We start from the raw sequence: 121,201 nt of genomic DNA, 5'->3' as shown, positions 1-121,201 counted from the left end.
AGCATGACATCCTTATGGCAATATATATATAGCCTATATAATATATGTATGTATGTATGTGTGTGTGTGTGTGTGTGTGTGTGTGTGTGTGTATATATACATAAATATATTAAATTAATCTGTAAACTGGCAGTATACATCGATTAAACTTGTTTTTGTAGTTTGGCCAACAATTTTGTTTTGGACATTTAATTTTAAATTGATGAAGGTAATTTGATTGACTGTTTAAAACACAAGAGATCTCATCAATGTGCTTTTTGGGTGAAACTGCTGTGTGTTTTGGCCATGAAAAATGCATGGTCACTTTAATTCAGCGTAAGCGGCGCGTTAAAAATAGACTGGGCGCCGAAACTATCGCGGCACTGCTGTTCCTGCTCTGCTCCTGCAACGCGCTGCCGCGCCGCTTCTGCGTGCGGTGTGAAAGCACTCATTGAATAACATGGACGCCGAAAAAAATACGCGCAGCTCACGCGCCGCTGACGCTTGCGGTGTGAAACCGGCGTTACGGTTTGAGTTGTTGTTGCCCATAACACGCTAGCATTCTGCTAATGAACGCTGATTGGTCCGTGAAGGACTGATTACGACCAGAGATACCGCTTGATGGCATCATGGCATCCGAAGCGGGACCAGAATGTCTTCCAGCAGAAACTCTTCTAGCACGTGTGTTTACCTGTGTCAGCTGTGTTGTGTGTTTACCTGTGTCAGCTGTGCTGGCGATGCCTCGAGAGAAAAGAAAGTGCAGAGCGCGAAAGCACTAAAGTGACTGAAGGATTGCCGTAAAGCAGTATCTCTGGTCGTACGATGTGTATGACGTCATTGACATTTTAAAAGACTTTTTAAAGCAAATAAGTGACTCTAAAAAATATAACATCCAGCAATGTACAATTTCTTTGCATCTCCTTTCGAATACAACATTCAAATTACTAGACAAAAAATTATATCCTGAGAAAAGTGGATTTTGAGGGGTATAGCTCCATAGACCTCCATTCATTCTGCACTCGTCCTGTGAGCGCCCTCATGTGGAACCAGAGTGGAACTGCAACCAGTCAGAAGCCGGAAGTGTAGCGAGAGTGAACCTTTTTTTATTTATTTTAAATTTTTTATTAACGAAGCAAATACAAACAAAACAGGTACAATGTAAAATCTTACTACAGACCCACAGAGCATATTTTAGAAAATAAATACATAAAAGAACAGAAGCGAGAGTGAACCTTCTCCCCTTATTAGACATTAGGCTTGTTTGAGATGTTTATTAGCAACACTGTGCACGAGCGTGAATCCCGTGAATCCCGCGATATCCATCTTTGATCTCACAGGTGTCAGATCCACTGTGAGAAGAGAGAACTGTCCGGCTTGCCTGCACTTTTTTCACTCCTCCCCTCGCTTCAGCCGCCTACTCTCGCATACAATTCAGGCGAGGCGAGGCGCATCTCAAACAAGCCTATTCTCTGGTTGTAGGTTCTGTGTTTGATAGCTGCGCAATACTCATGTATCTACGGTGGCCGAGAGAGCTCAACGCGCTGCAACTGAAGAAAACACATGCAAATAAAAAAACACACATGCAAATAGAAAAAAACACATGCAAATAAAAAAACACATGCAAATAGAAAAAAACACATGCAAATAGAAAAAAACACATGCAAATTAAGAAAACATCTTCATCAGTTTCACAACACACGTGTGCTCCAAATACTCACAACACAACCAAATACAGAAACGCGCTGCAAAAGTTCACAACACAACCAAATACAGAAACGCGCTGCAAAAGTTCACAACACAACCAAATACAGAAACGCGCTGCAAAAGTTCACAACACAACCAAATACAGAAACGCGCTGCAAAAGTTCACAACACAACCAAATACAGAAACGCGCTGCAAATAGAACAGAACACAACGGAAATGTTTCCGGGGAACCCAATAAGTGACGGACCCGGCTGTTACGTGCACAGACCCCAGTCTATTTTTCCAATGACTCTAGGGAATCATATCATACCGAATAATAAAAAAAAATATTTTAAATAATTCTTAACATGTACTGTAGTACATTTGTGAAATTTGCTTTTTGAAAGAAAAAAAAATGTTCTTGTGATGTCACCCTATCATTATCTATAGTATCCAGCTGCAGACCCGCAGCACCACCAGTTTCAGAACCCCAGCGCCAGAACCGGAAGCAAGGGGCGGAGCTTACGTTCTAACACCAGCGCCAGAACCGGAAGTGAGGTGCGGAGCTTACGTTCTAAACCGAGTAACGCGTTTTGGAGCGTAATTTGCTTAGACACAAAACGGTATACTTTTATTACACACGAAACGTCATACTTTATACGTATGTTATAATGATACATTAAGGTACAGAAACATTGGGCTTCACCATATTTTTAATATCGTGGTCCGTTGTATGCATTTATATTTACTATGGTTATTTTTTTATAATAATTTTTACAATGTATTTACCTACATATTGTAAATACAGTTGTTATGATAACACATTTATTTCTATTTGTATATAGGACAGTTAAGCATTCATTTGTAACTATACAAGAATATAGAAACTATTTAGTTATTTTAGTAAAATGTTCTTATTAAAGTGGTACTACTTACAAGCAGGAGTATGTTGTTTGTGCACCACAAATTGACACTTACCAATCAGGTATTTCAAATAATTGTAAACTAGCATGAGAGAAAATGCCACAAACTATTAAAGTAATTATGAAAACTGTCACCAATCATTCAGAAGTGTGCTGGACCTTGACACTGGCTTTTCACAATGCAGAGTAGTGTACATCTGTAGATCCTATATTATAATGTGGATACAGCAAGTCAAATATTTGAACAAAACATTTGGGAATCTTCAGAAGGAATATATATTAAATTAATTTGTAGTTATTGTAGACTAATCCCCAATGTTTAGTCAATGGTAGCTTATACAATGTATAGCCTACACCTTTTTCAGTAAGCAGAGACAGAAAAGAGACTCAACAAATATGTAAGTTGAAGTAATGAATATTTAGAATAAAAAAGGAAAAATTACATAAAAGCAGATCATCATTCATTCAGCGCTGTGTTGTGGTTGCGCTGTGTCACGTGACAAGCAGTGACGCGTCACCATGGAAACCATAAAGTGACAGATTCGAAATAACGGTCGCCTTGAAAAACTCACGCTGGGGGGGTCAATTAGAATATTTTAAACTTACGTGTGAAAGGGTTAACATTCTTCAAATTAGTGAAAATTCTGTCATCGTTTACATGCTTGTCTCATTGTAAATAACTCACTTCCGGTTCTGGCGCTGGGGTTCTGGCGCTGGGGTTCTGAAACTGGTGGTGCTGCGGGTCTGCAGCTGGATATGTCTCATCATTATAGGCTATCTTAGCGGCAATTTTATAAAAGCCCTCTTTTATGGACATGGTCGATATATGTCCGGGGAACATTATTAATGAAACTATTACTCCTGCAGAGCGAGGACCACCTTGCGAATAGTTCGACAAACCCCTAGATGCTGTGCATCACCGATCTGTGCCACTTGCAAAAAAACGCAACACAATACCATTTGCGGTACAGTAATGAATTCGACGTGTTAAATTATTTATGTGCGGCTCAAGAAGTTCGCAAAGATAAAATATTCATTCCGCAGAAAATCAGTATCTTTCATACAAACTATCAGGAAAGGCAAGGGGATTTTGTCTGATTAAAAACTCTTTCTCTACGATGTGCTCGTCTAACAATTTGCGCTGAGATGTCCACAGGATTTGAAAGAAAATGTAAAGCCATTGCAACAGACACTGGGAATTAGTTTCATCACCTATATGTTTCTTTGCTCACAGCTGATTAGTCAAACTTCAGTCTGAGATCTCGAATCCAGAACTTAACCTGCCCCGGAGCAGGCTAGCCGTGCAGCGTAAGATACCATGGCAACGAACACCGATTAAAGCCGAGCTGCTTTCATAGTAGCCTACCTAAAACCCAGGGTTGGCGGAAACTAAGCTGAAACATAGCTGGCTAGCCACCTAAACCGGCTTCATGGTACAGGCCCCTGATATGTCATGCATTCATGCAATCATTGTTTGACATTCTGGGAAACATTTATTCAACTCTAGCGCCATCTTCTGGGAACAACACTATGTTTCCCATAATTTACACCAATTGTTTCAGTTACACATCATTTCAGTTCATTTAAAAAGTGAAATAATGTTGCTATAGCCTATCTAGTGACTGATGTATATATGCCGGACTCGGGCCAAGCATACCAAAAGTTGCTTTCTCATTGGTCAATGTCATTAAACATTTGTGCAAATATTTACAATTAAATGTTTTGTTTTTGTTTGACAACGGTCCTTAAACAAAGAAAAGAAAAGAAAAGGAAAGAAAAGAAAAAAATAATTTACTTTTGTAGAGTGTATTTTAATAGCTTTTGTTCATTTTTGCTTCGGTTCCCTCCTAAAATTCAAGTCTTATCATGTGTGAAGCTGTTATCAGGAAAGAAAAGCTGGTTCTTTAGTGGCCCCTATATTGTCTTGAATGTTAAGATAATAACGTTTCCTTTAGGTAACGATTCCCATTCAGACACATTCACCGGTCTACAGTTCATGTAAGTAGACGCTTTTAGGCTTTTATAGGCAATTGGCAAGACATGTTTATTTATAACTCATTTTCGTTGCCTACATAATGGCAATTCAAAATGCTTAAAATAATCTTAACATATGCATAAAAAAATAGATGCAGTGTAATCAGTTAGACTCATTTAGTAAATGTACAGCTAAACAGATGTGTTTTCAGTCTGGATTTAAATGTGGCTGTTCATAGGCCTATATAAAACAAAAGACAATACTATGCAAAGGAAATATTGTGCTGTATGAGATGAAATCAATGAGATAAACTAAAAATTACAATGATCATCAATGGGTTTGGAGAAAAGGATCACACTAAAATACTACGATTGTTATTAATGAGTATAATGTCCTTCACAGCTAAATCTAACAGTTTGTTTTAAATAATTTTAAAAATAATTTAAAATTTAACAAATTTTAAATAATTTATTAATATATTGCGGAGAAAATGAGATTGATACAGAGATACGTTAGAAACATGTAATTGTAAAATAAAGTCAAACGTTACTTGAGCCATTTGTGTCGGAACTGAAAATATCCCTTGAGTTCACTCGGCGGAATTTTATTGACGGACTATCAACACTACGAAGTTAACGTTACTCCTATGGAATGGTTTTCAGTTAAAAAACGAGAGTCTGGACTGGACTATTACCTCTCTGATACTATTTTCCTATGATTTTGCGTGACCATTTTTTAAATTATTATTTGAGAGTATGCCAGTGTTATTTAACGCACATAGTAGAGTTAACTTGCTCGTTGTCGGTAATAAGATAAAATCAACTTCACAGAAGTCCTCGCCCTTCAAAATCCACAAGGTAATTTTTGACTACTTTACTACTAATTACAGCAACATGTCCCCGCATTCGGTCATGGTCATATTGCAAATTAAATCGATATAATTTTTGCCCGGAGCGTGTGGTTTCCATAGAAACGACCCGAGTGTTCAATGCATTTGAAGGGCACGAGTACAAAACTGTCCTCGCTCGATCTGTGGATGCTGTTAAGCGAACTACACGTTCATTTTTTACTTGAACTCAAAACTATGCTTTATAAGTACTATATATGCATATTTTCAATTGTACATATTGTATGCTTGCTTCCAGCCTTTTAATTGTGCCTTTTTCCCAAACAGGACTGTATCTTTCGCTGTTGCTGGACTTTATAGCACACAATCATGGTGCTGAAGATCTTCTTTCCCCAGTGCTGCAATATTGCTGACAGTGGCCTGCTGATTGGGCACTGGATCCCAGGTCACAATTCTGCTGTGGTTCTGGCCGTCGTTCATTACCCGTTCATACCAGGTCAGGTGAAGAAGTACTTGAATCAGATGCAGAGCCAGTCTCAAGTGCATCTCACCGTACTGGGTTCCTGGAGTATGCCCAAAGAAGGTAAAGAAGGAATGGACAGCTTTCTAAAAGACCTGAGTACCATCTTTCCACAGAAATGTTGGCTGCAGTTGAGCCGTGAAATTGGCAAAACAGGCTTTACCTGCCAGGTGGTCCAGAACGATGGGAAACTTCTACAGGACCGGAAGGAGAAGAATGATGATGACAGCAGCGAGGAAGATAAGATCATCTTTGTTCATTACGACCAGAGGAAGGTGATGCTGTCCCAGCTTCACCCGGTACAGGAGGTCAGCCAGAAGTCTGAGATTGAGCCTTCAGAGCTGCGCTTGGTCTTCCAGACAGTGGCTCAAAGTCAGCCTCTCTTTTTCCTGGACAAATATGACGATGGGCCTCTCAAACTCACCCACTGGCAATCTGAAGGCAGAGAGGCTAGTATTATTGCAGAGCTTCTAAAACAAGCATCTGTTCCGGTCTGCATCTTCCTAACGTGGTTGCTGTCTCTGTGGCACTGGTTTTGCAGCTTCAGGTGAGTTAATGTGTTCCATCTTGAACCTGTTGTCAATACTGAAGAGTGATGGAGAAAATTGAAATTCAAAGCTTTTGGTATTTTACAGGATTTTACATAGTTGGCCGGTGCTGTTCATCTCGAGCAAGCTGTCCACCTGTGTTCAGTCAGGGTACAGGGGAGTTCATTTCAAGACTGTTTTCTCCCCCCAAAAAGCTGCTACACACATGGATTTTATGAGGTATAGTACTTAGGTCAATGACATATAAGACCATCATTGATAGCAGTGGCGTAACGAGCCAACACCGGGTCCTTATGCAGGATTATCATTGCGGGCCCCCCTACTGCAGCACGTGATGACGCAATGTCCACGAGTAGGCTACCATGAATAGGACAGCACAGGGGCTGCGTTTACACTTGACATTAACATGCGACCTGTATCCGGATGTTGTCCACATACACATTGAAAAGACAAGTGCAAACGCTTTTCTGATGGGAATGTTATCCGATCAGCGTGTCCTGGTCCAGGGGTAGTCGAGGACGCATTGTGATCGAATCTCAGTGTAATGTAAACGCGATCCAGCCATCATGTCTGCATTCACAGCTGGACGTCATATAAATCCCCGCCCAGTCTCCACACGTGGCTGTCAGAAAATAATGGCCAGACGCAGTTTAGACAATAAATTAAACTTATTTGAACCTTAGGCTACAATAAACGTCAATATTAAAAATAAAAATAAAATTAGACTTGCATGATACTGTGTGTCATTTTTCATTTTAATTGTGCAACATTATCTGAACGAGGCGATCGCCTGTACATCGCCTGTACACAGTCAGTCATGAGATCTTAATGAAGAGCTGCACGCTGCTTTGCCTGAGGAATAATCGGAAAAAACTTGTTATTTTTTAATGTTTTAAATGTTGAATGTTTTTATTGTTTCAGCATGTTTATTAATCTCCCATTTCTGTAATATAGTCATTGCACGCTATAATCTTAAACCCAGATGATCGATGATGTGACTTGTTTAACATGATCAACCCAGTTATTTTTGTATGATCAACTAGTATTCCTTCATTCAAAAAACGTGATGTGATCTAAGACTGGAGATTGCACAGGAAAGTAGTGAGTGGGACATTGCTTAATTTGTATCATCTTTACTCTTAATCTGTATCATCTTTACTCTAAATCTGGTGTCGTGCTACAGACCTAATTTAAATATTATGCAGGAAACAGAAATCTGATCGGTTAACCAGATACAGGGGCTACTTAATGTGAACAATGTAAATACACCGTGTCCTGATTGGCTAATGATCCGATCTGCTTGATCGGATCATTGTGATTGCATGTTAATGCAAAGTGTAAACGCTGAGATGAGATGACTGACCAAATCACGAGTAGCTATACGCACCGGGGATTCCCCAGTCCCAATTCAAAACAAATTACACCAAAATCCTTCATTGTTTGTTTCAAACATGTATTTGATCAGTAAAATATGTTGTTGTCATTATTTATTCGAATAAATTTGCGATAAAGTAAAATGCGATCAGACTAAACGTAGTAAAATGCAATAGGACCTGATTGGTCCGGGCCCGTTAGGAACCGTGTACCCTGCTTACCGATAGTTACGCCTGTGATTGATTGCAAAAAAGAAAAATCTTTTAAAACTCAAAATTTACTCACCCTCATGTCGTACCAAACCTGTAAAACTTTCGTTCATCTTGAAACACAAATGACGATCCAAGTTCGTAACTACCACTTTGATCCTTCAAAAAGTTCATAAGATCGTAAAACTAATCATGTGAATTGAGCAGTTTATTCCACATTTTCTGAAGAGACAATTGTTTTGAATATTTTGTTTTGAACATATTGAATTCATGCTTTTATCCACATATTAACAATCATCAACTCACACATCAATTGTGGTAAATGGAAGCTCAAGCATGTTCGCTTGACGTGCGAGAACCAATGAGGTTCATTCTCGTGTTATGCAGAACATTTGAGCTTTGGCAAGAACCAATGAGGTTCATTCTCGTGTTACGTTACGCAGAGCTTCGGCAAGAACCAATGAGGTTCATTCTCGTGTTACGTTACGCAGAGCTTCGGCAAGAACCAATGAGGTTCATTCTCGTGTTACGCAGAGCTTCAGCAAGAACCAATGAAGTTCATTCTCGTGTTACGCAGAACATTTGAGCTTCAGCAAGAACCAATGAGGTTCATTCTCGTGTTACGCAGTTTTGTTTATGTTCGCTGATCAATATTTATATGTAAATAAAAACCGAAATAAAATCTGTTCATCATATAAAGCGATCGAGTCTATTCAGAAAATTTTGAATAAACCTCTTAATAATATGAATCAGTTTTACGATCTAACTTTTTGAAGTGTCAAATTGGTAGTTGAGTAGCTGTCAATGGAGGGACAGAAATCACTCAGGTTTTATTAAAAATATCTTAATTTGTGTTTCAAAGATGAACAGAAGTCTTAGGGGTTTGGAAAGACGAGCGTGAGTAATTGATGACATTTTTAAAACACGTGCCTTTTGTACAATGTATAATGTTATGGCATTATTGTTATATTATATTATTGTTATAACATAATCTCATACCCTTCTTTTTTCACTTGTCTGCAGAAAAGCAAATATTTTTGTGTCGTTTCTTGTGGACATAGCACTTGGTTTGCTGCTTGTCTCGTGGCTTTATAGGGAGAATCGTATCAGCAAATTAGCGGATACTCTGGTACCTGTGGCAGATGTAAGTATGAAACATATAACAATACTTTTGCAGATCTATTTTAAAAAAATTGAGTAAAATGTTTTTATAAAAATAGAGTAAAAGGAATAATATTGTGAAATATTACTAAAATGTTAAATAACTGTTTTCTATTTCACTATATTTTTAAATGTAATTTATTTCTGTGATTGCAAAGCTGAATTTTCAGCATCATTGCTCCAGTCTTTAGTATCACATGATCCTTTAGAAATAATTGTAATATAATGATTTGCTGCACAAGAAAACAGTTGTGCTGCCTAATATTTTTTGTGGATTCTCTTATGAATAGAAAAAGTTCAGAAAATACAGCATTTATTTGAAATAGTAATCTTTTGTAACATTATAAATGCTTTTACTGTCACTTTTGATCAATTTAACATATCCTTGCTGAATAAAAGTATTAATTTTTTAAAACTTAAGATAAAAACGTAACTTATCTTGCAGCGTGTGGCTAAAGAGCTCCAGGAGCTGTTAGAATGGCTGATGGGAGCTCCTGCTGGACTGAAGATGAACAGAGCTCTCGACCAGGTGCTGGGGAGATTCTTTCTCTATCACATCCATCTGTGGATCAGTAAGTACATCCTCAGTTGAGGCGCTCTCATGGTGTTTTAAACTTAATACAGAAGCTCATGTATGTCTTGTGATTGTGTCGACAGGTTACATCCACCTCATGTCTCCTTTCATTGAGAGGATCCTGTGGTATGTTGGACTCTCAGCCTGCTTGGGATTGACCTTTGCTCTTTCCATACTCTCCGACATTGTGGCCCTCCTGACTTTTCACATCTACTGTTTTTATGTGTATGGGGCAAGGTGAGGCTCAATTCTGTAGTTCTGCATGTTGTTTTCTAACTAACTGTCATGTTCACGCACTTCCAGCGTTTTCCAGTAGAGGGCAGTCTCAATCTTTCAATCTTTATAATTGCATTGGGCCACTTAAAGAGACCGCCGAGGTCACCGATATACCTTACATTGTTGGAATAAAAGTTAATTTTATCTTCCACGCAAGAAAGAAAGTTATACAGGTCTTGGAATTTTTGGGTGTACGGTCTCTTTAAGGTTATATTTCAAATCTGTCTGGTCTGTTACTTGCCATCTTTATTTACAGTCTTGAGGATTTTATTTATATATTACACAACATTCTAGGGCTTTTAATCTTTCTGAGAATTGCATTTTCTTTGTTTTGAATTGTATTTACTTTTCTCTCTGGTCAGGCTGTACTGTCTGAAGATCTATGGTCTTTCCTCCCTGTGGCGGCTCTTCAGGGGAAAGAAATGGAATGTGTTGAGGCAGAGGGTTGACTCGTGCTCATACGACCTGGACCAGGTGCATCTCCTCTTGCACACACATCCCTCATTCATGTTCTAGCTATTCAACACAACCTTACAGAACATGATTGACTCTGCTCTCCTTCCTTTGCAGTTGTTCATTGGCACTTTGCTCTTTATGATTCTGCTGTTCCTGCTTCCCACCACTGCCCTGTATTACCTGGTCTTTACCCTGGTGAGTCACTCTGACATGAGTTTCAACTTCATCCTTATTCCAGCCCCACTGGAGCATCTGATCCAGTTCTCTGCTAATTTCACACTTGTAAAGTCTTAATCTCTTGATCATGTTTTTTGCCTATACATTACCGGTCAAAAATTGAGTTTTTTTTTTTTTTAAAGAAGTCCCTTATGCTCACCAAGACTGCATTTATTTGATCAAAATAACTGTTTATTATTTTAATATATTTTAAAATGTAGTTTATTCCTCTAATGGCAAAGCTGAATTTTCAGCATCATTACTCCAGTCTTCAGTGTTACATGATCCTTCAGAAATCATTCTAATATACTGATATGCTGCTCAAGAAACATTTCTTATTATTATCAATGTTGAAAACAGTTGTGATACTTAATTTTTCTGTGAATTATTATTTTTTTTTCATGATTTTTTTGGTGACCTAGTTCAAAAGAACTACATTTATTTGAAATATAATTTTTGTACAATTACAATGCAAGTCTTTAGAGTCATTTTTTCCTGTCACTTGATCAATTTAATGCATCCTTGCTGAATAAAATTATTAATTTCTTTTAAAGAAAACGACTGATCCCACACTTTTGAGAGCTGCAGCTCATTTGCATTTAAAGGGACAGACACAAAAGGGACAGACTCAAAAAGTGACAATTTTAACATGCTATAAAAATATCTGTGGGATATTTTGAGCTAAAACTTCACATACACACTCTGGGGACATTTAAAGACTTATACAGACTTTTACATCTCGTGAACTACTAATATACTCTACTAATGCATAATACATAAAGCAAATAACAGAGAAATGTGGGGTTGAAATTCAACTTTAGATGTAAAATGTCTCTAATATGAATAATAAATCATAAATCTATAAATCTCATAGACATGAGTTGTTATGATGTGTAAGTTGGTTCTCTGTCTGTTTCTAGCTGCGGCTGGTGGTGGTGTTGTTTCAGGGAGTGATTCACCTCAGTGTCGACTTCATCAACTCCTTCCCCCTGTTTGCCATCGGCCTACGTATCTGCAGACCGTACAGACTGGCAGGTGAGCCATACTGTATAACATTGAAGAAAGAAAACGTTTTCTTATTTATGATAAAGTTTAATGAATGTACTTCTAGGCCTTGTACTTGCCAATTATGTGTCTATATAACTGATTGATTAGTAAAGGTACTTTATGAATGTCTTTGGATTCCAGAGGGGGTTAAATTCAAGGTGCTTTGTCAGGAGCCAGGAACTCCTCTTCACCTGATGATGGAGGTAGGTTGGTTATTGGTTAAACCGAATGCCATCCTGTAGTTTATTTTTGCTTGGGTTTAGCTTAAGGTTTGGGTTTGACCTGTTGATTTTGTGGGATAGGTTATTGAATAGCTCTGTTTGGATCACTGTGCAGTTTGTTGCATTGTACATAATCAGTGCAAACACTGGATGTGCTTTACTTGTCTCTGAGGTTTGATAATGAGAAATTAATTTTTCTTTTCTCTCCATCTTCAGATCAATCCATTAAAGTTCAGTTCTGTACTGCAGTGTTACCGGACACCCACCTATAGCGGTTACCCTAAGGATTCCTGGGCCGCATTGTCCAAGAAACTGTTTGTAGGAGAACTGATTTACCCCTGGAAGCAGAAGACTACTAAGACGGACTAACTTTGGGGGATCTTGCCAGACCCCCTAGAAGTCAGCAGCTAGACACGTGCACACTGGTGTTGGTCAGACTTCGCTGACTTTCAATATAGTCTTAATTAGGTTTTTAATGGAAATAATCCTACATTGTTGATTTAAATCATAATCTTTCCTTTCCAGACACTGACCAGAATCTTTGATTAAAACTGTGATTATGTTTTTGTATTTATTCTTCTACTATTTTTGTATAACATTGAAGATGTGCCATTTTAAAAATAAATGTAATTTTAATAGTTAACTAATCACTATATAAAAACCATAATTTCATCAGGATCATTTGAACTGGAAGTAAAACTTTTGACTTCTCTTCAGTTTGTTGCTGTCTCTCATGGGGGGAATGACTTGTAGAAGTTTTTCAAATTCATGTGTTTAAAGTTTTATGAGTCTAATCTAGCTGATTTATATGAACTGGCTCCCGGAGTTGAGTTTAAATATAGATTTGTGTATTAAATTATTTGTCCATGAACCGTGTGTTTTGTCAGTGTTGCCAAATCAATGTTGTTTTGTAGCTATTGTTATTAATAGAAATGCTTTAATAAAAACATGATTTGTATAAATGATGATGATCATGATCAAAACATACATTTCTAATGTTCATTTTTAAACCCTTAATTTACTTCAATAAAGTTCATTTAATCATTTTACACGTTACAGTATCTGTGTGCATCTTAAATCATTATTATACGAGTCTTGTTTGCACTATAAACAATTGCTATTTAAAGTTTACCCATTTTCAGAAACATACCAGTGAAACTAGTGTTGGGTCTTTTGTTTGGGAGTACAGCCGGTGAAGAATGTGCTCAAACTAGACTTGAGCACACAACACAACAATGACTGCTGTAGCAACTGACTATTCAATGACACGACAAACAAATGAGCTGGGGATTTACCTGCATGTTTCTGTTGAGGGAAGTGTGTGTTTGTGTCTGTATTTGACACAAAAATGGGTAGTCAAAATAGAAATATCTGTTTATTACAGTTTATTTCCTGATAGATAGATAGATAGATAGATAGATAGATAGATAGATAGATAGATAGATAGATAGATAGATAGATAGATCTTTGTTTTTGGTTGAATTATATTATTTTAAATCTACCTTGAAAATCAAAATGGATGGTGTTCACCTTCTGTTCACAGTGCTTATATTACAGGTTGCTGCTCGTGTGACAGATGCAGGAGGGTTAATGTGACAGGGACAAGCCAAAGGTCTCAGCACTTTCAGGGAATCATCAAACGAAGATAATCCCCCTCCCCCTGAATAGATTAAAATGCAAATTGCTATATGAAGTCTTTGTGTCTGCCTATTGAGATTAGAGCTACATGAGGGTCTCAAGAGAGACAAGGGGACATCTGGACCCTGCATCAAATTCTATACCAGCCATTAAAACCATAAACGCTCTCACCCCCCATCATATACATAATGGCGCTTGTTCTCCTAGGACAATAGAATTCTATCACAATTTCCGTTGTACGTCGTTCATGTTTCTCAGCTTCCAATAAATTATTATAATATAAGACGACCATACACTGTATCATATGCACATACTAATATGTGACTATACAAAATACAGATAACTATCTATCTATCTATCTATCTATCTATCTATCTATCTATCTATCTATCTATCTATCTATCTATCTATCTATCTATCTATCTATCTATCTATCTATCTATCTATCTATCTATCTATCTATCTATCTATCCTCCAAACCGTAAAGGTCTTTAATTTTTTATATCAAAATATGCCAAATTAATTTTAATAAAATGACTGTGTGTGTGTGTGTGTGTGTGTGTGTGTGTGTGTGTGTGTGTGTGTGTGTGTGTGTGTGTGTGTGTGTGTGTGTGTGTGTGTGTGTGTGTGTGTGTGTGTGTGTGTGTGTGTGTGCGCGACTGCGCGCGTGTGTGTGGGGGGGAGGTACAGTCAGTCAGAGCGCAGTAGTACGCAGAGGTGAAAGCTCAGCGTGACAGTGTGTGTGATCTCTCCTGTGTGAGCGAACATGGGACATATTTGGATATCCGAGAGCATTTACAGCACAAGCAATAATAACCTGCGGGTCGGTCGGATTATTGTTTAATCCCTCATTTACCGTGCCTCGCCCCAGAACCGCCTGATAACGCGCAGAGGTCCCGAGACGAGCAGCGCGATCTCACATGAATCTTTGTTATTCAGAGAAAAACAGAAATGGAGCCATGATTTCTGCCAGACGCGCTAGCATCGGCTGCTCAAGCTAACTGAAGCGCGATTGTGGATATCCTTCTTCCTTTTGTCAGGCTGAAGTTTTTCTAACAACAAATTGCAGCAGGAATATATTGTGAGAAGTTTATTCCCTTAACTATGATATTAAATAAATGTTGTGCGCTTGTTTTTGACGCGCTAGGCTCATAGCTAACTTAGTAGCGTTAGCCGAGGCTGTGTTAAGTTACTCCATCTGAACAACGGCTCGTCTTTAATGTATTTTAATTAGTTTTACGATAACAAATATACATTCTTATTGTTAATATTGTCATAACCGTAAAGGTGATTATTAGATACAATTGTGATGAGATTATTTATTTGTATTGACAGCTTGGAAGGCGCATGCTAACAATGCACTAGCTTGATAGCTCAATTGCTTTTCTATTATAGCAATAATTTGCCATGATAAAATAGATTTTTGATAAAGATACAACTTTTACGCGTTTTATTTTCATTTATTGTCAGTAACGACGATTTGAGCGTCTCGGAAGAAATGTAAACAACCTAGTTGTTCAGTTTGCCAGCCAATAAAGTATATATATGCACTGATGATCCATATTATTTTACAATATTTAGACTGGACGAGTGAATACGGCTGGACATTTTAAAGACTGTACACTTTAAACCATTTCCGGGTCTGGACTGGACGGGTGGGAAATGGTTTGATTTGGTCTGTCTGCTGATTTGGCCTGACACCGATTTAAAGATAGACCTGACACAAGAGACTCAGACCCCCAAAGCTCTGGAGGATTCAGGGCCCATCTTTGACATCAGAGAGGGACACACACAGTTGTCTCCTATCCTTTGCTCTCAGTCTGGCTCTGATGTGAGCAATCATGGGCACCCAGGGCAGCCCTGTGAAGAGCTACGACTACCTGCTCAAGTTCCTCCTAGTGGGAGACAGCGATGTGGGAAAAGGAGAGATCCTGGACAGCCTTCAAGATGGATCTGCTGAGTCTCCATATGCCTACAGCAGTGGTGAGTTAGTCAACACATCCCACACATCTTCTTCACGCAGAATGCGAGTTACACATCCTTCACCCAGAATGATTTCAGATCAAGGCTGTCACTCACTGTGAGCTATTCAGAGAATAGTTGTATAAACAGGTTTGCCAAAGAACACGGTCAATATTATTTTTGTGTTTATGGTGAGTCATTCTGTGGGTGCTATGTTGCAGTGCCAGTGACTTACAGGAGGTGTAAATGCATGTGAATGATAATAGTTTATTATTCTGTTTATCTCTTGGAGAATTGTGTAATTCTTCACATATAAAAGCTGCACATTTTCTGCTCAGTAGTTGTATAACATACACTTCATGTTTTTTAGTGGAGGTCCGATAATCACTTTTATACAGTATTGGTAACCAATATTCACACTTCTCAGTTTAATTGGTTATTGTTTGATGGATAAATTATACATTTATTAGATGATTGGTTAATTTACTGATTGACTATTTGATGGTTCATGGTATGGATAACAGTTGTTGATAAAAATATAAAAAGCTGAAACTTTGCTATTTATTAAACTTCTTTAGGAGCGGAAATAGCGGTATGCTGGTTCTTTTGCATTTCAGTGGATAAATGGCACCATGGAATGTAAAAAAAAAGTAGCCATTCATTTTCAAATAAGAACTGTGTAGACATAGCTTAACCAATGACAAAAAATACATTTGTGACCCTCTAGATCACAGATCAACTTTGCATAATATTATAATAATAATATAACAATATTAATTATGTATATGATGTGTTATTGTTGTAGTATAATAATCATTTAGTTGTCATTGTGTTAAAAGTAGGAATGAAACAATAATTTAAATCAGTTCTACACATTGATTATTGGATATGGATGAGTAGAGATCAACCCATATAGCTTTTTTATGACCGACAAGTACCTGATAACCAGCAGAACCAATTTGAATTTGTTTTATTTTGTCACAATAAAATGATCATGAGGACTAACACCCAATATGTATTCTTAATATTTTACTTGTTAATAATAAAGTAATATTAATTGTAAGTAATATTTATAATATTCTGTTATTTATGTAAAATTATTTTCGATCTTAGTAGTTGCATGTTTATTTTCTCTTCTTTATTTTTTATGGCTATGTCTAATCTGCATTTTTCACAATGAATGAGTGCTATTTAAAGAGTTGAATAATTGTCCAAAAATGCAGGTACTGACTGCTGAATGTTGTCGTTGGGTGCTATTCTCTCAAATGGTGTCATTTTTCTGTGGAATCAATAACAGTTTAACTAACAAAGTGTGGAATGAATATTGGTCATACACCCATTATCTGTAATTTTGAGATGCTATCAAAAATAATATATTAGTATTAGTCAAAAAATCAGTATTGGTTGAACTCTTTTATTTATTAGTTAAGGTTGTACTAGATGTTTTCGGGGAGTGTTCCAGCACAGAGAATTCCCTCAGGATACAAAACACACAAGTAAACATGACTAAGAAGTTGGAAGTGTCTGTTTTCATTGAACAGGTCAGTACAGCACACCGTCAAGACCAGTTTTAAACACTTGTAAGCTGTTTTTATTTGATTTATTTAATGGCTCTCCATCGGCTGTGATGAGATGAGATCATCCACGCTCTGTCATTAGGCTGAAGCCAGTGAGGTGATAGACCAATTATAGAACGATATATGCCTTTCATATCCAAATGAGCCTTGTGTGAGCTGGGTCGCTATTGTTCTATCCCTTTTTTATACTTACGGGCATATCTGGTTGCTTGAACCTATTAGGGAACGGTGTGAGAGATCTCACAGTGATGGCTGTTTTCTGAAGTGTTCTTGGGGAGCTTGCTGGTCCAGCTTCAAAAGAGAACTTGTCTTGCACAATCACTCAAAATCAACACCGATGGCTCCACGAGCAGTCCTTGGATTCAGCGCTGGTGATTTCCGCTGCAATCTGTGCTCAGATTGTTTTAATGTTGAAAGGCTTTTTTAATGAATTATACATAGAGTATCTGGAGGTATTGGCTGTGAGCAAGGTGAAGTATTAAAGCCAAGAATAGTTCCTTTTATGGTTTAAAAACTTCATCTCATTATATAAAGTGGTCGACTGATATATTGCCATGCCAACATATCAGCTGATATTTTACTATTTGACTATTCGGCATTGGGTGTTAAGTTTGACTGTTTGGTCGACGTGTTGGAAGCGGGACTTTTATTTTGATGGCTCTGAGAACGGTAGCGCCTGAGCCTGCGCTCTTATTCTCTGTCTTCATTGTTTATGATCTCTGTTTTGTACATTACTAGATAAAACAGTTAAACAAAGAAAATAAACTGTATGCAAAAAAAGTGGTATAGTGTTTGCTTTTATATTATTAGTAACAGGAAGGTAAACACTAATAGGCTATATATAATAACTAAATACTTTCTGATTTACTGTCAGCATTCAGCAAGTAGGCCTATGCATTTATATAATTTAAACAAATCTTTGAATATATAATGAACATTTCATTTCACAAATCTTGCAAACTTCGTCGAATCCAGTTGTTCAGATTCAAAGTGCGCATTTGTAGCCTGCATGAATCATGAATGTTACTCGTGCGTGACGGTCAGTTCAGCTTCACTGGAGACCTCGCACGATAAACGATCAGCTTTAAACCCTTGATTTCAAACTATGCTGCACCATGTTATGTCATATTCATGTAATTTTTACTGTGCTGAATGTAAAATTTGTTGCCTTGTCTTTATTTGAAAAACAAAACAAAAACAAAAAAACATATGATTCCCAGTGAGCACAAACTTAGCAGATTACTGAGTGCCCTGTTGGTTACAGTGTTTACTTCCTTTTTATTTATATATTTCCAAACAATTTCTTTGTTTGTGAAAATACTACAATACGATTACAGAATCAAGAAGTTGCCATCTGAAAGTAAGTCTGTTTAATTTAGAGATTTATTTTTAATATATTCTTTTTATATTTCGGCATCAACCATCAAATAAACCAATATCTGTCGACCACTAGTATAAAACTGCTTTTAGATGTTTTTAGGAGGACATGAGGGTGGTGTAGACTTGGTGTTAATGATCTAGGCTGGTGATGACCGAAAGGTCATAAGCTCAAACCCTATAAGGCACAAGCAGAACATTTAGGGGCACACCTTAAATCAACCTGGAATGCAGTTATTCATATTTTCCCCCATTTTGACAAATGTCTTGGTAATAAATAGACTGAACGTACAGAAATTACAATGTGCAGTTTTATTTTAAGTTCACAGGGCTCCAGACTAACATTTGAGGGCAGCAGCACTACGTTCTACAGGAAGTATTTGGTAGCACTGGGCAGCTGACAATAAAGCACTGAGCTTGAGTTGAGGTGTAGATCAAATTAACTTGAATTATTATCATTCATAATATATCTTAATATTAATTCAAAAGCAAAACGAGTGAAATATATGTGTGTGTATATATATATATATATGTTAGGGAGTGGAAACAGCTAATAAGTCAATGCTCCTCTGCAGCCACCTACTTTTTACAATGCTTTAGCTAAATGACCAATACATTTTTTTATGAGTTTAGAGAAGCCTTGTTACACTGCCTTATGCTGTTGGTTTTAAATTTTGCAGTCTGTATTCTTATAAATTGGTTCTGTGGTGTTTACTCTCATTGATTCGTCTTTGCGCTGGCTTTGAGTGGACATCTGTAAATATTTAGAGCCTAAAGTTGCAGATGCAGACATCTTGGTTGGCCTGCTAGTGATTGATGGATTTAGCTCAGACAAGCACAGTGGTTTCAATGTAACCATGATAGAGTGTTTTTCTCCATTAAACAGTACTTTTAGTTTTCTTTCTGTTCTTTTTCGATTGGGTCACGGTGTTACAGATGTGACTAGTGAAGGGACAAAGAACACTGCAAGGGGTCAAAAAGTAAAGCAATGGCAAGCTAATTGAAGAAAGCCAAAGTAAAAAAAGGAATAATAGAAAAACAAGTAAAGAAACATAACGATAGGTCATTGCACACAGAAGTCTATAGAGACTATAGAGAACCATGTCATAGAATTACAACTTGCATGCACAGCTAGTAAATTTATACAGGTGAAACTCAAAAAATTTGAATATCGTGCAAAAGTTCATTTGTTTAAGTAATTAGTAATTAAGTAGTTAACTTAAAAGGTGAAACTAATATATTATATAGACTCATTACATGCAAAGTGAGATATTTCAACCCTTTATTTGTTATAATTTTGATGATTATGGCTTACAGCTTGCGTATGAAAACCCCAAATTCAAATTCAATAAGCTGTAAGCCATAATCATCAAAATTATAACAAATAAAGGCTTGAAATATCTCACTTTGCATGTAATGAGTCTATATAATATATTAGTTTCACCTTTAAGTTGAATTACTTAATAGGTAGTTACCACGCAAACCCCTTTTGACGGGGCACCAGCTCACAGGACTCAGCCATAACAAACGAGTAAAAAAAAAAAAAAAAAAAAAAGAACAGGAAGAATTAACCCATTTAACCCATTGAGCTCGTTATTGAATCGTTAAAGATGGTTCGCACTTAACTTCAAATGAAAGTTCAAATAAAATAGATTAAACCAAAATAAAATTATTGTGACATTTAACTACTATAATTGTGTAACACTGTGGTCAACTACCAACAACCAACTACAGTAGCTGATTAGTGAGATTTGTCTATTTTATAATTTTAGTACAAAACGAGTACAAAACTTGTTTAGTGGCTGTGCTTTATATGTGCTTTAGTATGCTGGCAGTATAATTTAGTTGTTTGACAGTTGGTGAGGTAAGTCCCTAAGAAACTTGCATCTTTGAATTTATCCCCTTTAAAGCTCCGCCAGTGTATTTTTAAGACCGCCTGTCAAGTTATAAATAGAACAACTTTTAAAAATGCATCTCGAGACCAATTTGATTCCGTTTTGTTGCTCTCCGTCTAACTCTTTATTTAACACAAGAACCCATCTAAAGTACTTTACCGTTCACAAGTTTGGGTTTGGTGTGATTTTTTTGTTTTTGAAAGAACTCTATTGCTCACCATGGCTGAATTTATTTGATCAAAAATGCGGTAAAAAGAGTGGGATTGTAACTTTTATATTTTCATAGATTAAAAATGTAATTTATTGCTGTGATTCAAAGCTGAATTTTCAGTCTTCAGTGTTACATGATCATTCAGAATGATTAGTCTAATATGCTTATTGAATGCTCAAGAAACATTTATTATTATTATTATCGATGCTGAAAACAGTTGTGCTGCTTCATATTTGCGGAAACTGTGATAGATTTTTTCCAGCATTCTCTGATGAAAAGAAAGTTCAAAAACAGCATTTATTAATAGAAATCTGTAGATGCTTTTCTACTTTCAGGCCAAACCGTTCTCTTTGCTTAAAGGGGTCATATGATGATTTCTTGTTTTTCTTTTTCTTTAGTGTGTTGTTATACAGCTGTTGTAATGCAGTCTCAAACGCAAAGAGATATTCTTTGTAAAAGTTAAACGCTTAAAACACCTAAAACGCTTCGTTCAAACACGCCCCACAAATCTACGTCAGTATGTGGGGGCAGAGTATCATAACACCGCCAAATGTATACGCAAAAAAGAAGGCGTAACTTTTATTATCGCTGTAATATTGTTGCTGCCGGCTCCATGTCGTGGAGACGCTTGTTGTTTTTCATTGTGAAAGCCAAACTACTTTGTTTGGCCTTCCAAAAGAGGACACAATTAGAAAACAGTGGTTAAGCTTTATTTACAACACAGTTCCAGAACAGTACAACCAAAATATTGTGTGCTGCGCATTTTTCGGAGGACATGCGCGCACCGGCGCTCATTCGGTTAAGTTTGAAGTTTAACACGGACTGTCAGGACGAACTTTCATGCAAAATGTGATTTTTTTTTAACACTTACAGATAAGGATATAACCATAAAATGAAAATTCTGCACTATCACATATTAAATGACACCCTGTCAAAGCGCGCCATGTAGGCTATTTTACGCATGTATTTTACACATGTAACATTACGCTAACGTGCACGGTCAGCAGACGCGACTAAACGATAATGACATTCGTTGTTGATGATTTTCATTAAATGCACCAGTCATTGCCTTGGTAATGCAACAGTTTACAGACGATATGAGATGTAAATAGCTACCATTATGGAGGATGATCAGATATTTATTTTAATTTTATTATTAATTTGTGAGAAATTGGTAGCCAGGCAACAGACAAGTGAAGTGACCAATCCTGAGTGGCGACATCACTACACACATCCTACCAGCACGGTTCCGTCTAGCCATACCAACCGTTCTGAGAATTCCGGGCTGAGCAGTTTGTAATCATGCCGTGCCTTACCAGGCTCAAGTGGAAATACAACTGGAACCAGTTCTTACTGTTCTAAGAACCGTTCGGCCCGACGGTGGAAAAGCAGCTTTTGGTAACATAAATGTCTTTACTGTCACTTTTGATCATCTTTAGTTCAACCAAAAATTGTAATTCTGTATTCATTTACTCAACCCCATGTCATTTCGAACCTGTAGAACTTTCTTTCTTCTCTGAAACTATATATTTTGTCCATACATTGGAAGTCTGTGGGAACCAAAAGTGTTTGGTTGCCAACTTTCTTCAAAATATCTTATTTTGGGTTCCGCAGAAGAAAGTCAATCCGGTTTGGAACGGCAAACATAATTACATAAATTTAATTTATGGTTGAACTATCCCTTTAAGATCAATTAGTTGTCCAGTCCATTTTGAAAATATGTAGCATTTCCCCAGTCCTGGTACAAAATCACTGCTATCCCTCCTATCATATTTGTAGTCAGTATACTATTCATTTATATTCTATACATTTTTCATTAGTTCTTTTACCAAATTGAGGCCTGAAGTCAGACTTGCAGCTAAACCTCAGTTATTCTGAATATGTTGTTTTGGAGCAAACCTTTAAAAACATCATTATAAAACTGCTTTTATTGCGTTACATTTTTTAGTAAAAAGAGAGTATATGCATTTCTTCTGATGAATGATAAAGTTATGATTAGATGTGAAGGTCAGCGTAGAGTCATGTTGTGTGCTACTGTTGAAGTGCAGGGTCTCAGTGAAACCAGCTTTTCTACCTTTCTCAGCCTCAGGCATGTTATATTCATTACTCTCATGCGCTCACAGTCTTTGAAATTACTTTCAAACTCACACGCACCCTGTTCTGGCTCCTGAGGGTCGCTGGGCACGTTGCAAGTTATGAGCAAGCACAACAATTAGGCACAAAGACATGCTCTAAAAGCAAAGGCCTCCTGCGTTGAAGAAATGCAACGCTTCTACATTCTCCAGTTGTAAGCAATTTTGTTTTCCACCAGCCATTGATAATAGGCTGTTTAAATTGAATTAAACATGGCCACATGTGTCACTGTCCACTCAATCCCTCTCAGGTGTCCTCAAGTCCTGCTGGAGCTTTCACTTCCAGGCTCTTCCTCAAAACTAGCCGCTTCGGGCTGGGAAGTCTTGGCCTGCGTCCCGGAGCTGGAACCTGAGATGATAATTACACCGTACTGCCCTTGTCAGGCCGTGTTGCTGAGCCATCTGCCTATAAAATCACCCAGAACGAAGGAGGAGGGATACTAGAGGAAGGAAGTGTGATGCGCCTTTGGCTTGATGTGCTGCCCTGCTTAAGAGCAAAGCTTTTTGCAGGATGGAGAGCAGCAGGAAATCAGCCCTAGTGGTTCTTTTTAAGTGCGAGTCATTTCCCTCTTGTTACATTCTCTTGTAGATGTTTAATAATGGAGGACAAACGAAGCCTATGGCCAGACCGACATCTGTCTGTCGAGAAAAATATGGATGCCCATCCTTGCCCTACCCTTGGCTTTCTCCATTTAAAGCCTCTGCTTTAGGGTTGCATGATTAATCAAAATCAAAACTCGAAATTGGGACTTGGCATGCTTTTGTCCAGAAAAGATAAACTTTAAGTGTCTCCCTACGGTTTTCTGCCAAATGTTTGACATTTGAAAATTAAGAAATTAAGATAGCCGTAAATATTAGTATTTTTATTGTATAGATATCCTGTAAAAAAAAAATACAATAAAGTTGTAATATTTACAGTATTAATATTTACAGTAGTAATACTGTACATTTACAGTAGTAATATTTCTTATTTTAATTTAATGATGATAATAGCTATTTTATTCTACTACTATTATTATTATTATTAGGCATATTCCTTTTATTTTGTAGTACAGCAGTATAGGATTTTGCATATGTAATGACAAAGGTTTTGGCCAGCCCTACAAACAAGCACAGCTGAGCTGGTGATAAAAAATACAAATAAAAGTTTAAATTGTAATTACAATTTTTATCAGAAATATTGCAATTCGTTTTTTTCCGCTCAATCATGCAGCCCTACTCTGCCTACTTTGTCTTTGCAGGAAGTAAACAGCTGATACAAAGTGGAATAGACCACAGTAGGGTGTGACTTTGTTTTTTCCTCTAATCAGAGAGGAACAAAGTGGATTTCTTTCTAGAACTGATGTTCACGAGGAAGCAATGGCCAAAACCACTCATTAACTCTCCCAGACTACTCCAGGCAGGTGTAGTCCATGTCCGTGTTGTTACGGATTACGGATAATCAGATTTTTCAAGGGGGCAAAAAGATGATTCACTGAGACTAGCGCTCTTGGCATGGTGAATATTACACACACTGGCCTGTATGGAAAGAGAAGCAGTGAGCCTTTGTTAGAGACAGAGCTGTCTATTAAAATGCAAAACAGGTTTGAATGCTGGCCTGCTGTGAAGCGACCGAAAATGCAGATATTGCCATTCAGTTAATGGAGCCCGTACTGTGTTCATATTTTCATTTTATGAATGATAAATGTAGATAAGCAGTCAAGATAATCGCCTTATGGGAAGAGTCCTGGTCACATCTCTGCTATGATAGCATTAAGTAACAGTAGATTGGTTTCAGCTGTCAGGTTCTCCACTCATCTTTACTGCCTTCTAATGAAAGAAAGAATTGGCTGGGAATTAAATTAGGTAGTACACCAAATGCAATCACCATGACGCCTGAAGCTTTTCGAGCTCCCGATCCTCTCTAGACTTATTTTCTTTTCAGTAGACAACCATACACAGGTAAAGGTCTTATCTAAGTGTTCTCTGTCTCTCATTTTGCAGGAATCGACTACAAGACCACCACGATCCTGTTGGACGGGCGGAGAGTGAAACTAGAGCTTTGGTAAGTGGATCACAACTCTTGTCTGTCTTGTTCCCCTCATGACAGAATGATGCATCACCTGCTAAAAGCAAATTAATGCAGTCTTTAAGTTAAGAGTCGGTGTCTTGTAGTTGGGCTTCAATCCACAGACAGCAGGCCTTCCTTCTCATTGCACTGAAGAAAGAAAAAAAAGCACTGAGACTGATTTGCAAAATGATAAATCGCTGCCCATCATTCATGTTCATCAACCTTACAGATATGAGTGTTGGGTTATTTCCCATTCAGCAGGAAAGATGAGACTGATGTCAAAGCTGAATTTTCAGCATCATTACTGCACAGGAATAAATTAAATTTTAAGTATATTAATAGAAAGCAGCTATTTTAAATTGTTATAATATTACTGGTTTTACTATATTTTTGTAGAAATGCAGCCTCGGTGAACATATGAGACTACAATTATTTTATGTTTTATGAAGTTGGTAATGTTTTCAAACTTTTGTTAGTGTGTTCAAAGCTCATAAATCATAAATAAGAGAAAGTTCCATTAACTGAGAAGCTGAGAAGTCGCTGTTAAACGTCCATAGAAGCATTTAGCCACTTCCCCAGAGAGACAGAGAAGTTTCCTAATCAGGAAGGCATTGGATTGTAAGACAGCAGAATTACACATTACGAAGACAAACAACAAGCTCATTAGCGTTAACACAGAGTGTAGTAAGTGCCCGAGGAGCAATTCTCAAAGCCCTTGAGGGTTTTCCCATGGTGTGCTGTAATGTGCTGGGCTATATAATGTAATGCTTTATAGTAATTGGGCTTCTTACTGCATATTCCTCCTCATAGAGTCTGTCCTCAGGGCTTTCATCTCGCCCTACATCTATCTTTGCTAACGCACTTTTCAGAGCTCCCAGGTAAATCTGATGGGCTCTCTGATACGACTGTGGAAGTGCAGCACTAAACGGCATTCTCAAGAGTGGATTCAGTCCCACCACTTCAAAAAGGCAACGGCCACTCTGACTTTTTAATGCAGATATATTTAACGCTTTCCAGCCAATTACGTCCACTGCGTGAGAATGTTCTCACAGAGTGTATTCAGCTGGAAAGGTTATTTGGGTGCGGACGTGCCACAGTGGAAAACTCGTTTTTCTAGGCTGTGACGCCAACACAAACGCCTGAGTCATCTTGTATTTGGGTTAACTCTAAACTCAGTACAGTGTCGATTTCAAATTGATAGCTTTGTTCCAAAATGAAGTGAGCTGCCTTTCTATTTCCTTCCTACATAGGCAGATGCCTTTTAAGGGAGCATCCTAACTGAAATAGAAGCTCTTAAGTGACAGATTTGGAACGCTTTTCATAGGCATTAGCTCTGAGGGCCACACAAATAGTGCTCCTTATGTGAAGCACGGAGACTTGAGTTTAATATTAGCATGTTGTTAAGTTAGCAGCAGTGCTATACTCTAAAAAGCAAATGAAATGCAAAGCACGCAAATAACTATTTTTAATTGTGATTCCCTCGTTCATCTGCCATATTGGGTGCATTTTTCAAAGAGCTTGTCACAGTGCATTCTGCTATTGCTGCCTATGCTAAGAATTTGTTTGTGGCCAAAAGACGGTAACTTGAAAGGCAGGACAATTTTTCTGCCTACGTTTTGGGAGAGCTTTCGCATCAGAAATGTGCTTATGATGCCTCAGCTCACGGTGTTTTGAAACAGAGCTCATGTGTCAAGCTTAACTGACATAGTATTTACAGTCGTTTTGTCCTGACTTGTCTCTGTTTGCTTCTAGGGACACCTCGGGACAAGGCAGGTTCTGCACCATTTTCAGGTCGTACTCCAGGGGAGCGCAGGTAAAGTGTCACTTAATGTTCTTGGTCAGAGGACTGATGTTGTACTAAGTGCTCAGCCAAAGACAAAAAAGGGCATACACATTCACTTACTATAAACAAGTTTATATAATCCACAAGGACCAGTATGTTTATATTCAGGTGAGTTCAAAAGTTTGAATTGAACAAGAACATTTCTCACTAGTGGGCTTTGAGCGTGTTGAAATGCTTTTGCCGAGCACAGTTCATGTCCTGTTAGTCTGTTAACGTCCCTCCTCACTGCATGAACAGGATACCGGCTAACAATGCATTGTTTGTTTTGCCTCTACAGGGGATCCTGTTGGTGTATGACATCACCAACCGCTGGTCATTTGACGGGATAGACCGCTGGATCAGGGAGATTGATGAGGTAAGATTAAGCTGCTCTGAATGATAACAGGAAGTGAGCTCACAATTATACCCATAGTTCTGTAGGCTATCCACCTTATTTTTAACATCAGAGCGAACGCTTTTGTAACTTGAATGTGTCTGGCTTCTGGTGTCATCCGCTTCTAGTCATTTTTAGCTGTACAAAACAGGCTGTTACGCTGCTTGATATTGCAAACTCAACAGAGGATTTGATTGGATAACTGGACTAACCAGTGGATTGATCTCATCACATGCCGGCTCAAATGTCACACAATTGCATTCCCAAACATCAGGCATCTTGAAAGCAAGATAACATGACAGCGTTTGTTGTGTTTCGTTTGCACGCAAGTAATTGATGATGTACGAAAGAGAGACACAATGGCTTCCCCGACTGCAGCGACTTCCATTTAGGAATTTGCCGGTAAACTTGACAACTGCACCACCACGGTGACTGCTACTCAGGGACGTAAAAAACACTTCTTTTTCTTTTGTATGCATGAATATTATGACACGAGTCAAGCACACAACTTTGTTTACAAAATAAATAATAGGTGAGCATGCAATATAATGTTACATTGCAGCCATGGAAACATTTGGATTCATGCTGAATAAGAGAGATATATACGTGAGCCCATACATTTAAGCTTTGTATTCTGTTTTGCGATCTGGTCACCAGATTATCGGCAAATTTAACAGTTTCCCATGAGTTATTCCACGTGACATGGAATCTCTTGTTTCTTTTCTCAGATCTTCACTTACGTCCCACCTATTTCCACAGGGAATTATAAATGTATGTTTCTTTTGGCTCGCGTTTAATCAGGCCTATTATATTCTGATTCTTTACTGTGGTAAAGTAGGACAAATACCTTTTTACTTGCACATCAAATTCTATTTAACACAGTTTGTGCTTGTTATTAGACTTGAAAAGGAACGTCCAGTTTATTTGTATAGCGCGTTTCTCTTTCTCTGGCAGCGCAAAATCAAACATAGCCTAAATGTCTTGACACTGCGGAAGAAAAAAATTTGCTCTTCAGACCTTTTACATTGAGTATTAGTCCCACATCCCTCTCAAAGCTCAGAGCGGTAGGCTATATGATGCATCTTGTGGGGAAATACAGAACAAATGTTTTTTGAATAATACTTATATTATTTCGGTAAGCATTATTTACTTATATTTATTTCAATGTTTTACAGGCTTTAGTGTGTTGTTTCACTGACAGAAATGCTCAAATAAACACGTCTGTTACGAAAGGGATGTTTGAGCCTTTATATATATAAAAATATTTTATAATATATATGCACACACATATACATACAGACCTACTTCCATTTATTATAGTTATTTTGTCTTTCGTCCTCATGTTCCTGGCCCTGTGCTTGATATCCAGAAAGGATGTCCTCTGGACTGCAGCCCCCTTCCTCGTAGGCTTCTCTGTTACAGTCTCTTCCTTCCTTCCTCGTTTGAGAGTTGTATGTTCTTGTGTTTAATTAAGTGGATACATGTCGGGAACATATCTGTGCTGCACAAACCGCACATATGATGGAGAGAAAGAGGGTTGTATTAGTTGGAACAGGAGACTTAAACTTGAGAACTTTTGACCTGCTTTGGTAAATATTAGAACACTTGAGGCTCTGCTTTGACTTTGCTGCTGTTATTTGAGTCAGACTTGAGCTGATGATTCATAATGAGTCATTTCAACACAGAATGAGCTTCTTTGACCTTGCTGAGCTTTGAAAGGGTGCATGGTGGAGGGTTTTGCTCAGTAAGCATCAAATGAGTATAGGGAGAAAACTGTTTTAGCAGTCCGCTAAGAAACATATAATAATATGTACGCTTCAGTTCAAAATTTTTGGGTCAGTGAGATTTTCAAAATGTTTTAAAAAGATAAAAAAAATTAATAAAAATAAATATATATATATATATTTTTTTTTTAATGAAATATGAAAATAGTTTCAGTTATGACTTTTTTCCCCCCACTCGATTTAGTTTCCTCGTGAGAGATTTGAGACTCGACTCTGGTTTGATTTGAATCCACTTGCGGCTGCCCCGTACAGCTCCTAGAGAGTGCTCTTTTCTCTGTGGACTAGAGAAGGGCACAGATATGACAGGCCTCATTGAATGAATAAATGAGACAGGCCAACTGTGACACTGTTTGAGATTCACTCAGCCTGACAGGACTGTGAATCTCCCTCGTTCGCATCTCTCCGGTCCTCCCATCCCCCTTTTGTAACCCACATTCTTGTCTCTTTGTCTTTCCTCAGCATGCACCTGGTGTGCCCCGTATTCTTGTGGGTAACCGGCTGCACCTGGCTTTCAAGCGACAGGTCCCCACAGAACAGGCACGGGCGTACGCAGAAAAAAACGGTATGACGTTTTTCGAAGTGAGTCCCCTCTGTAACTTCAACGTCATAGAGTCGTTTACGGAGCTCTCGCGCATCGTGCTCATGAGGCATGGCATGGAGAAGTTCTGGAAGCCCAACAGAGGTGAGTCTTTCTCCTGAGCATTCAGAGGAATAAGATAACTAGTGATAGACTGATACAGCAACATCTCCTCACTTTCAAATCCATTAAAAATTACCTAAAGGCCTATTTTTCCTGATATTTTAGACCGTAATGCCACTAATACAGTGGAAATCTTTGGTTTTAACCTTTTGGGTGATGCAGGAAGACTGGCGCGATCAGCATAGCTTTCCATTAGCATAGAAAACCACACTGTATATCGTCCAGAGCTGCGTAATTAGAGGCAGAAGGCTTTCAGTGAAGCACTTCTTTCTCTGTCTGTTTCCACTATTATGTGGGATTTTCCCATGAGACCTCGCAGTGCCCCAGATGAGCTGTTTAGCAGAAGCAGCATCCTGCATTTCAGAGAACGGGAAGTGCTTTCAACATGCCTTTCAAAATGTCAGCTATTTACACTCTCTCCTTGACTGTTCATGCAGGAGCTGTTATGTTACTTGTTGTTTAACAAGTTTTTCATTTTTTTCAATATCGTGCAGCCCTAACTATGTTATATTATGAGTAAAATAAAATATAAAAGATCCATCTGTTGGTTTAGAAAACGCTGTCGGTTAATTTGGATTTGATTGATGGATAACCTATTTGGATAACACTTTACTTGAAGCTTATATGGTCTTGTGAATAATTGTGTAAACGGTTATAATACTTATGTTACTCCTTTAGAACATATAATGCATTAAAACACACGGCAAACAACAATTTCAGATGTAACAAGGAATCTGCTAATATTATAATGCATTTTAACTTTGGTTACAATTATTTATTTGATTATGAATACCTTTCAAATGCATTATACATAAAGGCCTTTTCACTATAGTTACAGATATCATTCATGTTTATTACAAGTTTAGAACCCCCTATAAAACTGTAGCATGAACAGGACTATTCAAGTTACAGCTGTTAGTAAATATGGTTTCAATCCCAAACACTGGCTGTGTTAAAGAAGCCTTGCTAACATGTTAGCAGTGTTGTTTTAGCTAAACATACCAAACATCTTCCCAGAGGGTTTTTTCTTAAATGTAGATTACATTCTAATACTTAAAAAATATTTCTCACCATTTGCATTGGACTTAATCTGGAAAAAAAAATGCATGCAGTGTGTTAACATCTGCTGAGGGAATGTTGAATCATTTAAAACCTTCTCATTACTTTTGTAAAGAGAATAAAAAATGATGTCGGCATGCAGGCATGCAGATGCATTGAGGCAGCTACTATTGAATCCCTGGAGTATCACATGCTGCTTATTTAGTTTTTATGGTTCGATTATGTAACCGCTCAACCTCCTGATCGTCTTTGTTTTGTAACTCGTGTGTTTTGTCTTTTGTGCCATTGCAGTATTCAGTCTGCAGGACTTGTGCTGTCGTGCCATTGTTTCCTGTACGCCTGTGCACCTAATCGATAAGCTACCGCTTCCTGTAGCCATCAAGAGCCATTTGAAGTCGTTCTCCATGGCGAACGGCATGAACGCCGTCATGATGCACGGTCGGTCTTACTCGCTGGCCAACGCCGCCGGAGGCAGCAAAGGCAACAGCCTCAAACGCTCCAAATCCATCCGGCCGCCTCAGAGTCCGCCACAGAACTGCACCAGGAGCAACTGTAAGATCTCCTAGCCTCTGGGCATAGGGGTGGGGCCGCCCCCTCCCTTCCCTTATATAACACTCAGGTGCACACGGACAAACACACAAGGAAACCGACACAGGGCTGGGTCGATGACGCAACAGAGGTGTGGCACCTCCCAACGTGGAGAGAGCAGGATGTGAACAAACACTTCCTGGTGCTACAAACGGCTACGTTATTCCCCTCACCTTGCTGCAGTACATTTGATTTCTCACCCACAGACCTTGAATAAAAACGAGTCCTTCATCAGACTCTGTTTTTTTTAATGCAGGTATCACCCACAGCATGTTTCCTTCTTCACTAGCACCCTCTGCTGGAGAATTCATGCAATTAAACCCTGCAGTGGCTGACAGGCCTCATTTTGAAGTTGTTTTATGGGCTTATTACGCTTTGGTTGAGTTCTCGGTTGCTCATACTCATAATCCTCTGTGCTTGGCATATGGTTTTCCTCTTTTTGGCTCTGTTCTCCCTGCAAAGTACCTCAAACGGTCACATGGTCTTGCATGCTTACCAACAATGAGAGGGCTAATGCGAAATGACTTGTAGTGCTTGCGTATGAACTGATGTATTAAATGTGATTTGCACTGCAAATTGGTGGTCTTTGAATTTGCCGGCCGTTTGCACAATGACTCAATCAACAGAGTGAATTAACAACAGAATGTGGACTGTGGGACCACTCGGCTAAAAGAGAGACGGCACAAGCATTTCCATGTACCTTCTGTTTGCTTGGAAAGTCCTTGAAGATCCAGGAAAAAAGGTGTTTGATGAAATGTTCCTCTTTAGGTCAGAACTATCTTCTCCTTAAACGCGGATTACAGGAAATTTCTCCTCAGGGGACAGTATTGGCAAAGAGTTTTTTTTTTTTTCTTTTCTTTTTTTCGCTACTCTGATTTGCTTTTTTCCTGCATGTCTTGTGGGATTATTCATCATATTTACAATATTTTAACATTATACTGTAATTACCTCTCCTAATGTCCAGAGTTCAGTACCACAACTGCCTGATTTTCTCATTTGTGATCCTGCATTTGCCACACATTTCCCGTTATACTTTCTCTCTTGTCTGGCAAAAATGCACAATGATTTCAAATCCCATGTGTTCTACCAGTTTTCAGTGTTGTTGCATGAGTTCAAAAGTCAGCTCTTTTGCTCTGAGCCCTTTTTAATCTGCACATACAGCATGGTTTCTCTATAGATATGTCAGAATGAAGGATAATAAACCCATTCAAGCTTGCTCCTCAATATCAAGCACAAATGAAATTGAGACGTCACAAGTGGAATCTACAGCACTTCCTCTGGCTTTTCCTGGCGGTATCGAATCACGTCAGAAGCAGCGGCGCATTTCTTCCAGGTCTGATGAGCCGTGTTTGCGGATTAATAGATGCTCCTCATCTTTTCCCTGTTTCTCCTCCACCCCCTTCATCTCAGGGACGAGCCTCGTCCTCCAGCGACAGACCTGCCCAATGAAGCCCGTTTAAACCGGGCTGAGCGACAGGCTGCCAGCAGGAGGCCTTTAAACTTCCTCTAGAGGGCTGCAAGCTCTCAGTGTTTGACCTATAAGCTATTCGCTACCGGCCTTTTGCAGTCGCTATAGCTGATAGAATGAACCTGGTGCATTTTGAGCAGTTGTGCATATTAGTGTCCATCTGTTGGATGACATAAATACTAAAGGGTCCACAGAATGTTATGCCCCCCCACATTAATCTTTGAATCCTGAAAGGCTGTGGTAATAGAAATACTACAAAGAAGTGTTCTTTTATTCCTTTTTGGACATCTTCAGAATCCGTAGGTATTAGTTTGAGCCTCTCGGCCGAGAGCACTGGTTGTTCTTCTCTGTAATACGCACATCATACAGTGCAAAGAAATTCTGTGACTTAGTTAGAATGTTCCATTTCAACTTTTTTTGTATTGTAAAGTGTTTTTCCTCTTTGTAACGGAAGCCTCTGATTATATTTAAAAAAAAAAAAGAAAAGAAAAAAAACATGCTCATGGTTTTTAAGTGTAACAGCATGACGGGACCCTCCTGGTGTTTCCTCTTCTGTTGAACGGGGTAAAGGGAAATGTGATTTGGTGGAGCAGTAGGAATACACAATTGTAAACACTATTTTCCTTTGGTTGAAGCTAAAAGCTGCTGAAATACCTGCATAATTATCAGAAGTTCTTGCAACAATAACAACGAAAAACATTTTTTTAAATTATTGATTGTACAGTTCTTAAGTGTATGAAAGCAACGACTTTTTCACAATAAAATTGATATTGTTATCAGTAAAACAAAGCTTTGAGGTTCTTTGCATCCAACTCACCACAGATGACACTTATTTACATATTAAAATATTTATTTGTTGATATTTACAAAGATGTCAGAATAAATTATTAGGATGTATCGGATTATGTATTGGGGGGAAAAACTCAAATAACTAGATGTAAATGTTAGCTTGTTATCATGAGGAAAGTAGAGAGCCCTGTGCATGACTTGCAGGGTGAAAAAAACGATATTATGTCCATGCATTTAGAATGAATTCCCATGCCTTTAAATTGTTCTACTGTTTTAGTTCATTTGTAGCTATTATTTAACTAAATGAAAACAAGGGAACAAATTAAGTTGTGGGAACACATGGTTTCCAAACAATTCCTCTTCCCATCCAATACACAGAGGATAGTTAGATTTTTCTGAATAAGTTACAGATAAATGCAATATTTACAGAAAAATGCATGTACATCAAAAATAATCAGAGAATATATTGTCACATTTCGAAGGGCAGAGTACTCATCCAGTTTGTGTTGAAATGTGGTGTCTGGTCGAAGTCCTACATGACAGAAAATAAGACCAAGATGATGAGAATGTTTAAAAGTGCTTTCAAATGAGCAAAACGTTTCAGCTTTAGGCTACTTAATATATGACCTCACAAGAAAAATGCTGTGCGTTTTTTTCTGCTTTTACAGGCCGCCAGAAAGAGTGAGATGGAAATACATTTTGCATAAATATTGATCTTATTTGGATCCCTGCTGCATGTCAGAAGGGACCGTGGGCTACCGGTGTGAGCTCTCTGTCTGTTAAGAGGTTGTGTCGTTTGAAGGCACGGCCCCTGGCAGTAGAGTATCTTCAGTATGAGCGTGCCCTATTCTGGGGTTTCTCTGAAGCCTGCTAAGGACTGTAGTACCCTGAGTTCTGTTGTGTTGGGCTGAAATCTCCACAATCACAATATGTTTCTCTTTCTGTTGAGTACAGTATTTTACTAACGATAACTAGATGCAAGAAGAATGTATGTTAGACCAGACAGAACACATGAGAAACACGCACCTGAGGTATGTAAGATGCCATTTCCCTTCTCTGCTTCTGTATAGTTTGTAGTTTATTCAAGAGAAACACTTTGTCCTTTCCTTCCTGACAGGCAGATGGAAGAAGAGTCACTGAGGTTAAAACTCTTAGTTTTTGACAATACTGAAGCGAAGTGGATGCTAAAGTGAGGTCCGTATTATATATCTCAGCACTCACATTCACAATCTGCTCTCGCAGAGTCTTGATGAGCTGTTTCCGTCCCTGAGTGATTTGCCAGAGGAAAAAAGTGATGACTCTGAAAGAAGAGAGCGAGGAATGAAGAAGGATCCAGAAAAAAGGTTTCCTTTTGTGAATTGTTAAGGTGTTCACAAAACATCCAGCTTGTGGACTTACAGGATGATGAGGGTAATCAGATAGTAGAAGAGTTCACTTCTCAGTACGTTTTCAAATATCCACCAGACCCATTTACTTTTAGGAGGGTCCTGGATTGAATCAATCCAATTGAAAATGGCGTAGAAGGGGGTGTCGAGACCCTGGAAGGGCCCACACTGATCTGAGGGCCGCAGGCTGCAAGACAAGCGGAAAAGACTGTAACATACAGTAAGGGCCGGTTCACACAACGGTTCACCCCACTGTGCTGCTTTTATCTACGTAATGTGCTAGACCAGTGGTTCTCAACCTTTTTGACACCAAGGCCCTCCCATCCATAACCCCAACCTCCCTCGTCCACAACAATATTCAAATGCCTCATAATTTTTCCCAGAAGTTCATGATTTACTTTATGAGGTTTAAGGAGAAGGGTTTTAAAATGATCTTTTGAACTCAATTTCTACCCCATTAAAATATAGGCCTATATATATATATATATAAATAACTTTATTCAACTGTTAATTTTCTTCTGTGTGGGCCTCTGAGTGAGTTCACTTAGTGTAACAGCGCAGCGCTTCTGGGTTGTACGTCAGAACGTAGGCTCACTATTGGTCGACGCTGGTCATGTGTGTGATGCTGGCCAATAGCGAGCCTACATTCTGACGTACAACCCAGAAGCGCTGCGCTGTTACACTACGTGAACTCACTCAGAGGCCCACACAGAAGAAAATTAATAGTTGAATAAAGTCGCTATTTTTGTTTGTTTTTTGCGCACAAAAAGTATTAGTGTCGCTTGATAAACTTAAGTTTATCTATTTTTATATAAGTTTAAGACTCATTTCTTTACTAACTTTTCTGGGCTGGCAGATATCGATTACCTAGCAGCCTATGAAGGAGTGAGCCAGCTCTCAGGTTTCATCAAAAATATCTTAATTTGTTTTCCGAAGATGAACAAAAGTCTTACGGGGTTGGAACAACATGAGGGTGAGTACTTCAAGAATTAAAATGTTTGGGTGAACTAACCCTTTAAAATGTGGTGCTTGCAGAACTAAGCGCCCATCTAGGTCATGTTTAAATAGACAAACAATAACAAAAATCAGAGTAGTGGAACGCAAAAACACTTAAAAACTCTTATGTTATATCATATTGATTGGTGCCACTCTCTAGTCTGTCGTTGAATTAGGAAGTGTTCACGATTATCCGAAACAAAATGAAGCAACAAACAACATTTAAGATATGTCACTTGGTCAGAAGTCAACTCCACCTCCACACTGTGAATGCTACCATGGACAGCGTGCCCACAAAAGAGGGGAAGAAGAGCAGGGCGATGAAGACCGTCTGTATCTGTGCGGCTCTGCCCGTGTGTTTGGGAGGCTGACAGTTCATGCTCAGACTGATCTGAAACAGGAACCGTGAGACTAAGAACATGCAATATAATCTCGACTGCAAGGACAAAGTGATGCTATAATGGTGCTTACCTTTTTCAAGTAAAAGATGATAAACAATTTAAGGACTTGCATTACAGGAAGTAGGGGGGAGAAGTAAATTCCAATCCTGGGGCAGACAGGAAGAGAGATAAAAGAGGCAATCAGCTTGAAGGAATATCAAAGTATAGACCTGAAGAGATGCAGATATTGACTTACCAAGCCAGAGTCTGGGCATAGATCAGATCAAGTACATTCCTAGCAATGTCAAACTCTGGGACGCCAAGACTCTGGATGCACATGGTTCCGATTACACTGTAGCAATTTTGAAAAAGTGAAATGAAAGTGAATCTATTGATTCTGTGTCATTTGTAATCAGTAATTACTCTTCATTTGGAAGGGTCCACAGTACACTCATGAATAGAACTGTAATGTAAACCATTTCCTTAGATTTATTTATCAGTCTGCAAAAACACAGTTTATTCTACAAAGGTAACGGCAGTTATATTTTTTTACAATATTCAAAAGTTTAGGGTCAGTAAGATATGTAAAAAAACCTCAGCATTTATATATATATATAAATATTTTGACAATTATTTAAATTTAGCATGTATATTTATTTACTCAGCAAGGATGCATTTAAATTGTGACATTGTAGACATTTATAATGTTACAAAATATGACTATTTTATATTAGATTTACGTCGCTGTTCTTTTGAACTTTTTATTCAAAAAATGTATAGTTTCTGAAGGATCATGTGACACTGAAGACTGGAATAATGATGCTGAAACTTCAGCTTTCCCATGACAGGAATAAATTACATTTGAATACTGTATATATTTAAATAGAAAACAGCTATTTTATATTGCAGTAATATTTCACAATATTACTGTTTTACTGCATTTTTTATCAAAATAAATGCAGCCTTGGTGAACATATGAGACTTTCAAAAACATTTAAAAAAAAATGATAATAAATAAAACGTACAAACTCCAAACTTTGGAACTGTAGTATATTAATTATGTGGAATCTGAATAATTCTACTAAACTGCATACAAGTTCTACATATTAAAGTGGTGGAAATCATCTACTGAATGGTACTAAATGTCCAACTGTGAGCTGCCTTTTGCAGACCTACTTCAGCAGCCAAGATGTATTTGACTCACTTGCGTAGGAATTCCCCAAAGAAAATGCCGATTAGACAGAATATGAAGTCAATTATCAGCAGCCGATACACACTCTGCCCCACAAAGGACTCCCAACACTTGAATATAAAAAAAGATTACAACTGCGTAAAAAGAAACATAATAATGCTTTGCTAGTAATCCATGATAAATGACACTTATGGTGCACCTACTGAGATTTTGGTGGGAACAAAATTCAGCCAGTAAAAGCAAAGAATTCCAAGAAGGGACATCTTCAAAACAACATTTCTAGGAACAAGACAGACAATAAAGATGAGGTCACCTGGCATTGTTAGCTATGGAAATCTGATGCTTCTGGTGACAAAACAATGATCACACCTGATGATGCTTATGTAGATCTGTGCACGTGGATTGGAGTAGCTCTCCATTTTGCTGATGAGGGAGTAGAGGAGAGGCACGATCAGGTTTATGAGAGACACAACCACAGGCAGAAGCAGAGTAGATGCCTCGGCCTTTAAATCATTTGGATCATTATCGAAATTGAAGGTCTGCAGTAAAAAAGGAAGCACACGAGCGTGAAATGCAAGCAAAATGTGTATTATTTGTGTATTTACCACACTGTGAATGAATTTACCAACTTATCTGTCCCCAGAAAGTAGATCCCTGCACCGGAGCCTAGGGCGAGTCCTAAAGAGAGCAGCCAGGCCAGTAGGTGGAGAGACAGACGCTTTATTCGGTCAGACAGAGAAGTTTTGTTTTTCTCCTGTAACCTTTCTGATAAGGACTCCTGGAAGACACGGTCAAAATGAGCCAATGAAAACAGAAAAGGGATGACACCTACAAGAATGTAAACGGGTATGAACCTTCAGCTGAATGCCGAGGTTGTTCTTGTTGTACTGAATGGCTTTTTCATTGACAACACCGAAGTCCCAGCTGCACAAGAGACGCCATGCTCCTCCAGAAACGGGTCCTGTCTCCAGCACAAAGTTATTCTGAAACGATCTGGACATGCTGAGGAGGTGTTAAAGAAAACCAGATATTTATTACTGCATTCCATTCTGGCATTAATCTAACATAGTGTAGACATGTTATCTTGTTGCACAGTTCATTACTTCTGCTCACATGGTGATCTTTAAATCACAAAATGCTAATTTTCAAACGTCAAAACATTCATATTTGTCAGGGAGACGATCATAGCCAATGACTGGAACCTTATATTTCCATATGGCTTTCAAATGGCAAATATTTGATATGTAAAGTCTGGGAAAATGTGCAACAGGAAGTTATCTAGCTTCAAAACAAGCTTTGTATTGCTTGTATGCTGTAAAGGCCTCAGAAACCTACCGTCCCGCTAAATATGTTACCTGTAGATAAGAGACACCCCACACAGCACCAGATATGCAGCTATGGTGAAAAAGTAGGCCAACTGCATGTTGTAGGCTGGTGTGGATACAATCACTTCGCCATTATAACCACCATAGAACAAGACCGTCTGGTTGAAATAACCCTGTCGACAAAGATATTGTCACTCCATATTCTATAGATCAAGTTTTGTATGATGAACACATGGTTCAGTTCATTAAGTTTAGTTAATGCATTAATTATCATGATTTTTAACAATATCTTTTACAGAATTTATTAAGATCTCTAATACATTATTTTTTTTTACTTTTAAAGCAGTAAAAAATTATGATTGGTTTATAATTAATACATTATCATTCATTTACTTAAATTCAATTTGTTCGGGTCATTTTGACCCGGAGATGATTTTCCTGTAGCCGATAATGCCACTTAATGTTATTGCATTGGACTAAAATTTAATGACTTTCTGTGAGAGTCTTAACAACTTCCCAAAAATGTTTTGATACTTTTTTCCCCCACACTTGTGGTGACAGGTAAAAATGACCGGCCTAAAATGTTTTGCTTATAAATCTTTCATTATGCTACATCATCACCAAATATTAAATTCAATCTTTTTGTCAACTTGTTTTCTTTCAATTAGGACCGGTTTTATATTTCTTTTTGGAATTGAGGCTTTATTTATCTGAGCCTCATCATAGGTTATTTTACCTCAGTTTTTGAGTGAATAAAAGAGTTATTTGTGGATAATTTGGTCAATTTGACATCAAATCTGAAAAACATTAGCACTGTTTATCACACTAGTGTGCTTTAATGTTTAACCAGGAATGTATTTTAAATGCTTTTATTTTGTACAAAATGGCAAAACTTGTGATGTTCCCTGTCAAAAATGACCGGCCTACAAAAAAATGCTTATAAATCTCTTGTTATGCTATTTGATCACCAAATATTAATAATATACGTCGGTTTAATTTATATAGAGCCTTTCTCAAGGATGCTTCACAATAACAGTAAAGAACAAACAATCAGTTCATACATAAATGGACAATAGACATTTGCCCAGTCCAAGAAGTATTGAATTCAATCTTTTAGTCAACTTGTTTTCTTCAAATTAGGACAGGTTTTGTATTTATTTTTGAAACTGATTGATCGTAGGCCTCATTGATCTGAGCTTATATTGGTAAAAATGACTGCCCATTGAAAATGAATGGGAGAGTTGAAAATCAAAGAAACGATTAGTGTCCAGGAGCATGTTCATGTTCACATATGTACATGTGGGCTTACAAAAACAAATGCCTCGGATCTGTGCATGTGTGGCACGTGCATCGGCGCGCGCGCGCACACACACACGCGCACACACACACACACACACACACACACACACACACACACACACGCAACTATTTTGCAGGCTTTCTTTTGAACTATGAACTTTATTCTCAAATCAGTGAGGCTCAGATCAATGAGGCCTACGATTTATCAGTTCCTAATTGAAAGAAAACAAGCTGACAAAAAAGAGTGGATGCAATATTTGGTGATATGGTAACATAACAAGAGATTTATAAGCAATTATTTTCAGGCCGGACATTTTTGAACGGGAACACCACAAGTGTTATAGGGTTTTCAACACAGCAGCACAAGGGTTAAATACTTTAATTAATACTTACATTAACTTAAATGCAGTAATAAAAGTCAATTATTGTTAGTGCATGCTACTCTCTTAAAAATGAAAAAAATTTGCCTTGATGGTTCCATGAAGAACCTTTAACATCCTTGGAACCTTTCCATTCCACAAAAAGGTTCTTATAGTGGAAAAATGTTCTTTAGATTATTAAAATGTTCTTCAAACTTAGAAAAGTTATTTTAAGAATTGTTCACTAAAAGGTTCTCAGAGCAAAAAAAAAGGTATTCTATATGGCATCACTCACTGTGAAAAAAACCCTTCCTAATTCACTAGCTAATGTTAATAAATTTAACCTTAGTGTAAAGTGTTAATGTATATAAAGTTTGGATAATATTCTCAATATTAAATAATATTAAATAATATACTCAATATTAAAACTCACCACCCCTGTGAGGAGCTCAAGTCCTCTGAACCCTGTGACACTGCTGATATTGGGCGCATGCACAATTTGTGGGATTGTGATGAAGCAGAAGTTGATGAGGAAGGAGAAGAGGTTGAACTTCAGCAGCCATTTAAGGAACAAGAAGTAGGAGAGGACAGAAGTGCCAAACCTGCCCCCGATCTCCTTCAGGGTGTCCTGCCATACAACCAAATGCTGCCTGGCTGATGCCAAGCTGGCGCGGAATCTGCGGAAAGACTGAAGAGGCAGATTATTAGTCTTGAAATATTATGTAGCATTTGATTGTGAACCATGATAATAACAAATCTAGATTTTTTTTTAAAAAGTGCGTTTATCTTTTTACCCGAGACACCTGTTGACGACAGTCTGCAGAGAGGATGGTCTTTGAGAGTTTGACAGAGTTCACTCTATTCCTGTTGAGTGGAGTGTAAGTTCAAGTTTAGATCAAATTTAGCATTGTGGGAAATACTGCAAAAATGTATTATTATAAAATACGTTAACCTGATTGTTTTCCTCTCATTAAATGACATAGGTAATGATCGAATTGCTTGAAATCTGCCTCCGGCTGACAGGTTAACCAGGTCTGATACCAGTTCAGATGTCTCTGGGATCACAGACATTGAGTTAGTTCACATCTGAAACAGTTCTTCTTATTGTAGACAGTGTAACATATTTGTTCCAAAAGCTTTTTCTGTACAATATATACACTATATAAATATACAGTATTGTTTTTTTTTTTTACATTTTATGTTGTTGCCTTATGTTAATCTACTTTAAATTACTTTTTTTTAATCTACACTCCATACACCATAATGACGAAGCAAAAACAGATTGGTGACAACTTTTCAAATTTATTAAAAATAAAAAACTGAATTAATTACATTGCACAAGTATTCAAACCCATTTCTGGGACAGTTAAAATTTAGCTCAGGAGCATTCCAATTTGGCTTGTAGATTAGTTGCTACACTTTAAGTGGAGTTAACCTGTGGCAAATTCAGTTGAATGGGTATGATTTGGAAAGGCACATCTCAATAAAAGGTTTAACAGCTGAAAATCGATATCAGAACAAAAACCAAATCATGAGGTCAAAGGAACAGCATGTAGAGCTCAGATACAGGATTGTATCAAGACACAGATCAAGGGAAGACTACAAAAAAAATCTGCTGCATTGAAGGTTGACAGAAGCAGCCTCCATAATCCGTAATGGAAGAAGTTTGGAACAATAAGGACTCTTCCTAGAGCTGGCCTTCTAGCCAAACTGAGCAATGGATGGAGAAGTGCCTTGGTTAGAGTGATGACCAAGAAGCTGATGGTGGTGGTGGTCACTCTGATTGATCATATACAGTATGGTGATGGAAGAAATTTACAGAAGGACAAACATCACTACAACACTTCACCGATCTGGGGTTTATGGATGAGTGGCCAGAATCAAACCTCTTCTCAGTGAAGACACATGAAAACCCACTTGGAATTTGCACCCCAAAAAAAAAAAGCACCAAATGGACTCTCTCAGACTGTGAGAAACATTATTCTCTGGTCTGATGTACCTCAGTTCCAAGCATCATGTATGGAGGAAAGTAAAACCAGGCACTGCTCACCACCTGCACAATACCATCACAACAGTAAAGTGTGACGGTAGCCGCATAATTTTTCAGATAATTTTTGAATTTAGACAACAGATAAAAAGTCCCTGGCAAATATGATTTTTTAAATCTAGAACCTCAGATTGGGCAGAAGGTTCACTTGCAATGTACAATGACCATAATCACACACCTAAGACAATGCAAGAGTGGCTTATGGACAACTCTGTGAATGTCCTTGAGTGGTCCACCAAGAGCATGGGGTTGAACCCAATCGAATATCTATGGAGAAATCTGAAATGATTTGAAAATGATCTCAAAAAAGACTTGAGGCTGTAAAGCCCCGTTCTGTCAACACTGCATTGGCTGCCTATTAAACATCGTATACATTTTAAAATATTGCTGATTACTTACAAAGCGCTAAATGGTTTAGCTCCGCAGTACTTGAGCGGGCTCTTAACGCACTATAGTACTTCACGTCTATTGCGATCTCAAAATTCCGGCCAGTTAATAATACTGTATATATAATATCAAAATCGACTGCTGGCGGTAGATCCTTTTCCTATTTAGCACCAAAACTTTGGAACAGTCTTCCTACCATTGTCCGGGAAGCAGACACACTCTGTCAGTTCAAAGCTAGATTAAAGACACATCTCTTTGACCTAGCATTCACATAGGCTAATACATTATAGACTTCTATAACTCAATGTTAGGCTGCATAGATTAGATCAGCTGGAACTGGGAACACTTTCCTTTATATCCTCATGTACTCGTTACATCATAAGAAGAATGGCATCTATGCTAATTTTAGTGTCTTTGTTTATCCCGAGGTTTTCCCGCAGCCTGCCGGATCCAGGCCGTATCCAGATCTGACAAAGGACCTTCGCCTGGACCCGATGACAACGCAGTGCTGAAGTGCCAACTAGTCTCTAGTTGAAGGATCCCTTTATCACTGTGAAGGATCCCTTTATCACTCTACAGATAAAGCGTTGTCGGGATAATTTCGGTTTCGCGTATCTACCCCGAAGTGATAAAATTCTGTTCCAAAATTTGAACGCCAGACAAGTAGTTTAAGGCTTGGTTTGTAGGGAATTACAAACCTGCGCACATATATTCAAATACGCATAACTGTAGAATTAATTCTTAATGCGCACGTGAGCACCATCAGCATTTTTTTACAGGTTCACGTTTAGAGTCTGTGTAGAGAGAACGGTGTCGACTTAGCGGTCTTTAATTTAAAGGTCCTGTTCTTCGTGATCCCATTTTTTTTTACTTTAGCTAGTGTGTAATGTTGCTGTTAGAGCATAAATAATACCTGTAAAATTATAAAGCTCAAAGTTCAATGCCAAGCGAGATATTTTATTTAACTGAAGTCCCCTTTCAAAGCCTACAGCGAACGGCCGGTTTGGACTACATCCCTCTACTTCCTGCTTTAATGACGTCACTAGAACCGTTTTTTGACTAACCTCCGCCCACAGGAATACACAAAAAAAGAGGGTGTGGTCTTGTTGCGCTCCTACAGAGAAAAGGAAGAGTTGCGTTTGTAGAGTGTGTTTGTCGCCATGTCGTCGAGACGCTGTTATTTTCATCACGGGGTCAAATCACCTTACAATAACACTGAGCGCATGCATCTCCACGTTATGGTAGGAGGCGTGACCTTTACGGGCAACGTGCGCTAAGCTGCTGTCGAATCACAACACAGGAACCGCTGGCACAATCAGAACTCGTTATGTATTTCTGAAGGAGGGACTTCATAGAACAAGGAAGTCATCAGTCCGTTTTTAGGACAGTGAAAACAGCGGTATACAGATAAGTAAATTTTGTGAAAAATACTGTTTTTTTTCCATGAATACATGTTATATTGCACACTGTAAACACAACCAAAGCTTCAAAAACACGGAAGTGAATCGATCAAAACTAACTTTAGCTGGACAATATCTTTATTCAAGAACCGCTATACACGGGTTTCTGTGCAACGTCATCACGTAGATGCGCGCGCATCTAAGAGGCAGAAAGCAACAGTCTTTACGGCTATATCTAGCAGAAGCAGAGATGACGCGGAGCTGTTGTGCTGTAAACTAACCTAAATGCATAGGGTATGTCAGGTTTTTATGATTCGCAAACTTAGTTGGACAATTTCATACTAGTCAACTAACTAACTTTTTACATAATGTTATATTAATATGCAAATGAAACACAAGCAAACAGATTCAACTCTGAAATTGCAGTTTATTATTGAGTCAACAAGAATTTACAAACAATGCGAAATCTACGTTAATTACAATGTTCTTTTACAGAACTCGGCATAACATATAGCGGTCTTGCCTCTTGGATGCGCGCGCATCCGGTATTGTTTGTATACAAGAAACCTGTGTATAAAGACAAAACAATCTCTGTTACCTTAAATTATCCGTTTATTACTGTAAAGCCGCTTTGAAACAATCTACATTGTTAAAAGCGCTATATAAATGAAGATGACTTGACTGTAAAGGTGCTTTAGTAAGTATTGGGTTAAGGGTAGAAATAATTGTGCAATTTACTTCTTTCGGATTTTCCTTTTTAATACATTTGCAAAGTTGTCACAAATCAGTTTTTTTGCTTTATCATTGTGATGATGAATGGAGTGTAGATTGTAATTTAAAGTAGTTTAACATAAGGCAGCAAGCAACATAACAAAATGTGGGGGAAAAACAAAGGCGTACGAATACTTTCGCAAGGCAGCACTATATATACCTACATAGTCTTCTTAACTACACTATTCATACACTTACTACCAGTATAATTTTTTTGTAAATAATACATTTACTCAGAAATTTTATACATTTAGTTGATCAAATGTGACAGTAAAGACATTTATAATTTTACAAAACATTTCTATTTAAAATAAATGCGGTTCTTTTGAAGTTTCTTTTCATCAAAGAATCCTGAAAACAAATGTATCCTCCAATATAATATAAACAATTCTCAATATATAATACAATAATGAGATATGTTTCTAGAGCAGCCTATTTTATAGATATAGCTATCGGTATAAATATCAAGCAGATTCTGTCAAATATGACTTACTGTTTTCAACTTCCTGTCGGATTTCGTTTGCAGTAAGTCCCAGGGTTTCCAGAGCTGTGCCATGCTGTGGGAATACACTCATCCTCCTCATCCTGCTGTTTTGATCATAGATTTGTCTTGACAGAGAATAAATAAAATCCTTTTAAATATTACATGTATGTATACATACTCCAGGAACACTAAACTGCGGAGTTTGCTGACCTCACTGAAGGAACAAGGAAGCTGTGGTTTAATTGTAGGATACAAGGTACAAGTGGGCTGTAACTCATTTTATCTTGTGCCCTGTTGTCAGGGTAACAGGTTTCACCAACCAATACCATTCAGGAGGAACTCTGTGGTCAGGTATTGCATTACATTTAAAAAGGTATTCATCAGTTATTCATTAACTGTGACTGTCTTCCAACTCGTCAGCAGCAATATAATGACGACAGATACTGAACAACTACTGTTGTTTACTTTTTGAAGGATTAAACAAATGCATGAACCTTGGCAGAAAGATGTGTTTGATGTTGTTAGCTAACCGATTGTTAAATATCTCACCTGGTGACAAGATGGGACTTACAGCTTAAACAATGAGCTGTAATTTGATATGTTCCAATTTCCATTCCGCAATTACAGGGTTAATTTGGAGAATTTTGCTTATTTTGGAGAATTTTTAGGAACTGATTAGGTTGTTCTACTGAAAAACAAATTGTGTAGTACATGTCAAGTCAGAAAATTTCCAGTAAATATGGTCATGCACTTGTTTTTATTTAACTTGTCACATTTTTCTTGGATGGCAAGTTTTTCCTCAAGGTTTTTGACCTACAGAACATGTCACTGGGTTTCCTCTATTAGCAAGTGAAATTTACCTTATTCAGAGCCGCGTCATGATGACAGTTAAAGCCAGGCTGTAACGGGGCATAGGTAAGGGGTAACAGTTAGACAGAGTACCCCGTATTTTCTTTTTTCAATGGCATCCGCTGTAAAGCTCCTACATCACTATAATTTTCCACAGCTCCTGTTGTCTGGAAGTTTATGTCTATTGAAGTTTCTAATAAAGATATTTTGCAGTGTTTCATCAGCTGATAATCCAAAAACATATAACCTGCTTAAAGGGATAGGCTAGTTAGTTCACCCAAAATAAAAATTCTGTTACTCACCCTTTGTTGTTCCAAACTTCTATGAGTTTCTTTATTCCGTTGAACACAAAATAAGATATTTTAAAGAATGGTAAGTTGACTCTCATTCACGTTATAAAATTACTAGCCTAACGTTACTCCAAAATGGTAAATTAAATAAAGAGATTAGATGAATACTTTTTTGTTATTTAGGCCTAATGTATTTAACAAATGCGTGTTAAATACGCATTTACAAAAATTACATATAAATACTCTCGATTCATTAATATAACGTTAAAGCTAACTTACCCGAATCTTTTTAAAAGTAGGCCTAGCCTATGTGACGTCCAAATTTTGACAAAATGGAAACCAAAAATATCACAGTTTTGCTTTGCTTGTGGCGTTTTCTGGCAACTTTAGCTATCTAACGTTACATACATGATTCAGTGATTTGCAAAAAACTACAAAAAGTCACCCGTCATCGCATCGCCTAACGTTACTGTGAGACTGGACTGGAGTACGGTGTGGCCTGCAGAAAGCGTCACGTTTCATGAACGTAGCCATACTTTTCGAGTCACACTGTGATGAATCAAAATCCCCACCATATCGGTTTTGTTTATCACAAATAATCGTTTACCTTAAGAATATTCTTTCTCAGGGATGATGACAGATGCTGATATCGTCCGTCGTCAGGTAAACGCTGTTTCTTGTTCTTTTTTGGCGTTTTGTTGTTTGTGTTGCTGCTGTCAAACACGCGGAGGGGGGAAAAATAACAGTTTAGGCCTAACGACGTTTAGTTATCTGTCAATTAAATGATTGAGAATTGTCGAAAACGTACCACAAAAATAAGGCCTAATAATAAACATTTAACAATAAAAAAATACACTTCTCACAAAACTACAATGCTAGCCTACTTTATTTAGGCTACACCAGTTATTGCTACTGTAACGTTACATTCTGAAATAGGCCTATCCTGAAAGAGTTTTACAGCTGTTTGAAGGACAAATTGTAAATAAAAATAAGCGTTAAATTCTATGATGGGTGGTAGTAGGCTAAATAAATCATGTTTTGAAGTTGGAAGATTTGAAGCGTCTTGAAGAATATGATTGCTTTTAGGCTATATCTAGCAGTAGATGGCAGTATTGGAACATCTTTTTTTTTATTTTGTTCCCCAGTCTTCTGCTGTTACAAATAGCAGAAGTAGGCATTTATAAAAGTTAAGTACATTTAAAAAAAATGTTTTACGTTAATAAGTTTAAATGTAGTCACACAAGAGCTGAATATGAAAATCTCAGTGTATGAATGCTTTTAGTTGAGGTCACATTTACAGGCAGTTTTATGACGCTGGTAGAACAATTACTGTTGAAAATGATAATGGGGTCAAAATTAAAGTGTTCATTCTAAATTTTATGAAACCAACCAAGATAATCTATGCCTTTTCTTCCTTTTAGCATGGCTAAAAAAAAAACCTAGAGAAGGACTGATACACAGAGCTAACGGAATGATTTGAATAATTCATGCAAACATGAAGCCTTCATTTAGATCGTTTGAAAATACTTGTTGGAAATGGAATTATATGATATTTTTACACCCCTATTCTGAATTCTATTCTGAATTAAGTACAACATGCATTTATTGATTTTGCAATGAGGACTGGATAGTGTTCATAGCTTTTAGTACTTTTTGTTCAAATTAAACATACACTGAAATTGAAATACTTAATGTAATATCAGATCTGGAATGTGATTCTAAAAATCATGTTATTGTAATTGCATCATTACTTTTGCCCAGAAAACTCCAATATATTAATTCCACACCCATCTAACCCTCCGTCCCCCTTTCAGGGTGGCTGTGTAACTATAGTTGTAACTGATAATATTAGTCTGACATATGATTCGCAGGCTTGAGCAAGGGCCAATTAACTGGTGTGAACCTTTCAGCGGCAAATCCAGTCCCTGCCAGAATCCAGACTGCAGCTGCGTGATGTGTCTGACCTGAGTAGCATGCCTGTTCAAGGGCAAGCCATTCGCACCAACACATGACGGCTTTTCACACTGATCAACTTGCCCTGAAGGATGTGCTGCTCGATGTGCTTTCAGTAAGCTCTCATGTCGCACGGCATCATGTGAAAGGTGTACAGCACATCCAGGCTGGTAGATCCATGGCACTGGCCAGGTCAAAGCAACAAATCCTGCCGACCCAGAGATTCCCCTCAGCTAAATGTCATGCGAGCTAGTTTAGTATCACTAGGACTGAATCATGTTGACCCTGCTGCACTCAGACATATTTGCAGAAATAGCTGCATGGGTTTGAGCCAATACCACAGTGCTCCTTCAACACACTTTCTGTCGATCGTTGCGGCAAGGGGTCAAGTCATGACAAATGTCATTTGCTTCTGGGAGACGGTGGAAATGTGCCAGCGCAGTGACCGTTCGGGGCAGGGGTGACGCGGCGGCCAGACGAGGCCAGAGGCCATGTGCCACTTAGCAACCAGTAACATTTTGTTGATGAAGACGTAAACAATGTTAGACAGCGGCAGGGGCTGATAAGAATGGGGGGTCGTTATGGTGACAGGGAACAAAAAAAAAAACATCATCGGATTAATATGAGGCCTCAGTGACTCCTTTATTCTGTCAAAATGATTCATCAAATATTTATGCCAATAATGGGGAGGATTATTCTAGAGCAGTGAAACCCGATCAGAATGGGTAATTGTATCCACTGCCTCTTTGCTGGCTAGCAGAGGGTGCGGCGTGAGAGTGGAGACGTGCCTCTAAATCAAAACCGAATAGTACTCTGTGTCAGTCAGAATGAAGGCGAGGGAACATTCTCTGTCACCGCAATGAGATTCGAGTCAGGGAGGGATATCTTGGCATAATTAAATGATCGTGGCCTCTTCTTTTGCCTGGGCGCTTCTTTGATTCATTGTTTACTGTGCGTCAGCTCTCTTATTTGGCACAGGGAATCTCACGTGACCCCTGGTTAGAGCTCAGTGCTGAAAAATGTATAAATATTAGATGAAAACGTTTTGCCTTGAATTTGCTATTTCCTGACAACTAATTAAAATGAGTTGAAGTTGAAAGACCAAAATGACTGAAGTAGAAATTAAAAGAAATAAACAATTTTTAAGAAATTAAAAGCTAATACATTGAAACTGTCTAACTTAATTCAAAATATGATTAAATACTATAATAGTATATAAATAATGCTGAAACAACACTGTTACGTGTCAGTACTTACCAAGAGTGAGGAATAAATTGCACTATTATTCCATATTAGCCTGCATTATACAATATATTTTTTATTGTATGTTTATTATATATTTTTTTCTCTACTTTACTGCAATATATAGGGTACCATTTTTGTTTATTTCCTTTATTTTACAGGACTGTATTGAGCAGATGGGGTGAATTGGATCCGGGCATGACAGAGACCAAACTTGTAAGTCAACAGCATTTTCTACATATGTCAAAAACGTGTATTGGGCCACGGCTCTGACACAAAATTATTAGATCTGTCCAGTTAAAGTAATTTAGATGTAGAATCAGCACTTATGTAAACGCCATATGTTCAGTTTACATAGTAATGGGATTTTAAATTACCGGTAAGTCAATTCAATCACACTAAAATTACATAGTTCACCCAATGAATCATTGGCATAGATTAAGGAAATCAGGCCCCATAACTACACCTTTCTGCTGGTAAAACAAAGTCTCTTTCGCCATCAATGGCCATTCAGAAGTAATGTATTCTGATTAAATCTTTTTTTTTGCAAGCAATATACTGTAGCATTCACAAGTATTACATTATACAATAGTATATATTTTACCAGTGACAGATTATATTTGGTGGACTCTTTAAGGTGTGAAATTGTCTTATATTTTTCCCTGTCTGCTGCTTCTCACATCGTAGCTCAGGTTGCTTATGAAGTGTGCGTTCTTCAGGTGCCATCAGCCTTGTCATATGTCATTTTCATCCAGAGTGATTAGTCACATGGCATATTCAGCAGGGGGTCCAGCTGAGCAGCTGGGAATGTTAACGGATCACTCTCTTCAGGTACTCTTCAGAATAGATAAAGCACCAAAGTCACCTAATCTTATTCTATAACTTTAAGGTCTGGCATTATGTCTGGCATGGTTCTTAATGAACAGTCAGAAGCACAGCAGTCAGTCGGTGATGCTGGGTGACCAAACTTGTCCTTTAAAAACTTCCAAGTAAGCGGGTTCCTCTGTTGCACCAGTGGCTGAAACCAGCATCAGTTAAGAACTCAGGCGAGAGGGAAATTCAACATGGTTTAAGTAGCTTTGGATTTCCCCCCCAGCCTATCACCATGAAGGAAGAGTAGATAGCAAGCCTGCCAGAACGTCCCATAGCTTCTGCCTGCTATAAACCACCACCTGGGCTTTAAAGAAAAATGCTTTCCTGTCTCGGCCTTTAAAGGATGAATATTTTACATTTATCAGGGCTGACAAGATTTCAGTGACATAATTTATTTGCTCCTCCAACTGAATTTTAAATGCTCGGTGTTTCAAGTTATAAACCTTCTGTCTGAGCTTGTGGCTAGGGGAGGTACTTATATCTGTGTTCACATGAATTTGCATTTGTTCTGCATTGGAAAACATTAAGTCTGTGCCTCAGCATAGGGAGTTTTGGACGACCTTCCAGCTGCATGCTGTCCCCATAAATATGTGTTTTCCAGGAAAGCATTAGATGCAATATGTATCAGCAATATGTGCTGGTTTCGTTAGCTGCGAGTCTGTTTCATCTCAGAGTGAAGGAACCTCCTTGGCTCCCCTGATCCTTCACATTGCATTATCGAAGTGGCCACGGTTTCGCAGGCTAATGACATGGTTCATGGGAGGGGGGTCTTGCTCGCTCAGCCAACGTCTGCACCAGAATCGGCATCGAAAATGCATAATTTGAAATTCTTGAGCAGCATAATTTGTCAGGCTGTGTGCTCTGTCATTACTCACTGTGTCAGGTCAGGCAAATATTTATTGGGTGCCTTCAATAATAAATGGAACATTGGAGCATCTGTCACTTTGGGTTTGGGAGATGAGTAATAAGTCCGTATTCAAGGGGCCGTATGGAAGATGTCCTCTGTGCTCGGTAAAGCTCCACTGATACGAGCACACACACACCCCCCATCAGCTAACCGCCGCCATGGGGCATTAGTCATGAATGAGCTCCAAAATAATATCAAAGCTCATAATGAGGTGAATTAATAAGGTTACAGTATAAGGAATGTGCCTCGGTATTTAAAATGCATCAGTGTTCAATGTACCCTGAATTCCCTCGTCTCATCTTTGCACATTTATATTTGCCTGGTTTTTCACTCTAAAAGGGGAACTAATGGCTGCAAATATGAAGCCCGGAAAGTCACACGCTTTACGGCAGCCAATCTTCCGCTCTCGAACGTCTAATGTGGCAGGAGGGGTCGTTATGATAATACTTCTGCCAGCAGTACAACAGTCGGTTTTGCTTTAAGACCCGCCTGTCACGCAAGCCCCACAAGTGTTTGTTTCCCTGCCCAGACTGCTGAGTGAAATCCTACAAAATATAGCCTATGTGGAGTCTTCTCCGCAATATTAAAATTCAGCTTCTTTTTCCAGGATCGCTAAAATGCCAAATGTTCAGATTCATGCACACTGTGAATAAGTGCATAAATGTCAACTAGATTGTAAACAGCCTCCTGTATTATTGTACGGTGGGAATTCAACCTAGATACGGTTCATTTAATTCTAACCAGGTGGTACCTGACTCTACAGGGCTTCAAAACAAACATTCATCATGCGAGTGAGAGCGCTTAACCACTGGCTTAATATCTGTCCCGTCGTGTGCATGTGACCACATGTGAAGCCAGGTCTGCTCTTCTAAGCAGAGAGTCCACAGGCCAAATGCGTTCCGAATTCATCATATTTATCTTTTTTTTCTTCGTCCGTTAAAGCAGAGTGCTTTTGAAAAAAGTCCCCGCTGGTACAGTAGCTTCGTCGCGGCTTTATGCTGCCGATGCCCCATTTGTCACACACGTCAGGAAATATTTCCCCTCCGCTAACACAAATACCAGCATTATGCATATGCAAGTTAATTCATGTTCATCCATTATGCCATCATTACTGTGATTAATTCTCATAACAAGCACTGTTGCCTGCAGAAAGCAAAGCCTTGCCCCGCAGTTTCGTGCCATTCGTAAGAATTGCTCAGATGCCGTGGAAGGATGCATGTTTTTTCAAGCAGGCAGAGCTCATTATCATCTGCGCAGGGCGTGTAATGCTCACAGCAAGCGGGTTGAGTACAAAGTAGCAGATGGAGGGATAAGTTAGGGCCACTTGATTAGATCAGTGTCTAAGATCGTTTTATGATCCTGGGTGCGGTTAGGTTGTCAAAGTCAGAGCCTATTGCGGATAGGATTGGTGACATTGTCTGATCTCACACTAGTTAAACACAAAACAAGTCTTGTTCCTTCAGCGCATTTTAACGTTATGTGCCTTAATTGAATCCAGCTAATTTATACCATACAGATGGTGACTTGCAACCGCATTACCTAAACTGCGCTGGCAATTTTATGGCTAATTTGTATTTATATTCTTCTCCTGAAACAAATAGAGGTGGTGTAGAAGTTCCATGGGATTGCGAGCTCATTTAGACGGCAGAATTGATCTTCGCGGCGGCGGGAACGCATAAGGGGCTTCTCCTGGGAAGGGGTGAAGAGGAGCCAGCGACGTTTCACTTAATTGAAGCTTAAACTTGGCTGCCTCTTTTGCCCTGCTCGTACAATAAAGGCACCTCTGAGCATTGCTTAGAAAAAAATGTAGGCTATTTGTTTGGGGGGTTGGGGGTGGGGGGGGGGGGGGGGGGGGTTGTGTGTTCAGATTCTTTCAGGCCATTAATCTAATTTCTTTTCTAACCCAGATCTCTATTAACGATAACCTTCTTGGCACACGGCTGAATCAGATTTGCACATCATTTGCAAAATTTGAAGATTAAATAAAGCAGAAGTCACTCTAGACACGCAGATACAAACTGCACTTTTGCTCATTTCAGCTCTTGGTTAGCTGTGTGTGAGATATTGGCTGACTCCATGCATTATTCATTCATCTAATTATAGAGATATGCATAGCTGATTCTGTCTGTTTTATGTCTTGTGGCACCTAGACAAACCTTTAAAGGCCCTTTTTAACAGCTACTATCAGGCCTTTGACAGATAACAGGCTGCTAAGTTTGGTGATTGAAGTTTGCAGTAAAAAGTTGACCGCTTTTATTTACATGAATATCAGTATAGAGTCAGTTAGAAGTGTCATCCAGTTATATATTAGGGATGTTTCTTTATTAAAGATAGATAGATAGATTTGATAGATAGATAGATAGATAGATAGATAGATAGATAGATAGATAGATAGATAGATAGATAGATAGATAGATAGATAGATAGATAGATAGATAGATAGATAGATAGATAGATAGATAGATAGATAGATAGATAGATGGACCGATTGATACAGTCATGGCTGGATAGGTGAAAAGATGGATGGATGGATGGACATTATTTTAATCTTTTTATATTATGCATGTGTAGTGTTTTCAGCAGTACTCTTTTAACAAGCAGTGCATTCTGTGTTCTTCTAAGCCAATCAGATAAGAAGTAACGATCACCAGTGGAAACCTGCATTGACCTGACCTTTGGGGTTATCTTTCTTTAAATTTCCTTTAGAATCAAGTGTTTTGGTTTCCTCAGGAAACATTTGATATCTTATTTCTTTCCTCTTACAGGAAACAACTTCTGCTTTAAAACTAGAGTTCCTGCTGTGCTCTTGTATTTGTGAGTGAGCATGCAGGCCTGTAATGGATGATAAACTTTATACTAGCTGCTGCTAATGTGGGCGCAGCTCCCATTGTTCACCATTATGTGAATATCGGTGTAGGAGTTTGTTCAGAGCTTCACAACACGCCACATCGTGCATACATCAAATTAAGCCAACCTGATCCCCAGCAGCACTGAACTCAGTTAATATGAGCAGCAAAAATGGGGAAATTTGTCAATACTCACATGCTCGATCTGTCTCCATTTTCCATTTGTAGGAAATGTTTGCCTCAATGAGCGTAATGGCTGCTGATTTATCCACATCAAACGGGTAATGGAAGGTTTTCCTTTTAGCTAATGGGAACGTAAACACCATCCATTTGAGTTTATATAAATACACACAGTCAAATGATTAGAAACTCAAATTGAATTTCGCTATTAATAGTTGTTAGTTATTTAGAGGTGCACAAAAATCCTACTTTCTGCGTGTGTGGATTAAATTTTGCCTTCATTGTGGGGACCAAATGTCCCCACAAGGATGATAAAACCTAGAATCACCTACACTTTGAAAGGAAAATGGCCTAATAAATATACTAAATAATGTGTAAATGAAAATGTAAAAAGGGTCATTTTGGGATTAGGGGGAAGAAAATATAATTAGCTCAATATAAAAACAATAGCTTGCAATGGCAAGCCTACTGTTATAAAAAATATACTATAAAACTATACATAACTATATATAGTTATGTATAGCTATTTATATAGCTGTATGTATAGCTATTTATATAGCTATAGTTATTTATATGTATAACTATAAAAAAATAACTTAAAATGTAATCATTATACTGTGTGTTTGTATGTATATGATATATATAGTTAATAATGATTACGCATGCACACGCACATTTATTTTTTCATTTTAATGTATCTGCCGTGTACATATTTAGAACACTATACTTTTTTTACTATACTTAACGGAGTTTAACATTTTTTACTGTTGGTTAATGGTTTACCAGTGAATTCTATGGATATAGTTCATATGTTACTGTATGTACGTATGTGCTCACAGTGAGCAGGGTGTTGCACAGGTGGCACCGCAGGTCTTCCTGTCGGTGCTGACAGCTGTTCAATAAGGCCTGATGTGCTGGGCTGCCAGTGCCACATTTATCTTCTGCTCGCATCTTATCTGCAGTGTCTCAGCACTGAGAAAGTGTCAGCCATTAATCAGTTTCATCAGTAGTTAATGCTGCCCTCTGCACCCCCTCTAAACACACACACTCACACTGCTCACCTGGCCTTGTGTTCCTCTGGTTTCTGGTAGTCTGCAAAGACGTAGGAGTTTTCATTAGCTCCTTGTCAAGGTTTTAGTGTAATCCAGCCAGTGGGTTTGAAGCTGCAGTTCGGTCCTGTCTTTCTGTCAATCAAAGCATCTTCATAAAGCAGTGGCGGTGGGGGGTTGGGGGGGATCAGTGGCATTTTAAAGTTGAGAAATGTTAAGACTTCTTATTATAGTACATCTGTCAAATGCCTCTTTGTCTTACAAAGTTCTGATGTAGCTCAGTAGCTAAGGGCAACAGATGCCTCTAACCATGCAAGCTCAATTTTGTGCATCATTGAATTGTGAAATGTGTCAGACCATAACTCATAATTAAAGTACAAGTAGCATTTCTCACCATTGCCTCATGGGGCGCTATAGCTATTGTTAGAGTAAAAGCTTTCTTACAGTCACTTTTTTTTTTTTTTTTTTTTGCTATCATGGTGGAGCAACAGTTTGAACAGTATCTTGCTAGACAAGTTAGCTCAATTCAATATATTTTTAGCTACTTACCTGAGTAACAATACATCTGGTTGAATGGTACAGATTTTTGAAGGTCTGAGCTCTATCGCCCTCTAGAGTACTTTGAGGTTTATTACCGGTGTCATGAACAATTCGGCCTAGCCTCTGAATCAGATCAGCGGCTAAGACCCCAAAGTGATTCCACCAGAGAATTTGCTTTTTCCAATTTACCAATGGAAAAAGCATTACGGCTAACTTGGATCACTTGAGGAACTATCAAATAATGGCAGTGGCCACCAGCGTTCAGAGTTTTATGACAGTATCCTAAAGTTCATGCTATACACAGTTTCTTGTGGATTAGCAAATTTGTCTTGTGAATAATGTTTTATATTTGGTGTTATATCGCAAGTAAACGTACAGTATGACTGCAATGTTTGTGGAATGTGCTTTACTGAGCGGTAAAAACTAAAGAGCACAAATTGCTCTGTTAGCTGCAGATTACTGGTCACTACAGTGCACATAAAACTACATTTAAGATTAAATTTGAATCTGTTCATTAAAAAACTGTTTTATTGGGCATGGATACATAGCAGTGATACTAGTCACTAAAAATGTAATTGTAATTTAATTGTTGAAATCTGGAAGCTGTAGAAAGAATGCATTTATTTATTAAAATCTTTATATTTTGTTTAGCCTATCTTCCTTCATTAAAAAGCGTTATCATTATAAGGCATACTCAACAGTCATAAATCGTTACAATTCAAGTCTAATTAATTTGTTGAAACCTGGAAGCCAATGTGTCGTGTTTCCCTGTGACCTCATTTTCCCCAATCTGTTTGAGGAGTCATTTCATTCACATGTGTCCTGTTAATTTACTAATTAAGTTCCTTTATTGGCTCTGTGTATATAGACCCTGTGTTCTCTCAGTCTTCGTCTGTTCTCTGTAATGTAACTGTGTAGCTATGTCTCCTGAGTTCATCCTGTTTTTGAGTATTTGCTATTAAATCTCCTAGTATTATTCCTTGTCATGCGATTTACTATTATACCACATTACGTAACACATAGAGAGAACACATCATCGTTATTGTTATTTTTATCATTATTGTTTTTTTTTCATTTAACAACAATATAATAATAAAAAAAATATATATAAGTAATTAATTTTCTCTTTATTCATTAAAATGCATTATATCAGCATAGTGCATGCCAGTCATAGTCATTAAAGTCTTATTATAATTGGTAAAACATCAATATTGTGTATTTTCTTAGACAATATCACTCAATATTACATAACGCCTATTAAATACACATTTGCCGGTGGTTATGCAGTAAATGAGTCCTACCTGTCACGACATTCACTACTCTGTCTTCTCTTAAAAAATAATGTAGTTCCCTACGAAAGTATTGTTTAGTGAAAGAACATGTTGAAGATTAGCAAACAGGCTGTCGATTTATTAAATTACTGGTAGCTATTTCCTCACAAAAGCTGTTTATAACATCCGTAGGGAAGCATCTCCTCTATTGATATCCTTAAATAAAAAAAAAGAGATGGTCTCCTTCCCTGAATACCGACAAAGCTGAAGATTTAGCTTTAGCTATTACGCTTTTTTGGTTAAGGGTGCAGGCTTGCCTTCCAGTGGCTTTGATTCCAATAATAGGTACTCTGTTTAGTTCCTGTTTAAAAATCCTATGAAATTTCTTTATTATGTACACTACAGTCTCCATACCGGTGTGATGACTCTGATCTTCAACCAGATGGAACTGGATCAATTCTGGATGTTCCAATTCAATCTGACTTCTGACCTGTAATGTTGCCTGAATCATAATCATACTGTACAATGTTCTTTCATTGGCCAGAGGAGAACTGGCCCACCGACTGAGCCTGGTTTTTCTCCATTCTGTCACCTGATGGAGTTTTGGTTCCTTGCGACTGTCGCCTTCGGCTTTTGGCTTGCTTAGTTGGGGAACTTAATATTCAACAATATTATTAATCTGCCTGCATTGACACCGTTGTATGAGAACTGAACTGATCTGGACGATGACATCACTGTTTTCTCCAGAGCGGCTGTACAGATGAACTAAATTAATAACTTTTTTACAAAAAAAAAAAAAAAAGAACCATCACTGACCTTATATAAGCTGGACTATGACACTATTTTCTTCAAGAAACAAACTTTGTTTCATTATTTTCCTGTTATCACTGTTAAACGGTTTTGAAACAGTCTGTATTGTAAAAAGTGCTATAAATAAAGGTGACTTGACTTGACTACAGTTCAAAGTTTTGGGGTTAATACGATGTTGTTGAAAGAGTCTCTTCTGCTAAAATATAATGTTCCTGTGATAGCAAAGCTGAATTTTCAGTATCATTAACTATAGTCTTCGGTGTCAACGTCATTCTAATATGATGATTTGATGCTCAAGAAACATTATTATTATCAATGTGAAAACAGTTGTGCTGCCTAATATTCTTCTGGAAATAATACATATTGATAATACAATAAACATAACATTTTCAGTAGGCCTATTCTTTAATAGGAAGTTCAAAAGAACAGCATTTATTTGAAATATACATTTGTGTAACAATGTAAATGTATTTATTGTCACGTTTGAGCAATTGAATGTGTCCTTGCTCAATAAAAGTATTTTATTTAAACAACAACAGCTACAGAATCCAAACTTTTGAACAGTATAGTGTATGGTGTCTTTTAAGTTGTTGCATTTAACATGTGAAACATATAGATTAGAAAATTAAACATTTATTATTATTTGTGTGTTGTTTTTTTAATTATTATTATTGTCTGCTAATCGCTCAGCATAGCTTAGCATACCGGTAGCTCAGCCTATACACGCAAATGGTCAGTAATATGTTTTATACTTTTTTTTTTTTTTGATCGGGCATTACAAACAGCTGTCCGCTGGGGTCCTAAAAGGACTTAACAGGCGGATGGAACAGTTCATGACATCAAAACTGATCAACGCAAGAGTGGTTTGCAGTGCGTTGACTGTGTCTATGTTGTTGGCATGTAAGGATATGCAGGCGAGTATGTTTCTGGCCTAAAGCATTGAAACGCTCTTGGACTTTTACAGATCAAATTCTCTTTAGGGACAGCACCATTTCGCCTACCTTTGGTTATTGTTGTGTTGATTTTTTTCATTTTGTTCCTCTCTTGATTTTAATCACAGATACAGTTTTAGAATTTGTATCTCAGCTGCTGCATATTGTGACAGTGATTGAAAGCTCAAAATGTTTTAAACAGGGTGGAAGGCCCCCAGTGCAGTTCAGATTAATGTCGTCACCCGGCTATGAAAAATATTTGCTTGAATTATTCATTGCACTTCCTTCCTTTCTCCTCATCATTCATTTATTCCTTCATTTTATTCTGGAGCAATTACTGTAGCCCATGTCCCATTCATCAGTCTAGGGACTATTATTAAATCCTCTCCTCTTGTTTTTTACCCTTTTGTAGTGCAGGTACAGAGCAGAGCAGAGGTTGCGCCCACCTGCTTGATTTAAGACTCATTCTGCCTCCTCTGAACAATTAATGACCATGTCACATTATCACAAACAGGGAGAACAGAAGCTGGAGGATTTGTTGAGTGTTTTTTCAGCATGGGAAAATGGGCGCTGCAGAATAAATGAGCTCAGTATTGACTTGGATCACGCTATTTCCTGCCAAATGCTAGAAAACATAAAACCCTCCCTGCAGTTAAACAGTCTCAGATTCAGGGGAGGAAAAGCCGCCCTGGAGGGACTGGTTTCCTAATGCTTCATATGCTTGCAGAGAGCAAGCTTTAAAAAGACCGGCAATGCCACAGGTAGCATGCAAAACATGGAAGCAAATATGAGCTTTCTGGCTATTTTGATGGCTTGATGACTTGGAGAACAGGTTTGTGCCTTGTGACAAACCACACTGGATGATTTATGTTACAAATATACAGTTGGGATTACATTGGCAGGCTCATACAGTGTATGTCTTTTTTTTTATAATCTTTGATTTGCCCCGGCTGGATATTTCTGCCTCTTTCATGTTTGTGAATTAATTTGAAGTGCTAGGCAACTGAAGCATTTCAGAGAAGAGAGAAACAGTGTTAATCCTCAATGACTTTATGCAGCATGCTGTTCCATCTTTATAAATCGAGTCGCTCACCTATGCTTTCTTTTAAAATGCTGTTGCTACACTTTTGTGCTGCCTTGTCTCAATTTTCATACACACAACATTTATCTTGAGCTCAGTGCGACAGCAACAATAATTGGTAAGAAAGCACAGCTGGTCTTTAGTTTCGTTTTTTAGTTTCGTTTTTCTCTTTAGAGAGAAGTTATTTGTTTTTTTGTTTGCTCCCATCATCTGTTTCATCAGAGCAGTGTCCCTGAGGATAACAAAATTAAGCTAGGTTGAGAAACTTTCTGTCAAAACTTAAACATTTTGTTCATTACTTCATAATGCATTGAAAAGTAATTGTCCACCTCTTGTCATCAAGCTTGATGCACAGTCTGAGATCGCATTCATGCCTGTAACAAATGGGGCGTGACAAGTTATGCACTGAAGTATGAAGTATAAGCAATAGCAATTGTTACGTAAGGGATAATGCTAATCCTCCACTTCGCGTTGGGGTCCTGATCAGCTGTCGGGGTTGTATTCGCTATAACAACCGCCTCGCTATACATTATCCCGCTTATTTCATGGCTACCTACCAAATAAATAGATAATTTGACACAAAATATTGATTTAAAAAGGAGTTTATTGATTTAAAAAAGGTTTGTATTGCCTCTGCTAAAAAACACTGTGTCCATGGCAACGCTCTATTTTTCATGGCAACGATGTGTTATCCTTAGCAACGGTCTGTTATCAATAACAGACCGCATTCTACATTAGAATTCAACCAAGCCATGTAATAATGTATGATAAAATAGTGTTGTCACTAGCATTACATGTTGGACATTAATGTATTCTAGTGAGATAAATGGAAATGAATCATCCACATAATACTGCTATGAGTATAGTGATGCAGGCGTTCTGTTTCATTAGATTGACACATAAATGCTTGAAATGCGGAAGTGACACATTCAAATCGCTAATGAAATGAATGGATGGTATGAGTGAGTATTTTGAAAAGTGTTAACAATCACATTAAATTAGGTGAATATAGTGGAAAACTAAAAATATCAATCCTGGCTCATTGGAAAGATTAAATACTGGAAAAATGTAAATAATTCTGATATTATGTTGCTTCTTGCACAGTGCTGCATCAAGTGAGCTACTGAGCAAGTTTACTGCGTCAGAAAAGCCGTACACATGGAGCTGATTGTGAAATGCAAGCACCAAATGTATTTTTTTACAAATCATATGGTTATAGTGAAATAAAGATGAAAATGCATCTTTATTGATTAATAATCTGGCCCTATAATCATAATGTGCACGAAATAATAGGAATAAAAGTTGCTAGTGCTCATTTCACCTGGAAACTGAATTATACGTATTGATATGATTTTGGAGTTTTGCAATAATATAGGTGGATGCATTTTTTTTTTAAGTTATCCTTTCATAAAAAGCACCTCTCATGATTTATATTTTTCTGATGAATATTGTAATACACTAATTGCTCAATTAAGCAGTAAAAATATGATGTGGTGTCCATCATTGCTTTTTCCATCTGCTAAAAGCTGATATGGGTGTCAAAGGTATAAGTAATAATTACTGCTCAGAAAGAATAATTAGTAAAGTAACACCCATTACAATTTAGAGAAAGTAATTGAAGCAATTACATAATTTTGTCTAAATTCTCTTATTTAAATATCATTTAGATATGATAATTATTTAATATCTTACATAGTTGTGCAGTGACATGAACTGAAGCTTTCTGGGCAGAAACGATTTTGTCACCTCTTCACAACACACTCAAAAGGCATAAACACTTTGCTTCTTATGGACGTTTGACAATCTTCTCGCCTTCCAATGTGAGAAAGTGTGTCAGAAATGCGTTCCATCTGCTGCCATGCTTCTTTCTCTCTGGTTCTGTTAAAGAGCAGCAGGTCCATTATCCTCTTATTTGTCTGACAATGTTGTTCATGTTGCCTTAATGATTGGAAACAGCACGGCTCTTGCATTGGCAGGCTTGTCATTGTGTCACAATTGATGAGGTTCTGTAATTAACTCTGTGGAATTAGACAAGCTCCGTGGAACATGGTCCCCAGAGGTTAAAGCTGCAGTCCTCACCTCGCAAAAAGCCAGCCAATCCTTGAGTTTAGGGTGGGCCCGTCTTGATTCACTGACTCCAATATGTGTTATGATTGCCAGTGTTTTTTAAAGGTGCTACATCATACACCATCAGTCCTTCTTCCATGGGTTGGTTTTCAGGCCAAATTGCGTACCGGTATGCTAAGCAAATTGCGTCCCTCACTCATCCTTACGTGTCTTGTCATTTCCATAAATAGAGAAAAGTTGCTCTGGCTACTTTGATGCTTGTACAGTATAGTGTGGGAGTGGCGTAGGTTAGTTGTCACAATGAGCGATAAAGGTTGACATGGAGCAGCTAAATCTTGAACCTCAGAGGAATCGCCTTTTTTTTTAACAAAACAAAACACTGAACAGAGAAGAGTCTGCTGGCAAAAAGAGAATGCGACAGAGCTCGTAATAAAACAAGAATCAACATTGCTTGGCTTTTCGTAGATGGTGAGAACTGAGGGATTTGACGTAAAATTGATACAGAGATGGCATTTTTATTGCTTAACAGGTGAGTTAGCTATTATATTGAGCAAATAAATAGCCATTGCTCTCAAATAGAGTTCATTGTAATGCATGATCTATTGTGAAGGGTCATTTCACTATGTTTGTTGTAGAGATGTGCTGGAATTTACTGTCTATTAATGTCTACAGTAACGTCTTCAGCTAGTCAGCATGAGATCCTTTACAATTAAACTGGTTATTTCTCTTACGCCTAGTAGGCTTTAGAATATTCATCCACACAGCCACACAGAGCCAACCTAAACTTTGTTCTTACGCAAAATGCATGCAGGTTTTTTTTAATTGCTAGAGAGCCAAAAGTTTCATAGTGTACCTTTTAAAGGGTAACTAAACCCCTGGTCAGAGCCTGACTCCACCCACTGGCAATATTTGGGTGGGCAGAGCCCAGTGGAGGGGGGGCGTGCCCCTGAGACACATCTCTCTGTAGGCAAGGGCGGGGTTAGTTGGTACCCTCTTACATCACAGGGTACCACAACTGCCAATAGGAAAATTCAACTGCAGTAGCCACCGTTCAACCTGAAGAGGGCAGCACTCAGACGTTTTTACACCATATATTGTAGAATTAAAACACTTTATACCCAAATGTCAAAAAAATGACTTAAATCAATGAACAGCATTAATAAAGCCCAAGTCTTACAGATCATTAACTAAAAAAAGTTGTTTTGGGGTTTAGTTACCCTTTAATGAGTCTGTTCAAATGATTTTCTCATTAGCGCCTGTTCCTGTGACACTGACAGTCATTTAAAACCACATTGTTGACTTTTGTAAAGTGATCAAGCAAGGCAGATATTGTGATCAATGAACACTTTATATAGGCAACAAGGACAGGAAGTTACAGCAAGTTATTCTTAGCCAATGAGGCGAGGTGGCGTTTGGTTCATATTTGGGTTGACGCTAAGAAGTGTGCATTTGTGTAGGGCATATTGTCCTGTCTGGATGAGGCATGGTTTGTTCATTTCCTTGTTTAGGAATGCTGCCCATGGCTGGCGAGAGGCTCCCGTCTCTGACAATTCGGAGTGAGGTCATTTCCTCTGGCCCCTGGCTGGACTTGCTGTTCTCTGTTCTGATGGACGCTGAATCTAAACAGCTCTGCCTGTTAGCAAAACTGTTTATCTCTCTGTTTCTCTCTCTCTTTCTCCACCTTCAATTTGTCAGTGGTCTCCCCAACCATTCAGCTCATGTTTGCAGCTACAAAACCAAACCTTTTTGTTCCCCTCTGGTTAGAATTCACATCACTTAATGTTAATTGGCTATATTAACTGTGTCTGATTGAAGCACATTTGCAGAGGCAAAAAGAGAAAAATGCACAGATAGACAACTCGGGGGACAATTATCTTTTAAAATTGAAGGGACGTCTCCATTACCAGTCAGATCCTTTGTAATTTAAATAAATTGCTGTAACACAAGGCTCTGTTTTTTTTTTTTTTATTTAAATAACACTATGAATTCCACTACCATGCATTCAGCAAGGAAAGCTTTATGCAGCAGACCCTTACAAAAATGTATTAAGTATACTTAGGTAAAGATCAAGTATATTTTTAATTATACTTTATGTAGTAAGTATAATAATATATTATCAATGTACCAGAAGTATACTCGTAAGTGTACTGTTTCAATACAAATTGGGAGTGAATTGGGCCAGTTTTAAGTGTATAATAGTATATTTTGTAAGTGTAACATTTTCAAATTTGTCAATTTTTTGTTGTGTCTTATTACTAAGGTAAAGGACACACACAATATCAACACTCGTGGCAGCACATCAGACTTTTGTCCTTATACATTTAAGACAGTGTTAGGGAAAGGAACCTTTGCCTTTGCCTTCAGTGGAACAAGTTAGACCAGAAAATTAAAGTTATTTCCAGTATGAACTCTTTTAAAAAGAGAATCAAAGCCTGGTTACTAGAGAGGGTAGCGGAATAGAACCAGGTTATTACACAATCTGTAAGTGTCTTGTCCTGATGTTATGTGTTGAGGACCACAATGGAAATAAGTCCTGGACTTTATTGTGTTTTTATCCTCGATTGTATTTGATGCCTTTTTTGTTTCATGTGTAAAGCCTTCTTGATACAATTCAATAAATCAAATCAAATCAAAACTGTAGTTACTAGTTTACAACTAAGTTTTTCGTTTGTACTCCAGCTGTACTACGAGTGAACTTATAGGTATACTGATAGTTTACTAGTCAAATACTTTTGGCACAGTTTTTAGTTATGAAAGTAAAGTACATTTTGAAGTATACTCTCAGTAAACTTCTAATTTAGTAGTTTTATACTGCAAGTATACCTGTAAGTTTTCATTATGAATGAATGAGGCATTTCTATAGCGCTTTCATATGTACTACTCTACACCCAAAGCGCTTTACAGTCATATCAGGGGGTCTCTCCTCAACCACCACCAGTGTGAGCATCCACTTGGATGATGCGATGGCAGCCACAGTACAACAGCGCCAGTGCGCTAACACACACCAGCTATAGTGGAGAGGAGAGAGAGTGATAGAGCCAATTCAGTGGATGGGGATTATTAGGAGGCCATGATTGGCAAGGGCCATTGGAGGGAATGTGGCCAGTGCACCGGGGTTACACCCCTACTCTTCACGAGAAGTTCCATGGGATTTTTAATGACCACAGAGAGTCAGGACCTCGGTTTTACTTCCCATCCGGAGGACAGTGCTTGTTACAGTATAGTGTCCCCATCACTATACTGGGGCGTTAGGACCCACACAGACCACAGGGTGAGCCGTTCCCCCTAGCCTCACTAAGACCTCTACCAGCAGCAACCTGGTTTTCTCAGGAGGTCTCCCATCCAGGTACTAACCAGCCTCAACCCTGCTTAGCTTCACTGGGCAACCAGTCTTAGGCTACAGGGTGATATGGCTGCTGGCTCATTAAGTGAACATAACATCATACTTATAGTTTACTATTATACATTATTTTTGCACTTTAAGAATACTGCTATGTTTCTATTTAGATATAATTTTTTTATACTTGAAATATACCTTTAACTATACATTTTATTCTAGCTTCATGCAACCTTTATCAACACTTGAATGTGGGTAAGTTTCACCCAAAAAAATAAACAAAAAGCTGAGAAAATCGCATTTTTGTCAAAGACTACGTCCGGAATGGATTCAAAACGATGATCACAACATAGATGGAGTAGATCGAGTCCATAAACACCCAAAGCTTCGCAGTCGTTAACCCTTCCTGAGTCGACATTTCATTCGGTAACGTTAAGCAGTTTTGAACTTATGCTGTTTAATGTTTGATGATCACGTTATTTTACATGTGCGTAAACAATCTTCTATCACTTGTTTCTGCTTCTTTTGGATCTTTTGTTTTGATCCGGAGATCCTGTACTATTTCTGAAGATGCGTAATACCGCCCCCCCCCCCCCCCCCCCCCCCCCTACTGTATAACAGTGAAACGGGTATAGCCGGAAAATTCAGTCAATGGCGGTACAATTCCTATGTACACTACCAGAGGACTAGCCTAAACAAAAATTCTGATTCTCAGAATTAGGAGCATATCTGTTTTCTTTATAAATCAATATATCAAGTTTTTAATTTTCTAGTCAATCAAAAGAGTAAACTCAACTACAAGCCGGGTATACTTATATAGGCTATAGTCTACTTTTAATAGCTTGATTAAAGGTTTGAGTACTGTATAAGTATAGGCCAAATATACTTTAACTTTTCTGTCAGTATAAGTCGAATATACTTACTGCAATTTTATGTATTTCTGAGAATACTTAAGACTGAGAATAAACTTTTTTTTTTTTTTTGTTTAAAAGAAGTATACTATTAGTATACTTGAATAAATGTATTTTTCATAAGGGTAGTCACTCCCTCTTTTGAAATACGTCCAGTTGGTTCCTATTTTATTTGCATGCTCCTTCAAATATTAATACAAATATAGTTTTGAACTCGACATAATATGTTGACATTTTATTTGGAGTGTACACCATTCAAAAGCTTTGGGTCCAGTTTTTTTTTTTTTTAAAGAAATGAATACTTGTATTCATCAGGGATGCATTAAATTGATTAAAAGTGACAGTAAATACATTTACATTGTTACAAAAATATTCTATATTAAGTAAATTATGTTATTTTGAATTTTTATCTTTTTATCAAAGAATCCTAAATAAAAGTGCATTGTGGCTTCCAAAAATATTAAGCTTTTTTTTTAAACTAATAATAAAAAAGTAATTATGCTTAAAAAAAAATCAGCTTTGCATCACAGGAATACATTACATTTTAAAGTATATTAAAACAGAAAACTTTTATTTTAACAGTATACTAGTCAGTATACAGTAAACAGTATACTATTTATTACTGTATTTTGATCAAATCAATGCAGCCTTGCTGAGCATAATAAAATGTTTTCAAAAACATTTCATATCTTATCAATCAAAACTTTTGAATGTATAACAATGTAAAACAAATCATTCCACAGAACACTCATTAAATGTCATGTAATACTGGTTGCTGAAGCACACGCTGTCAAAGTGTGACAGGAAACAGAGAGGAGTGATACAACTCTGAAAATTATTTCATAGGAAATAGCAAGATATTCTTCAAAAACTCACATTTTGTCTTTGCAGAAGAAAGTTAAATGGATTTAAAACCACATCAGATTGACTAAATGTTGATTTTCTTTTCGTTTTTAGCACTTATCCCTTTAAGATTTTTGTTATTCATTTGAACATTTTAATTTGAGGCTCCCATTAATTTCATGCATCTTGGACTAAAATGATGCAAAACATCGTGGCAAGAAGGATACATTTTGTTTTTGCATGCTTACCAGTTTTTCTGATGTCTTCTTCTAATACACATGTGTGTGTCTCAGTCAGGTGTGATGAAGGTTTCCCGTGTCTCCCTGCATGAAGGAAGAGGTGTTGGAGTGCCGGTGTGTCAGGGGCTTTCAGGCCTGCTGCTATAACTGTGGGGGTTATGACACTTGTCGTTGTTTAATTGCTTGCAACTCCGTGGTGCCAAACTCCTGCAAACTTAGCTTAATTAGGACCACTGCCAAGTCTGATGAGCACACAGGAGCTGGAGAGGATGAGCAAAGATATTTTTGAAATTGAGAAGCACGATGAATGATCTTCTTCAGTGGCGAAAAAAAGGAAAACGCTTTAAACTATCTCTACATTAACCGTGTATTTGAGATCTGAGATCATGTCTTGTAAAAATGACAAACACATCAGTGACAGCTGATGCATGAAGGATCAGTGGACAATGACAAGAGTTTGATAACAACGATTAATGAATTTAATTAACTGGTTATATGGCGAAGTACAGGAAATCAAAAGATGGGATATGCCATAAATGACATATGTGTCATCAGCAAAAGAGTGTAAAACACTAGGGAGAAATTCACAGAGAATGAATTGTGCCTGCTGTTATCTGTTTTGTTTTAGTACACAATTCACTCAAGGAACTTTGCAAATCAGTTAATTATTTCTGTAAATGATCTGTAAAATCATTTGGATTTGTTCTCTACTTAGATAAAAAATTCAAACGAATAGTGCTCTCTAGTGCCTCGCTTTTTCAAATGCGTGTTGTTGCAACTACGGTGGCCGTTATGTACCAAGAAGCTATGACAACAATAGCCCTTCGTCGAGTTTAACTATACATGTTCTACTGTTATGCTGTCTATATAATGAATTACACAACCAAGCAATAAAAAAAACCTTGTAATTTAGACCGTAACATTGACTTACCTGTCGTGAAGAAAGCAGGAAACTTCAGTGTCTCATTCAAAGTCTTTCTCCTTCATTAGTTTTTTTCCAACTGGGTAAAGCTCAATTAAATTTCAATTAAATTTTTATTTATATAGCGCCATTACAACAACCAGAAAGGTGCACAATGCGCTTTCCATAAAGCACATAAAAAAAAGACAGCAGTAAATAAAAATTACAAGTTAAAACCAATTTAAACAGTAAAAACAAAATAGATACAGTAGCACACAGACTAAAAAACAAAACAAGTGATTACGTGTTGAAAGCCTTCTTGAAAAGAAACGTCTTCAACTGCGATTTAAAAACACTAAGCACAGTTATGTTACGAAGGGGAGTAGGTAAGGCATTCCACAAAGTAGTTCCCTGAATGGCAAAAGATCGGCCTCCAAACTTTTTACATCTAAACTTGGGGATAATCAAAGAGGTGTACTGAGAGGAGCGGAGGGTTCTGGCAGGTTGGTAGACAGTGACCAGCTTGGAAAGGTATGCCGGGGCCAGACCATTGATGGCCTTAAAAACAAACATCAGAACCTTATACTCCACCCTAAACCATACCGGGAGCCAGTGAAGTCAGCAGAGGACGGGGGTTATGTGTGAGTGTTTATGGGTATTGGCAAGCAGACGCGCTGCTGCGTTTTGAACCATCTGAAGACGGTTGAGAAGTGATTGGTTAAGCCCAGTGTAGAGGGCATTACAATAATCTAGTCTCGAGCTGATAAAGGCATGAATGGCTTTTTCTAAATCAGCACAGGACAGGAATGATTTCACCTTACTGAGGAGCCTAAGCTGGAAAAAGCGAATTTTAACGACTGCACCAACCTGTTTGTCATAATGCAATCTATTATCGAATGCAACACCCAGATTACGAACAGTGGATGCAAATGGGGAGTAAGAGGGCCAAAACTAAGAGAGCTACAAGGTGAGTCCGGGGTTAATGATATATACTCGGTCTTACCTTCATTCAAATGAAGAAAGTTCTGAGAAAGCCACCGTTTAATATCCTGGGTGTAGTTATGGATGGGTTCTACTGCTGAATGATTGTTCAAAACTACGGGAAGCTAGACTTGAAGGTCATCAGCATAGAAATGAAACTGAACGTTGTGTTTTGAAATGAGTTGACCAAGTGGCAGCATATAAAGGGAGAACAGTATAGGCCCAAGAATAGAACCCTGGCGCACACCAGATGTTAAAGGCGCAGCTGAGGAGGAGCTATCCCGTTATTTACCCTCGGTTTTTGAATTCGCCCGGCACGTTTCCTTTTATATTCAATTTTGCCATTTCTCCTGTGGCTCGGCATAAGTATAATTCTTAATTATGAAGTACCGTGCAGTGGAGCCTTTTAAATTTACCGGGGCAGCCAGTGACACGCATTACGCCTCTCTCTTCATGTCCGCTTCTGCTGGTTTCAGTCATGTGACGCTGGCTCTGAACGAAAACCCGTTGTGGAAACGCGTTGAGGTAGCCTGGTGCTTTTTGTCCCTCTCTGCTATTATAGTTTTTCAAGATGCCGGAACGACATGGAAGCCTCCGTGGAGTTGCCTGTTCCATGTAAATAAAGATAATAAATTCTTAACATAGCCTACGAGGATAAGTCGGATCATTGGCAGAGGTAATTGTACACCATTGAGGACATATTTATGAATAAATTGATTTGTCATTGATTTTAGCTAATAAAATACTTTAAAAACTACACAGTGTACCTTTAAGTGGAATCACTGGAATTATTTTTTGTAGAATATCATTCATAGTTTCATACTAAAACTACTAAAAATAATTGTAGTTACTCTGAATATGATCCAGAACAGCACTTATTAGCACTAAAGGAGAAGGAAATCTTGATCAAGGTGGTTCAAAACACAAATCATCTGACAATCATAATTTCTGTCATAAAGTGTAGTGAATTAGTGATTCAGCAGCAGTAGCCTACATTTATTTTGTATGGGTTGCTGTAGCTAATACATGCTGAGACAAACCTGGAATATAAAGACACAGAGGGTGAAGTTCTTTCATTAACAGCCGCTCCGTAGTGTGAGGAGCTGTAAACATAACACAGGCTGTTGTCATGACAACTAATTCAGTAAAAAGCACTTCATTTGAGTTAAAACGTTTGTTTTGTGCTCTTCAGCAACCTGCTTTTTGTGACACTCGTCTCAACGCTAGTCATTTGTGGATGGTTAGCATGGAAACAAAAAAGATATGATGGTCATTGTTACAGTGTGTGTATGATGACCTAGGAGGGCAAACCACCAGTGCAAAGACAAAATCTTTATATATATATATATATATATTTTTTTTTTGGCTTGATTCTTAATACATATGTGAAGTAATGTGGTACAAATCCAACACCACCATGTATTTGAGGTTAAACATTTAGGGTGAATAAGAATAGAAGTAGGTTACAAATCACATTTATATGGTTATTATTGAGTGAAATTGTCAAATGAGTTGATTAGAGTTCTTGAGTTGGTCAGCGACAGTGGTTCAACTCACTTTACATTGTTTTATGTCAACACACACTTAATGTGATGTGTCTATCCTAATATTGTTGTTTTTTCAGGTCATTTTCAGCTAATTTCTACAGAAATTACGAGAGCTGCCACCATCTGTGATGTTTTCACTTGCTGTTCACACACTTTTTTCCCAGCTCTCATCACCTCATCAAACCTGCAGTGCTCCTTCACCTCACTTCACTGTCTGTATGCAGAAGGTTTGAGCAAGGAGGAGGAGAGTCTGGTGTGTTTTGACTAAATCCCAGGAGGCAAAAGGGGTGATTGGGGGGCTGCGAGCAGATGCCCAGCTCTCTGAGAGTGGGTGGGTGTATCGCGTAATTGGATTTGTCAGACATGAGCCGTGTGGTGTGGAAAGAGACAGAATGAATTCTTTGATTAAGCTTGTCGCCCTCTCTTCCTTATAATGCTTATGGATGAAGCAGATATCCCAAATGCCATCACACAGAGCTAGTGCCCCAGCTCTATTTTCAACAGGGTAATTTTATACACTCATTCCCCTGTGTTTAACACACACACACACACACACACACACACACACACACACACACACACACACACACACACAGACTCTGTATGTGGTAAACAGTTTAAGATAATTTTAGAATATCAGTCTGAGCGAATTTGGACACTGAGGCCACACTTAAAATGTATGAATGTAATTGCATTAGATAAAATGATTCTTTAGACCTTTTCTCAGAACTAATTTCACTTTTCTTAGCCATATTTGCCTAAATAATTATTTGTACTATCTGGGGTTTTAAATATTTCTACTTTCCAACTATATAGTATGTGAAAAGTATTTTGTCATAATATTTTTGAACAATATATCTACTTAATATATATAATTCGTTTTGTACTATTTAATATTAAATGTAATATATACATAATTTATATATAATTATACATATATATAATTAACATATATTAATATTAATGTATTATAGAATATGAGTATATATATATATATATACATGCTCAATCTTCAAATACTCAGCATTTGCTAGCAGTGCAGCGCGCGTTCAGAAACCCTCCACCTTCCCCAGCTCCACCTGTGTAGATATGCTACGAGTAATTCACGTGTGCTATATTGTACAGCAGCAGCAATTCTTACTTGCTCACACCAGTGTGTCTGTGTATGTATTGGCAGTAGCAAGTCTCGTACTTGCTCTGCCGCAGCAGCAGCAATAAAAGCTGCAGCAGCATAGCAGATCTATTCCACATATTATTCATATATATTTATATACTATATATCTATCTATCTATCTTAACTGAGACCTTTATTTCCTCATTAAAATGCATTATTATTGCCAATATTCTGACAAATGCTGACTAATTAATGTCCTGTGCCCACAGAATGACAATGACTGAATGAATATTCAGCTACAGAGATTGTCAAGCTGTAACAAAGCAGCGCAGCAGATATGGCCAGGTGGGGAACTGTCCCCAACAATTAAACCACATTGGCCCAGTAATGTTTTAGTCTCAAAATTGCCCTTGATCTCATGACCTTTTTTATAAAGATGTTATAGACAGTGACTGCCAGCCATGCAGGGTTAATGCGGCCCATCTGTTCGAATCTGCAGAAAGTGGGCTAGTCTAATGGCAGGGGACACATACAATTGGCCAGTGCCCTGCCTTAATTGCCTTCAATAAAGAGCTCACCGCTGCACCTTGATGGGTGTATTTCACAGGAACTGCATCTCTCTTGTGCATCAGGGCTGTTCTACCTCTATACATTACCCTTGATTGTCAAAGTTAAATGCGTGTGTGTGTGCGTGTGCGTGTGTGTGTGTGTGTTTGTGTAGAGAGACTCATCTGTAGAAGTAAACTACATCGGATACACCGGAGTAAGTTGGCGCCTGTTTGACAAACAGCACAGAAACATTTATATGGGCTTAAAGGCATTTGCATAAAGATGGAAATCAATACAGCTATGCTCAGTCTAGACTATGCCATGCACAATTCAATGTAGCTCTTGCTCACGTATAAATCAGACTGTCTGTAGCTCCTCTGGTAAATTAGAGACAGAGGAATAATGAAGGGAAAACCTGAGCCGTGCATAGCGCTGACTCTAGTGTAGGAGACAATAGAAGATAGAGATACAATTGGATGGAGGGGATTTGAGATGGAGGTAATTTGTGGGATGTGAGGTGAAGCCGATGGCAAAAAATCCAATTGCATTTCTATCATTTCAGCCGTGCATGATGTCTTTATGCATAAAAAAAGCAAACCCTAGTTGCTTAAGTCTTCCTTTTTCTCATGCTGCACTTTATGAACAATAAACAACTTCGCCTGGACCCCGTTGGGACAACACTAGCATCCCATACAACAACTACATTTACTAGTGTGGGTGTTAAAGCCATGTGATTTGGCTATAATGGTCACAAAAGTCCAGTTGGGAAGATTCAGTTCACGCTGCATTAGGTGTATGCGGTTATAAATTTGCAGCAGGAGCACATCACTATTCACGCTTGTATTTCTCCTCAGCACTGAACTCACCTCAGGATCCCGTCATTGATATTGATGCCTGCTTTGTGTGCTTCCCTCCCTGAGCTGTTTGTTTCTAAAGCCTCTTTATCTTCATCTGCCTCATCCACACGCACACATGCTGTCTGCTTGTCTGACTGTCCTTTAGATACTCTCTACCAAACACAGCTTTTATCAGGGGCTGTAATGTGTGAGATGCCTGTATATTATTAACTATTGTATGAAACCGTAATGAATCCAGTGTGACATCATTTTACAGTAAAATACTGTTACATTTAGAACCTACCCTGTTCGCAGCCGATTGATGATGATTAGTTACATTTAAAGTACAGTTTTTAGAAGTGAAAAAATCATCTCATAATTTACAATGAAAAACATAAAATTTTACATTGAATTTTACATGTATTTTCATTGAAATAACTGTTTCTTGTTAGTTTTTTCTAATCAGTTTTGAACTTTATGGTTTAAAGTTACATCTCATGTAAAGTCATGTTTATTGCTGTCATGAACTGCTCCGAGACACAAGTGTTGAGGATCCAAACACATTATTTATTGAAAGGGTAATCCACAATCAAAGTCCAAAAACAGGCAAAGGTCAAAACACAGGCAAACAATCCAATTATATACCAGGGCAGGAACTCAGGCAGACACGGGGAAACCAGGGAATGGATAATCCAAAACCAGGGAATGGATAATCAAGAGTGCTCAGAAATCCAGTAGTGATACAAACAAGACTTCGCAATGAATGACTGAGTGGACAGGGTTTAAATGGCAGAATAGGTGGTAGTAATCAGAACATGAGTCGGGTACGGTTACACGACAACGATATGCTTAAAACTGAGAAGTTTTTCCTTTGAAGTTTTCTGCGTACAGACGACACAATTGTCAAAACGATCCCCATTCACACGGATCCGCGAAAACGACAAAAAATGTATTCTGCTGCCAGGCCATTTAGATGGCTATGAAACACTATAGACTGAACACGTAATACGCATATTCATGGCGTCATCATCTTCAGAGATTCACATTTTTGTTGTTTTTCACACGGAGACCGTTTTCAAAAACTTCCAAAAGGTCTTTTGTGTTTATGTGCATGACACTGTGTGCAACTTCTATATATAATATTTTACATGCATGGCAAAACCTGCTGTTGGTGAAGTTTGATTCATCATGTGGCTTTCTAATTATCATCTGTGTTTTTTGGTGGTTGTCACAGTAGTAATGGTACAAAACAGATTTTAGTTCTTCAAAAGGTATAACATTCTATCAGTTTAAACATGATAAATTTAAATTCAGTCTGTAAAACCTCAAATGTTGCTAGTTTTGGCAACCACAGCTGTCGATTTTTTTTAACCTTAAAGTTCACTTCTTCTTTTTTTTTACAGTGGTGTGTGATTGTTATATGTTGATTTGATATAGGCTACATAAGCATTTGAGACCAAATGTGTAAATGGCATATTTGAATCTCTGTAGTGGTTTACTACCAGCTTGTATACACATTTCTGTGTTTAATTTGAGTTTAATATATCCAGAATGACTTAACTACTTGGTTCCAACAGCACATTAGGAATCTCCAGTAAATGAACAGTTTTTAAATCAGTGCTTTAACAGCTGACCTTGTGGTCAGCACCTCAATTTGATCTTGTTAGCCTGCCAAACATGTAGTTGTCAGAGGCAAAGCATATAGGCTGAGGCAAAGATATAATTGGATAAAACAAGTCTCCCGCTGTTGTCCGTGGAAACCCCTCATAAAGGTGAGCTACATGAGGTTAATCTGAGCCGTCTGCGCGCATGAAGACACATTTGTGCGTATAGTACAATCATAGGGTTGGCCAAACATGCCTGTAGTAGTCATTCATACGTATTGTCGATATCTGTAGATGACTTTTTACTTCTTAAGGCCATAAGATACCCTGCATCGGCTTAGATCAACGGTAATACATATGGATAAATTAAATTATGCAGGGCACAAACGCACTCCTTCAACTGGATCAAGCAATGAAATTGATTGAAAAGAAATTGTAGCCATTCATCTCGTTATAATATGATTACTGCCTGCGATTCACTGCATAATCTTTCAGTGGCGGGTTCTTGTAAGTTTGTTAACGCTGCACACGCTTTCTCCGAATCTCTCGAGACTGATGTATAGAGCACGCTGTGGGACACTGTCATTTTAGAGGCCATGGAAACTTGTGCTATGATTCGCCCACACAAAATCTATAAAATCTGTAAAAGGGGAAGACTTCCCTTGTGTGCCGTGTTTGGTGGTGGGCTGAGGTCTTCTCTGGGTGGATTTACTTGAACTTTCTTTTAAAGATTCTTCATGGTTCAGATGTGATTAAAGAAGGCTAGAAACCCAAAGCAAACAGATCGTTGAGAACAAAGACTTGAGCATTAAAGATTGGGGATGTGAAATAACTTTAGGGTTGTGGGTTGGGTAAAATATTGGTATGGTTTTGCCTGATATTTTCAAGGAATTTCTGAAATTATTTCTTGCTTTTTAGCTTTAAAAACAATAATAATACTGTACTTTTTTATTTAAATATGTTAGGATTATGCAAGAATACATTAATTTCTAAAAGTCTCATATCTGTATGGAAGCCTGTTTCCATCTCAAAGTAAAAAAATAAAAATGTTAATACATAAAGTCACAATTGGGAGATTAAGTCACATGTGAGATATAAAGACAATTTGGTGAAATATAAAGTCACAATTAACTTATTTTAACTCTGACAATATGTTTTTTTTTCCCTTACAATTTATGTTTGATATAAATGTTGTTCTTTTGAATGCTTTAGTTATATCTATTACAGAACGCCAAACAAACTTTCCCTTTGGAGTAAGAGCGTTTTTTGATTGTGAGAGTTGACGAATATATTTAGCAAGGCATCCTAAAAAATGTATCATGGTTTCCACAAAAATAATAAGGGGCACAACTGTTTTCAACATTGATAATAATAATAATAATAAATGTTTCTTGAGCAGCAAATCAGTATATTATAATGATTTCTGAAGGATCATGTGACACTGAACACAAGTAATGATGCTTAAAATTCAGCTTATCATCACAGGAATAAATTACGTTTTAAAATATATTAAAAAAAGAAAAGTATTTTAAATTATATAATATTATTTCACAACATTACTGCTTTTTTATTTACTTTTCAAATAAATGCAGCCTTGGTGAGCATAAGAGAACCCATAAAAACAAAACCATGAAAAAAAACAACCCCAAACTTAAACGCTAGTGTGTGTTTGCCCTACTTGTCAAAAAGTTGGTTGTTGTTCTTCAAATGGCTTGAAGTTGGTGTTATTGACAATCTATTAGCTACAGCAGTTGTTGTTGTCCTAGCAGGCTCATTTGCTATCATGGTAAAGACATTGCATACACCCGGGTGAACACAGCACCAGATACATTTACACTCCAAATCTAAAGTATAAGCTATTGTAAAGTTTATCTTCTTGACAAAGTTGCAACTGTGTATTAGAATAAAACTTCCACTTCCACACATCATTCTCATGCTAGCATTAAACTCTCAAAGTGCCATCAGCAAATGTGCCAGGTCTTTAGATGTATTTTGTTTTAATCAGGGCTAAATTGTGATAATTACTCAATTTTATGCAGAGATGTAGCAATCCTTATAACTCTCCACCACTTTCAGAAATTTTATCCTTCCCATTTTGGGGGGAGTAATCATTATATTTAAACAACTTTGTTTGGCTATGTTGCAAAATAAAAAACAACAACAACTTTAAGACCAAGCAGAACCTTCTGCCAGCTGGTTGCATCAGCCGAAGACTGCAACAGTGCAAGTAAGATCTAATCGTAATATAGAAAGCTCCCACTTACCTGCCTTTCAGCAAATAAGAATTGTATGACACTCATAAGCCAATTAATAGGCAAGGCAAGTTTATTTATATAGCACATTTCATACACAATGGTAATTCAAAGTGCTTTACATAGATTAAATTAAAATAATCAAAAGAAGTAAGAATAATTAAAACAGTTTAGAATAAATAATAAAATACAGTGCAAACAGTCGGACGAACAGTGGCACAGTGCTCATTCAGTAAATGCAAAGCTAAACAGAAGTGTTTTGAGTCTGGATTTGAATGTGGCTACTGTAGGAGCACACCTGATCTCTTCTGGAAGCTGGTTCCAGCTGCGGCTGGCATAATAGCTAAAAGCGGACTCTCCTTGCTTAGATAGTTGTCTATAGTTGCTTACTATAGTCTTATCCAGATTGCTCTTTTTCAGGAGGGGTTTGACAACTGTAGTTTTCAGGGAGTTTGGAAAACTTCCAGAGAGAAGTGAGGCATTTACCACTTCTAGGAGATCTGCTTCTAAACTGTTTAACACACTTTTGAAGAAAGATGTGGGAAGAGCGTCAAGGGCGCAGGTTGATGTTTTATGGTGCTGTGCGGTTTCTTCCAAAATTTTGCCATCAATTTCTTTGAAATCAGACATAGTAACTATTTTCTCAGGTTGTGGTCTGATCTGTCTGACCCCAGTGCAACTCAAGGATGTGCTGATCACCTTTCTGATATTATTGATTTTCTCAGAGAAGAAAGAAGCGAACTCACTGCACTTGCTGTCTGAGAGCATTTCACTGGGAATCTGGCTCGGGGGTTTGTCAGTCTCTCTACAGTAGCAAAAAGAGTGCGTGTGTTGTTTAAGTTGCTGTTAATAATATTTGAGTAGAAAGTCTGTCTAGCTTTGCCTAGTTCCATATTGAAAGCATGGATGGTGTCTTTGTAGATGTTATAATGGACTACAAGTTTTGTCTTCCGCCACATGCGCTCTGCTTTTCTGCATTGTCTTTTCATATTTTGCACTGCTGTTGAGTTTCTCCAGAGTGCTTTTTGTCTACCAATCTTCCTGTGGTAGACATATTACTCATACATAATACTCATAAGCTAAGCAGATACGGTTATATGTCCACTGACTTTTCAGATAATTTCAATGCCCTCACTATTATGAACCTTAACAGGACATAACCATGCCTGAATATTGGTGGATTAGATCACATTTAAATTTAGCTGTTGTGCTTGCCGCCCAAGTTAAGTTAATTAAAAAAGTATAATGGAAAATTATTAATTACATACTTTCCACACTGCTTTATAAAGGTTTCTTGATACCACAATGGGTGTCACTTTATTTTTACCAAAAGTTTTTTACATTTCCTCTATCATGTCCTTGACTGAAACACAGGCCTCTTTGTCACATCCAGTGATTACTTTTCTGTTTTGGTTTTTCTCTGAACGGTAACAGACATGCAGCAATCCTTTCATCCTGCGCTTGTGATAAACTTATATTTCTGCAGACATAATTTCTCCTGCAACGGGATGTGCCTGGGAAGAAGAACACAGACGGTTGAATCCGGAGGAACATGGAGAGGGTGCTTCAAAGACTATATGTAGGCTTTTATACTTGTTTTTTTCAGTGACTTTTGGAGGCTATAATTGATCTCCAAGATGAAAATGGCAAATTGAAGAGGAGCAAAAGTAGAGAATGCTCGCATCTATTCTCGACATCTCTACTCACTCACCTCATACATTTTAAAGCTAATTTATTTGTCAAGATTGGAGTGCGATTTTCACGTTTCCTTCTTCCTCCCAGGCCCTCATCCTCTAACATTTAGTCTGTAAGCTGAGAGCATTTCACCAGCTGTCATGGAAATTGGAACACTGCAGTCTGCCACAAACGCTTTTTAAAATTAGTTTTATTCTAGCTACATGCATTCTTTTTGTGTGGGTAACACTTGAATGTGGGTAAGTTTCATAAAAAAGCAAAATGTTGAACAAAAAGCTGAGAAAAAATCGCGGTTTTGTCAAAGACTACATCTGGATCGGATTCAGAACGATGATCAAAACGTAGATGGAGTAGATCGAGTCCATCTTCACAGTCCTATAACTCGTCCTGGGTCGAACATTTCATTCGGTGGCGTTAGGCAGTTTTGATTTATATGCTGTTTAATGTTGATGATCGCGTTATTCACATATGCATGTGCTTACATATACCATCGCTTGTTTCTGCTTCTTCTTCACCTGTGTTTTAATCAGGAGATTCAGTACTCATTAAGAAGATGCCTAATAGCGCCCCCTACCGTATAACAGTCAAACCATGGAAAGCCAGAAAATTCAGTCAATGGTGGGAAAAGAGTTAACTTTCTATTCATCAAAGAATCCTGAATAAATCACGGTTTCAACAAAAATATCAAGCAGCACAACTGTTTTCAACATTGATGATAATAAAATGGCTACCGGCTACTTTGATGCATGTGTGAGTGGCGTAGGTTAGTTGTCACAACCAGCAATAAAGGTTGACATGAAGCAGCTAAATCTCAAATCTCCGGGGAATCACTCGTTAAAAAAAAAAAAAACACTAAACAGAGGAGCTTCTGCTGACAAAAAGAGAACACTACTGAGCTAGTTATAAAACAAGAATCAACTTGGCTTGACTTTTCAGAGATGGCGAGGCAAGGGATTTGAAATGTTGTAAAAGTCATGCAGAGATGGTGTTTTTATTAAAGGGTTAGTTCGCCCATTTAAGACATGAAGTTGTATGCAATCCTTACCAGCACTATAGTGCATACACACTGACCCACTCTGTGGTCACCTCCCTGGTCAGAGTTCTGGCCGCTGGAAGTTTTTCAAGAAAGTAGTCCTGGTTAGTTTCCGGGGCCACAAAACTGGGCGTTTTAAGTGAAACAATTATTTGCGTTTCAAAGCTTGATTAATTGACATCACAAAAAACACGCCAGACAAAATTCATACCTCAGTTTTAATCGGCACTATTTTCTTTCCATTTCTATCAATCCGCGCTGCTGTCGACGTCAACAGTGCGCACGTTCCGATCAGCTGTTGATGGCGCGACTCGCTGACAACATGTCTGACTACGAAACTTCTGATGATGAAACCAATTTTAGCACAATGTCAGACGGAACAGATGATGATGAAAGTAATTGATTCTGGATATTTTAGCTCCCGCAGAGTAGCCGATGGCAACCAGCCAAAGCTGTCTCATAGCTACAGCTGATCGGAACGTGCGCACTGTTGACGTCGACAGCAGCGCGGATTGATAGAAATGGAAAGAAAATAGTGCCGAGGTATGAATTTTGTCTGGCGGGTTTTTTGTGATGTAAATTAATCAAGCTTTGAAACGCAAATTATTTTTTCACGTAAAAACGCACAGTTTTGTGGCCGCGGAAACTAACCAGGACTACTTTCTTGAAAAACTTCCAGCGGCCAGAACTCTGACCAGGGAGGTGACCACAGAGTGGGTCAGTGTGTATGCACTATAGTGCTGGTAAGGATTGCATACAACTTCATGTCTTAAATGGGCGAACTAACCCTTTAAGGCCAATGCACACCGCACAGATAAACGCCAACAAAGACGTTTTTTATCGGATCAGTCCCTGTCGACGCCTGTTGCCAGTTTATTTTTACCCGACTGAACATGTTCAATCAGTGTTTGTCAGTGTCTGTTGCAGGGCAGTGAGAACATGACAGTTATTTTTCATTAAATTCTAAATCCAACGGCCATCTTGTTTGTTGGTGTTTGTTGGCTTTTGTCTGTGCACAGCCAAAACAATGTTCTTCTGAAAAACTTGCTTATTTGATGAGTCAACTGGAAATAGAGCAGAATTGTTTGTTTCTATTATTTTATTTTTTTAAATGTAAATATTTTGGTACATCTATTTTCAATGCTCACTATACAGGATCTCAAAGTATAGTCTTACCATCTGATACCACCACTGTGGCATATTACCACCAAAGTAGTTTGTGCCACTTACTGTTTATTTTAGCCTAGCATTGAAAATGCTGTTCTCTCATTATTATCTTAGGCTCAGTCAGACCATGGCATTTTTCAGTTTGGAAATCACTTGATGCCATGCCATGAATCCACTCCCAATTCTCACCCATGTCAGTGCCATGTGTGTCATCGGTATGTCAGGCCAGCGGGGTCCCACCAAAAACAGAAATAACGTGACCTAAAATTATCCTAGCTTGCAATTACTCTAATGCCATCAACAGTCTAATGTGGCCAATAGTGCGGGGTTTGAGAGTTATGTTTTTCCTGATTGCAGACTCTTTGGAGAGTGACGGCCTCCCACACAGGCCTTTGTTTCCACAGCAGGTCGAGGGTCTGACGGATGCTGACAGGACTCTGGGGCTCAGGTGATTGCTGAGTCCTGCGGCCCTTTTCATCGGCGTTGCAGAGTGAATGTTTGAGAGCCGTAAGCTTCGCCGCTGACTCAGAATACTGTTGAGTCTGATTGATACGGAGTTGATAGAAAGATTAAAAACGTAGCTTTTACTCTCAGGCTCTGACAGAAACGTTGCCGCACATAAACTTAGTCATATGAATGCAAAACACACTCCTCTACTTTTTAAGTGGACTGCCTGTCATGGATTTCATCCGTCAGTCTGTCGGTGTAATCGAGGCAACGGCCTTCAATCATCATCTCAGAAATGACACAGCTCGTGCGGTCATAATTAAGGTGGTAGTGATTTCAATGAATAATGTCTAATTCTGATTGCGGCCATGGACGTTTGTCTTTACCATGTGGTTGCAAATATCTTCATGGTAATTAGAGCATGTACTGTAAGCCTAGCATAGGCAGAGGAGGAGTATATTTCTGCACAGTGATTGTCGGTTGGCTTGATTGTGGATGTTTTTTCTGAATTTAGTGGCGCTTTATATCTTTAAACAGCTACATGCAAAATTTGCATAGCCTCCTACGCTTCACACTGAAGCTCAAGTATTTTGTTCCAAGCACAGAAGTTTCTCTCAGTAATGTTGCCAGGTATTAGTGTCTATGTCTCAAGAACTAATTCTTGGGCTGAACTTAATTTAATTATGGCTTTATTTAACATTAAACTTAAAGGGATAGTTCACTTTAAAATGAAAATTCTGTCATCATATACTCACTCTCAAGTTGTTTTAAACCTGTATGAATTTCTTTCTTCTGCTGAACACAATGGAAGATATTTTGAAAAATGTCAGTAACAAAACAGTTACCAGGTCCCATTGACTTCCATTGTATTTTTTTTTTCCTACTATGGAAGTCAATGGGACCTGGTAACTGTTTGGTTACTGGCATTTTTCAAAATATCTTCCTTTGTGTTCAGTAGAAGAAAGAAATTCATACAGGTTTGAAACAACTTGAGGGCGACTATATGTGCCTATATAGTTAAAGTGACTATATAGTTAAAGTGAACTATCCCTTTAACTACAAACTCTATTCAGACACCTTGTATATTGAAAACAGAAACGAATTGAATACATTTCAAATGTCAAATCCAATGCTCAACTGAATCATTATCAGTTAACTATTAGCTAAAATCACACATTACCATGCTAAACTTCTGTTTGGACAACAAAAAATTAAGAAACTGCCTTGTGAAGTGTGTAATGTCATCTGGAAGTTCCACTCTACATCACAATTGATGCTAAGCTAAGAAGATCCTAGTGATGGGTTGTTCATGAACAATGTGTTTATTGTGTCTGTCACGTGACAAATGAATGAAAACTCAGGAGGTAAATCAATTATGTTTCTCATAATGTATCATTAGCTGCATTATAATGATTTCATAATTCAAAATATGATCAAAGATTGCATAGGTGATGTGTTCATGGAATTTGGCTATTGAATATATCGTGTTACATTTTACCTCCGCTCAAATGAACAAAATCACTTGAATAAAGATACATAAATGTTGCTGAATGGGATTAAATGCGGGACTCAATAAAATGATCCGATCTTCTAATCACTACAATGTCTTATTGGAATGAACTGGGCATTTGAAAAGCAAATATTTACTGAATATATACAGGAATTGACTGGATTTGAACAGCATCATTTTCAGTAAAATTTGCTCATAAAGAGGGAAAATGTTGTTGTTCTTACGTGGGCTAGAATGCAAAGTGACATTACAAAACATTTTATCTGCTGTTTTTCTGTAATGAAATTGTTAAAATACGCAGTGATTCGATTTAAAAACTACTGTGAATCAGAATCAGTTCAAAAATAAAAAAGCCTCATTTGAAACAGATTACAAGTGGAAACAGTATAAGTGAACAAAACGTTTCCACAATGGTGCTGTATGCTGTTATTTGATATTAGCTATTTACTCTACCTGAATCAGTACGGAAATTAATGTAGTCCCAATGCAAACTCATGAAGTATTTGTAATTTATTATTTCAAATTTATTGCAAAAATCAAGAACTGAGCAGAAATAAAAAAAAATTGAAAGCCTGCTCATGGAGTATTTTCCTCATAGTCCCAGGTCGGATTGTCCCAAGGTTCTCTATGTAGCAAGCGATTTGTCTCTCACCGTAAGGGTCATCCAGTCAGACACCCAGAGGTCACTGATGACAGCCGGGTTCCCTGGCAGTGATTGAGTCAGTACTGGGGCACATCAGCTCTCCAACCGCTCTCAGACACGTCTGGCCGCCGGCTCCACTCCTTTATGATGGATGAATGTTTGTGGGCAAGTTTGGCTCTGATATCTTTATGGATGTGCTCCTCTTGGGATAGCAGGAGTGTTTTCTGTTGGACAAGTGGATGGATTTATCATCCGTCACGCTGAAGAGGCTGCAGCACGCTGCGTACCGCACTCCCCGTGCCCTGCTGAAACCCACTATGATGTCAGAGCTAGAAAGTAAATTACTATTAGGTCTGTCAGAGCCATTTATGTAAGAGCAGCTCTGTAATGCCATTACAAATGTCAAGAAATTTAAAGGATACAGTCAGAACAGCTGCTCCGATCTCTTAAATGAAAGTTTAATGGGTGGTCCGACAGGGAGGGGTGTGTTTGACTCATGTCCCGATGGCAGACCCCCTTCAGGAGTACATTCTGATACACGTCAGTTGCGTTATGTTTTTGTGTCCTCAGCTGCTTCTGTGAAGGGACATCTGTTTTACCGATGCTTCAAGGTGCCTTCGACATTCCCCGAAGGCCTGAAATGGAGAACCCTGCGCTCTGGAAACAAATGAGTTCTTGGATCCTTTTTGTCCCTGCTGACCCTCCTGTCGCTGTAACTGACGTTTGCCTGGGAAAGACAGTACCGCTCGTACAAGACGCAGTCAAATCACTACAGGATGAAAATAGAACAAGCCGTTTGAGATGTGGTTACTGTGCAACACATAGCTCTGATCATTTTGACATGTTTTGTTGTTTACAATGGTTTTGTCATCTATTAAACTGGCATGGGTGAAATGATATGCATGGTGGTAAAGGAATATGTGACTTTGTTTACTCACCCTCATGTCGTTCCAAACCTGTAAGCATCTTTTTCTTCTGTGGAACATAAAAACATAAAAAATGTTGAAACATGTCTTAGCATTTTCTGTACGTACAAGTTTGGGGTCAGTCAAATTTTATTTAAGGAATAAAAATAATAATATTCCGCAAGAATGCTTTAAATACATTTATAATAAAGAGATTTTCATTTGAAGTAAATGCTGTTCTACTGATATTTGTTTTCATCAAAGAATTATTTTTCCACAAAACAATTATAGGCAGCACACCTGTTTTCAACGTTAATGATTATAAGAAATTATTATACAGCAAATCATCATATCAGACTGATTTCTGGAGGATCATGTGACACTGAAGACTAGAGTAATGATGCTGAACATTCAGATTTGCCAACACAGGAATAAATTACACTTTAAAATGTATTCAAATAAAAATATATAATAATAATATTTCACAATATTACTGTTTTATTGTATTTTGGATCAAATAAATGCAGCCTTGGTGAGCATAAGAGACTTCATCCAAAAAAATTAGAAAATCTTTTGAACTGTAGTGTACAACTACTTTCATCGTATGGACACAAACATTTTACACATGCACAAAGTAAGTTTGGAATGACATGAGGGTGTGTAAACATAGCAAAATTGTCATTTTTGGTGAACTATCCCTTTTAAATGTCCACCGATGCTTATGAAGGCACAGACAGTGAGGTTGTTGATGTGCTAAGATATGGATTTCTCCCAAAGAAAGAGTCTTTTATTTCACACTCTCTCCGGCAGCATGAGTGCTGTGTCGACACGGTCCCACTGCATCAATTAAAAATGTGTTGCTTGAGGTTAGGCTGGATATGAGCAAGCAAGCACTTATTAATACTAGCCACATAAAACTTGCACTCTCTGTAATTAAGGTTGACCCTGGCTGCCTTATATACACATATATATATATATATGCGGCTCTCAAGAAGTTTCTGTGTTTTGTGCAAAGACTCTGGTAAAGTTTCGCCTAATACGCTTGTGAGTTCAGAGATGAATAGATGTACATGTAATGAGGTGGGGGAAAACAAAGGGAGGAAACGGAAGCTGTTTGCATGAAGGTCAGGAGTGACAGTAGCATCATTGAGCTATACATATGCATATTAACATGTCAGTGATCATTTCAGGGGAGAAGAGCGCTGGTGCGGTGCTCTGTGAAGAATGATGTTAAGGGCTTGATTTATTGTATGTGAAGGAGCCTCTCAGCAGCTGTTAGTCAATGGAGAATTCATAATGACGCCTTTCGCTTCATCACTGCTTTGAGTGAATGAGAGCAAGGCTAAAAAGATCTGCTTTTTGTTTTATCTAGAGAGCTGTCCAGTGGCCTGTTGTACATGACGGGGAGCTTTTTTAGGCATCAAATTATTTATGTGATTTCAATCAAACATTTACCCTGTTTTTCTGTAATTAAGCCATTTTGGTCTACTCCGTAGTTTTTAAACTGCTTTATAAATAAATTGGACTTCAATTTTAAATGTATTATTTTAGATTATGTTTATTTGAAATGTATTAAATTATTCTTTTTTTTTAAATTGTTTAAAATATGTCTTCGAAAGTAAATGTATTTAATTTAAGTATGTTTATATATTTGCACTGGACAACAAGACAATACTGATTAATTTTAATGAATTTGACAGTGCATGATTCATCTATGCTTTCTGCTTGAGATCTCCCCCCTTTCTTTTTATCTGGACAAGTTTTCACTTCTGATGGCAACAGGCATGTATCCTTGGCCACAGGGAAAATAATATATTTTCTTCAACATCTCTGTATGTTCCGTCTGTATACTTGTCATGTGAAAGGAGGGAAAGAAGTATAAGGTGAGCTTTACTAATTTTGTGTGATCCCTGAGAACCATCATCCTCACAGCTGCTCTTTCATCCTAGACTCATGCTTTTCCCCTGCACTCGTTCTTCATCAGCAACAGACAGATGATGATGATGAAGGCCTCACTGTTGTGTCTTGGGATCAGCACAGTGGTGTGTGATTGATACCAGGGGTAGAATCCCAAGTGAGCGTGAGTTATTTTACACACACCTACACACTCATTCACACTAAGATATCCAAACCCTTGTACACAAAGCATTGATCAACTGTCTTGACATCTGTGAACACATGTATATATGCCCACTAGCTCTCATTGGGACACAACTGTACAGCAAGCAGTATTTACTCTTATATTCTCATTACTTTAATAGCGTGCTTAACATGATTTACCCGAGTAGGACATCCTTGTTGGTCCTGGAACAACATTCATATCAACCAATCAGATAAGATTAGAGATATGGATAGGGTTAAGCTTAAATATGAGGTTAGGCCAAAAACATTCTTATCAATCACTTACAGTATCTTACAGTAGGTGGTGGTTTAGGCTTAGGCTTAAAGGGATAGATCAGCCCAAAATGAAATTTCCGTCATCAAATACTGTACCCCAAAACTTTCTTTATTCAGAAAAAACACCCATAAAAGATATTCAAAAGAATATTTTAGGTTTTATGTCCACAAAAAGAGTTCACTCAAAAACGAAATTTCTTTCATCAGTTACTCCAACCCGATCTCACGGCAATTCGTACGAATTTTACGAGGTGGCTAATTCGTACCAATTCATAAGACCTCACTCGTACGAATCTGAACAATTTCTGCTAAATCGTACATATTTTACGAGTTGCCAAATAATATTTTCATTTGTGTTTCGAAGATGAACGTAAGTCTTATGGGTTTAGAATGAGATGAGGGTGAGGAAATGATGACACAATTTTCATTTGTGGGTGAACTAAAACTTTAAGAAAATCAATGAGAGCTAAACTAAAGGCGGCGTGAAACTGATCCATACAGCATGTCTGCTGTACTGTAAGCATCACAATTGCTTTGTGTCTTGAGTCTGTGCATTTCTGTGTTTTAATGCACATAGTTGCATACGTAATTGTTCATAAACACAACTGTTTTTGAAAGAAGTCTATTATATTCGCTAAGGCTGTATTTATTTGACCAGAAATACAGTAAAAATGCAATATTGTGATATATTATTACAAGTTTAAAATATCTGTTTATTTCAATAAACGTAAAATGTAATTTATTCATGTGATCAAAGCTAAATTTTCAGCATCATTACTCCAGTGTTCAGTGTCACATGATCATTCAGAAATCAGAACATGATGATTTTCTGCTCAAGATACATTTCTTCTACTTCTTATTCTTCTTATTATTTTCAATGTTGAGAACAGTGGAAACCCTGATATATTTGTTTTGAGGATTCTTTGATGAATAGAAAGTTGAAAAGAACAGCTTTTTTTTTTTTTTACAAAACAAAAATGACTCACTTCACAGTCTTTACTGTCACCTTTGATCAATGTAATGTGTTCTTTCTGAATAAAATTATGAATATCATATAAAAAAGTTTTACTGATCCCAAACGGTAGAACGGTAGAGCACAGTGGGTTGTTTTTTTAGTTCCAGTCCATCCCTAGGCTTATGGGTTAAGTGTATGATTATTCCAGGACTAACAAAGGATGTTAATCCAGGATCATGTCCTACTGTACTTCAAATCATGCAGGAGAGAGTTTGGGAGAAATAGAAAAGATATGTGATAGGGAGGTTTTCGTAAAGATGTTTAGTACACCCAGAGACTTGGGTGACACTTGTGAAGTCAGACCTGTGTTTGGCTCTGCGAGATACTCCCTCACATTTCTGTACACCGATGGCTCCAGTGGCCCACTAATTAAACTGACATTGCCTCCAGCTTCTTGCCCATGGGCCGTCATGCCAGTTGATAAGGGCATTATGGGGGAGGGTGTTGTGATATGCCGTGGCCGTGGTCCTCCTGCCAGCATCAGATGTTCAGAAATCAGAGTGTGAGCGTCTGCAGTGCCTGTTCCCAGAACAGAAGGGTTCATCGAGCTCTGCTTCCCCAGCAGTACAGAGATAACAGCAGACAGATGCACCCCAATGCGCCTGACGCTGTTGATAATGAACATGCACACACTAGCCTAACACTGTGCAAGCAACAAGCAATTTGTCTGTCCACATTGAACACAAAACTGCTGCGCATTGTGACACAATCAAAGCCAATCAGAACATTTGAAGTTTAAAGTTGAATGTGCGATGAATAACCTATTCTCACCCATTTACTTTGGTAATATTCAAGCAGATAGAGAGCAGGACTTATAGGACTTGGTGTGGTACTTAAATTGATACTTGTTTCCTCGATTTTATTTTTATTCGTTCAAAAAATTAAGTTAAAAAAACATTTTCAAAACTGATTATTTAATTTTTTTAAGTGTAACATCAAAAATTCAATGAAATTTAAGTGCAACATTTAAATTGCATTATTATTGCATTTAACATTGACTCCAACGATCCAATAAATGAATGATGGACAAAATCAAGTCCGGCCCTACATATTTTCTTGTTCGAGAAGCCGTTTCACTCAGATGCACATCACAATAGGGAAGAAAAGACTATCACAACTTCCGTTTCATGCTGACATTATCCAGTAGCCCGCACATGCTACGTGAAGTCAGCAGAAAAGGAAAGTCATTTCAGAGGGAGAGCAAGTTTGTACAGTAGTACATTTGATAAAAGATTATGAAGCCACATTTTTTTCTTTGAAAAAGCAAAATTATGAATAAATTAGGAACATATTAAAATAAAAGTAAATACAGTAAATTTTCATTTTATTTAGAATTTTATATTGGTTTAATGTATTGCAGATTCTAGACCAATGAAATTTCACTGTGGGTGGGGCTACCCCCACCTTTTTAATTGAGTTAATTAAAAACCAAGCAATAAAAAAAAAAAAAAAAAATTCATATGGCTGGTTAGGACACAAACTTTTACATGAAAGCAAATCGATAGTTGTTTTATCATGTCACTACTGGTTAAGACACGGTGTAAGAAGAACAGCCCCAGTGCCATCTATGCTTACATTTCACTTATGCCGAGATCAAAACAACACTAGGATTTTCAAAAGAACACGTTCGGGTAGGCGCGCGCACACATACACACCCACACACACACGTTCAGCCAGCATCAAACCAGCCAGACGAGGCCATGAGGAAGCGACTGATGAGAGGACACCCGCTGTCTTCTGCTCTCATGTGAGAAAGCTGTCAGGTTGTGTTTGTAAGATGTCAATTAAAACAGACTCCATGAATATCAGCCACCACTGCTGTTGTTCTAGCACTTTGGCCTCCGTGGAAAAATACTACAGAGAACCAGCAAAATGTTTTGCCGCTGCCAATCAATAGATCCCCCTCCAGAGCAGTAAAGGTCACTTCAGGATGAAGAAGATAAATCCCTGCTCTTCTACTCGGCACAACACTGTTGGGCTTCTGAAATGAAGAGGCAAAGTGTGTGACTATGTTGCCATTAGGAATACACTGATATTAAAGTCACAATGTAATGAAAGTTACTGATCAACTGAATATATGTTTGGCAGGACTTGTTTCTATCCATCATTTGTTGATTGGATGGAGGCATATCTGAATGCGAGCTTGCAGTTGGTTTTAATACTGCCTTCACATGCTATCGGAAATGTCCTACTTTGGAAACTCATATAAGTCTTGGATATGAGCATACAACTGCTTTGTTGTCACAAAGAACAGGAATCATGAAAGAAATACAGTTCATTCTTGCTTATTTTTGGGGGAAATCTTATTAAAGGTAAAATTATATTTAGTGTAACATTCGTTGATAACTATTTACATTTACCGTGCTATCAGATAGTCAGCTCTCTGGCGATTCTGGAATTTCGGTCAAATACATGCTATTTTCGCTGTGTTTACATACAATATGCTTCAAATTATTATTCATGCACTACTTTAACGACAAAACAAAGCCATGTAGCTGTTGTGGAAAAAACTAATAAAGCACCAGTCACAGCAGCAATCGTTCTCGCCTCCGCCATGTGGCACACCCATCAAAATGATCCCAGAGCTTCCCAGTGGTAAATACCATAGACATAATAGAGAGTAGACGGCGCATCGACTGCTACTGGCTACTGGCGCTGACGAGCCGTGGGGCCCTGAAACCGGGGGCGTCTATGATATGCGATGTAGCAGGCTATGATAGTTATTTTGCAAATCACACACTATAGCCTAAATATAATAGAGAAGCAGAAACAGATAGTGGCAGATATTTTAATAAATTGAAGAAACAATATATGATTATATTTTATTAGAGTCTACTTAAAGCTTTTTATATATGTCTCTCTCTGTCACACACACACACACACACACACACACACACACACACACACACACACACACACTGTGCTACCATGTTCTTCTGCATCAGTTACTTTGCCATGAATAAAGCTTCACTACACAAAAGCATCAGCCCAGTCAAATGTAGCAAGCTAATTAACACAAACACAGGCTAATTCACTACATAGAAAGCTACTTTAAGTTGCGCTAATTTCACATGACAAGAAAAGTGTAGCTTGTGTGGCCAAACTACTTGATAGATAAAGGAGTTAAGCTACTGAAAAGTTACTTGATTCAGGAAATAGTGAAGCTACCACCAAAATAATAAGTTACTAGCTAAGCTACAAGTAGCGGCTGCCCAACACTGATAATACAGACTGTGCCACTTGTGTAAAATTCGCTGGCCAATGTTATACCAGTAATATTTGTTTTATTTCTACAATAGCATTCTTGTGTCAGTTGTAATCTAAGTCAGTGTTATGGAATATGACTTATCAAGTCTCAGTTCATGATGCAGTGCAGTAAACATAGCCTAGCTAGCTGGCTACGATTTCAGTACAGTAATATCAAAGATCCTTGCTCCTTCTCAACTCTCTGGTAATATTCTATTCACAAAATACAACCAATAATACGGTAATGTTAAATCTTACTTGTGAAAAATAATCCCCCGAGCCCTGTTTGCGATATGGTCCGCCGATTTGAGAAGGAATACCGGTATGCTGCACAGTGGCATCTTGTATCTTCTGCTGCTACGCAACTAGGTGTATGACCGGTCCAAGATGGCGGCCGCATTTCTTGCGCCCAGCATCCAATTCGACGTCTGCTCTCTATTATGTCTATGATAAATACGACGTTTACCTTGCATTTTTAACTAGGAAACTCATATTTACGATTATTCTGATTGCACGTGAAGGAAGCATAATAAAGGAGCAGAAATCTGCTTAAGTCACCAGAGAGAAGCCTGTTATTTCACCGAAAGATTGAGTTAATTAAAAAGACAAAAAAGAAAAAAGAGAAACCTATGCATGTCTGAATCAATGACTGATACCAATAAACTGATATTTATTTTGATGTTACTGATAACCAAAAATGGATACAGAACATATTAAAACATAATGATTATAATTATCAATAATTAATAAATAATTAACATGAAGATAAATTCAATCATTTTTTAAAAATAAAATAAACAAGACTTTTTTTTATTTATTTTTATTCTATTACTGAATATTAGTGAACTTAGCATCATAACATTATAATTGAAGGTAAAACAGTAATTCATTTTGAGATGACAGTGTTATTGAAGAATAAGTGAGCGTTTAATGCAAGAAAAGAACATCTAAATGTAGCCTACAAATAGAAAGAGATTGGCGTGTTTTTATAATTAAATATTAAAAAATCAGTCAATATATCCATATTGTCAAATACTGATCATTTAAAGGTGCTAATATTGGTCATTATGCAATGTAGTTGTGAGTTTCTATTGTAACAGTAACCTATTGTTTGTATTGGCTGTCATTTTGATGTGCATTGATAACAAAGCATCAACAATTCCTTCCTTGTGCGCCTCTGCTCAAACTAGAGCGGAAAACTGCAAACACAGGATTTTCCTACTTTTCAACATTCCTTCACCTTCCCTCCCCTCATACATGATAGATGAGCTGTGGGTTGATCTGCTAATTAGCTTCTACGTGTCTCCGGTATTGGTTGGTGGAGGACGTTGGGACACCGGCTTTTGTTGTTGCTTGTCAGTGTCCCAGATGGGAGGCGGTAATTTTACGCCCCATATCCATTAGTAATATGCCACGCGAAAGACAGAAGTCAAACTCAGTTAGATGATACCAAGTTGTCAACATGAGAATTCGACTGCAGCCTGAGGCAATCCGATCCCTGACTGACCTCCTCCTGTTTACTCTGCAAGGCCAGGAGAGTGTGTGTGTGTGTGTGTGTGTGTGTGTGTGTGTGTGTGTGTGTGTGTGTGTGTGTGTGTGTGTGTGTGTGTGTGTGTGTGTGTGTGTGTGTGTGTGTGTGTGTGTGTGTGTGTGTGTGTGTGTGTGTGTGTGTGTGTGTGTCAATTTATTAATGTGAGGCTAAGGCTCTGAATTCACATAGAGACTACAACCCATTGGCCTCTGATGTGGTCTGACTTGAATGTATAATTCTGAACCCTCAGGTTTGAAAGTTACTAAGGGAGAGATGAGTAAAATTGGCAGTGTATGATATTGCATCCCATATAAATGGGAAAACTAAAACACACACACACACACCCACACACACACACACACACACACACACACACACACACACACACACACACACACACAGTATATATATATATCTAACTGGCCATCTTCGACCAAAATTTCTTTAAGCACATCAAAAGGAGGTGCTAAAGTCCCTAAATTCATTATATTGATAGCCTGAAGCCATTTATGTCCCTCATGAGCTCCGTTTTGTAATCTCGCAAAACTCTCACGCCTCAGAAAGTTCCCCTGTGTGAAAGCTCTTGTTCAATAGAGCTAATTCATACTTTTAAAATCACTGATAAAATGAAAAGTAATTTCTGGGGCTTTTTCTTCGCTCAATTCAAATCTCATTTAGATGCTTTTGAGCTCTCACTGTTTGTCTCATTGGGCTTGGAAGTGTTGAATAGAAGCTGTTGAAGGCAGAAGATGCCAAGTCCCACTGCATGCCTGAGTCAGGTAAATGTATAATATGCTACTATAACATCTATAGGCTCTGGGGCTCTATAGAAAATGACAGTATTTGCTTCTGAATATCTGGATTTTAATAGCATGTCTGTGCAAGTGTAATGGAGGCCAGCTAGTAAAGAGCTGTACAGGTAAACCTCACTCCCCTGGCCTAAAGAACCGCTCTAGCAACTGATGCTATAGAGGCTGCGGCCTTTAAGGTAATTGTCAGCTCGGCCGCCTCCCATGCTGGAAATGCTGGTTAATGATAAAACTAAGTACATACGAACGGTAATATTAATTGAAAATACTTGTAGGTTATATATGGTGCATTAAAAAAAACACATTGAACGTTTCTTTCACTTGATAAACTGTTAGTAATATTCGCCTATTAAGTGAATAATTGAACATCATTACATTCTTTTTATAACTAAAATATTTGGGCATTTAACACTTAATTTAACATGTAATTACATTAAAGATGATTGTTAATGTAGGACATGTGCAATTGCGTGTATTCATATATCAGGCTAATTCAGGTATCTGTATATGCTTGTACAAATGCTAACTATAATACAGGCATTAATGGTCATTATTACATAGTTCAAACAGCATTTATCATAACATGATTATGTAGGAATTGTAATCAGGCGCTAAAGAGAGACACATAAAAGTAGTTTGAGTCAATGGGATCGCTTGGGGTCCTAACAGAGACCTGATTTCAAGGGAGGACCTGATTTGTCACCACACCGGGGGAGATACACTAGGGATTGACGGTGGTGGAAATTACATTTGTAACATTTAGGGGAAAAATCTACCAAAACAGAAGGATAATTTTATACCTAACATTTCACATGTCCTAAATACACTCAACGTCAAAAATAACGTTCACACTTTTTCATAGTTTGACAAAATTACATGAAATGCAATATAAAAAGGTAAAGTTATGTTCTGTTCGTGAGTAATATTTTACTTTGATTTCATCTTAAGAATGTTCTTCACTAACAATGTTTTCTCCCTGATAAGCAAGTACACCAACTTTTGGGTGGGGAAAAAAGAGTTTGTTGTGTAATTTAAAATTAAATGCATTATACAATATTTATACGGCTTATTTAATATGACCTTTATCTAACAAAAAATGAAATAAAAATGTGTTGTTTTGATAAAAACCCTGTGGGATAAAAAGTGGCTGAAGTCGAAGAAACACCCACATTCTAGCTTTTTTCACTTTTTTCATGTTTTCACATCATATTGCTGCATTTACATTTGGCCCTTTTTACATTTTGTATCATAAAAAGTTATTCCTGTGTTTTTAAATCATGTTTTGAATTGAATTCATATATTATGGTAATGTTTCTGATTGATAATTTCTTAGGCCTATTACTTTTTTTCTGACTTTCTACACTCAATTTTCATGATGTAACCAAGAGCTCTTGCTAAATCGGTTTTAATCAGATATTTGAAACAACAGCTGATTGAATTACATCGTAAATTAATTTAAGTTACTGATGAGCTCATAAAATCCATCTGCTTTAATCAAACTGAATTAAAGCGTAGAAAGGATTGGAACGCCGATAGCACCTTAATTCATTATTTCCACGGCTGTATTTAAGCTTAGGGCTTAGCTTACCCAAATGTCTCTGGCTACAATCCGGCCTTCTAAAATATCTTTATGTAAAATTTAATGTGGCCGCTGTGGTATATTTGGACTTAATCGCAACACTAGCGTGACCCTATAATATGTTGTAGGTGTCATCAAAGCATTATATGCACGCTGTCTCAGTGAGGTACAGCTAATAAAGTCTCTTTGCTGCTATTTCTTACTTTAATCCCCGCTTTTAAAGGCCCGCAGCATCACACCGGCGGGGATCTGCTATGAGATGGGCTGTCTGCTCACAAGAAAGGTGTCTGGGCTGGTTGTGCTTTTGGAGACATGTTGGCCCAGGTGATGAAGTGTGGCGCTGCAGGTTCTGTACTTTCATCCAGTGCAATAAGGCTCAACGTGGATGGCTTTCGCAGTGAGGAGGCTCCCCATCCGTCAATTCAACCCCACACCAGTGTTCATGTCACTCTCCATGATGGTGGATTAGGCCTCTCAGTGGAAAGCGCTAGTTCTTATCTGGCAGGTGTATGGTGAGTTCCCTTCTCGTGCTAAAATCATCACTGGTCAGAATTTGTGAGATATAAACAGAATAGCGAGATATAAACATGCAGTTCTGAGGGAAAAAGTCCCTAACTCGCAATTATGAGAAAACACTCGCAATTACCTTTTTTATTCGTTTTTTTCCGTATTGAAAACAAACAAACAAAAAATGACTCATTAAGTCAGAAATCATGATGGGAAAACATCAGAAATGCAAGATATAATCTCACAACTAAGTTTATTATCAAATTTTATTAAGTTTATTATTTATCTAAATTTAAAAATTTTATTCTGTAAAGGAAACAAGATTATCTCTTAAAAATAAAGGTTCTTAATTGGCATTGATGGTTCCGTGAAGAACCTTTAACTTCCCCACAGCCTTTCCATTGAACACAAGGTTCTTTACAGTGGAAAAGGGTTCTTTAGATTATTAATCTAGATTATTGTTCTTTAGATTATGTTAATTTACACTAAGAGTTACATGGTTCACTGAAAGGTTATTTGAGCACCCCCCACCTTTCTTTTTAAGAGTGTTTGTTGTATTAACCATTTATTTTTCCTTTTTACTCCTTGTGAATTACCTTGATGGGTATAGGATTTTTGTGTTTATCCCCTCCCACAATCTTAATGAAATGTTTTGCATCTCTGATGCCTTTTCAGAAACGTCCTTTTGAAATAGGGATGTGAGAGGATGTGAATAATTTCACCCTGAAGCTCTTACTCTGGTTTCACTGAGCTACTTGAGGTAAATTGATCACTCTCGACGGGCTGAAATCTTTGCATTCTTTACGGATTTCTCCCTCTTTCTGTGTTTGTATGGGGGAAATGAGATTGCTTGCTAGGGGGATGAGACTCCAAATGGCTGTCATTTCTCCTGGAATCAGATGAAAGTGGCCGCGTTGCCAGCAGAGGAGCCCAGGGCAGCGATCAGCACTCACAATTTTCCTCTTGTCCTCTCTGCTGTTATTGTATGACTCTCTGGAGTGCCTCTCGTCTTATCTGTAGCTCCGACCACAGGGCTGGGCAGAGAGGCAGAGCCATCTTCTATAACTCCTCATCTGGGCTGAGTGATGGAGCGCCGGTCGGTGAGGAGGTTAGCACAGATGCTGCAGTAGATCATCCGCTAGACTTTACAGTTCAGCACTCAGGCCTATACATCAGCATAGATGTGTGTCTCCGTGTGTGTGTGGGCATGTAGGTGGGGTGATGTGTCTGCTTTAATGTGCATGTGAAGTCACACGTTTATAGTCACATTTTAGCATAACTGGCATGCATGTTCTAATTTGTTTCTGTTTGTCTCAGTATCTTGCCTTTAGTCCCCTCCAGAAATTCTCCTCCCGCGTTCCTGTAATCTTTGCCTGCTGTCTCATATGAAACGCACCACGGTAACCATGGCAATGCTGCACCTGAGCAAGAAATAGCCACTCCAAACCCACAGAAAGCAAATCCTAGCCTTAGCCGAATGGTGTTGTCTGTTAATAGTTCGTAATATAGGGATGCTTTTCCTTAAGCTCATGTTTTAGTATTATCAGACGATTACTAATAGTACTTTATGTGATTATTAGTTTAACCCAGCTTACAACAATTTGCAGGGCACTTTTATTACATCGTGTTTTGTGTAATTAAATACTGAATTATGATACAAAACATTCAGTATTCAATATAAACCAGGGAAATTATATTGTTTTAATACCACAGTGAAAACAAATATACACTTCTGTTCAGAAATATTTTTTTATTAAGATTATTACTACTTTTAGCATGGACACTTTGAATTGATCAAAAGTGACAGTAAAGACTTTTACAATGTTACAAAAGATATTTGAAATAAATGCTGTTATATTTAACTTTCTATTTATCAAAAAAAACTTCCATTTGTCAAAAAATAAATAAAAAATCCCGGTTTCCACAAAATCATTAAGCAGCACAATTGTTTTCAACATTGATAATAAAAATAAATGTTTCTTGAGCAGCAAATGATCATATTAGACTGATTTCAGAAGGATCATGTGACACTGAAGGCTGGAGTAATGATGATGAAAATTCATCACAGGAATAAAATGTTTTAAAATATATTAAAGTTGAATTTGAATAATATTTATTCATATTTCACATTCCCAATATTGGTCAAGGTCACCAATGATCTACTGCTTGCAGCTGACACTGGCTTGTTCTCCATTTTAATTCTCCTTGACCTCAGCCTTTGACACAGTAAACCATAATATCTTCATTAACCGTCTGAAGACCTATGTTGGTATCAGTGATGTGGCTCTGGATTGGTTTACCTCCTATTTGTCGAACAGGTCCTTCTCTGGAGAGCTTGGAGATGCCTCCTCCTCTCGTGCTCCTCTATCTTGTGGGGCCCCCCAAGGATCTATTTTGGGTCCCCTTCTGTATAACATTTACATTCTACCCCTGGGTCAAATTATACGTCATGACATTGATTTTTACTGCTACGCAGATGACACGCAATTGTATGTCCTGATAAAGCTTGGTACCACAGATGCATCCTGCATCATGCATACTTCACCGAGATGAATAATTGGATGTCGAAAAACTTTCTGAATGACTCCAAATCAGAGGTACTTATAATTACCCCATGCAGCCCCAGTACTATAGCATTAATAATCTCTCCTCTAGTCTGGGTCTCTTATACAATAATGTTTGAAAAGAGTCCTGCAATAGGTGTCATCTTTGATTCAGAATTGTCCTTCGATGCTCCGGTGACTAAAGTGGTGCAGTCTTGCTTTGCACAACTGAGACAGCTAAAGAAGATCAAGTCACTCCTTTTTTATTTGCAGATTTACAAAAGGTCATTCATGCTTTTATCTCCTCTAGACTTGACTATTGTAATACACTTGATTCTGGTATCAGCAGGCGAAACATCTAAAGATTGCAGCTGATTCAAAACACCGCAGCCAGGCTTTTAACACGCATTAAGATAATTTTACACATTACACCGATCCTTGCTGCCCTTCACTGGTTACCTGTGAGTTTTCGAATTGATTTAAAAATGTTACTGCTTGTTTTTAAAGCCTTCAATGGTCAGGCTCCTGCCTATATCTGTGATCTGCTAACTCCCTACACCTGATTGCTGCTTGAGATCCTCTGATAGGGCCTTACTAATGGTTCCAAAATCTCGACTTGTCACTAAAGGTGACCGGGCTTTTGCTGTCCTCAGCTGTGGAACTCCCTGCCTGGGGATCTCATGCAAGCAAGCACGGTATCCTCCTTTAAATCTCTTCTTAAAACTCACTTTTATTGTATAACTTTTTCTTAATCTGATGGTACATTATTTTTTGTAATTATTGAAATTATTCTATCATTTTATATTTTAAGTTCTGTATCTTATTTGTTTTGTGTTATTACATGTTCTTATTGTATAGGACTTTGTAACTTTGATTTGAAAGGTGCTATATAAATAAATAATAATGGAAAAAAAATATATATAGGCCATTTTTATTATTTAAAAAATGCAGCCTTGGTGAGCATAAGAGAGAATAGTATTGACCCCAAACTTTTGAATGATAGTGTATAATAAATTATAAATGTATTACAATAAATAGTTTATTTAATTCATAATAATATATTTAAAACAAATAAATATTCGAAATAAATTCAAAAGGGGAGCTGAAACCAATAGAACAAAATAAAAAATGTTATACATGGTGCTTGTGGTCTCAAGAAATCAATTAAATAAAACTTCTGAAATAACTGCCACAGTTCACTGAATAATTATCAAATATAAGCCTGGTTTCATAGATAGGGCTTAGATTAAGCCAGGATTAGGCTTTAGTTTAATTAGGACATTTAAGTGGCTTTTATAAACTTGCCTTACAAAAAAATATATATATTACTGTGTGCATCTTGAGGCAAAACAATGGCTCTGACATATTTTAAGATACGCCAGAGCAAGTCGTTTTCAGTTAAACATGCATTTTAGTCTGGGACTTTAGCTTACGCTTTGTCTGTGAAACTGGGAGGTTAATGCATTACTGTTGCTTGATGTTGTTTGACCAAAAAAGATGTAATGAAATTCACTGAACTTGTATTTCTCTTTAGGTCTAGCTTATTTCTATCCAGTAGGTCACCTCAAAGTCACTTCTGTGGACAGATTCCACAGAAATGAATGCATAATGATCAGAAATCAACTAAAGCAACAGCCGACCCCACCCACCAAGATGGCACTGGTATCGGGGCAGTATTTTCAGTGAGTGCCAGCCCAGGATGGAGCTCCAGCAGTGTGTAAATGGCTTCATGGGGACCTGCTGGCCTCCTGACGGGGCTTGCAGATGGCCTGAAGTTTGTTTTCTCTCTCTCTCTCTCTCCTCATGACGAGGCTGAGTCAGAGCACCGATGGCAGCTCACGCAATGGTGGTGTTCTGCCAGCCGAAGAATCTGTGACGGCAGTGCTCACTGACGCTGCACGAGCAGACACAAATGCACGCACACCCACGCATTCACAAAATACTTCGCTCATATTCATACATCACATCTCCTCATTTACCCTACCAGATTGTCAGAGTAGGACTGTACAAGTCATCCATCTAACTCCGGCTGTATTGGAGTATGTCATTGGTGTGTCTAGGCTTTTGTTTTTGCTTGTGTTTGTCGGTATGTGCGGCTTGTGGGTAGAAAAAAAGGGCCATTACTCTCTAGCAAGAGAAGTCACACTGACAAACACCTGTAGGTGGGTTGAGTATGTGTGCTACTGACAGAATGCTAACCTAAATCAATGCAGTCTGTTCATGAACGTCCCAGCCTCTTACACGTCTGAGCAATTTTTAACTGACCCTGTGCCCATAGTGTCTCTTCTGCCTTGTGCCTTTTTCTCTAATTCACCTCGGTGGAGCCTCATGGGATGGATGGCAGGCGCCACAGTCCTCTCAGAGTAAAACTACACCTTTAAATCACCAAAAAGTGCTAAACCTTGTCTTAATGGGACCAGTGAATGCTGATACCTCACTTGCAAAATGACTTAAAGGGATAGTTCACCCAAATAAAAAAAAATATTAGCCCATGATTTACTCACCCTGAAGCCATCCTAGGTGTATTATGACATTCTTCTTTCAGACGAATACAATCGGAGTTATATTAAAAAATAGCCCCAAGCTTGATAATGGGAGTGAATGCTGTATGACTTTGGAAGTCCATTAAAGCTCATCTAAGCTCATTGTCCACGCAGCTCAGGGGGTTAATAAAGGTCTTCTGAAGTGAAGCGATGTGTTCGTGCAAGAAAAATATACATATTTAAAACTTTATCGACTGAAATAACTAGCTTCTGGCAGACGGCCGTACACATCGATTTACGGCAAAAGAGTAACACTTGAACTTGACGCACAACGTAATATTAACGCTAATGTCCATCACTGCATTTGGATGGTGGATGAGCTCATGCTAACAAAGATAATGCTGCCTTTTCCAGCAGGGCTCCCTCTGTTCTACCTGTTCTTCTGACATTCCTGGCGTGACTGACTGTACAAACAGGCTGATACCAAAGGGAATGTGTTGTCAGAGAGCATTAATGTGACCTCTAACCTGAGAGGACTGCAGCTCTGTAGCATCCACACCCATCTCACTCTCTGCTCTCCTGTGCTCTGGGCGATGACTCTATCCGTTTATTTGACTTTCCCCTGCAGTTATTTGTGCCGCGTCAGTGCCCTGGCAGCTGGTGTGCAACGTGCCACCTTCACCTCTTATTAGGCACATATTTCACATCTCTTCTTCTCTCACTCGCTCAGGCCCGCTCTCGGTGCACGATTTCGGGTTTTGGCCCCATTCTTTTAGAAAGCCATTGCAGGCAGTTCCTATAGTGCACGTATATTTAGGGGGGTGTTTTTTGGCAAAGATTTAAGAACACTGTGTTAAGAACACCAATCAGCATTTTTGACAATGATATATAGTATATTTCTTTTGACACTAGGCTTTTCTTTTTAGTACAAGTTAAATGTTTCACAGAATATGTGCAGCAAGATTTGTTAGGATGTAAATTACTGGATTTGCACTAGAAGTAGAGTTTCACTTTTTTTACACTTCCAGTTTTACTTAGTGTCTTTAGTGACATGACACATATTTTATATTCAAATGACTAGTTATAGATTGTATTATTATTTTAAGTTGTTTTTTATTTTTGAATTTGCTAATTTAATTTAAATTTAGTTTTAGTAGTTTTGTGTTTGTCATTTTTAGTAGTTTTTTTATGTCTATAAAGGTTTAAAGTAGTTTTATTCATTTTTATTTCAGTTTTAGTTATTTTGATATATCAAGTTAAACTAAATGAAAATGAGAAAGGTTGCCTTGACAACTAGCTGAAATAAAATAAGTTTGTTTACCGTATTTCATTTTATTTTATTTCAGTTCATGTTTATTTGATTTGATTTCAAATAAAAAAATGTTTTATGGTTGTCGTTTTAGTTTATTATAGTTTATTATAATAACCCTGATACATACAAAAATACAAAAAACATTACAAAATAAAAATAGTAGTATATATAATAGTAATAGTGTAAAACAACAAATTAATAAAATAAAAAAATACTTCTCTCTCTTTCTCACCCTCTTTTCATAATGCTTTTTAAAATCCCTTTACTTTATCCATGGGTCAAATTAGCATATGAAGTTTGGCAAACATGTTAAATTTATATAAACCCCAAGCCCTCTATTCAGTTGCAATACTGAATGCATTGTAACATTTTAAAGCTGATGTCTTATATGTTTGTATGTTTAGGCTTTTGCATTTTCTGCTTTGAGAAATCAGCAGAATAGATTTAAACTATTTAAAGTGTTAAATGGAGTGAAAGCCCCAGTCAAACTGTTTAATTAACAAACATTCAAGGGGCAAGTATTGTGTGGAATGTTTCAAATGGCATTATTGTAATTCTTTGGAAATCTGTGCACACAGCTGTGTTATTGCATGTTGCAGGAAAAATAAATAAAAAGCAAAATAATAATAATGAAAGACAAAAGACTTTAGGTGGGTTTTATGGCAGTGTAAGCCGCTGTGATTGATTGTGGGTAGCAGAGGATAAGCCTTATTCTAGGCCAATTCCACTACTACTTAAAATATGTGTAGCTCCAGGTAAAATAGGGCTATATTCTTTTTTTTCTTCGTACATTTCAGTCTAGAGTTAAATATTTACATTTACAGCACTTAATGTTACTTATTTAAATATACTTTGTTCTCTGTTCTCATTATAAATGCATTTCTTCCACCCATAAAAAAATGACAAGAAAGAATACATCCTGACCCAGCATCAAAATGCATAGGTAACAGCACTTCTGATTGGGCAGACTATGATTATGATCATGTTCTGATGTTTATCCACAACATTCATTTCAGGAACAACCCTTATGGATTGTAATGGAACATTGGGTTTCTTCTGTCAAAGAGGTATACAATCCGTTAGCATTCCCATTTATCTCAATTGCAGTTGTTTAGCTGTAGGACCTTTGAGATTATGTAGTTCTACCAGAAATACTCGGGAGAATAATAATTAACAATTAACCATTTATTAACAGCCCACCAAGCAATATTATGATATAAAGTTATTTGGCGTAGGCCCCATCCGTAGCTCGCAATCCGAGGGTCCGGACTCTGCATTTCCTGCCTGAAGACGAAGGCAGGGGCGCAGCCGACCCCCTGTGAGGTATGGGAAGGGACCATCCTGGTGGTGGTGGGGAGGATGGAGGGGAAGGGACCATCTTGGTGGTGGTGGGGAGGATGGAGGGGAAGGAACCATATTGGAGGTGGTGGGGAGGATGGAGGGGAAGGAACCATCTTGGAGGTGGTGGGGAGGATGGAGGTGAGTGAAAGGGTCAGCATCTGCGAACTCAGACATGTGTAAGTACCAATCTTTTATACCAGATGAGATAGATGAGAAGGTAATGAGTGACTTAACAATTGAGTCTTCCTGGCAGAACTTATGCTAAAGCTTTCATTTACAGCCAGTGCTCGAAGTGGAAAGCCAGTACTCCCAAGGGTTGAAATTGCGCTCCTTCCCCCTCTGCTGTGCATACCTCAACATGTGAGAAGTGCCACTTTACAAATTAAAATATAGAAGTGCTGGTACTGCATATCGGTGCGTAGCCTACCGGCCCACTTTGAGCACTGGTTACAGCATCTACCAGGGGTGAAACAGGATCATGCTAACCCGCCAAACTCACTGGCTTCTGTCTAGACATCAGACATGTTTGGGTGTGATGTTGTCTTATTGGCTGGAAAGAAGAACCCAACCCTTGTCTCAGCGATGGCCTCTTATTGGTCCCAGACAGTCTTTTCACAGCCCAATGAGATCACAATATTTATTTTGGCTTTCATCTGTTATGAAATGCCCTCTTCTCCTTCCAGCTCTGTTAAAGGAGGAGGGCATTGGCCTTGTTTTCTGTGAACTCAGTGAGGACACTCATCCGTGGCTTCTTCCTCTTCCTCTTGCTCCCCCGCTTTCTGTTTGTATGATTTTATAATGCTCTATAAATTCAGCCGCAGAGGCCATATTGCAAGACAAGGTCGACAATAAACCAGCTGGGGGTGTGTGTAAATTGGAGCCTGTAGAGCCAATACCGCACAAACACAAGCGATATACTTTCAAAGCTACTCACCTTTTCGCCTCATCTCTGAGGGCCTGTTTTGAAAAAATATAATGGAAGACCAAGATAATCCTTCCCACATATTCATTTTAAAACATTCTGATTCTGTAGATGCTTTGAAAAATAAAGGGATCCATAATGGGAACTAGAGTTTCAATTCTTTGGCACAGTAAATTGAATTTAGTAAATTAATTTTAAAATTCCAATTCAGTTCTTGTGTTTAATTTGAGATAAACAGAATTGCAATTCATATGGGGACAGGATAGATAGCAGGACGGACGAATGGATCGAGATAAGTCTAGATAGATTCCTCTTCCTGTCATTCCAATTCAACTTCCTGTGAGTCATGGCCAAATTGTTTCAAATTCACAATTCTGAATTTTGAATGAACCCTGGTGAAGAGCCACGTACAGGTGAAACTCGAAAAATTAGAATATCGTGCAAAAGTTGATTTATTTCAGTAATTCAATTTAAAAGGTGAAACCAACATGTTATATAGACTAATCTATAGATCACATGCAAAGTGAGATATTTCAAGCCTTTATTTGGTATAATTATGGCTTAAAGCTTATGAAAACCCCAAATTCAAAATTAGATATTGTGAAAAGGTTTTCATAGCTATATGCCATAATCATGTAAATTATAACAAATAAAGGCTTGAAATATCTCACTTTGCATGTAATGAGTCTATATAATATATTAGTTTCACCTTTTAAGTTGAATTTTTGCACAATATTCAAATTTTTCGAATTTCACCTGTGGTGAACAGACATCTTAAGCATCATCTTCCAAGCGGCTGACATAGGAGGATGTTTATAGTCAGAAGTCAGAGATTTTAAGTTGTAATATCTCACATCCCACATTTATCCCACATATTAAAATTTTTATTTAATGAGATTTACCATCTAGACACGACGGTGTGAGTCTCGGTCATTTTGGCCTTCGTTGATAGGTAACGAGGTCCAGGTGTTTCCGATTATCCCACCCTGCCGTGTTTGTACGGTTGCTGTTGCACGTGTACGGAGGACTCACAAACCTCACATCACATAACAGCTACAGCTGCAATAACCTCAGCCATTCATCCCAATGAATGTGATTCTGCTTTCCTTGCTTTATTAATAAAAATCAAAGAATTTTATCGTTCAATAAAAAGCAGCAGTTTAATGAATTAACACATGCATCTGTAAATGTCAGTGATTTGAGCTTTTTTTACATTTTCAGATCCTTTAAAAGTAATTCCCTGGTGCCTATCAAAGCCCAAATTGGTATCGTCCCCATTGATTGATGGTAGGTTTTTTTGAGAAAAGCCTCAAGGGTTTCTACTTTGATCCACCAAGCCGAGGTTCTCATTATGACTCCCTCATGAATTGAATCTTTCTGGTCAATAAAGTGGATAGAGAGGGAGGAACTGAGAAGAAATGATTTTTCACACCATTTTTAGACATTTTGGTTTCTTATAGAACCAGTCTGAGATGTACATTTCACTGGCATTTCAGCAGAAAGCACATGATGTTAGACTGTCACCTGTGCAAACCCAAGACTGGCGTCACATAAAATGTGTGAATTTGATGATTACAGGGAACGAATAGATGGGGAGAGGCAAAAAAAGAGAAAAGATCAAAAGAGACAAAGAGGTCAAGAGAAAGAGAAAGTATAGTTCATTTCACAGAAAGAGCTGTTCAATCGTCCTGAAAGTTGGCAGAGCAATTGCCATTTGAGGTGTCTGATCTAGACTGCTCCCCCAACTCGCTCTGACCTTCAAGGCAGTCAGTCTGAAAGGACTTTGGAGAAGAATCTAATCTAGCCTTTTTCTCAGCCCATAACCCTTCAAACCTTTTAGTGTATGGATATATTGAACTGTGCATGCGTGCGTGCGTGCGTGCGTGCGTGCGTGTGTGTGCGTGTGTGTGTGCGTGTGTGTGTGTGTGTGTGTCTGTGCTATTCCCAAACTTAGCTTTTCATTGCTTCTCATTTAAAGTTGGTAAAGACAAACAGGAAAAAGCAGTGGTCCATATACTGCACAAATAGACCTCTGAAAAACAGAGGCAACGAGAATAGTTGGAGGTGTGAGGATGGTAAACATTGGTTTGTTTTTCTGCTCTAATGCTCTACCCTGCTGAGGTGCCTCAGTTATTTTGAACCTCTGGGACATAAACACCCCGTCTCATAAATACCATGTGCCTCTCTCTCACCGCCAGATCTGGGGGTCCTAGAAGTGATCTGGAAGCTAGAAACTCTAGCTTCCCAAGTTACAATTTATTGATATTTTACATGTTTTACAGTAAAAATAAGATATGTTTGACAAAGTTGTTAGCAAGCTAACTACACTGAACCTAGCCTATTTAACACATTTTTAATATATGTGTATATATTAGCTTTTTTTACAATTGGAATCGGGCCAGTATTTATCACAAAACAGGAGAGGATCTCATATATATACCTGTATATTCACAGTATTGGCTGTAATGCATTACTAAGTAATTCATTACTGTAATTTAATAACTTAACTGTATTTATTTTGATATTCTGTTTTGTTCCCCTTAGTTGCTGTTCCCCAGCTCTGTTTGTTTTCAGCTTTCTGATTTACTGATTATGTCCTCGTTTGTTTCTGTGGTTACTTGAGATTTGCACCTGTCTTTCATTTTGTTTGCCTTGTATTTACACTCCATTGTGTTCAGTCTCTTGTTGGGTCTTGTTAATGATTAATGTTTGGTTTGCTATATCTCCTACGTTTCTTCTGATATCTCCTGATTGTTATAGATTATAAATAAAGTCCAGTTTGTGCATGCAGTAAGCCAACACGTTACAGAAGAACCAAACGAAATGTGAGAAAGACAAAAAAAAGATTTAAGATGGTGTTACGTTCCCCTCCTAGTCTGGGGGTCAGGAGGGGAAGTAACAGAGGAAAATAAAATATGATCATAAAAAGTAATGCAGAGACGTAAAAATTCACTTCAGCCTCAGTCTCAGAGTGAAAACGTAACACAAGTTTAAGGAAAAGTAAAAGTTTCCCTTTCGAAAACGGTCATAATGTATTGCGTAGCTAATACGCAGTGAGGAACTCCTTTCCTCGAGAATATTGAAGCTTATATTTTAAAACGCAATGCAGCTGCACAGCAATACTATCCGAGCTACTTGCTCGCCCATTGTCTGTGCTGAGGCAACTGCACATCCTATGGCGAGGCAGCTCAGACACGCGAACCAATCAGCCAGCTTGGCGCCAAGTACGTCAGAGCCCGCCAGAATGTGCGTGACTTATACAGTAGCTATAAAACCCGCTCCATTTCACCATAGTACAGATTTAATCTCCTTCAGCGACCTTTCACGTCTCTGTCTCCTCTAAGAAGCTTCGCCGTCGAATCAAGCCAAGGCAGCTAGAACTAGCTTTACCTGCAGCGGACCAGCGCCATTCTCCTGCGGCCATCCGGCAACTACGCATATCCTTTCTCTGCTAACTGTGTTTTTGCCGTCGCGAAACACAGTTTTTCTGAAAGAGCTAATTTCTGAGAGCTCGAGTGTTGTTCCAAATGCCTCGTTCTCTATGCACTTCGTGCTGTTCTCAGATGTCTGTTCTGTCTGGGTCTCCCCCATGCGGAAGCTGCTCTCTCCGCCAGTGGATGCCCTCAGTGCGAGAGCCTGCCCATCTCCATGCTGCGGATACGGTTAGCTCTCTTGAGACAAGATGGCAGCACCGGTCCTTCTGCGCTTCCTTTTCCCGAACTACTTCAACAGCGGAAAAATAAGCGCCTCAGCCAGTGTCAACCTGAGAATATGGAGTTAAGCGAGCCCACGCCAGCCACGTCCCCGCGTCCATCACTTTCTCCATCACAGTCTTCGCTGGTCCTGTTTACCCTGGCGAGCCAACGCCCCTCCCAGCGAGTGGCGGGCCTTGTCTCTTTCGGCGGATCGGACGAGGAACAGCTCGCCGACAGCCTCTCCATTGCGGCATCTGAGGATGAGTGGTCGGGCTTAGTTGACCACGCCCCTCTCTCGCAGTCCAGTGCTAGCGCGACCAGTACCAACTCTGACACGGAGATGTTTCGAATCCTGACCGCGGCTGTGACGGATCTCATCGCACCCGAGGAGCCTGCTAAAAGCAGATTAGATGGATGGTTTCTACCTGGGGAGCCGGCAGGCCCCCCGTCAGAAACCAGACCCATTTTTTCATGAGGTGCACGAAGAGCTGACGAAATCATGGAACGCCCCTTACTCTGCGCACATTAGTTCTTCTGCTTCCGGTATATATGAGACGCTGCCTCCCCTTGAAGAAGCGGTCGCCGCTTATCTTTGCCCGCCCACTGCTGCTGGATGGAGAGCTAGAGCAGTTCATCCCTCAAAGCCCTGCTGAAACACCTCAGCCCTCGCTGGACGCGCGTTTTCTGCTTCCGGCCAGGCTGCTTTGGCCCTGCACACCATGGCGGTGTAGCAGGTTTTCCAGGCCAAACTCCTCCAGGCTATGGACGAGTCTGGCCCGGACCCTGAGTCGTTCAGAGACCTTTGCAGCGCCACAGACTTAGCACTGCAAGCTACGAAGGCAACTGCTCAAGCTATCGGCAGAGGTATGGCTAACCTGAAAGTGCTCTAGCTCGTACTTTGGCTTAACCTGCACAGAAAGACGTGCCCCAGTATCGTGCGCACAGACAATGTGCCAGAATCAAGTTTTCTTTCACGCTTAAACAAACAATAACATACACAATTATGCCAAACTCCAGTTACAAAAATTCAATTCAATACTCATTTTTCAAAACATCACATGTCTTTTGCTCAATATACTGGCATTTTATATTTGAAAGGTGTAAATGTGTTTATGTCAGTGTATGGTGTAATCTGAAAGGAATGTGGTACAGGAGAGAGAAAACCAAAGAGCATATTCACATACTGTATGGGTCAACCCTCAATACAACACCAGACCGCACTCAACAGTGTAGCAGCTTATAAACTACCATACTTACCTGTGTGGACAACACGTAAGTCATTTTTGCGGTAAAGTTTCGGTCAATGATTCGACTGCAAAGCCCGCTTCTATTCATCTGCCAACACACCACGTGATTGGCCGCCCAAGACATCTATCCAAACACAAGGAGACTGCCAGCCAATCAACAAACCCAGGAAACCCCCTTTTACACCGACAAAGGGAATCCTCAAAGGAACGCAAAGACAGCCAAGTAGCCTTCAGACTCTTAGCTGATCTGGTGCTTTGATTTACAATTTAATAATCCCGCCTAAGCAACGACAGAAGGGTTACATTAATGATTGATGGTTTGTTCATGACATGTCTTATAAGTGCATATAGAAACTTGGGATTTCATCATCTCACTCTTAAAGCTCATTCTTTTCTTTCTTTCTGCAATGAATTTAATGTCTTAAACTGCTGATCTAAGTTACCTTGCTAATAAATAGTGTTCACTATAGTCTGGATATTTATATCCACTGCAGAGCTGATAGTTACGGACCGTTCAAATTAATTAATACATTTGAGCTAAATTGATCTGTTTTATCCTTACACTAGGCAACATACTTACCGGACTTCCTGGCATAGGAGTTCACACTTCTCAGGCCTAAGTTTTACTCCGTGGAGCCTAAGAGTTTTCGGATTACTCCTACATGTATGAAACCCTGGTGGTAAGCTTTTCCCTGGTCGAGGATGCTAAACCATGAATGTGTCAATCAGGTCTTGAATCCGTGGCAAATGGTGCATGTCTGGTACAGTCTTCCTATTGAGGAGGTGATAATCTACACTCAAGTGCAGTGAGCCATCCTTTTTTTCCAACACAGACTACTGGGGTGGAGTAAGGGGACTTTTTTACAATCCACCCTTTTGCCAGAAGGTCTGGGATATAGTCCTTGACTTCTTTGAAAAAAGACTTGGGTATTGAGGAATAGGAATGTTGTCCTGGTATGTTGATGGACATTTGGAGACTCAGGATGCAGCCAACATCATTTCCATCCCGGGCAAAGGATGGAGACTCCTCGTGCAGCATTTGCCTTACCACTGATTGATGATCCTCACTCAGATGTCTGAGATCAACAGGTAGATGCCACAATGTTGAGCTTTCATCCACTGCTGCCACCGATGCACCATGAACCTTCCCACTGACCTTTTTCTGCCTGGACCGCTTCCAACACCGTTTCAACAAAGTGGGCGTACCCTAGGATTGTGTTGCGAGGTAGGGTAATGTCGCATGTAGAGTGGTTACCGATAGGGACCGCAACATATTGGCTTCTTGAGATCTGGATTTCCAAAAGGCCTTCACCTATATCCAGCTTCTCCAACTGCACATTGTCCTCATCTGGCTCGAACAGGGATACTGTGCCAGACTGGTCCATTTTGGGTGGCACTCTGCACTTTACCCATGCTACCTGACCTGCTGGTATGAAAGCGGTGTCTTGGTTTATTCTCACCTGACCCCACTATCCGCTGTGCTCGGGAGTCTGTACAAATCTAACCAGGGTCTCACATGATACTGCCATTGTGCTGGAGAACAATGAAACTAAGTTAGGAACTAAACGCTCTGGTTGGCCATGAATTAGCTTTTCCATCAAGCAACGGCCTCTCGACTGGGATGTGGCTCACCAGAAAAGGAACATTAATTGAGATGTCAGGGTTGTCGTTCCCTTGTATATTGACGTAATGACAGCCCACCCATTAAAGGGTATTAGATCTCCATCGACAGCATACACTTCTAACTTATCTTTCATTCCAATGAGCTCCATAAGAGGCCTTACTTCTACATTGGGTAAGTATTTGTCTTTACAACTTTGATCGATCATGCTTACTTGAGCCCTGGTATCAAGCAGTGCGGTCACTGCAAGGTCATTGAGATTACACTAGGCCAGCGCTTTCTTCCCTATCAATTTAACAATATTTTTTTCTTAGTTCCAGACGGCAATGGACTGTCAACACCCTTATATATTCCTTTGTCATTAAGAGTCTGGTTTTAACAGCAGGGAAATGCTTTTTCGAGTTTACGCTTTACAGAGTCAGGTTCGATCCCCAAAATGGGGTCCTCAGGGCTTTGGGACATAGGGGGTTCGGTCACTGGTCATCCCTTGGCATCTGTTTCCCGTTTCCCTGCAGTCCTTGCTTCCGGAGACATCCTCGAGCCCGGTGCCCAATGAGTGCAGCTCTGTTGTCCGGCTTCGACACATCTGGGGCAGTGTTTCAGTGGAAATTACGTCAACAAATTGAATAATGCTGCGTGTTTCAAGGCACTTCAGTGGACCTTTAACTCTCACACACGTCCCATTTTCAAGAGAAAATGGGATGTGTGTGAGATGTTGTTACGACAAGTAGGGATGAGGGATGAGGTGAGCAGGGTAATGGAGTCCAAAGGGTGATCTGGGCGGAGACACAGAGGAAAGGAATACACTGGAGACAGGGGAAATAGTCCACATACTGTAGCAAGAACGAGGTCAGACAAAGAGCTGGGGTGAAGAGTGTGTATGTAGAGGCAGTGATGAGAGTGATGATGAGTTGCAGGTGTGATTGATTGGGAATGACGTGCAGCTAGGGACCAGGATGGATGCTGGGGCATGTAGTGAAGAGGATGGTGACTAGAGTGATCTGTGACAGATGTGCTGCAGCAGCAGATCTTAAAGTGACATCAGCCACTAATTCTCTCTGTAATTAATATTAATCAAAGAACAATGGTAACAGAGAAAAGTACTCATTGCTCTTGACTAAAGATCTTTTGTAGCTTTATAAAGGATTCATCTATATTTCATTTATAGTTTATGCAGTACAGACTGTTTGATAACTTTATTCAGTTTATGAATATTTCACAGGGCACAGGTAAATATGACATTTATTATGGGTTTATGTGATGATTGTTTTAAGTTCACTTAAATTAAAAGTTGTTATATTTTTTGAAGCCTAATAAATGTCAAAACAATTATAGCTTTCAATTACACTGTAATGTTGAATGGCTATAATTAATGTTTAAAATAAAAAAAAATATTTCATTGAGACATCAGTAGCTGTAATAGTGATATTGGCCGTCATTCATAAAAAATATATTTTAAGTATTTAAATATTCAAAGTATTTAAATATATTGTCTTTATGTTGTTTCTACATTAATTTGGAGATTAACTGTGAAATTATTACATTATAAAATATTAAAACGCAAAACTTCTTCTTAATTGCGATTAATCACAGAGAAAAAAACTTGATTAATCTAGTTCATTTTTTTAATAGATTGACAACACTAATATATTATATATTGGAACAAAAAGGGATAACATTTTTCAGATTATTAATTATTTGATTATTGCATCTGTTCACTTAGTTGTAAAGGAGATTAAACGTAGAGGTATAAAAAAAATTATGTTAATTTTCTTGAAGTGTTACCTGAAAAGTAATGCAAGTCTTAGTTTAAAAGTAACACTGCTTTAGAAGGCTTAGCTACTTTTCGCTATACTGTAAAATGTTAGCAGTGTTGCTATTATGCTCCGTAACACTGTCCTGGAAGTGAAATGTGGTTAGAGGATATTCTTTTTCATTTACAGCCAAAGAAAAATTTACAAACCAAAAGTTAAAACCAGCAGTGTGGTGAAAATGTGATTCTCTATTCCCAGCTCTCAGCAAGACTCTTGTAGCCTTTGAGGCCTCACAGAGGTAGCTCACCATCTTTGTGAGCTTAAGGGAGGCTCCATTGATGTTTCTAAATGTCTGCCTCCAGCTGTCTTAATATCACACTAGTACACACAAACGCACAAAAGGCACAGACACACTGATAGGCCAGGCTTGATTAAACATTCTTGAGGTGTTAGCTGGTAATCTGTCACTGAACTTCTAAGGAGACGTTTAAGTTTGGCCTCCATATGTCACCCGGCGCGGCATCATGATAGGCCGTTCCTCACAAACACAATTCGTTCTGCTCTTAATGTGGCCACAGAATCTACAGCACTGTGAAGACCTTTTATACAGCTTTACTGCCAAGCTCACTGAATCTACGTGAGAGCTCTGCTTTCTCCTAACAAAATGCACAAGATCTGATGTACAATAAGATATGGCTCAAAAAGCTCCACAAAAAGATAAAGAATGTGCCACATGTAATTGTGCATTTAATGTATTTGTGTATCCCCAGAGGAATGCTCAAAGATTGTCTTTCAGGGGGACATGGAGCACTCGGTTATGTTTTCAAATCTTTGAATAAAAGGTGTCTGGATATATCTGAACCATTTTTTAAATGAAGATACTCTAGTCTATAGCATGCGTTTTCCAAAGAATGGACTGCAAGGGGACTTTCTGGGCTGTCAAAGTAAATGAGTGGACTTAGATATTAATGAAATAAGTTTAAAAAAAATAATGTTTTGTTTTGTTTTGTTTTACATTCAACATATTTGATATTATTACTGTTCATTCTGCTACTGGAAAACCTTTAAATACTGGTCAGAAATGTGTGATTATTTTACTCTCTTTTAAAAAGTAAACCGAAAAACCCCCAAATATGCATACAGTTTTATGAGGAAAAATGTATTAGGCATATATGTGTTAATCTAAAACGTAAATATTTTTTAATTAAAGGGATGGTTCGGAGTAATTTCAACCTATAGGGTCCTTTGCACCATGACCTCGAGCCAAACACCCCCTCCAGAAGCTTTTTTTCCCTTGGTCGAACATTAGAAATAAGTTAGAGCTTATTTAGAGATATCAGCCGAATGGCTTAGTGCAGTTGCTAATGGACCCAAATGTTGTATATCGTAAATTACCCCACTAATAATGCCCAGAATGGTACCAAACTTATACAGTAGTACAAATAGGTTATGTACTCATACAACGAGGCATTGGAAAGTTTGTAAGTGCATCAGGAGTTTATTGAAATAACACTTGCCTGATGGCTTATGCTACCGCTAACATGGACGTCGAGGTCACTTCAGTGATTTGGGAAAAGCCTGTAAAAGTCTCGCGCAATCACCCGGTGTTGCTGAAAAAGTTTTTTGGTATATCCACTTTTTTTCTTTTCTTTTTTTTCGAAGTGTTGACAACTTAGTGTAACTAATAATTGTTACAAACGGGTACAAAAAAATTTTAACAAAAAAATTGTGCATTCCTTGAACTGGACATCGTTACACTACATCCTTGCATCGTTTTCTGCCAGGACTTTTACGCGCTTTTCCCAAATCACTGAAGTGACCTCGACGTCCATGTTAGCGGTGGCATAAGCCATCAGGCAAGTGTTATTTAAAAAAAACTCCTGATGTACTTACAAACTTCCCAATGCCTCATTTTATGAGTACAGAACCTATTTGTACTACCGTAGAAATGTGGTACCATTCTGGGCATTATTAGTGGGGTCATTTACGATATACAACTTTTGTATCCATTAGCAACTGCACTAAGCCATTCGGCTGATATTAAAAAAAGCTTATGGGGGCAGTATTATGTTCCAAAGGACCCTAGGTTGAAATTACTCCGAACCATCCCTTTAAACATTTTCCTTGACAGCAACTAATTTGAATGGAGAGCATATTGAGATTTTTGCTGAAAAACTATTTGCAATCTCATATTAGGAATATATTAACAATATAAAAGCCAATTATTATATTTAGAAACACAACATTTTTAGGTCTGAATTTTTAGCTGTGAATCATATTTGAGGATCCTTGGCATTAAAGAAACTAGAAGAATTGTAGAAGAGACACGCATTAGATTGCAGGTTGCAAAAAAACTCAGTATACTCTCTATTTAAATGAATTGCTGTCTAGGATAAACTAGACAGCATTTTCATTTTCTGAATCGTGTCGCATGCTTTCACACTGTATCATATCATGCATCTTAGTGTGGAACGTGTTAGGTAAAAGTGGCACTATTGGTTGAACACCATCTCAGGGGGCAATTGAATTCAATTAAGCGTCTGTAAGGCTGGAGACCTCATGTGTGTCAAATGAATTTGAGACTGCTGGTGTGTCTGCCTCTGTACGGTACTGTCAGAAGTCAGTTGCCATGACAGCCAATTGCAAGCCTGCTGTTCCGTAGCTACAGGTTAGTGAAACCATGACTGACCTATAGATATCGGCTGGACCTTTGTTTTCGCACTTGGCCACATTGTTTATGTCGTGTTAAAAGGCCACAATTATTGCCTCTGTAATTAGATGGTTTTATGTGAGCAGAAAGGAGAATGACCACCTACTTTTCACATCTCTGTGAAAACCTGGCAAATGATGTTGATACTGAAGTATAATGAAGAGATTTTAGTGTTCCTTTGGCTGTTTAATGTAACACTGGCACCTTAACTAGCTGCACCAGAATAGTTTTTTCTTTCTCATGAGAGGTATAAAAGGTCTTTGTGTCTAAATGTGTATTGATGAGGCTCGTGGGATTTTTACTTCCCTTCAGTGCAGTACCTATAAAAGGCTAGTGGCAGTGGTCATTTAGACCAGTCATTTCCATCCTAGGGGGCACTTAAACATTTTTATTCATCCCTGTATTTAAATAGATTTTGGTTTTACTTTGTTAATAAAAAAACTATAAAAACAGATTTTTCGGATCCCTAAGAAACATAAGAAAGAAAAATGTCTGTCTTTAAAAAATATATATAATATTATTTTTTTTATAAATTGTGCACACTACCGTTTCAAACTCAGGAGTCAGTATTTAAGGATGCATTAAGCTGGTTAAAAGTGACAGTAAAGACATTTATAATGTTACAAAAGACTTCTGTTTCATATAAATGATGAAAAACACGTATCACGGTTTCCACAAAAATATTAAGCAGCACAACTGTTTTCAGCATTGATAATAGTAAGAAATGTTTCTTGAGCAGAAAATCTGCATATTAGACTGATTTCTGAAGGAACATGTGACACTAAAAATGGCTGCTGAAAATTCAGCTTTAGCATTTTTTTTTAAATTACATTTTAAAATATATTCAAAAATAGAACACAGTTATTTTAAATTGAAATAATATGTCACATTATTAGCCTACCAGTTTTACTGTATTTCTGATCAAATTAATGCAGCCTAACTGAGCATTGTCTTTTTTCAAAACTAATAATAATAATAATTTGTTACATTTATTCAGTGCTTTTCTCAGCATTCTAAGCACTTTACATATGGAAGGGGGAATCTCCTCAACCACCACTAATGTGCAGCATCCACCTCGATGATGCAACTGCAGCCATATTGCACCAGAACGCCTACCAGACACCAGCTTACTGGTGGAGAGGAGACAGTGATGAAGCCAATCAGTATTTATATGGAGATGAGTAGGATACCATGATGATGGATAGAGGCCATTGAACAAATCTGGCCAGGTCACTAATACCTCCTCCAGCAAAAACCCAATTTTACCAAGAGGTTTCCCATATGTACTGAACAGGCTTACATTACATTACATTTACATTTAATCATTAAGCAGACGCTTTTATCCAAAGCGGCTTAGAAATATGAAGAGCAATAAAAGCAATCAAACTAACAATAGGGCAACAATATGAAAGTGCCGTGACCAGTCTCCAGTTAGTCCAGCACAGTACATGTAGCAAGTTCTTTTTGATTCTTTTTTTTAGATATAGAATAGTACGTTTTAGTATTAATGAGTCAAGTGTTGCAGAAAAAGATGGGTCTTCAGCCGATTCTTGAGAATGGCTAAAGACTCTTTAGCAAGGAACAGTCCAGGTGAAGGTCTGTGAAAGAGATTTTGTGCCTCTTTGAGATGGCACCCCAAGGCGTCGTTCACCTACAGAACGCAAGTTTCTGGAGGGCACATAGGTCTGGAGTAATGAGTTGAATGGATGGGTGCCGAGCCAGTAGTTGTTCTGTAGGCAAACATCAGGGCCTTGAATTTGATGCAAGCGGCAATTGGCAACCAGTGCAATTGTATGAGGAGTGGTGTGACGAGCTCTCTTCTGCTCGTTAAAGACCACTCTTGCTGCAGCATTCTGGATCAGTTACAGAGGTTTGACAGTACATCCTGGAAGACCTGCCAAGAGAGCATTACAATAGTACAGTCTGGATAGAACAAGAGATTGTCAATGAGTAGTGTAGCATGTTCTGATAGGAAGGGCCTGATCCTCCTAATATTGTATAAGGCAAATCTGCAGGACCGGACAGTTCTAGCAATGTGGTCTGTGAAGTTCAATTGATCATAAATCATAACTCTGAGGTTTCTGGCTGTCCTGGATGGAATTATGTTTGACGAACCTTGCAGAATGTAGGTTGTGATGAAATGTTGGGTTGTCAGAAACCACAAACAGCTCTGTCTTTGCAAGGTTTAGTTGAAGGTGGTGGTCAAGCATGAAATGTCTGTCAGGCAAGCTGAAATGCAAGCAGCTATCGTCGAAGGTAGAGTTGTGTGTCATCAGCATAGCAGTGATAGGAAAAAACATGTTTCATAATGACAGATCCTAGTGATGACATGTAGATGGAGAAGAGAAGTGGTTCAAGCACTGAGCCCTGAGGCACCCCCGTAGATAGATGCTGCGACTTAGACACCTCACCTCTCCACGACACCCTGAAGGACCTACCTGATAGGTGAGACTTGAACCACATCCCTGCTTAGCTTCAATGGGCATTGGCCTACAGGGTGATAACTGCTGGCAATAAAAAATCTTACTCACCCCAAACTTTTAAATGGTAGTGTATAATGTAAATAACACATTTATATGTATTGTTTATAATGTGCATATGGTTGTTTATCACTGATTTCATGTGCAATTGGATAAACAATACCACTGTTTGCAAATCCATACAATTAAAAATTAATCATGCATGAATGACCAAACAATGGGCATATTATGTATCTAATTATATGTGCTCGTTTTAAATTTGTGTCCACTCACATTTGAGTGGATTTCAAGAGGTCCAGACCCTCCTCTGAGCACCTTCTGTGAAGGCAGCGCTGGGACAGCAGGAATGGCAAATGAAGTTGAGGAAACTTTTTCTATTAAATGGTAATTCTGAAACAATAGGGTCCAGATGATAGATCTCCCCTGCTGAGCTGTTCTGTCCTTTGGCTGGATATAATTCAAGGATCAGTACAATAACAATGATGTGCTCTATTATTGCTGCTGCTTTTGCCAGTCTGTGGGGGCCATGTTTGTGAGACCACCCTCTATTCTCTCTCTCATTCACACTCATTCTTTTGTCTCTCCTCCATAACAAAAGCATTAACATCTGTAAAGCAGGTTGAGCGGGTACGGATGGAGAGATGGGATGTGTGAGCTGTGCCTGATGCAGTGCGTCTTTAAAGTCAGCATGAAACGGAAGCTGCAATAGACTTTTCTGACATAGATCCAAGTGAAACACTTTCGAACAAGAAAAAAATGTAGGGAATGACTTGATTTTGTCTATGGGCAATTGATTGGATTATTTAATGGTTTAGGTTTGCTATTACTGTGATCTAAATGCTGTAAATGCTGCAATATGCCACAAAATCAAGAATTTCCCATGGGATTCTAAACTCTTAAAGTGCAACTGTTCTGCTTTTCCATCATGGACCAACAGCTTAAAAGATTATAGCTGTACTGTAACCTGTTGATATGGGAAAAAATAACAATAGACTGATTTTAGGGCAGTTTCTGTAGGTGGTGAGGGTCAGGGTTAGGAAAATGTTTGTTTGATAGGAACGTTGTTTGCATAACAATATGTTTTTTTTATTTTGACCAATTAATGTATATGAATGTGGAGACCCTGTTGTGGGTGATGAGGGAAGTGTTGTGGATGAAAGTTCAACCCCTGGAACTGCAATCCATGAACCTCAGAATTGCTGGATTACCCAATTACCATTGGGCCCTTGACCTCCAGTTACTCTTGGGAACCGATCCTGTTTGTAAATTAACTGAAATTGCTTAGAAATTGGATTTAAAAAATCGGTCAAGTTACTAATAGCCAAAGCACTAAGTTGGCAGGCTTGTTGTGTTTGTTGTCTATTTGTGCCTTTTGTCTATCCCTTCACCGCACACTACTTCCCCTTGCAACTTTTCTTTTTGTCTCTCTTTGTGTCTCTGAGGACACTTTGTTTCACCCAGGTACTGTTGCCTATAATGGAATGCTGTTTTTGTATCGATGCACTTCCTAAACTGAAAATAACCTGCCGAGACACATTCCCACAAAAACAGCATCAGGTCTTACTAGGACGCTGGCTTGATACCTCTGCACTGAATGGCGGCTTAGATTGTAGGAGCGTCTGTGGCAGGAGCTGCCTAGCTGTTTTGAACTCTTCTGCTGAACACGATGTGTAGTCATGGACTAGCTGGAGGAAATCTGTACAGATAACAATATTAATCTGCTCAGACAGCTGGGCTGGGGGATATCTAGTGGCATTAGACTAAGGACACGGGGACCTTGGTAGACCTAAATATATATCAGGACTGGAATGAATTTTATCTTAGTCGAGCTCACAGGATCTCTGCCACATACCTTGTACTCTAATGGCTGTACTGACAGTCAAATGAGTTTATAAGCTGTGTTGAGGGCATGAACACCTGACCCTGCCACAAAATACAAAAAGCAGAATGATAAATTTATGTCTTTGGATATCACATGCAAGCATTTACCTGTTGTCATGGGGACACTTTTCCAACAACATTCACTTCTTACAATGGCAACAATCTGGGGCGCGTGAAAAAGTGAATTTCTAGTTTCTAGAAACGCCAGTCATGCTTGCATTTTGTAAAGTTAAGAATTTAGGCCTGAAATATTGTGGCATGAACCGTGAATACAAAATTGATTATGCAGTTGTTGTTGTTGGTTTTACAGTTTTTTTAAAGGCATTTCTTAGATAATAAATATATTAATTATGTTATTTGACCTCCATCCCAATTCAAGGCTTTTCATAGTCTATGGTCCATGGAAAATTTGAGAAAGAGAACTTTTTTTTGTGCAAAATATACCATACTGTCCAAATGTTCATGTCAGTAAGATTTGTTAATGTTTTTGAAAAAAGTCTCTTATGCTCACCAAGTCTGTGTCAGGATAAACCAGACTCAAAGACAGGTATAAACAATCCAAACAGTTGTTTGTTGAACAGATGGATGAATGGGGCAGTTCAGGTGAGTAAATGGCACATAAACTACTGAGTGAATGCTGGTGGAAAACTTGCATTTAATTTCTTTGCAGGTAGTGAATGGTGATGATGGAAGAGGACCTAGTCGAAGTGCACACCTCTTGATGACACAGTGAGTATAAAGGTAATCTTTAATCCACAGGTTTCAGGCACAAAGATGAAGGAGATCTATGAAGAAGGAAACACATGGGAATTGACACAGTATAAACAAGGCTTATGAATATTTTTCCACATTCAAGACCAGAAAAGGGCTCTATCCGAAAACTTAGGCAGCTGACTTGTTGCCTCACTGCCTTATCAGGCAATTGACCTTTGGCTAAGCCCCGCCCCCCTTAGTTACTGTTGCTACCTCCGACAACTTCATCTGGGCTCTGGTTTGGTATCAACATGGCGTATGCTGTGACGGCTCTTCCTGCTGGAATTTTATCAAACTTTTATAAAGCAGCAAATAAAGTGTCCGATAGAAGTAGGCAGAAGGGGCTCAGTGTGCGTTCGAAGGCTATATTTAAGACATACGGCGAAACGCAAGCAACAACAAGATCCAAATAGAGGCAAAAGCATAACGGTCACAGTCAAAAAATGAACCACCGCATATCCTAACCGAGACGGAGGCTGGGACTAACAAT

The 121,201-nt window shown here is 38.3% G+C and overlaps 3 protein-coding genes and 1 long non-coding RNA gene across 8 annotated transcripts; 3 read left to right on the top strand and 1 right to left on the bottom strand.

Annotated features, from left to right (window-relative positions):
* Window positions 1–5,122: 5,122 nt before the first annotated feature.
* Window positions 5,123–13,066, top strand: pigq (phosphatidylinositol glycan anchor biosynthesis, class Q). The gene is made up of 11 exons (XM_079606491.1): window positions 5,123–5,418; window positions 5,736–6,475; window positions 6,564–6,695; window positions 9,083–9,203; window positions 9,666–9,792; window positions 9,878–10,031; window positions 10,433–10,544; window positions 10,641–10,721; window positions 11,663–11,777; window positions 11,931–11,992; window positions 12,227–13,066. Exons 2-11 carry the CDS (start codon window positions 5,778–5,780, stop codon window positions 12,377–12,379), a joined length of 1,755 nt encoding a protein of 584 aa, XP_079462617.1. The 5' UTR covers window positions 5,123–5,418; window positions 5,736–5,777; the 3' UTR covers window positions 12,380–13,066.
* Window positions 13,067–14,205: 1,139 nt separating this feature from the next.
* Window positions 14,206–33,443, top strand: rab40c (RAB40c, member RAS oncogene family). The gene is made up of 7 exons (XM_079625567.1): window positions 14,206–14,729; window positions 15,230–15,631; window positions 24,786–24,846; window positions 26,605–26,665; window positions 26,973–27,050; window positions 29,312–29,534; window positions 30,903–33,443. The coding sequence occupies exons 2-7, from the start codon at window positions 15,490–15,492 to the stop codon at window positions 31,175–31,177; spliced, it is 840 nt and encodes a 279-aa protein (XP_079481693.1). The 5' UTR covers window positions 14,206–14,729; window positions 15,230–15,489; the 3' UTR covers window positions 31,178–33,443.
* tmc5 (transmembrane channel like 5) lies at window positions 33,008–47,718 on the bottom strand. The gene is made up of 19 exons (XM_079625566.1): window positions 47,429–47,718; window positions 47,228–47,330; window positions 45,491–45,606; window positions 41,345–41,447; window positions 41,187–41,256; window positions 40,826–41,080; window positions 38,765–38,907; window positions 38,264–38,411; window positions 38,035–38,187; window positions 37,779–37,948; window positions 37,613–37,688; window positions 37,422–37,519; window positions 36,474–36,569; window positions 36,309–36,384; window positions 36,095–36,228; window positions 34,855–35,028; window positions 34,678–34,756; window positions 34,483–34,566; window positions 33,008–33,988 (listed from the first exon to the last, which is right to left on the bottom strand). The coding sequence occupies exons 3-19, from the start codon at window positions 45,579–45,581 to the stop codon at window positions 33,926–33,928; spliced, it is 2,013 nt and encodes a 670-aa protein (XP_079481692.1). The 5' UTR covers window positions 45,582–45,606; window positions 47,228–47,330; window positions 47,429–47,718; the 3' UTR covers window positions 33,008–33,925.
* Window positions 46,496–120,773, top strand: LOC307005420. Of its 5 annotated transcripts, none has more exons than XR_013799270.1 (5): window positions 46,496–47,283; window positions 48,531–48,722; window positions 49,977–50,031; window positions 86,835–86,965; window positions 120,629–120,656. It is a non-coding gene; the product is annotated as an uncharacterized lncRNA (long non-coding RNA). The 5 variants fall into 5 exon arrangements; XR_013799271.1 differs by having other exon boundaries at window positions 48,492–48,688; XR_013799272.1 differs by having other exon boundaries at window positions 48,492–48,722.
* The last annotated feature ends 428 nt before the right edge of the window (window positions 120,774–121,201 follow it).

This window comes from Phoxinus phoxinus (genome assembly GCF_949152265.1).
Source record: "Phoxinus phoxinus genome assembly, chromosome: 1".
Classification (NCBI taxonomy): Eukaryota; Metazoa; Chordata; class Actinopteri; order Cypriniformes; family Leuciscidae; genus Phoxinus; species Phoxinus phoxinus.
This window is presented reverse-complemented; position numbering and strand designations above follow the sequence as displayed.

Coding starts and splice junctions, on each gene's coding strand:
- pigq (XM_079606491.1), top strand. CDS start 5,778: ATGGTGCTGAAGATCTTCTTTCCCCAGTGCTGCAATATTGCTGACAGT. Junction 10,545..10,640: donor GCTCATACGACCTGGACCAG/GTGCATCTCCTC, acceptor CTTCCTTTGCAG/TTGTTCATTGGCACTTTGCT. Junction 10,722..11,662: donor ATTACCTGGTCTTTACCCTG/GTGAGTCACTCT, acceptor GTCTGTTTCTAG/CTGCGGCTGGTGGTGGTGTT.
- tmc5 (XM_079625566.1), bottom strand. CDS start 45,581: ATGAGGAGGATGAGTGTATTCCCACAGCATGGCACAGCTCTGGAAACC. Junction 36,229..36,308: donor TCATCTTTTACTTGAAAAAG/GTAAGCACCATT, acceptor TTCCTGTTTCAG/ATCAGTCTGAGCATGAACTG. Junction 33,989..34,482: donor TGGCATCTTACATACCTCAG/GTGCGTGTTTCT, acceptor TCTGTCATGTAG/GACTTCGACCAGACACCACA.
- rab40c (XM_079625567.1), top strand. CDS start 15,490: ATGGGCACCCAGGGCAGCCCTGTGAAGAGCTACGACTACCTGCTCAAG. Junction 15,632..24,785: donor TCCATATGCCTACAGCAGTG/GTGAGTTAGTCA, acceptor CTCATTTTGCAG/GAATCGACTACAAGACCACC. Junction 26,666..26,972: donor CGTACTCCAGGGGAGCGCAG/GTAAAGTGTCAC, acceptor TTGCCTCTACAG/GGGATCCTGTTGGTGTATGA.